Source organism: Opisthocomus hoazin, chromosome 2 (genome assembly GCF_030867145.1).
Source record: "Opisthocomus hoazin isolate bOpiHoa1 chromosome 2, bOpiHoa1.hap1, whole genome shotgun sequence".
NCBI classification, from domain to species: Eukaryota; Metazoa; Chordata; class Aves; order Opisthocomiformes; family Opisthocomidae; genus Opisthocomus; species Opisthocomus hoazin.
Genome location: NC_134415.1, coordinates 56147598 through 56269493, shown reverse-complemented (window position 1 = coordinate 56269493; position 121896 = coordinate 56147598). Strand labels below are relative to the sequence as shown.

General features: G+C 40.5%; 2 protein-coding genes across 3 annotated transcripts; both read left to right on the top strand.

Moving 5' to 3' along the window:
• Window positions 1-3751: 3751 nt before the first annotated feature.
• SHPRH (SNF2 histone linker PHD RING helicase) lies at window positions 3752-61119 on the top strand. The gene is made up of 30 exons (XM_075413735.1): window positions 3752-3894; window positions 5432-6104; window positions 6509-6638; window positions 11849-12067; window positions 12225-12303; window positions 13096-13246; window positions 14999-15104; window positions 15611-15867; window positions 16311-17006; window positions 23957-24208; window positions 25019-25097; window positions 27069-27232; window positions 27322-27578; window positions 30424-30545; window positions 33230-33318; window positions 35095-35187; window positions 37635-37742; window positions 38717-38859; window positions 42438-42611; window positions 42940-43002; window positions 44151-44376; window positions 46221-46364; window positions 47664-47765; window positions 48569-48640; window positions 50180-50368; window positions 54737-54829; window positions 55376-55462; window positions 55928-56106; window positions 58215-58295; window positions 59545-61119. The coding sequence occupies exons 2-30, from the start codon at window positions 5463-5465 to the stop codon at window positions 59639-59641; spliced, it is 5094 nt and encodes a 1697-aa protein (XP_075269850.1). The 5' UTR covers window positions 3752-3894; window positions 5432-5462; the 3' UTR covers window positions 59642-61119.
• A 34068-nt stretch (window positions 61120-95187) lies between these two features.
• Window positions 95188-112626, top strand: FBXO30 (F-box protein 30). Of its 2 annotated transcripts, XM_075413734.1 has the most exons (4): window positions 95188-95353; window positions 99721-99825; window positions 106762-108856; window positions 109703-112626. In XM_075413734.1, the coding sequence occupies exons 3-4, from the start codon at window positions 106778-106780 to the stop codon at window positions 109904-109906; spliced, it is 2283 nt and encodes a 760-aa protein (XP_075269849.1). In that variant the 5' UTR covers window positions 95188-95353; window positions 99721-99825; window positions 106762-106777; the 3' UTR covers window positions 109907-112626. The 2 variants fall into 2 exon arrangements, with proteins under 2 accessions (XP_075269849.1, XP_075269848.1); XM_075413733.1 differs by lacking the exon at window positions 99721-99825.
• Window positions 112627-121896: the final 9270 nt, after the last annotated feature.

The window sequence follows — 121896 nt, the reverse complement described above, 5'->3', positions numbered from 1 at the left end:
AAATAAAGTTCACTTTCACAAGTGCTTTAGATTAAAAGTCTTAAAAAAGCACCATCACTCCTAAAGAAAGCAAAATCCCAATCCCAGAGAAGAAATCATTAAATAGAAGACATGCACAATATAGAAATACAAAAGTTAACTAAAAGAATAGGAATTCTTAAGACATTCACAGCCCTTTGCCTGTGAACAGAGCTTGCTGAAGTATGGATTGTCATCTGCTATTTCTATATGGATTCTTGAAGTATATGCTGTTCAAGTGGTTTCTAATAATGGGTGCCTGATTTGACTACCATCTGTCATGTGTTTTTCTTTCACTCTTTTCCCACAGGAGAATATGTGATGTAATGTTTTGGTTCAGTCACTTTTGTCTGTTCTTTTTTATGCTGCTGCATATTTGTATTGGAGAAGTCTGAGTCAAAGAACTGCTCTTTGGGCTTTTAGTGGGAAAAGGGTAAAGCTTTGATGGTCACCAGTTCCTGGGGAAGCTAGGGTAAGGCCTAGGTAAGATAGCTACTGCTAGAACATTACATCTTTAATGTGTTTTTCAGTTTGAAGGAGATTGGGAACATTTCTCTAAATGATCCACCAGCTACTGGATTCAGAAGTGGATGGAGCCTGTGCCAAAAGTTTAGTGCTCCTTCAGAAATTCAGAATATTCACTCTCACAAAGATGTTTTTGGGGGCTCACAATTCTGAGCCGGAAAACTGCAAGTTATTATCAGGGTAGATCCATCACGTTTAAGCAGGATTTATAGGTTTATGACAAAGCAGGATACCACAATGCTCCTTGCTAGCTTTATTGCTAGTTGTAGACCCCAGGGCACTAATTAAGCTTTTTCCTGTTACTAACCTTAGGATCAGATTTGACAGCAATTATGGATCCCATATGGAATCTATTCCTATATGGATATAGGAAGCCTTTTGGGCTACACCTGTATGGCCTCTATCAGGCATACCAGTAGATACAGGCTAGTCCCCGGGCAAGTGGCACAGCATATATTTTATCTAAGGCCCTTTGTAAGAAGCTGTGCCCAGTCTGCATTTAATCAGGACTGATCTTCAGCATGAGAAGAATCCAGAAACCTTTTGAATTTCTTTGTTTCACTCATGTCTCTAACAACCCCTCCATACCCTTTTTAAGGGCACAGGCCTGACACCTCAAGTGTCTCGTTGCAATAAGTGAGCAGTCATGCAATGCATTGCCACTGATGCTAGTATTCCTGGGGAAGCTCAACACCAGAGACCTGTCTTCGGAACCATCCAAACCCAAACCAAAAAGGCAAGCTATCCACAGTGAACTAGGTAAAGTCTATATTCCTTACACTCCCAAGTATCCTTGGTCAGAGACTGCATGCAAGGGGCATCGTTCCACCTGGCAGACATCGCTTTTCTTTCCCGTTTCCCATTGCCTGTAGAGACCAGACTCCATCAAGTGGAGGAAGACGAGCAGCAGCCACTGGTGGGACTTTCTCACAGCATCAAGTTGTCAACAGCAGGTGCAGGACACTCGCATGAGGAGTCTCACATTTGAGGTCCCATATGGGGGGAATCCACGCTGCCCCAGGCTGACAGCATACCGCTTTTATGACCCTTCCATCTCAGTAACCACGATGGGAGTTGCTGTCCTCTATCTGCCCTGATGCCTACCATCAAGACAGCCAGTGCAGGATGGGAAATTCTGGTGTTCACATCTTGCAAGGTGAAGCTGGGTGTCATCCCTTTAAATGGAGCTGCCTACCCAGGCATACGGCTGCATGCCAGGAGGTGGGAGTGAAATGTGGTAGCTTCATAAATTCCTAGAGAAGCACGTAACTTCAGCTGCTCACTATCTTACTGACTGAGTCAACAGCTAAATTCCCAAAGACACATCCAGAAATAAAAGGCCGCCATTAAAAACAAAACAAAACAAAAAAAAAAAAAAAAGAGGAGGATCTTCTAAAGACCTTTTTGTTAGGAGGAAGACAGAAAGCCTCCCATGGCAACTCCAAGCCACCAGCTTGGCAGCACCCCCAGAGGTGTGGATCACTGGAGGCAGGACACCATTCTCCCAGGCAGAGGTCATAGCACGGGGACGTGTGGTGAGCTGCCCCCAAGGCGACCCAGGCCAGAGCCTTCAGCTTTTTGAATAGGACCTTTCTGCTGCTTCGAGCAAAGCTAACTCTTTCACCACCTCCACAATTTCTCCATGCAGTTGCCAGAAAACTTGCTAGCTCAGCTTGTGGAACCAGCGCCAGTGTCCTCTTGGCACCACCAGTCCTGACTGTCCCTGCCTGGACCCCGGGGATTCCCACAGCCCAAGACCCCACGCCAGCCCCCGGGGCTGCCAGCCCCTGCTCCAGTGATGCTGCAGCAGGGCCACCCTCCAGCTCCCCTCAGCCCTGCCCAACCGTGGGCCCAGGAACCTGCCCATAAAACAGGTTTACTCACTCTTTGTCCCCTCAGTTGCTATTATTCCAGTTACCAATATACACCAGCATATCTTCCCTTTTGTCTCTGTTCTGTAGTAATTCACTGTTGTAACGTTGGACCGAGTGATGATTTAAAGTGAATTTTTGTACATGAATGCCAAATGCTGCCATAGCAAACTAAACATCGTGAATTAAACCAGTCAAACCAACATGGCGTAAAGGGCCAACACTCTGCAGGTTCCCCTTGCTACTGCACACCGTAGTTTTGAGCAGCTCCACCGAACCCACCGGGGCCTTACCCTTCCAAAAGGCTGAAAGTGGTGGAAGAGCAGAGACAGACAAGTAATTAACTGATTTGTGAAGACTAATCCTAACAAATGGTTGAAAAGTTTGTTATAAGAAAAAAAAACAACCTGTAAACTGCTTTTCAATTCGTGCATTTTTGGCTGTTTTAACACCCCAGGTTTGGATCTGTGTATTTCACAAGTTAAATGTTTTTATGGTTTTTAGTGAAGTGGTATTTGTCATTAAAAATGTTGGACTAATCTTGCCATTTTGCTGTGCTAATTGCCCAGGAATCCATGAAATCACTCTTGTCGCGTGACTTAACGGACTGTCTTGTGCCTCTCTTTTCTCTCAACAGTGTTTCACCTCACAGGTTGCATCAAGGTTTCCACCACCACCACTTTGAGGAACCATTCCTCAGCATCACCTTTCCCTGTGTGCGACCGGGCACGCAAAGTAGACACGGGAAGTGCCTCCCCTGCTCCTTCTAAGCCTGAAAGAATTTTTAAAGCAATGGCGTGAGTAGTTGTGCTAAAATGCACTCCAGCCAAAAGGCTCTGGTTATTTTTTTTCCCCTCAGCCATCACACGAACACCTGACATAGTGCCCCAAAATGGCTCACGAACCCCATGAGGGGCTATAAGCTACCCAGTACCCTACGGCCTCGTTCCTCACGGGTATAACCCTGACCATTCCCCTCCCCAGCCTCATCACGTCAGACGGACATCACACCATGTCAGACGGACAGACCGACCCACCAGCCCTCAGCCGGACAGGCAGCCCCACCCGCCTTCCCTCACAGCCGGCCGCGCCTGCACACGCCGCCAACAGCCTCGTTCTTGAGTCCTCCCTCAGCTACGCCCCACTGAGGGCGACCAGCGTTTTTCCCGCCCCCTTGCCCCGGGGGCCACCTCTGCGCTTGCGCCGCTCGTCGCCTTCCCGTTGCTTTTTCCGCTGGCGTGGGGGGCGGGGAGAACTGTCACCTTCCTCGGATCCTATTGGTCGCCGGCCGGGCCAGGGCGGGTGCGCGCGCATCCCCGTGCCCGCCCCCGTGCCCGGTAGGCGCTGCCTACTTCGCCAGCGGCGGAGGGGCCGTGGGTTCCTCACAGCCACCAGCACTCCGTCCGCCCGCCGCCCCTGCGCGGGGGGGGCCTGCCCCGAGCGGGGAAGCAGCCGCGGGCGCAGCGCCGTTACTCCCTCGGTACGTTGGCGGCCGTTGGCGCTGCTCCCCTCCATCCCGGCGCGGCTCCAGGGGCCGCAGTGAGGCCCCCCCCTCCCTTCCCCAGGCCCGGGAGGGCAGTGGCCGGCCGGTCGGTCGGCCTGCCCGCCCCCCCTCCGCGCCTGGCGGTAGCGTGGCGGGGCGGCCTGGCCGCGGCCGGCGGCGGGGCGGCGGGGCTGGCGGCCCGGGGGTCTGTGCGGGTGTCTCGGGGGAGCGGCGAGTGCCCCGGGCCGGCGGCTCGATGCGCGCCTGGCCCCGCGGGTCTCCTGCTAACGGTGGGGGGGGGGAGTGTCACAGCGGCGGGCTGCGTGGTGCGGCGGCTGCGGCCTGGGGCAGCGCCGGGCGGGCTGCTGCTGGTGGCGGGGCCGTCGCTGCGCGTCGTGGGCGCGTTTTAGGGTGCTCCTGCGTTCCTGCCTCTCACCTTCCTACGTTTCTTTAAAAGTTGTGTTTAGAAGCTAATTCCACGTGGGTGTCTAAATATTTTCCTGTCTTTGCTGACAAAGGCAGTGCTGTAATATGAGGTCCTCGATCTACTGCTGTGTTCAGGCCACTTATAAAAACAGTGGTTTTTATATTAAAAAAAGAAAGGCTTAGTACTTGTTTGAGTATTTAAGTATGAGCATGTAACTTTGAGTATGTAGCTGTTAGTTTCCCAGATGGGTCTAATATTCCATAATCTGCTTCTTCACATGTGTTGTTTAGCACGTGTACTTTATTTTCTAGTGTTTTATCCATAAAATGTATTCACTGCCCAGCTTCAGTCAAGGAGTTGGACGTGTATCTTGGTGTAACTTTGCCGGTAGTCAAAATCAGTAAGACTATGCATTTAGTCTGCTGATTGGTCCCACTGCAATGCATAATAGAATAAGTAAGGGCTCTTCTGCAAGCAATTTATATATCCAGGTCTAGGAACGTACGGTTTCCTGGGAAAGTAAACAATACTAGTAGGAAGGTTGTTAGCGACTTCTAAGGAAAGAATTCAGTAGCTTGGGCTTTAAACCATATTTTATGTAATCGCGGCTTCAGGCTAGCCCCGTGTCAAGTTTGCTTGAAGTTTTATCTCAATGTAGACTTTGAAAGAAGGAAGGATTTTGTGTGCGTATTTGGCCCGCACCCGTCTGCGAATCTCATGTGCCTCCTGTACTTTTGTTAGTGGAGTTTCTTTTCCCATCTCCCTCCACACCCACCTTTGAGGGATTCCACTGCTGCTGGTTTTAGATCTGTCCCACAAGATTATGAGTTACAGCTGTGAAATGTAGCATCCTTGTTGATCTCTGTAGCTGTCTGGCAAATTGATAAGATATAGCACAAGGCAGATTCTTCCTGTCCAGCTTTGTGTGATGGCACCAGGACAGGAGAGGCTCTGTAAAACAGAGTCTGTTTTGAACAGTTGGATTTCTTAGTGCATATGTCTGCATCCAAACCTTTTGTGAGTTTAGCAGCTACTGCATAGTGAAATTTCAGTGTGGGCATTTGATTTTGTGATACTTATTGCTGACTAATTTACTTCATCTTACAGAGACTGAAAATACTGTTGACAAAACGACAAAATGAGTAGTCGTCGAAAACGTGCACCTCCATCAAAAATAGATGAGGAGAAGAAGAAAAAGCTCTGCTGGAATATGCATGAAGACCGGAGAAATGAGATGATAACATTAGGTGATGAAATGACTAATGAGGACCACGTTCCAGGTCCAAGCACTTCTTCTGCGTCCTTCATTGTTATAAATGATGATAGCACTGATGAAGATCTCATTCAAAAAGAAGGCAGTGGCTCAAAATCTGTTAAGTTTTTGACAGTTAACGATGAAGACGACTCATATTCCATCTTGACTCCTGTATTAGTACAGCTAAATATTATAGTCTTGCCATACCGTGCAGACAGGTCCTGGAAGGCTTTGTTGGGAGAATTTGCTCTTCATCTTCCTTCTGAGCAAATTCTAACTGACAAATTCCATGAAAGGAGCTTTACTTTGATGAGAGGAGACTCTGATGATCAGCTGCAGGTCTGTGTTCATGAAAGAAGTGAAGAAGAGTACAGTAATGAAACAAAAGAATACCTGGGTGCTTATGAACAACGTATTTTGGTGGAAACAGCTTTAGGTGGTGAAATATTGGAAGGCTTGAGGTGGTTGCAAAAGAAAAAGATAATTGGACTTTATCAAAGACCTGGAGAGGCTCAAGCTTTAAAGGTATGTGTTGCTACATTTGTTTTGCATTTTATAAGTTGTTCTTTTTTGTTTGAAATACAAAATAAAAATCTCTGAACAATGGAGTCTGGCAGCTATCATGTATTTTTGTAATGTGATGAAAATGCGTAGTTTATACATGCTTATGTAAAAGTTTTCAGTGTGTTTTTTCCTAAAAAACATTCTTTTTACTGTTGTACTGTTAGTAATGCCTTACCCGAAGGAATCGCAGGAGCTTTTAGGTGCAGTGTGCTGTATCCTCTATATGGTGATTTTAGTAGATGTATTATATCCCTCTGTATCTGCTAATTTTCAAAGCACTGTTGTTATCTTCATACTCTTCTGTTTATAATGTTCTTGACATTCTAACAGTTAATGAAATGATTAATGGTATAATCATTTCCCAGGTTGGAATTTACCTTCTGGAAGCTGGGCTAAGTAAACCAGAGTTCCTCAGTGATGGAGGTGGAAGACCCAAAAAAGCTAATCAGCTGATTCAAAAACTCATGGAAAAGTTCTATAGTTTTTTAATTCCAGGTAATGCGATTCAGTTGGATGTTGGTGAATAATTTTTGTTATTAAAGTGTCTTTTTTTAATAGTTTTAAGTGTAAGGGAAAATAGTAAGTTATTCCTGCCATCTAAAGCAACTTGATTTTCAAGGTAATATTATTGGGTACTTATGTCCATATTATCTGACCATTAATCATGTGCTAATTAGTTTATGTTCAAATTACAGGTGATAATATTCCCCCTCTACAGATAAGGCACTGAGGCACATAGAAGTTTCAGTCCTTACCCTTTTGGGAATAAATCCAGTTTTTGCTGATTCATGTGGGTTGTTTGAACAGATCTGCAGTAGTTTGTCCGAGTTGCATGGGAACTATTTAAAAGAACCAAGAATTAAATTTGGAAAGCTTTTGCTCCTAGTTTGGTGCCTAATACACAAGTGTGGCAACAGAATTTCTAGTTTGGTGTATATTGTAAAGCAGTTGTAATGTAAACTACTAGTAAATGCACCTTGATGATAACTTTAAGAATACACCACTACAAATTTACAAACATGGGCAATGTCTTCATTTTGGAATTGAATATATGTTTGCCAGATTATACTTAGTTGTGATACAGGCTCTGAAGGTGATCAATGAACACTTTGTGATGTAATGATTTAGGAAACTTAAAAAAACCAATCTCAGTCTTCTTCCTGCATGTAGGTTGGATTGAGAATGTTAGTTGAAGACTGACTCGGGAACAGTGACCGTAATATACTGAGTTTCAGTGTTTTTGCGGAAACAACAGAAGCCTAGCAACCCCTGTATAATTGTACTTAATTTCAAAAGGCAAATTGTATAAAAAATTAGGCAACTTGGTAAAGAGAAGCCAAAAGGAAGAGCTAACAGAATAAAAACTGTACATCCATGCCTGCTGCAAAGAGCAAACGTGCAACGCTCAGAATCTAAGACTTGAGATCTACCAAGGGAAGGGCCAATATAACTAAGAATGTGGGGAACAGAAGATACTGTGTGTAACAAGTCATCTTTCAAAAAAATGAAGTAATCTGACTGAAGCACGTTTGTCAGTTTTGGTTTAGAAACACACTAAAGCAGATCCAAAAAGAAGTCTGAAGAATAAATATTTTACGACATAGAAATGAATAGTAATATTTTTAAATGCGTTAGGAAAAATACATTGTCATAAATGCACTAGAAGCAGAATATCTGTCAGATAATTCATAGACATGAGATGACTAAGGCACATGAAAGAGTGCTCTGGTAATGCTATAGCAGGAAGCACAGCTTTCTTCTCTGTGTATCTTCTAGATGTGGAAGAGTTGGGGAAAGAGATGGTTTACAGACAAATTGAACAGTGACCTATTTTGAGATCCAAAAGATTTTTCTGCTGGAACTTGGGGCATTTGCCCTCAGTACGCTAAAGGATAGATTTTTATGGACTACATGGTTCAGTGTAGCTTACAGTTGAAGAGGCAGTGTAGCTTCTGAAGGGGGAAGACATGCTCCTCAAAGTTACTGGAGCAAGAGTGTGGACCTGAGTGATTGGATTGTTATGCCGTAACTTACTGTTTCAGAAGCCATGCAACCAGCTCAGGTTCATAAAGGAGCTATGTTGCCAACTGGTAAATTTTCTGACCGTTTTTCAGCATGTACGTTTTGAAGTGATGTGAAACAATAATAGTCTTAATTCTACACCGATGAATGCCAGGTAGTGGTTAAGTAAAATAGACGGTGTGGAGGATAGAAGTAAATGGTTGTTAATGTGTATGAAGATCACTAGTCAAGTCCTACAATGCCTAGTCATTCCAAGGCATTCGGAATACCTTAAGCTGCACATGTGCAGCTTAAGGTATTCCTAATGCTTTGGGGGATATAGTGATTGGTGAGATGGTGTCACAAACTTTAAATGTATTATTCAGCATAATAGGGGTGAAGAACACCTGAAAGCTTGCAAGCAGACTAGGCAACGGGGATTCAGTATAAACAGACAAATATAAAGCAGTGCAGAAGAAAAAAGTCCTTACTTCACATTAGAAAAAATTTGATGATGGCCTCTGCTAACTGCTGCAACTAGGCTTGTAGTTCAGTAGGTAGGTGTATAGCTCAGTAAATGCATCAACTTAGTGTTCAGTGTCAGTCAAACCAAATCAAAGGTAAAGAGTTGTCCTGAAAGTATTTAGAAAACAAGACAGGATCATTAAACCACTGTAGAAGTCCATAGCGTGCATTATGCGGTGCTCCAAATTCAGAAATGAAGTATGTCACAGAAACAGGAAAGATTTGGGAGCGAATACCCTAGGCAGTTACATGCTGTGAAACCAGTTATATTTTCTATCAGCTTTTAAGCACATACTTTTTGATGTAGCATAGAACAATACAGCCTTAATTCTATGCCAATGAATACATTCCTCTTAAGAAATGTAAATTGATTTCCGTTTCTAACAACTTAGTCTTTGTTGGAATTTCACCTGTTTTTAATCAGAATTAATTGAAATTTCTTTAGAGCTGTGTGTAAGCATGTATTTTAACACTTGTCAATATCATCTGAAATGAACTCTGCAACAGTGTTCCAAGATGAGGCTGCTTCTTCCCTCTGAGCAGATTCTTGCATTGATGGAGTTGCGCACAAGGATTTACACAAATAGGGACATGACCTCTCTGTTCCTACATTTAATTTTTATAGATTTGTTTTCCTCAGTGTATTCATCATGTTAATGTCCTTCTAGATGGTTCTGAGACTTTGTGGCAGGAATTCCATCTCAAGTTATGGCAGGCAAAGGATAGGTGCGTTAACAAATCTGCGTAAGAGTGACAAAGTATTTAATATGTAGAAGCTTCACGAGTTTTGAACACTAGTTTGTGGAGTTAATCACTTTTTTGAGAAATTTCTGTACAGAAATTTCTTTTGTTTGCTTTAATAAATAGCTGGTTTTATAATAGGTTGTATCCTGTATCTGCTGTATAATATTACAGATTGCTTCTTGTTGCCTCACTGAACACACAGGCATAGATCACTTGTAGGTCCAGCTAGCTGCTTTCTTAATATGAAAAAAAACCATCGTCTTTATAGTTAAAATAAAAAAAAAAAGCTAAAATGTCTGTTTACTTGCTCTTTGTTCTAGTGAATTGTAAATGTTTTGGAGTGTCGTGGAACATGTATGACATACAGTAGCGTGGCAATAGCTTATGCCATATACCATTTTCCTTCAACTTTCTTAAGAAGAATAAATTCGTTGTACAAAGAAGAGTGGCAGTTTTTAATATCAAATGTGAAGCAACAAGTTTTTGATTAATCTAGAATAAAGGGGGGAAAGATTACATTTTCATCGATGTAGATATTCTTATACAGCAGCCTGGAAACTGCCCTACAGAGAAAACAGGGAGGTCCCACTGCAGTTGCATTAGCAGAACTTCAGTCACTGAAAGAGTGAAGTAGAATACTTGATTATGGAATATATCATAGATACTGAATTTTTAGATGGTACAATACCATCTGTTTCTCAAAGGTAAAAAATACCAACATGAAAGCCGTATTATTGAATTACATTTTGAAATGGTTAAAAGGATAATTAAATATTCACTGTTTAGTAAGTAACCGAGAGAGATTGTTGCCATTTAGAGCAGAGTGACAGATGCTCTCTGCCTCCTGCCATGGGAAAGGGAAAAAGGAGAGGGACTTACAAATTGAATATTAGAACAGCTTTACTAAGAGTATAAATAATAAGAGAAATAAAAGAAAATGTATGAACCTGATGCTGAGTTTCCCGGAGCTGGGTGCCAGCGTGCTGGCATCCCGCCAGCAGCTGCCAGGCAGCACTGGGAAGTCCCGGAGTGGCCTCAGCAGTAGGCAGGAACTGGACTCAGGAATGCACGGGTCCAATTGTTCATTGACTTCAAAAGATTAGGAGAGGGCACTGGTGGCTGCCGTACACAAGCACATAATTTCCTGCTGTTTGTTTTGGAAACCATTCTTCACCTTCACCACTCATTTGAATGAAAGAAAAGCTTTTGCTTTCTGTGAAAGAGAGTCCTAATAGCAGCCCCCCAACTTTATTTTAATCTTAAGCTCTCTGGTGTTTGTGCCAGGTACAGGTGCATCTCTTTGTTAGCGTGAGGCTTCGTAATTATAATTTGGTTTAAATGTGCCTGCCATTAGCTGTTTTCTCTTTTTGTTGGTATATTATACTGTTAAATATACCTTAAGGTCACTTTGTGCTGAAAGTGCTGGCCTTGACTTGCTTCAAAAAAATTTTTTTTTTTTTTTTTGAGGAAAATTCTGCAAGGTGACTTTATCTCCAGTGCTAGCTAGGGTTAGTATCTTTCTTCGAACTGTAGAGTTGTATAGCTGTTTTATTGGTACCAATGTTTTTGATTTGAGACCTAAAACAGTGTTAAAACTTGTCCTCCCAGTGTTTTCTTCCCTCATCTTATGTCAGTTTCCTAAAATGCTGACCATGTGAATTTTTCATCAATTTTTGTTCTACGGTGTTGAGTTCTATGTATGCCCATATATCCAAATTATGTGAAAAATATGTAAGAACAAGGCCGCCTTTCCTAGAGGGTAGAAAAGAAGGGTAGGCCTTCTGTTCCAGAGGGTACGCACTTCTCTTGAGGTGGGATTTTAATTTCTAAAGTCTGCTTTGTCTGAATTCTTGCAATGATGGAAGTGGTGAGAATTTTGTATTGTCCTACTTCTACAGTTTTCTTATCCAGATGGATAATTTAAAATTAACAGAAAAGCTCGCTGAAGAGAATCTCCTGTTTTCCTGGGTTTTGATTTTTTTTTTTTGATACGTTACTTTATCAAGAAAGGCTTTATTTCATGAAAAATGTACAAATCCTTGACAACCCACTGTGTTTTTCCAGTTTCTGTAAGATCATCGACCCATGTTAACAATTAAATCTGAAATGTGAGTTATTTATGGTTCTATATCAGTTAGAAATGTTTAGGGGAAGGTCTTTATGAAACAAATAAGGTCTGGTCATTGTATCCCTAAATTCTAAAGAAATGTGTACCTCTGTGATCACCACAGCATGTTAATGTTAACTTTCAGGAAAGTGGTGCTCATTGTTTCCTACTGCTGCTAGCTGAGTCAGGTGCAGTCATGACAGATGTTTAAACAATGTTTTGCTTTGCTTACTTTCTTGTGTTAACTAAATATGTTGCAGCAAAATTTACTGAAATGTTGATCAGAGTTGATTGATAACGTGTGTCTTGAATTATTTGGGGTATGCAGATGAGCTGGAGGAAGATGAGGAAGAATCTGATGCGGAACTAGAGCGACAAAATATTGAAGAGCTTTATGATTTTGTGAGGCGCACCCATCAGCAGGACATCCAGGCGCTGAGAGGGGACGTGCAGCATCCTGCATTAATTCCGATTCTGCGGCCGTACCAAAGCGAGGCTGTGAACTGGATGCTTCACCGAGAGAACCTCACAAGCACTCCGAGCAGTGGCAAGTATATGGGTCTGGAAAACCTGAGTAGTTGGGGAAACCTGGTAGAGGTGGGCGTCTTTTTGCTTCTAAATGTCACAATAAGGCTGAACAATTCTAAGCAGTCTGCTGCTTATAGAGAAACCTCATAATAGTAACATGAACTCTTTCTCCATAGAAAATGCACTGCACTTCTTGTGGCGGGAGGTCATCACTTTGGATGGAGTAAAAATCTACTATAATCCATTTACTGGCTGGTATGTTTTTTATAGTTACCTCTTTCTGAGAACACCTCAAGGTTGTACTTTGTGAAAAACTTATTGGCAGCTTTTACCTGGAGGAATTAAGATAATCCATAACTGTCATTTTTCAGTTGGCAACTAAAGGGTTAGAACGGTGATAACTTTAATTTGAAAAAAAAAAAAAGGCAAACTGGAGTGTGTAATAGCAGGTAAATCTGTAAATCCCAAGTTGAAGACATAATTCTTAAAGCTTTTTTTTTTTTTATTTCTGTGCCAATTTGTGGTTTCAAGTTTAACACTTTTTTAAATTATCAGAGGTTTCGACCTTCTGGTCCAATGTTTTTAAAGTCTAAAGGAAGGAGGGAGTATAATGCTTTTTATTAATGCTGGGTATTGCCTTACTAACTCTGTTTCACTTTTCTCATTAATTTGGTTTGAATGGAACCTTTTGATTGCTAGTTTGCTCTTTATTTTTTTTCCTATATAATTTTCATATCTTTAATGCATGAATATAAATATATTTCAATTTTTGGAGACTAATGTTATGATAAGCTAAGGTTATCAAGGCAAGGCCTGTTAGGAGGGATAAAAATCCAAAAACTTCTGACATACGTATTCACCTTGGTCAGGTTTGTACACCCAAAAAGCTTGCTAGCTTTTGTCAATCTCGGCTTATCTAATAGAAGATAATGGCTCACCTTACAATCTTTGCCTTGGTGAAGCTATGCTATGTGTGTGAACATGTGCTTCTCTGTCACACCTTTCTATAGTTACTGACTTTCATTTGGGAATGTACTTGAATTTTAGTATTATCCGTGAATGTCCGATTGCTGGACCCCAGTGGCCTGGAGGTATTTTGGCAGATGAGATGGGACTTGGAAAAACAGTGGAAGTGTTGGCTCTTATTCTCACTCATACCCGACCAGACATTAAACAAGATGATCTAACATTGCCTGAGGTAAGAAAACCAGGACAAGATTTAGTGTGAAGAAAGTACTTTTTAGAATTAGTGGAAATGCACTTCTCTTGAGTTCTTTACTTTCTGTTTTATAGAAGTCCAGATTTAAAGCTGGATTAAAGTACAGTGAAAATTTTTGCTTTGTAGGATGTGATACTTGGTGGCATAAATAGTGGAATGGTTTGCATGAGAAACAGTTGATAGTTGCCATTGCTAAGAATGTTAGCAGGCAGCTGCACTGTTAATAGGCTGTTGGTAGTTTACACACACTCCAGGAGTGTATAAATGTGTAAGTTAGTCTGCTATGTTGGAAATCATTCTCCCCTTCACTTCATTGTATTGAGGAGTATCAAACATCTATTAGACGTACGTTCTGTGCTAAAATATGGACAATGTAAACTCGGTGAATAAAGATTTCTGCTCCCCCTTTATTTCATATAATAAATGGACTTATTTAGCAATAGTTTTTCATCTTTTCACTTTCATCGTCATGCATCCTGTGAAAACTTAGCACATGCACTAAAGCTAAAAATTCTCTCTGAAGGGAGAGAACGTTTATCCTTAACTAAACTCTTACCACTTCTTGGGGTGCCATCCTTTTGAACTCATGGCAGTCAGTTTCTTTGTACATCTGTTCATAATGATCTGCTACCCGCTTGTAATTTTATCAGTGAAAAAGACCCAATTCTCAAAGAGAGAGTAAGATTCTCCTTAAGTGTGTCAGAGGGTCAGCAGTGAGGAGTGTGAAGAGGGGAGTATGAGCACTAAAGCATCTGGACATCAGCTGGCAGCAGTAGGTAGAGACCAGGGCTTTTGGAGAGCTGAAGTTATGAAACTGTTTCATGGTATGAGTAGTCAGGACAGACATCTTAGCTAATATTTTGGGATCTTTATGAACAGAATTATGTGACATTGCCTGTAGTTACACGGCCCTATTCCACTCCTCCAGAAGGCCCCTTGTCATCTCTCTTCTTCTTGTCTTCAAATGTAAAATGTCTTGCTATGATGTCCTGAAAAAACAAAACAAAACAGAATTGCTTTATTCTAACAGAGACTTTCTGGATAACTCCTGGCTTGTGTAAGCCAATGTCAGAGTTACTCCCAAGTATTTCAACTCACTGTAGGGTTCGGTGTCTGCAGTTTCATCGCAGTTACCGTTTTAAGAACTCTGCAAAGCAACCAATTTGACAGGGCAGAGTGAAGTGTCAATGAATACAGCTATAGAACAATTAATTGTAGAAATAATGGCATTGCATTTGTTCCACCTTTGGGATTTTTTTATATGCCAGTCCTTGAGTATACCTCTCCTTGAATTAAATCACTATTCCTGAATCACTAATAATAGAGTATATTTTGGGGGGGCAGTCCCTAAGAAAAGAAGCTTACTTATTATACAGCTACCTAGGGCTTTTCACTCTATATTGCTTACCTCCTTTTGTGTTTCTAGCTATAAAATATATATATTTTCCTCCCCACATCAGTAACCTAGATGACATACAGCTATAGATTCCTGTAACTTAGTTCTGAAGTAGTGGAGGACCCAAGCAGCTTGTAGGGCTGTTCTTTCTGTTCTCAGTGTAGGGTGCTGACAGACTAAACTGAGTGGGGTATCACTCTGTACTCTAAAAATGAGCTATCGGAGCACACACCTGTAGCAGCCCATGCATATTTTCAAATGTGAAAAGGTTAATGAGGTTCAGAACTACTGTGAAGAGAAATGAGCTAATAACTATTTAATGTTGTCTGCATTAGGGTAAGCTTGTGAACTTCTTTGTTCCACCTCAACCTTTAGAGGGAAATAAAAAGAAAAAAACAAAGGAAATGGAGCTTAAATTGAAGGAAAAAGTACAATATCCCAGTAAGTATTTCTGATGACTTTTTAAATACATTTTGCTTTTGACATAAGTCTTATATTGGCCACTATGAGTTCAAGGCTACTCTTCACTTCTGCAGAATTAAATGATTCTTTTCCTGAGCACTGTGATGTAGGATTGCATGCTACAAACAAGTGATCCAGAGTTAAAAGTAAAGTTACCAACTTAGATCTCTGTGCTACAGAGCTCCATATAACTAAAGGTCATTGTAGGGGATCTTATGCGTTTAACTGAAATACACTATCTTTTTGTAAGTTTCAGTAAGAAAATTGAGTGACTTATTTCTATTGCTGTTCAATATTGTCTTAGAATCACTGAAAAATAGCGATTTGTAGGGCAACCTCAAGCAAAGCATTGTCAAAACTGTTGCCTGTCTTTGTTTTGCATTTTTTTAGATGAACACGGTGTTTAGACTTCCCTTAATATGCATTCTCTAAGGTAATTTTTTTATGTGAGCTGCAAGTTTTTTTTGCTTTGATTCCACATACAGGCTTACGAGTCATGATATTAGCAGCTGTAAAGGAAATGAATGTGAAGAAAGGAGCATCCATTATTGCAATATTTAAGTACATCAGTGCTATATATAGGTATGACATACAGAGAAATAGACGGCTTCTCAAAAGAACTCTAGAAAAACTGATTGCAGAACAAGTAGTAGAGCAAGTCAAAGGACATGGTCTGGCTGGGTCTTTCAAGCTGGGAAAGAATTACAAGGAACAGAAGAAGCGAGAAAGAACCAAAGAGCAGGTAAAACTATAGTTACTTCAGTTGCTGTAGTTACTTCAAAGAACGTTGCAAAGGCAGATCTGATTTCTACCAATTGCGTGCTACTCTCAGCTGTGTTGTCTGTGTGCACTAGTTCAGTGACGCTGGCTTATTGATAAAAATGAAGAAAACTGCAGCATTTGCTTTGACATTCATGAACAAAGAAGCAGAAATCATAAGTAGATCATATTTGGGGCTAAAATATTAACTACATCTGTCATAAATCTTTTAAAATACTGCTGCGGGGGCTGGTAGGTGTATTGTTCTTGCTGTGAAGTTGTCTTTTAAACACTGGTAAACATGAACCAAATTCTCAAACTGGAAATTGATACAAAATGTTAATATCTATGTCTTAATGTGTTTATACGTTCAAAAAAAGAAGGTGAGGGGAGAGTCTGACATTCTTGGTTAATTTTACTTTGTAGATAGCAAGGACTTCAGAAATCATTCAGAAGAAGCAGTTGATTGATGCTAAAACTCTAACCAAAGAATCGAGAAATAGCGATGTCACTTCTGAAAATGTCCTTAAAAGCCCTTTACGGGTGGATATCACCATGGAAGAACATGATTATTGTACAGCAAACAAAAATAACAGGAAATCTGAAGCAGGTGATGAGAATCTTGTAAAAGAGAATAATGTTAAGCTGGAAGCTGTGGTCCCAAAGTCTCCTGATTTGCATGGCAGCCTCCTCGTCTCCAGTGACATGAGCAGTCATCCTGATTTTGATGTTTCTAAAACTACAGCTGATGTCCAGCAGGAAATCCCAAAGGACCAGTCCTCAAATTTCCAAGAACATGCCGGCAGTAGTGTACAGCATACCAGTGCTATATTTCCATTTAATACCTCTGAATATCGTTTTGAATGCATCTGTGGTGAGCTTGGATTGGCTGACTATAAAGCTCGTGTGCAGTGCCTAAAATGTTACTTATGGCAGCATGCAGAATGTGTAAACTACAAAGAGGAAAACCTGAAGATCAAGCCCTTCTACTGTCCCCATTGCCTTGTGGCAATGAAACCAGTTTCCACAGGAGCAACTCTGATAATTTCTCCAAGTTCCATTTGTCATCAGTGGGTAGATGAGATCAACAGGCATGTGAGATCATCTTCTCTTCGAGTTCTGGTAAGATTATATAGCTTCATATTCTGGAGAGTTACTTTATCAAGGCTCAAGGCTTCCTGTCTGACACTGTATTGCATAAAGTTCAGAGGTTTCTTTGTCCGCTGTGTTAGAATTCTACATTTCTTGCTATTACACCTATGCTTTGGCATTGCACGGTGCGTTGGTGTACCAGAAAGACTCGCTGCTTTTAGTTCTTAATTTTTTTCCTTGTTGTTCACTAGGAGATGATACAGTGCACCACCATCTTTATCAAATGGAAGCGAATTTTGAGCAATTGCAACAATAGGTGATTTCTGACAGGGAAGGCTATTTGTGGCTGGTTTGGTTTTTTTTCCCTGAAAGATTACCAAGGACCTTAGAAAGGCCTAACTCTAGGTGTTTTGGCAGTGCGGTCTAACTGTACATTTGCACCTCTGACAGTTGCTGCTCATTTTGCTCTAGATAAAAACAGAAGTTTCAGTATGTAAAGAGTGCACTTGTGAATTTTTGGTTGTCAGGCTTTACAAAAGATGTCTTGGGCCTGTGTGTGTACTGAAAATAACACCATTACAACTTGGGCATTGTCTCTATAACATCTGCCATATTGGTTAGGGTGTTGCTTACCTGGAGACCATGTGTCACCGTTTAAAATAGGGTGGCAATAAAAGAAAATCGGTTCTGTCTTAACCAAAACCAGGACACCATGTATTGTCCTTTTACTTGATTTCTAACAGTTCTGTTACTAAAATAAACCTAATTATACATATAGTAGCTATGGCTATGCAGGATTTCTTTCTAATACAGTTATCACAGTATCCAAGGATAGTCGTTCTCTTCTATTAATGATGTAGTCAAGTTTTGCCCTTCATATTTTTAGTAGGCAGGAACCTTTGTAATGATAAAGTACTTTGAGAACTGTAGATCTCTTCTATTTTGAATAAAAAACCAGTAGTGGTAGACTGATAAAGAGAGGAAGCTTTGTATTCAAGGCTATGTCTGGTACCTTCAGCTGTCCTGCATAGATGCCCAATGTGTGAATGAATTCTAGGCCTCCAGTACGCCATTTGTGTGAGCAGTCTAATTAGCTTTAGCGCAGCAACTAACAAATGTGTAAAACTTGCAGTTTTCGTAGGACCCAGTCCAAGTTTTATACCAGCTTTGATGAAAACTGTCAGAAATAGATTTACATGGTAAAATAGCTTAAATACTGAATGTCAGTACTTTAAGCTGTGTGACACCTTTCATTCTAAGACACTGTTTTCCTTTTCTTTTAACTACCAACTGTAAGTCATCCAGACTTGCTTTCAGTGTTGCTTCAAAATGAGAATTTGTTGTTTCTGTAAAGTTAAAACTAAAATAGTGCAGATGTTTCAAAGAACCAGTTTACCATGTTAACAGGTTTTGCATTCCATGTGAAGGGTGTTTTTTATTCGTCCAGCTGCTTACAATCCATGGGAAATTCTAATGGGTTTGTGTAATAGAATAAGAAATTATAATTTATCAGTGAGTCTTGCTTTATGGCACGTTGTCTTTTCCTGCTGCTGTGAAAATAATCAAAGCTTGGCTAAGTTATAAACCTCCAAAAAATCTGTTCATAAATACTCAGAATCACAGAATGGTAGGGGTTGGAAGGGACCTCTGTGGGTCATCTAGTCCAACCCTCCTGCCGAAGCAGGGTCACCTACAGTAGGTTGTAGAGGACCTTGTCCAGGCGGGTCTTGAATATCTCCACAGAAGGAGACTCCACCACCTCCCTGGGCAGCCTGTTCCAGTGCTCCATCACCCTCAGAGTGAAGAAATTCTTCCTCGTGTTCAGATGGAACTTCCTGTGCTTCAGTTTGTGCCCATTGCCCCTTGTCCTGTCACTGGGCACCACTGAAAAGAGCTTGGTCCCATCCTCCTGACACCCACCCTTGAGATATTTATAAGCATTTGTAAGGTCCCGTTGCAGCCTTCTCTTCTTCAGGCTGAACAAGCCCAGCTCCCTCAGCCTCTCCTCATAGGAGAGATGCTCCAGTCCCCTCACCATCCTTGTAGCCCTCCGCTGGACTCTCTCCAGTAGCTCTTCATCTTTCTTGAAGTGGGGAGTCCAGAACTGGACAGAGTACTCCAGATGCAGCCTCCCTAGGGCTGAGTAGAGGGGAAGGAGAATCTCCCTCGACCTGCTGGCCACACTCTTCCTAATGCACCCCAGGATCCCATTAGCTTTCTTGGAAACCAGGGCACACTGCTGGACGACATGTTGACCATGAGCCACCAGGACACCCAGGTCCCTCTCCACAGAGCTGCTCTCCAACAGGTCCACCCCAAGCCTGTACTGATGCATGGGATTGGTCCTCCCCAGGTGCAGGACCCCGCACTTGCCCTTGCTGAACCTCATCAGGTTCCTCTCTGCCCAACTTTCCAGCCTGTCCAGGTCACGCTGAATGGCAGCACAGCCTGCTGGTGTATCCACCACACCTCCCAGTTTGGTGTCATCAGCAAACTTGCTGAGGATACACTCTTAACTCTTCATCCAGGTCGTTGATGAAGAAGTTGAACAAGGCTGGGCCCAGTACTGACCCTTGGGGGACACCACTAGTTACCGGCCTCCAACTAGACTCAGCGCTGCTGATGACAACCCTCTGAGTTCTGCCATTCAGCCAGTTCTCAATCCATCTCACCGACCACTCATCCAGCCCATACTTCCTGACCTTCCCTAGGAGGATATTATGGGAGACTGTGTCGAAAGCCTTGCTGAAGTCTAGGTAGACAACATCTGCGGTTCTCCCTTCATCTACCCAGCCAGTCATGTCATCATAGAAAGCTATCAGATTGGTCAGGCATGATTTCCGCTTGGTGAATCCATGCTGACTACTCCTGATAACCTTCTTTTCCTCCACTTGCTTGTTGATGACCTCCAGGATAAGCTGCTCCATCACCTTTCCTGGGATGGAGGTGAGGCTGACCGGCCTGTAGTTCCCTGGGTCCTCCTTCTTGCCCTTTTTGAAGATTGGAGTGACATTGGCCTTTCTCCAGTCCTCGGGCACCTCTCCTGTCCTCCAGGACCTCTCAAAGATGATGGAGAGTGGCTCAGCAATGACATCTGCCATCATTCAAGAGATCATTAGACTTCAACAGCTATTTTTCTTTCTTCTTAACAATGGCTTCAGTGAGCATGCTTTTCTCCCCCCCCTTTATTTATTTATTTTAATTTTTTTCCCCCCTCCTCTTCCCTCTGTTTTGTTCATGTTCATTGACCTGGTTGCACGTGCTCTGTTGTCACGCTCTGGGGCTGAACAGAAATTTTCTGCAGTGTGTCTCTCAGTTGACAGAAACATTGTTGCCATATGCAAAAATGTAGAGGAAAATTATTACTGGAAGAAAACGTACAGTTAACAGTGAAATCAACAGTGAAATCATATGCTGATCATCAAGGGGTAAAGAGGGGGGAGAATCACAGTTTTATAGTCACCTTAATTTTGGTCTTTTTAACTATTAGTTGTGTGGATTAAGAGAACATTAAAGTTTGTGACACAATGAGGGACTGAAAGATGGTGTGATTTTCTTAAATATTAGAAGTGTTTGTAGGTAGTTACAGATAAACAGTAACCAAGGTCGTATATTCTTATATAATAAATCATGAACTTCAGAATGAGAGAGGAATAAAAAGATGCTAGGTATTTGAAGATGAGACTGGAATATAGATTCTTTCTGAAAAAGATAGGGATATTCCTGTATATGTCAGAAGAAAGCCTTACCTATTTTAATATTGTGATTAATATACAAGTGAGTGGTAAGAAGTAGCTGATGTTAAAATTCTTAAAGTAAGCAATGGATGCCTGTAATTTTGAGGTAGGTTCCTGAAGTAGATTGGGAGCAAGAGAAAGTTTGTATGAGAAGGAAGAAAAGGCGATTGATACATAGCTCTGGTAATCTTCTTAGCAGCTAAAAATCCTGGAGATGAGAAGACACTCCTATTCAAAAAATGTATTTTGGTTATGTACTGTCCTACATTATTTGAAGTTTTAATATGTTTTGGTATTGTAAGTGTATTGGGACTCATAGTATGTGCTGTATTTATTTTCTTTAGATTTGGAATGCTGCCATGGGAACGCATATAATAGAACCATAGAATGCTTTGGGTTGGAAGAGACCTTTCGAGGTCATCTAGTCCAGTCCCCCGCAGCGAGCAGGGACATCTTCAACTAGACCAGGTTGCTCAGAGCACCGTCCACCCTGGCTTTGAATGTTTCCAGGGATGGGGCCTCCACTTCCTCTCTGGGCAATCTGTTCCAGTGTTTTCACCACCCTTATTGTAAAAAAAGTTTTCCTTATATCTAGTCTAAATCTACCCTCTATTAGTTTAAAACCATTGCTCCTTGTCCTATTGCAACAAGCTCTGCTGAAAAGATTTTCCCCATCTTTCCTATAGGCCCCCTTCAGGTGCTGAAAGGCTGCAATAAGATCTCCCCACAGAATTCTCTTGTCCAGGCTGAACAGCCCCAGCTCTCTCAGCCTGTCCTCATAGGAGAGGTGCTCCAGCCCTCGGATCATCTTTGTGGCCCTCCTCTGGACCCACTCCAACAGCTCCATGTCCACCTTGTGCAGGGGGCTCCAGAGCTGGACGCAGGACTCCAGATGGGGTCTCACTAGAGCGGAGTAGAGGGTCAGAATCACCTCCCTTGACCTGTTGGCCACGCTGCTTTTGATGCAGCCCAGGATACAGCTGGCCTTATGGGTTGCGAGCGCACACTGGTGGCTCATGTCAAGCTTTTCATCCACTAGTACCCCCAAGTCCTTCTCGGCAGGGCTGCTCTCAATCCCCTCATTCCCCAGCCTGTAGTGATAGCGGGGGTTGCCCTGACCCAGATGAAGGACCTTGCACTTGGCCTTGTTGAACCTCATGAGGTTCCCACAGGCCCATTTCTCGACCTTGTCCAGGTCCCTCTGGATGACATCCCGCCCTGATGTGTCAACTGCACCACTCAGCTTGGTGTCGTCTGCAAACTTGCTGAGGGTACACTCGATCTCACTGTGTAAGTCATTGATGAAAATGCTAAACAGCACTGGTCCCAGTAGAGACCCCTGAGGGACACCACGTGTCACCAGCATCAACTTGGAAGTCGAGCCGTTGACTGCTACCCTCTGGCTGTGACCTTCCAACCAATTCCTTAGCCACCGAGCAGTCCACCCATCAAATCCATACTGCTCCAGTTTAGAGAGAAGGAAGTTATGAGGGACTGTGTAGAAGGCTTTACAGAAGTCCAGATAGACCACATCCATAGCTCTTCCCTTGTCACTGATCAAGTCACACCATCATAGAAAGCCACTAGGTTGATCAGGCAGGAAAACTGGCAGGAGTGGTAGGTACACCAGAAGGCTGTGCTGCTACTCAGCGAGACCTGGACAGGCTGGAAAGTTGGGCAGAGAGGAACCTGATGAGGTTCAGCAAGGGCAAGTGCGGGGTCCTGCACCTGGGGAGGACCAATCCCATGCATCAGTACAGGCTTGGGGTGGACCTACTGGAGAGCAGCTCTGTGGAGAGGGACCTGGGTGTCCTGGTGGCTCATGGTCAACCTGTCGTCCAGCAGTGTGCCCTGGTTTCCAAGAAAGCTAATGGGATCCTGGGGTGCATTAGGAAGAGTGTGGCCAGCAGGTCGAGGGAGATTCTCCTTCCCCTCTACTCAGCTCTAGGGAGGCTGCATCTGGAGTACTCTGTCCAGTTCTGGGCTCCCCACTTCAAGAAGGATGAAGAGCTACTGGAGAGAGTCCAGTGGAGGGCTACAAGGATGGTGAGGGGACTGGAGCATCTCTCCTGTGAGGAGAGGCTGAGGGAGCTGGGCTTGTTCAGCCTGAAGAAGAGAAGGCTGCGAGGGGACCTAATAAATGCTTATAAATATCTGAAGGGTGGGTGTCAGGAGGATGGGACCAAGCTCTTTTCAGTGGTGCCCAGTGACAGGACAAGGGGCAATGGGCACAAACTGAGGCACAGGAAGTTCCGTCTGAACACGAGGAAGAACTTCTTCCCTCTGAGGGTGACGGAGCACTGGAACAGGCTGCCCAGGGAGGTTGTGGAGTCTCCTTCTCTGGAGATATTCAAGAACCGCCTGGGCAAGGTCCTGTGCAGCCTGCTGTAGGTGACCCTGCTTCGGCAGGAGGGTTGGACTAGATGACCCACAGAGGTCCCTTCCAACCCCTACCATTCTGTGATTCTGTGACTTGCCCTTGGTGAAGCCATGCTGGCTGTCTCGAATCACCTCCCTGTCCTCTGTGAAGTGTTTGGTTTAGCTTGTTAATTTTTTTATTTAAATTGCTGTATGTTTCTGAAAGGATTGTGCTTAAAATGATGAGGGAGGTTAGAAAAATACTTCTCATACAAGAATAAATGTCAATATGAAAGGTTTATAATAATATTCTGTTGGTGCACAGGGATTGTTTCTTACTAGGGTATTCATTTTATCTCATGAGTCTCTGCAGAAATTCTTTTTACCCAGAATATAATTTCTGTTTTTTTAATATTTCGCTACATGCTCTGTCTTTGCCTAATCATTCATGGAGTTTTTTGGGCAATGGCGAGAAAGGTAGTGTGTCTATGGTAAAGGAGAGGAGAGGACCAGACATGTAACGCTGACTTAAATAGTTGTTCCATAGAAAGTTATAGAATACTTAATCTTACAAACAACTGTTGCAACAAATAGTTGTTGTAGAAAACACTGAAGTCGTCTTCAAAGGAGAAGAAAAATGTTTCGTGAAGATTTAAATAATCATACATAAAAATTTTGCATCGATGTGTGTATTGCATTTATTATCTGTGTTACTTATATGGATTTCCCGCTGTGCTACTATATGAATACAGGTTTTTTGAATGGTTTCATATTATATAAGCAACAGTGCTAAAAGTGTGCACATGTTAAGCTGTACTGGTATTTTAGCACTTTTATTAGTGTCTCTTACCTTCATTCTTTTTTACTGAATACAAATCTATGTAGGTGTATCAAGGTGTGAAGAAGCATGGCTTTTTGCAGCCGCACATGTTGGCAGAGCAGGAGGTGGTTATCACCACATACGATGTCCTCCGCACTGAGCTGAACTATGTAGATATACCCCACAGTAACAGTGAAGATGGGCGCCGTTTCAGGAATCAGAAGCGGTACATGGCCATCCCAAGCCCCTTAGTAGCAGTGGAGTGGTGGAGGATCTGCCTTGATGAAGCACAAATGGTTGAATGTACAACTGCAAAGGTACGACCTTCCGGGTCATGCATTTATTTAGCTTGAAGAGGTTTTGACCAGCTTACTATAAATAATACAGTAGACTTCCCTCTCCCCCTCTTAATATTTAGTATGCTCAGGTAGTTTCTCCTTGTAGCTTGTTCTTCAGAAGCGAGTTCTCTGCTGGAGATATTTACTATTAAATGGTTCTCCTGTTGGAATGTTGACAGACTGTGAAGTATATTCAGCTCAACAAACACTTAACATAATCTATACTGACAGTTTAAAGAACTAGGTCATGATGTTGTATATGGTGTTTGATAGTTTCAAACAAGACACTAGCCTGTTCAGTGAAATGGTTCAGAGGCATGGATATGTCCTTTGGGTCTAGAAGCTAAAATAGTCAGCAGTCTGTCTGCAAACTCTAGGGCTGCAGTCTGCAGAGGGAGATTATTTTAATTAGTATTCGTCCAGTGTTCTTGCCCAAGACAGAAAGACAAAAATGGTGCTTATATAATGGCTTATGGGCTTTAATTTCCCAGTTTAATTTTTTTTTTTGCATACAGTTTCTTTTTGCTGTTTGCCTTCTGTGAACTCTTCATTGCACTTGATTACTTGGAAGTGGGTATGGCTTGTATCAGCTTTCAGTTATCTGCAAAAAAGCTGAATAACTTTATACACATTTTTATAATATATTGTACTAATGCTGCTTGTAGGTGTGCTGATCTTACATACTGAAAAGATGTTCAGACTTCTTAAAAATAAAGTCCACGTGTTTTTAGACTGTGTTCTGCTCTCTGTTTTTCCTTTCCTGCCATTGGTTCTGTCTTCTTTTGTTAGGCTGCTGAAATGGCACTCCGTTTAAGTGGAATCAATCGCTGGTGTGTTAGTGGCACTCCTGTGCAGCGAGGATTAGAAGGTGAGATTTTATGTAGCAGTATCATCTGTGGGTTTTCCTTGTGCTGATAATTAGGTAGTGGTTTGAAGCAGTTGAAATGTCTGCTAGTTTTGCTCTGAATTCATTGGTACTTTTGACTTGGTAAGCCACAAACCATAAGCACGTATTAAAGGCATTAATAAATGTATCCATATGAAAATTGCAAAGCTCAAATCTTTTTATGTCCTGGAGTGAGAGGAGTACTTTGAGGAGCAGAGAAGCTGTATGTCGAACAGCTGACTCACGCCTGTTCTTCAGATTTCACTTGGCAGAGTAGGTAAACATTAACCCTTCTCTGTTGCAGCTAATGATAGTCTGCTCTGGTTACAGCATCCTTCTGACTGACAAGTACAGCAAACAAAGCTGTATTATTTGCGTTTTGCATAGCCCTGTATGAACTACTGTGGGCATCAACTGCCATGAATATAAGTTCTAAAAATCATACTAAAGCTTTATGAAACTGTCTTCAGTGCTTATGTAAGGACTTCACAAATGGAGATGTGTGGAGTAGGGAGCTGTATGTTAGCTGGTGTCATTTATCTTGTCTTTTTTGTGAGGTACTCAGTTTCTGTAGACAGGCTTCAAACAGAGATAGAAAAAGAGAAAGGGAACTGACTAACTTCTTTGTCTCCCTATGTTCTTTGATGGATTTTGGAGTAAGTGGTACACATTCAGGAAATGAGATTGAAAGTGAATAAATCTGTGTAGGCATTTGTGTGCATTTGTGAACTATTGCTCAGATACCAAACTATTATAAAAATCAATATTATGGATTAATTCATTATGGAATTATAGATTAATTGCATAAATACACATAATAGCTGTGAGAATACATAGTTAATAAAACAAACACTATAGGAGGAAGTGATTGATTTGACTGTCATGGTTACCTTATTGAAGTCCTTATGGGTGATGGTGTTGATTTAATACATATCTGAAATGTCATACTGTCCATAATACGTTGGCCAGGTGCTCAGGCTATACTGAGGGAGCCCTCATCACATAGGGGATGAAAACTGCTGAGTAATTTGAATCTGTGCCGCTGCTGCTGTAATAAAGTGGATAGGACCCTGGGTAAACAATTGCTTCCTGCATAGAAATGATTCCCAGGATTTTTTTTTCCCCTGGTCTGTGGTGTATTTGGTGAATTTCTTACAGCTCTCAGCTGAATACCATAATTACCATAAAGCTAACAGAATAAAGAATGTAGCCACCAGATCTTTGAGAACTGTCTGTAAGATACCGTCATATATTTCTATTTCTTCATTGTCCACATGAAGCATTTAAGTGTGTGCCTCTGCATTTTTCCAGTAAGACTTAGATACAAGATTGAAGTCAATATGTCTTTAAATTTCATCCCCAAAAATGATGGGTTTCTGAATTGTGCAGAATTAGCATGCTGTATTCTCCTAATTAGTGAGAAAACAAAAACAGTGTGTTTATTAATTTCTTAATGCCTAAGTAGAAAAGTGAAAGCCTTTAAATTGCAGCCCCTTTTAGGATGGTGGGCAACAGACAGTTGGTGCACAGCAGGCTGTGAAGTAATGATAACTGAGCAATACTGTTTTAGAAAAACCTGGCAAACCCTGTTAACCATATGCAAACATGTAATTTCTGCCTCTCACCTCTGCTCTGAATAGATTTAAATTGATTGCTTTCTTCTGCTAAACTTGAAATTAGGAAAGTGTCTCACAAATAGTTATATTCCAGCAAGTTCTATGAAAATCAACAACTAGCTAAAAAAGAGAACCCTCATCTTTGTCCACCTGGTCCCCTGCATCAAATTGGCTATTTTGGCAAGGGCACGACTGGAAAACAAGTAGGAAAGAGAACGGCCAGAATGTAGTTGCATTATGCCTGGTAACCTTTGTATGAAAGTTAAATTTTCTTGGAGACATATTGTGAAGTATTAAAACACAAACATTGTACTAAAACACTTTCTTTTCTTGGCAGATCTGTATGGATTAGTCCTTTTTCTTGGAGTTGATCCTTACTGGGTCAAGCACTGGTGGGACCAACTTTTGTATCGACCTTATTGTAGGAAAAATCCCCGGCCTCTCTACAGTCTAATTGCCAAGATAATGTGGAGATCAGCAAAGAAGGATGTGATTGACCAAGTAAATAAGACTTTTGGGTTTTCACATTCCTGAACAACATTTATCAACAGCTTTATTTGCAAATTACTTATTTTCTTTTTTAATTGCAGATTCAAATCCCCCCTCAGACAGAAAATGTACATTGGCTTCACTTTTCTCCTGTGGAGAGACACTTCTATCATCGCCAGCACGAAGTGTGCTGCCAGGATGCATTGGCAAAACTCAGGAAGATTTCAGACTGGACTCTTAAGCTTAGTAGCCTAGATAGAAGGACTGTGACTTCTATTCTATACCCTTTGCTGCGGCTGAGGCAGGCCTGCTGTCATCCACAAGCTGTTCGGGGAGAGTTCTTGCCATTACAGAAAAGGTGAATTTCTGTCACTTCTTAAATGGCTTGCTTTATCCAAAGCAAAACTCTTACTGTCCCGAAAGGTGCAGGATCTTGTACAGTTCTCAAACAAGCCTAATTTTAAGCTTCTGTAGTTAAATATGCAACTATGGCACAGCAAGATATCTGACTTCAGAAACTGAATAGGATGCAGTAGGGTAGTTGGTGTAATTCTTGTGTTAAAGAACATAGTACTGAGAGGCAGTTGTTTGTGCAGTAACGTTTTGACCTTACGATGCTGATGGATACTAGGGTGTTGCAGGTGACAGACTGAATGTGGAAAAAAAACCAGATTCTTTTTCAGTTTTAAAGAAGCCAATAAGTCCACTGATTTTCTGTGTCTCTTACAAAACTCATATTCATAAATGAGAATCATCGACAAAATGAATAGAATGGAATAATTCTTTAATTAAAAAAAATGTTAATTTGAGGTTGCAGAATTTGTAAATGTAGATCCAAACTTCAAAGCTGTTCAAATGCTTTTTTCTTTTTTCTTTCTTTTTTTTTCTTTTTTGCGCACTTCCAAGATCATCTTCCTCACAAGTTCCCTGCAAATACCAGTTTGGTCTCAGCCTGTGTTAGACCAAAAGCATGTTGCTAGCATTCTTTGCAAAATGTAGCTGCTACTTTTTCAATCAGTTGGCTGGGGCGGGAGGGGGTGGAAAAAATTTCCATTCCAGACCCTCAGAGCACTGTCTATGTTGTTTCTTTTTTTAAGCTACAGGTAGTGAAGAACTTAAACTTTTAATACTGCCAGTGTTATTTCGACTGTTTCCTGCTCTTGTTCATCCATTCTATTTAGTCTCTTTCTATCCTTTTATGAAGTTTTGTGTCCTGCTCCTTCCGCTTTCTCGTACAGGGCACCTACAATGTCTCGGCTGCTGTGACTGACTGTGCACCTGCTTCAGCAGGGACCAAGAGTAGGCCCTGTGCTGTAGCCCTTCCACACAGTCTGCTAGTGTGGAAGCACGGACTCAGGCGTTGGAGAAATCAATATTCCCACCAGCCCATACAAGATTATTTGCATTAAAATGAGCCAGTGAAGTACAAATGAAATGTGTAAACTGAGCTGAGTATGCTGGGGACAGCTTAGTACTGTGTTGATTTTGGTGGAATGCTTGCAGAGTGACAGCTGCATAGTAACTGGGGTAGAAAAACTAGCAGTGAAAATTAAATGGTTCTTAAAATCAAAGAGAAGTTGTTTCCAAGCACTATTTACATACCTTTTTCTGTGAAGCAAGCTTGACTGCAGCAGAACACAGAGAAGATTTGGCTCCTGGCTTTGCTTATATGTATGCGAATAATGAAGAAATTCAGTGCTAGGAGCTTTGATGAAGAAGAGAGATTTACTGTAACAAGAAAGTTGATGCTGAAGCATATGGACAGGAGAAACTGGCCTAAAACAAGAAAACTGAGTTTGGAGGATATTCTGTGCTAGGTGACTCTTTTTTCCCGTCTGTGTAGTAAAGGCAGTAAGTGAGAACATCCACTCAACAAAAACATAGCCCTCAAAATGGAGTTTTCTAGGCTTCCCTAGTTAAACTGAGTAAAAAAAAAAAAAAAAAAAAAAACAACCAACAAAACACAAAACCCACACCTTTTTTGTCTTAATTGGTAGTCTCAGGCAATGTATCACATTATATACTTGATATGTGCATCCTTTTGCTTTTGTAACTTTTGAATCTGCTGATGGTTTTGAAAATGAAAGGGAAGTAGCAGGGATAGAAGTATCAGAGTATTATGTGCAGCAGGTGTTATGTGTATTTGCCAATACCTCTGCAGTATTCAGCTAATTATAAATAGTGATTATTTTGATTTAAAGCCTGCTCTAGTGTTAACACTAGTGTAAACTCAAGCAACAGTGTTGTGAGGAGGGCAAAATAAAGCCTGGTCGAGGATACCCTTCCGGCATACCTTGGGCCCAAACTGCACAGCAGTTATGTCACCTCTTACTCTGCTCCACATCACTAAATGCCAAATAGTAAATGCTTCTCCTGAAGGTGAATGACGCTGAGAAGCAGGGTTTCGGGGAGGGGGGTAGTGTCTGGTCTCACAGCAGCAACTGGTCATAGAAGCAGCCTCAGGTCAGCTGTCATAGACTGTTCTTGCAATTGACTCTCCTGTCTCTTTGCATCAGTCTTCTCCCTGCCTGGATTCTTTGTCCCTTGGCCTTACTCCAAGCTATCCTTCATGCTTCTTTCTTCTTTCTTATCTTGTCTTGCTTCTCCTTCTTACCTTTTCATTTCATGTATTTTTATATTAAGCTAACTCTCTTCCGACTAAATTCCTCTCAAGAATTACAAATACTACAAACAAATGTAGAAAAAGAAGTTTAAAATGATACTTGCTAGTCTTTGCTCTTCTCATTCCACACGTTTTCCTCTTTACCTTGACACCTCACCTGTTTTGCATGTTTAGATTGGTAGGAAAAGGGAGAAATGTAGTTTCTCAGCTTTTTTCATTTGAATGAATTCTAGCAAAATGAGGTTCATTTTTACTTGTTGCCAGTTCACCACTGTAACAGACAGAGTAAAATATTTTGCCCTGTGAAGGATTATTTTACCTAGTTCTAATTTTCCTCACGTTTCTTATTTCTTTCTGGTTTTAAATGTCAGCCTTCTGACATACTCAAGTTAGGGTAAAGCTCTAGCTGGAAGAAAAGCTGGCAACTAAGAGTCTTTTAATAAGTAAATAAATCCCTAATAAACATTTGCACAGTATGTTGGATGCATGTAACAGTCTTTCATGCTGCACAGCATTACAGTTTTAGTTCTCTAGTACTGTGATTTTGTTTCGAATTTGAGCCATTTGGTCTCCATTTCAGCACCATGACTATGGAGGAACTGCTAACATCTCTGCAGAAGAAATGTCGAACAGAGTGTGAGGAAGCTCACCGGCAGTTGGTGTGTGCTCTTAATGGCTTAGCTGGTATCCATATCATTAAAGGTAAGACTGGATGGCTGTAGCATATCTTTACTCCTTTTTGTAGGCTAATGATGGTTTAGATGACACCATGTAAAAACAGTGGCATTTTTTAATTCAGGGAGAAAGCCACAGTGAAATCCTGGGAAACTTGAGAGGCTTGTAACAGCGTTTGTAACAAAAACCAGCATTCTTTCTACGTGAGGGAGGAAAGAATAGGTGTAGTTTGGTGCATCTTTGAGATGTCTCAGAGTATTTCTGGCTCTTTTGTTTTGTATTCTTTTGTGATTCTACTGTTTGTGGGTACTGGGAAGATAAAAGAAGTCATACTTGTGTAATTGTACTTAACCTGCTTTTGTTTTATCAGTAGTGCTTTCTGGGCTTCCTGTGTGCGTCCTGCCATGCAAACTGCTATGCTGACTGTGGAATCTGTTTGCTGCTGCCTGCTATACAGCTCTGTCAATGTAGATTTTGTCTGAATTAGGAGGAAAAAAAGCTTTGAATAGGAAACAAAAATAAAAAAGTAGTAATAAAATCACTTAGTCATGAATGTGAAAGAAATGCCTCTGCCAAGTAACAAGTCTTGTAAAGTTAACAAGCTACTTGAGTTTTTCCAGTTCATGTTAAAGCCTTTCTTCAAAGAAAACAAGCAAACTGCCTGTTCTGTTACTTGCTTTACAGAAGGACTACCTTCAGATTCTTTAGCCTGTACTTAATAGGTTTGAAATACTTTATGATTGAAGGATGGAGATCAAATTTTTCAGATAGAATTAAGTGCTTAGAAGATTTCTGTACGGATTAAATACTTCTGAAATACACTAGTAGCAAAAATTAAGTTTGGCCCTTTTTGAAAGGCAGATGGATGAAAATTGCATCAGGTGAGAAACAAAAGCAGAACTGAGGCAGAGTTCTGATTTGTAACTGCTTCCTGCGCCGCAGCATTACTGTTGCACTCAGTCTTATTTATCAGTAAGGAGGAAGCACACCTTATATATAAATCAAGCCATGAATTTATGGTTAGTATAATTGAAATCTTAGAGGTCTAATTGTTATTAGTCCGCATCTCATTGTTACAGGTGAAAAAAGAATAATAATCACACTTAACTTGTTTCTACGGCTTGTCCTGCTTTTATGCCTACCTTTCTGCTGCCATTCTGGGTCCTGAGGTTAATGGTTTCATACCAGTGGTGGCATGCTATGGCAAGCTGTCACCATCTGGAGTTCTCTGTCAGGAGTAAGACACTTGTGTCGATGGTTTCTTCTTTCTCACTCAAGGATCCAGTTAGGGTCATTTTTATGTTTGCTAGCACACTTGTACACCTTTGTCTTTCTTCATTGGTCTGCAACTCCACATTAATACCAAATTTAGTGTATGTGATGCCTTTTATGAATGTTACATACTATTTCTTTGTTCTCTGTGTTGCCCCTAAAACGAGTTTTGTCCAGCTCTAGGTCTGCATTACTTTGACTGTGGGTGAGTTGTTTATAGCCATGGCTTCCTTATTCACTGCCAAGCCTGTGCACCGTCTCTTAGCATCCCATGGCTGTACTCCTCCACACTGCATCCTGTATCTTTACTTTTCAAGGCCTCTGCTATTGTTACTAGGCCTGTATTTCTCTTCGTGATTGTGTTAGTTGTAAATACCTCATTCTACATAGAATAACTGCTTGTTACTGCTGTCTATATAAAGCTGTGATTGTACTACACAAAGATGAACAAAAGTGGAAAAAAAAATTAGCCATAGATGCCTGATGACTGAGAGAAATTTCTGTCACAGCTAAGCCAAGTAAAAGGTCCAGGCAGGTCAAGAAAAAGTCAAAGGAGACCTCACAAGCCTTAACCTTGAGGCCTTGCAAATTCAGCACATAGCTTTTGGCCTGTTACTAGTAATGGCAAGGTGCAGGACTACACCCTTAAAACTGGCAACTGTTTCAATGTAAGAAGCAAAAATCTTGTTGAAATAGAGTCCTTACACTTGCAGATGTGTAGGAAGATGACTTTTGTTTTACTCTGTCTGTCTTTGTGTGTCATGTCATTGTACCAAGTTTTAAGTCTTCTAAGACTAGTACTGGCTAAGTAAATTTCTGTCAGTTGAGAAAAGAAAATAAAATTTGAGTTTGGTGGTTTTTTTGGCTGCTTTTCCATATGCAACTTCAATTTTGTATTTCTTTTTTAATTTATATAAACTGTTTTCTGAGAAGTGATTGTGATATTAGCAGCTTACATCGCTAGTTATGTTCCCTGCATGTATTTAATAATTTCTGCATTTCTGAAGTACAACACAACTTTCATTGTTTTCACTGGGAGAGTGAATAATGTATTTGCAGTGCAAATTTAGTAAGGCAACACTGCAGTGAGTTGTGGAAGATGGTTTGTTTTGTTTTTTTAGTGCAACGTGAGATTTTTTGGACTTACGCAACTGTGTATACATATTCTAAGATCAAGAAGTCTTCAGATCTTGCAATCACAAAAGATACTTAATTTGGAAACTGCTTTAGTGTTTGTAAAATATAATACTCTGTCTTTTATCAGTTGTTTTTTTTGGGGGGAGGCGGGGGATGAATAGGGAAGATTTGCTTGAAGACAAGAAGATATTATACAGCCTCTCTGAAAACATCTTGGTATGTAACAAGTGATGGCCAGTTATGGCTGTTTGTGTATTTAAAAACCAACACGGTATGTGTATATTTTTGTTACTCTTCTTCAGGAGAATATGCCTCGGCTGCAGAGCTGTACAGGGAAGTGTTACGATCATCTGAAGAGCACAAAGAAAAGCTCAAAACAGATTCCTTGCAAGTGAGTGAGTATTCAAATGTAAAGAGACGTAGTTAAGAACTGGAATACTTTAGATTTAATTGAACAGGTCAGTCTTTTTTCTTCCTCCCAGTAGTGTGCTGAATGACTCTTTCAGCCTACTGTCATTATCACAGTCTTTAGATAGGAATCTCTCCAATGACTACCACGTTTCCTCTTTTTTGATTTTTTTTTTTTTTTTTTTTAACAAAGCTACTGTGTTTTGAGAAACTTTATCTTGTGAGCCTTCATGATATCCCAGAAGCAGTGTATGATCTCCACCTGCTGTTCTGCAATAAATGCAACACGCTGAATTCCTAGACTTGTGTATGTGACTGTGACTGCTCACGTTAATGGTACTGTAGTATATCCTGTGAATACCGGATGCTGGGTGTACATTGAGAATGGTATTAACGTGCCGAATGATAGACAATAATAAAATGTTTGCACTGCAGAAGATGTTCTCTGAAAGGGCATCAAAACATAAGAAAGAATCAAAGTAAATTTTCTCTTCAGGAAATAATACATTTTGAATACTATATTAAAAATGTGAATATATTTTCCTAATAAAAAAGCAGTTCTCTAACTAACATCTCTATATTTCTAATATCTGTTCTAAATTGATCAAAATTCTCTTAAGCATAACAAGATATTTAAAATGTTAATGACGGATAAATAAGAAGTGACCAGTTGTCTATTTCTTCACTTTGGTTACTTCACTATGTAAGTTATTCTTTGATTATCTTGCATGTGGTCATCTGATGACTCTGCTATGCTTCTTTGATTCTTCCTTCTCTTTTCTCTCTTTTGTGACTTCCCAGAGGCATTTTTTGACTTAGCATAGCCATATCAGCATAAAGTTGTTAAGTTACTCATAACAAGGCTGGTAATTAAGTTTTTTTACTGGATTATGAAATCCAGTAAAGCTTTTTTTTTTGCTCAAAATGTACACTGCCTAATATCGCCTTTGTGTAATGAAACTCAACTTCTGTTTAGTACTTCCAAGTTGTGTAGGCTTAGCTCTTTAAGATAAAGGCAAACTGCTGCTGGCCAGTGCTCATTAGTGGCTGAGATAGCAATAGGACAAAGGTGTAGTGGGTCCCAGAGGTGAGAAGGGCACAAGTTCACAATAGTGAAAGTTACTAGTATGAGTTTGTGGGAGATACGCAGGCAGGATAATATTAGGTGTCTGGTTTGAGAAACGTAGGATGAACCCAGGGAAGAGGAATAGAGTTGCCTTATATTAACAATCAAGTTTATTTTCCCTAAACGTAAACAAAAAGGTCATGGCTTATTCGGTCATTTTTTTGTTTTGGAAAAGTGAAAAATATGAAATATGATTGAAGCGCTTGGGGCCTGTTTGTTTCTTTGTGCTTTGTTTCACTTTAGATAGGCTAAGTGAATTCTCTACTTATGATATTCTAAAAGGTATTTACAAAAGGCTGTGCTCTGAGATAAATCACTTGTTTTTCCATGATAGTCAAGGGCTGTTTTAATTAGGAGGGTGAGTATGGGACAAAATCTGATGACTTGGTATCAGACTTTCCTGCTGATTTGCTTTTGAGGTATTAAAGAAGGTCTTTTTAATGTTTAATTTCCTGCCTCAGTAAAATGAGGAAAATAATGTCTATTTTCTTTATAAGATGCTTGCAGATGAACAGAGAAAAAAGTATAAATTTAATTGAATACTAATTTCTTGCTGTAAGCTTTCATTGCTATTCCTGTTACAGATGTTGCAATGAGTTTTTCATGATTGCTGTTGACTTTCTGTATATTTAGAGACTTCATTCTACACACAATTTGATGGAATTGTTGTTGGCAAAACACCCAGGAATTCCCCCAACTTTGCGTGATAGCCAACTTGCGGAAGAGGTAAGCATTGTTCATTTTTATATAAATACATTCTGAAGAGCACCTTTTTATTTTTTATCCTTCAGTATTTTCTCTAACTAAAGAAATAACATTAAATAGCTTTCAAGTTAACTACGTACATTTCCTTTCAGGTTAGTAAAATCAAGAGTTGCTTAGTGTGTGAGATGAGAGCAGAAATGCCCAGTAAAATGCTGCTGTTTCTGAATGCTTGGTGATCTCTGTTATGCTGTGAGTGTGTTTTATGGAAGTTTTAATAATTTTTGTCTCTAAAATGTCATTTCCCCACGCCTACAGTGTTCTTGTGGAAATCAGTTACATAAATGTTACTGATAAAGAATGCATAATCCTCATTTTTTTTGAGTTCTTTATTTCCTCATGTTTTCTTTAGCTTTTCTCATTCTAACTGCAGACAGTCAGAGACTTGTCCAGGTGAAGTTAGTTTTTCTTACATAGGTACCTTCCATTCCAAAACGCTTCCCCATCTCCTAGTAAATATAAGCTACTACTGTCTAATGCATCTTCTCAATCATGCCTTGAAGCTGGCTTTCTACCTCTCTCTTTGACCCTGTGTGTGGTACTGATAATATCTTCTTTGAAACTTTCTTGAGAAGGTCCTGATTTGCGCTGTCCTTCATAGCCTAAAGTTTGCCAGTGGCATCTTGTCCAGGCTCTCCATGTATTATTTATATTGTACTCACATGCCTTACAGCATCTGGTTCATCCCTGTCACACTTGTAATGCCTAAACACCTAGAAAGGTTGGCCATCTTTGGGCATATAAGCAAGTCACTGTGTGTTACTTCCTTTGTGCATAATCCTGTTTAACTATAGCCTTAATCTTAACTGAGAAAATATCTCGTAAGATAGCTGGGATCGCTGTTCCCCACTGGTCAGTGGTAGTGCACATATGTACCACATTTGCAAAAGAAAATCACTTTTTTGGCGTCGTTTTGGTTGGAAAGGACCTTGGGATGTCTCTAGCTGAACCTCTGCCTCAGAGCAGGGTAGCTCAGGGCTTTATGCAACTGGGCTGTTAAAACCTCCAAGGAAAGAGACTTCACAATTTATCTGAGCAACCTGTTCCAATACTTCATCATCTTCGTAGTGGGGAAGAAAAAAATTTGCATAGAACATCACATTCTAATTTATAGGCATTGTCACTTGTTCACTTGCTGTGTACTTCAGTAAAGTGCCTCGCTCCCCCTTCCTGGTGACTTCCTACTGGCTGCTAGAAGGCTGCCATTTTGTACCCTCTAAGCCTCTCGCTCCCCCTTCCTGGTGACTTCCTACTGGCTGCTAGAAGGCTGCCATTTTGTACCCTCTAAGCCTCTCTTCTCCAAGCTGGACAAGCCCAGTTCTTTCAGCCTCTCCACTTATGTGATTGTGATCAGTATCTGTCTTATTATTTGGACATCTTGTGATATTTTACCATTTTTATGCAAATTCTATGCATAAGTAGCATTTTTTTCTGTTTTAATGAGACTTATTCCCTTAACTGTTTAAAGAAGTTTCTACCAGCCTTTATAGAAATACTGCAGATTTTTTTTATTGACATGTAGCTCTAGGAGTTTTTATATCACCTTCTCCTGACATTATTGTAAAGGAGAAGATTGGGAAATTTGTATTTTTCTTATAAATGTGAAGTAGAAATTGTTTTTCATAGCTATATTTTGCCAGTAGCACATCCAAATACATGAGAGTCCTGTCCACTCCTGGTGAACTGAGCTCCATCTGCAACAATAATATAATTATCTTGACAGCAGCAAAAAAAAGGACTTAAACACACCTTGAAATAGATGAAATAAAGTTATCTAGTGAAATCAGAATGTAATGGTGAAAGATATGTATGTGTGTACATGTTACTTGTAAGAAATCCAAGTTATTTGTTCATCAGTTGTTAAAAAATCAAACTGGTACTGATTATATTGTGGAGACACTTGCATACCAAGGGGGGTTTTCACTGTCAGAAGTAATTTTTATTAAAAAATTGTATCTGATGCACCTAAAAATAAGGAAACTTAAAGGTTTCTTGTTATATTATGGATAAGTTTTATATGTAGATAAGTTAAATTGTCCTGTTTAGGATCTTTTTATTGTTTACTTATTCAACACAATATATTCTAATGTACAGAGAAGGAAGAATTATGGGTTAAGTTCCAGTTCCTCTTTGTAATTCAAGGTATTCCTACTGTGTGGTTTCGACTTGTCCAAAAGCAAAATTGCTTAGTTAGCATCTTTGTAGTATTATGTCTTCTCAGATATTTTTTGGGCTTACTAATAAATTCTAGAGAAATAAATTAATGCCAAATATTGCTTACGGATGAAAGTGGGTAGCACAGAGGTACCTAACCATTGTAAAACATTGTGGTAGCTGAGGAGTTTTTGCATTTTCAGTTATTCCTCATAAATATGAGTTGTGCATAATTTTAAGCTCTCATTTCCATACAGGCAGAACAACTTCGACAGCATTATATGAGTAAATCCAATGCAGAAGTGGCAGAAGCCCATCAAGCCTTACAGCCAGTTCTTCAGACCATTCGGGAACTCCAGAGAAAGGCAGGTACCTCTTACATATTTAGTCTCTGAATTTTGAGCCTTTTTTTTTTTGTTTTATTTTCTTCTGTTTATCCAGAACTCTAGCTATTTATTTTCTCTAACAGTTCTCTGAAGGTCTATTTGGACACAGTCCCAAAACATATTCTGTGTTCCCTACATAGAGGCACAGAGTACTTGATGAACAAAGGATTAAAACCAGAAGTACATAGTGAAATGAGTCTAGTAAAGTCTAACACCGTGCTTGATTTTTATATTAGCTGTGCATGACCTGTAATTTAGGTTAATAAGTTATGGGTTTTGGCCTTGAAACATTTCTGTGGTGTGTCAGATGGCATTTCAGTTACTTTCAAAGGAGCTGTTCTTTGACATGCATTTAGTCATTGTGCTTAAGTCGTAATTGTGTTTTAGTCAATATGACAATTCAGGTTTCATGGGGAGGTGCAAACTCTGAATGCAGTGATGAACACCTGAGTTGAATTGCGGCTTGTCATTTGCATAATAGTAAAGAAATAAAAAAGAAATGGGGGCAAATGGCATGTGAAGAAGCAAACTTCTGCATCTTCTTTCACCTTTTAAAATTACAAGGCCGCTTCAGTGTTGCTCTATTAATTTGACAGAGAGCTTGCTTTCCCTGATGAAATGGTCCTTTCATCTCTTATTGAGAGAGAGAAAGAGGAAGTTGAGATTACAGTATATCTATGTGGCTATTCTATATAGGTGGCCTTGGTGATTCTAACTGTACTGACACAATTTGAAGGTGCAGCAGTAGATGGGAATGTAGAAAATTTTTAAATCATATATTCACTTAAACAGGAAAGGGGATGTTTTTAAAGCATGCTCTCCTCTTCCACTTTCCATGGAATTTACCAGCCTGTGTTTGAGTGTGGCCTAAAGGGCAGTATAAGCCTCTGCTGCAATAAGTAAATTGATTGTTTGTTGAACGTTCATGGATGTATCTATTCTTTTGCATACAGATACATTCAGGTTCTCCTTGGTGGTTGGATGTCATCCAGACAGCAATACAATATGCCATAGATGAGGAGCTTGTTCAACGTGTGCAAAATGAAATAACCTGCAACTACAAACAGCAGACTAATAAACTTTCCATGGCAGAGAAGTAAGAGAATAGCTAAAATAGGCTAATGAATGAGGTTAAGTCTGCTCAAGTCCTTTTATGAGTTTGTGGTAAGATTTGCAATTAAATAGTAGGCATTTTTACTTCAGAGCATTAAGTTTCAAAAACCGTCCCCCAAAAAGTGTAACTAAGTAGAAGACTTGAAAAGAAAAGCAGGAGAATTACAGTTTTCTCCTAGACAAGCATTGTTTTCAATGTTCCTTTGTATTATCTACTGTGGTTTTACAGTCTTCTGTACTCCTGCAACTGCTGAGCAAGAAAGATGCAAAGTTTATTGTGTTAAAATTGACTAACCTCTAAAAGAAACTGACTTGCTTAAATGGAAAGTAGACAGACAGTATCAGAAAATCCTTGTATAACAGCATAAAACAGCAACACTGTTTTTCTGAGCAAACAATTTTGATTTAGTTTCGTGTTAGAGATTACAGTACCACTGTTCTGTGCAATTACAGAATAATGGGTTGGAAGGGACATCTGGAGGTCATCTAAACCAATTCGCAGCTTATACATCCACGCCCATGCTCAGAGATTCAGGCAAATCAGGTTGCAGAGGGATTGTCCTGTTGATTTTAGGCTATCTCCAAAAAAGGTGATTTCATAGACCTTATGTGAAGCCTGTTCCAATATTTGACCCACTTGGTGGAGCAAAAAAAAAAACCACCCACCGAATTAAAAATCCTTCTATCTAGTTAATATTTCCTGTGTTGCATCTTGTGTCTGTTGTCTCTTGTCCTACCACCATGCGCCTGTGAGAAAAATTTGGCTCCGTCTTCTCTGTACCTTACAGTTAGACAGATACAGAAATCAATAAGGTCTCCCCTGAGCCATCTCATTTTAAGGCTGAATAAACCCTTTTCTCCCAGCCTCCTCTTGTACATTCTGTGCTCCAGCTCCCTAAGTTCATCACAGAAAAGGGAGATACAGGAAGGAAAGTGCTCTCACAATTTAACTTCAGGCAGTTTTCTCAGATACGTGAGCAATCCTTATGTTCTTAAATACAGTCTTTCTGAATCATGTTTTAGTTAAATATATATTTTTATTCTATATATTAAAATGTATATAAATAGATGTATATAAATGCATATACATATGTATATAAATATCTAATGTGTATATAAAATATGTGTGTGTATAGATTGAAATACTTAAAATACAGACAGATTTTAACTAAATATGTAAAGATGTATCCTCCAGTATGACTGCTCTGTTATCATGATCCCTAAAGGTGACAATTCCTCGCTCTTGCTGGAAGTAAGAGTATCTTTTACTTTTCGGGACTTAATATAATTGTACTGAATAATCTAAATGAAGATACAAAACTTTACCTCTTCTTACTTCAAAACTCAGAATCATGTTACAAGGTTGGACTAGATGGCCTTTAAAGAACCCAACAACTCAAACTATTCTATGCTTCTAGCTATTCTATTCCGTGCTGAGAAGGAAGACGGAAATTCTGTCCAAAATGGGGGTATTGAGACCACCCAGCTGGAAAGTAGCTTTGCAGAAAAGGATCTTGGGGATTGTGGTGGACACCAAATTGATCGTGAGCCAGCAATGTGCCCTTGCGGCAAAGACAGCTAATGGTATCCTGGACTGCATTAGACAAGGTGTTGCCAGCAGGTTGAGGGAAGTGATCCTTTCCATCTACTCGGTGCTGGTGGGGCCGCACCTGGGGTACTCTGTGTCCAGTTCTGGGCTCTGGGTACAAGAGAGAGATGGACATACTGGAGAGAGTCCAACAAAGGGCCAAGAAGATGGTGAAAGGACTGAAGCATCTCTTGTATAAGGAGAGGCTGAGAGAGCTGGGACTGTTCAGCAGTTCAGGGGGGAATCTTCTCAATGTCTATAAATACCTAAAGGGAGGGTGCAAAGATGATGGAGCCAGGCTCTTTTCAGTGTTGCTCAGTGACAGCACAAGAGCCAGTGGGCACACAGAATCACAGAGTGGTAGGGGTTGGAAGGGACCTCTGTGGGTCATCTAGTCCAACCCCCCTGCCGAAGCAGGGTCACCTACAGCAGGCTGCACAGGACAGGAGATTCCCTCTGAACATCAGGAAATGTTTTGGTTTTTTTTTTACTGTGAGGGTGACCGAGCACTGGCACAGGTTGCCCACAGGTTGTGGAGTCTTCATCCTTGGACGTACTCTAAAGCTTTCTGGGCATGGTCCTGAGCAACTAGCTCTAGGTGACCCTGCATCAGGGTCAGGTTGGACAAGACAGCCTCCAGAGGTCCCTTCCAACCTCAACCTGTCTCTGACTCTGTGATATGAACATTTCATGGTGAAGTGTTATTGGAGAATGATAGCATCTCATTCTGTTCAAAATATATTTGAGGAAAGAATTGTTGGCATGTTCATGCTGAGCTCGTATGCCTCTGCATCTCTGTATGCTTGCCCATGTCATACTGGAAGAAGTTTGGGGTTTTTTTCTCAGTTGAAATTAACTGTTTAGGAAGTATCTTTTTAAATAGTTGCTGCTTCCAGGTTGTATGACTTTGGAAAAGGTATCTGCAAGTCAGCTGTTTATTTTATAAAATAGGGATAAAAGATTTCCTTTTCAGTTTATTTTAGCATGCGCAAGAAAAATTTTAAAAAAACCCGCAGTGTTTTGTGAAGTATTACTGGCCAGTGGTACAAGCAATAAGTGCTGATCTCTAGTGGAGTATGAAGAGATGGTTAATCCAAGGTATAGTGTGAGACATCTGGAATATTTGGCAACTGATAGTATTAATAACAGACTTGTAATTGCAGTTCACATGTATTTTCAGATTACCTGGTTAGGCAAATTTGTCTATTTTATTTTAAAATACATATTGCTTAAGTAGGCCATTTTAAATGCCAAACTTTACTATAGTAGTGTTGTTAAACCTGGGCTTTTCTCTCCACACTTTACAAAAGAGATGTTTTGGATCAAACCACAGTCTTGTAATACACTGTCTGGTGTATGAATGCCAGACCTTGTATCAATGGTGCACTCGCAGCAAGAGACGTTTGCTCACAGGAGAACCACAGTATGGGAGCTGCTTAACTGGTGTTGATTTTCCCACTCCAATCAAGAAAGACAGCTAGGTTGCAGGAAAATAGTTCACTGTCATGTCCGTTTAATAATTTCAACTTTGAAAGCTAACTTACAAAACTCACTATGTTTTTGTGATGGGTGCATGCGTCTGCTGTGCATTGCACAGGTGCATTGAGAATTAGTTTGCTAGCCAACAGATGCAAATAAGACTAGAAGTATGTGCGATTGTTTACCTTTAGTAGATAATGTGTTGTGGACCAGAATGTTGCAGGTTGGTGTCGACTACTACAATTTGGTCACATCTCAAGTCTTGGAAAGAGTCTTTCTATTCTACAAATACCAGGCATCATCTTAGGGGATACAGTGGAATGATTTCTAACAGTTAGCATTACATGGAGTAGTAATAAGCATTTGCTTACAATACGAACTTCATATGTTGTCCTATATAGCTATTTAGCTTTTTCTCTTCTACTTCGAAAAACTGAATTTAGTTTGGATTTGCTGACTCAGTGTGCGATTAATTTCCGTTTTCTTCAAATCAGATTCCGTGACTGCAGAGGCCTTCAATACCTGCTCACAACACAGATGGACGAAGTGAAGAAGTTCCAGAAGATTGTAAGAGAAGCGGTGAAAAACTTGGAAGGCCCTCCCTCTAAGCAGGTTATTGAGGCTGCCACTATCTGCCATTTGCGACCTGTTAGACTTCCACTTAACAAGTATGTCTTGAAAATAGAAAATAGACTTTAGAGGTGTATTATTCAATTTTCCTTCATTTGAAATAAGAGATTAAAGTCTTTATTCTGTACTCAGCATTTGTATGCACACAGATATGATGGATCCGTCTGTTAGAATCATGAGCTTACTTTGGTTTTATTCTACTAAAATCTTACTCTATCAGTTGTTATATTGAGTACACATAACGTAGTTAAATTGTTCTTTTTGAAGGACTTTGTGTGGTTTTTTATGTTGGAATAGAGAATTACAGGAATTACTTTGGTTTCTGATGAAATTCTGAGACCTTCTGTTCGATTTTCTGTATTGCAGCTGTGTCTTTTGTAAGGCTGATGAATTGTTCACGGAATACGAGTCGAAGCTCTTTTCTCACACGTAAGTTCACAGCTTTGTAAGCTTCTCACGATAAAGAAAAAGTGAAAGTTGATTGTTTTATATTTTCTACTTTAATTTTTCTGAAATAACTTTATGAACAAATTACAGCAATTTCTTGCTAGTGGCCTTGGTAGCAATTTCATTAGTCAGGTTTAATTTTCTATGTAAATTTCATTTGAAAAAGTTGCATACAAGGAATGAATATGTTTCACTTTTTCTGAGGCTTCTGTAATATGACCCTACATTTGAAATGAAGTGTTGAAGTGTTCAGAAACTGTGTGTATAAAAATAGAAGTATGCTGATTAAACGCATATTCCTGTTTGTCCACATATTTATTTGGAGTCCAGTTGCATATGCTATAATACCATACTTATTCATAGATTTCTCTTTTTTTAATTCTGTATAATTCATAAAGTAACAAAATTTGACTACAGCCACAATGAGAGAGGAGATTTCAGACATAAATGGAGCTGTGAGCTGAAAGAAGGGTTGCACCAGCACATGGTGTAAGAGAAGTATGCATAGTGGACAGTACTGAAAGGCATGGATTACAGCCCTCTGCATGCTTTCTCTTTGACTTTTATCTGTCATATCACTCACAGTGTTAAAAGTGGATTAAAAAATCTTGAGGTCACTGAGAAAACATTTTTTTCCAGAGCTCTGTTACCTAATGATTGCTGTAATCATTAGGAAACGTTAGTGTGTTTCTGAATTAGCGTTGTTCGTCAAGGAGGAAACCAGGAAGCTGTAGTGTTCTTTAATAGTGCAATACACAGCAAATTTTGCATCAGAGTTTAACTGCAACTCTTGTTGATTTAAGAAGTCATAATTGCAAATTTTTTAAATGAATGTGACATTAATCATTAATAACTACTGAAAGATAATTAAGATGTGTAACCTTTTACAAAAACTATTGAAGATTTAGAGCTGACAACAGGGCCTGTAGAGTGATTTCGGTGCTGGTACTGAGTTCTGTACTGTGTTCAAAGCAAGCTTCTGGGACATCAAGTAATAAAACAGCTGTTTACATTTGTTTGGTTTGCTTTATCCTTTGATCAAGTATTAGAAGGCTGAAATATATGATTAGTAGAAATGGATGTGGAAGTACAAAGTCAATTATAAGTATTATGTTGGGTTTGTTTTCAAGCGTTAAAGGCCAAATGGCAATATTTGAGGAGATGATAGAAGATGAAGAAGGGCTCGTTGATGACCGTTTGCCCACCACAAGTAGAGGACTGTGGGCGACCAGTGAAACTGAACGTGCCTTGAAAGCTATTCTCTCCTTTGCCAAAGCTCACCGAATGGATGTTAAGCTAACTGAAGAAGGCAGCATATTTCTGGAACTCTTTGAAGCGTGGAAAAAGGAATATAAGGTACAATAAATGAGATGGTGACTAAACAGTTGTGTAGTCCATTTATTGTAATGTAAACAAACTTAAGCTGAATATAAACAAATCTAAGTTGTATTCCTGAAATCAGGGTTTGCCTACACAAAGCTTTTTCACATTGCTTATTACAGGATTTGATTGAAAATGGCTTGTATATGATTTAAGAGTTTCTAAAAGCTATACTGGCTACTAAGCAAATTAGTAAGCAATGTAATTGCATCTATTAAGACAGTATACAGATATAATTAAATGTGTTCATCTGTTTAGTTAAATCAAAACGTAGCAAGACACAGTAAATGGAACATTGGTCCATTCTGTAATTCAGTTTACCTTCAGTTTTGTGTTAGCTACAGATATCCTTTCACTACTGCTTTATTTCCTGGATCTTGTTTACTACACAATGTAACCTGAAATAATTAGTTTCCTGGTGTTTGGATCAGAGAGAACTACAGGAGTATACTGCGGCTTTCTTCGTGCATCCTTGTGTGTCTGTGTTTCCTTGCAGTGAATAGATACCAGTGATGGAGAAGGGGGAAGAGCTGTTGCACAGAAGGGTGTCATCCTTATAGCTTAGGTGTAATCAAAAGTGGTTTCTCTTGAATGCTTCTTCTCATTTTTAATTATCACAGACTTCAACTTCAGTAGAACACACTTGGTACACTAGTTTCAGGTTTATTGACTTTTTTGTATACTTTTTTTTTTTAGTGTAATATGATATCAGACGAAATTCCTGTTCCTGGAAAGGTTTTCACCCCTGTGACAGGCTTTCTGTTTTGTGATTCTAGGAAATTGTCACTTAACTTGTGTTTTCCTGGGAGGCTTTGAAAAAGCAAACATACTTCTTGCAGAAGTATGCGATCAGTTTTAGTCCATAGAGAAGGTACTCTAGAGAGTGATTTACTTTATATATCTTAGCTTAACTAATGGAATTCAGTCTGTCTTTGTTTTTCAGCAAACTCGGTTACTGATCACCTACTTTCCTTAAATTGGTTGCTCTACTTAGGAGTGTTCAATACACAGTAATTTTATGTTTGTAATCTAGGCATAGCTCAAAATGAATGCTTCAGTAGTCTTTCTTGAGCTAAAAGAAAACCCCCAAACAACCAGCACATCCCCCAGGAGGTATTTGAAAAATCAGAAATCAACAAATTACTGGTAGTTTTTGGCATTAACAAAAGGTCTTAAAATTTCAGTAAGATCACTGAAGATTTTTTTTATAAAATATGTAAACAGTGGAAAGCTTGGGAAGAAGTGTTTTACAGTATTACCAGAAATTTTAAAATAATGTCAGTTTTCATATACAGTAGACTTCCAGTTGTAGCCATTTCTTTTGTAGAAAGCCAGAATTAACTTTTTCTTAGGAGAATTGAATCTCATGTTATCTTAACCTTGTGCTCATCTGTGCTTTTATCAAAACCACTCAAAATGTTGACATTTCTTTAAGACATACGTCATCTTTAAGAAGCAGTCTTAGTACTATAATAGCTAGCTATTTAAAATTCCTTAATCATTTTTCCTTATTTTATTCAGCATTTGCTTAGTCTTGCAAGGCATTTTGTTTCTGAACTTCTAGTTGCATTAGTTATTGTAATAGTAATTGTTGTAGAAGAAATGATTGACAGCTATTTGTGATTTTTCGTAAAGAAAGGCTGGAAATGAAAGCAGCTGAGATGATCTCTATACTGTTTGTTTTCCTTCATAATTTGTTGTTGTGGCGGCTGAATTACTGTAAAGAAGTATTATCCCTTACTTCGCATTACACATTGTATGGCAGAGTCGTATAAAGGGAACTCAGTTCTGCTGCTAATTTGTTTAGGCTTTTCTTACAGTTACTTCATGAATATTGGATGGTACTGAGGGATCACGTGTCTGCTATTGATGAACTGGCAATGGCTACGGAACGGCTGAGAGTGCGTCACCCTGATGAGCCAAAACCAAATCCACCAGTTCTCCACATCATAGAACCGCATGAGGTAAAGTACTCGTCAGGAACGAAATGGTTTTTTTTTCCTGAAAGAACCTACCTCCTACAAAATAAAATCTATATCTAGATCTATGTATAAGGTCTATAATATGCCTCTGTTTCTATTTCAGAAAGCCTTGGTGGAATAAAGAGTTCTTATCTATTTCTATGTTCAGTGTATGGGCCTTTTTGAGCTTGTAACTCTTACTTTGATACATTTTTGTTAGCCTTCTGACGTTGAGTGGCATGTTTCCAAAAGACTGCTGTCCTTCCAGCAGCAGGTGAATGGCTCTGGGACCTTTCTCTAAAATTGCCCAGTTTTCCAAGCTGGTGGAAAATTAATTTGACCTGATTTCTCACCTCTATTGCTACTTTCCACAAGGACCTAAAAAACAGCAGTGAAAACCTAAAAGACAAATATTTTTCAATATCTTAGAATTTCTGAGCCACCTCTGAGACACTTCGTGTTCATGAACATAGAGAAAATGGTGGGTTGATTTAACACTGAATTTTTTTTTTTTTTGCACCAACAGAAATGTTTTCAGTAGAAACATTTTGTGCTTTTTTTCAGTGAGATTGTGTTAGATAAAAGTGCTTCTTTTCTTTCTGTAGGGAAATAGATATTTCATTTGCATATTAAGGCAATTTTTAAAATTCAGCACTTTGCTTACCAAACGTTCAACAAAGTCTAAGATTTATGTATGTATTTGCAACAATAAAAGAGACAGCCGTTACTTTGGCCTTCATCCTTTGGGTGGTTGCCTCTTCTACAGTATTAATAATGACAGCACTACCAACTGTAGTTAATCTAAAAAGGAGTCATTTTAATGTTTCTGTCTTTGTACAGGTTAAATGAAAAGTGAAAGCTTCTATGAAGTATAAAGAAAGTAATTAATAATTTATTACGCATTGTGTTTGGATCCAGTAGCCTAGGATCTATTTGGCTGTAAGAAGATAGATGATAAATAGGATGAAATTTTAAATAAACTTTTAAAAAATTAAGTTATTTTAGATTGGTTTTGTCTCTGGAAAAAACTGATAATGCAAATAAAATAATAAAGAGCAAGTCTGTATACCTTCTAGGTCTCAGCCCATTCACAGTACTGTGTTCATACTGGGTACAGGAAGAGAATAGATAACCAGTTTTGCTTGGGGAGCAGCGTATCTTAAATTTACAGAATGAGCTGTTCTTCTGTCTGTCCCCAGTAAATGATTCAGTTGAATTTTGCCAAAAAATGAACTTAAGCCTTATTGTAAAACTTAACTATTTTTTTCTTTTTTTAATACGTGTTTAATACTGTTTCCATAGGTAGAGCAAAATCGAGTGAAACTTTTGAATGACAAAGCAGTTGCCAAATCGCAGCTTCAAAAGAAATTAGGACAACTTCTGTATCTCACTAATTTGGAGAAAGTAAGTTTTGTGGTTCCTTGGTCTTTACCAAAGTGATGTACTCGATCACGCGATAGAAACCTATCATTATTTTTATTTAATACTTACATTTTAAAGAAAACACATATTCTGTAAAGATTCATTACGTGTTGAAATACAGCATGTTGTTCTTTGTGTTACTGCATAGTCATGTTATTCATTACATTATATATTTTGGCTGTTTGCTTGATTACACAGTTATAAAACCAGGAACTAGTTTTAGATAGTTTTAGTGAAAGTTTTAACCGTGAGCCATGTTTAGTAGACACCTCATAAAATTATGTACCTTTCCCCATACCTTTGCTATTTTACAGAGAGCTTACCTTCTTAAACAGAAGGACAAGCAAGTCTGTAAAAACAGACAAACCCCATGTATATTTGGTTATTTTAGTCATAGTGTTCAAGTAAGTACAATTATGCTTAAGTAAGTATAGTTAAGTATGATTAAGTATATTTAAGTGTTTTTACAACAATATAAAGCTGATGGAAAATATAAGGGGTTTCTTTCTGAAGCTTGTATTTTACAAGGATTTTTGAAAGCTGTAGTAGGTGCAGGTGCTATCTGAAAGACTGCAGTATGAGCAGTGCTCCTTTTACTTACCATAAATTACATATTTTTTTAACTTCTCAAGATAGACTTATTTATTCATGGATGATTTTTTTATTTGCTCACACACATTTTTCAAGGACTGGATTATTCATTTTTTCTAGATGCGGGTTTTAAATACAGAATTTTATTTGTTGAAACAACGTTTAACTTTCTCTTTTTTTTTTCTTTTTTTTAGTCTCAGGATAAAACTACTGGGGGAGTTAACCCAGAACCATGTCCGATCTGTGCACGTCAACTGGGAAAACAAGTAAGATTGTCATCAGGCTTTTGTTTTTAGAACATCTTTACCTAGTTCTGAGTCAGTTGTGTGTCAGATTTTCAACATCTGATTTTTTTTAAAAGAAATTGATAAGCTGCTATAGTATACTATTGTGTTTTACTGTAACTGCTCTCATTCATAGTATTTTTTTCTTCTAGACTTTAAAGAAATGGATATTAGCTCCTTAAACAGTAGTAAAAACCAGTAAAGACTGGCAATATGGATTTCTTTCCCCACCGCTTACCTCTTGAACTGCAACAGTTGAAATTTAAGTGAGATTTAATCAAAACTGATTTATATCATAAAGTACAAGGCCATAGTTTATACTTTACTTACCATGCATTAGGTCTAGACATGAAAGGACTGCTGTACAGCCAAACTAAATTGGCTCTTTTTTTAGGGTAGCTGTTTTAAGGTGGTTTAGCTTCTGCTGGCTCTATAGATGTGTAAGCATGAACCGGTGTTCTGCCGTGTTTCCAAAATCCTCTCAATGCTCTTCTTCCAAGGGTGACACAGATTTATTACGGAGAACAGTTTTTTGCCCTATTAGCTGCCATTATGCTTAATGTCTAAGCTGGAGGAGCTCACTGAAAGGAAAAATAGTCTTTTCTTCAACTTTGGCTGAGACTGCCACTTGAGATGGTAGTAGCCACCATGTTGCAAGGAACTTTTAAAATGCTTTGCATCCTATTTGCATCTTTGGAAGAACCTTACAAAGCCTTAAAGATTCTTTGCTTGATAATCAGTTCTTTAGTCAATTCCCTCTGCTACTTGGACCCATGAAAACTGTTTTATTTTTCCTTCATCTTGGAATGGCCTGTAGAACAGACTAGTACAGAATAAGACCCTATTTCTAGGTGCAAAAACATTGGTTTACAGATTACTTCGTTAAGGAAGGGCACAGCTGACATGTAGATGTTCTAGGTCATCAAAGGAAGGACAGCTTCTGCAATGCAATCTGTTGTTTCTGATGCATTCTGTCAAAAAAGAGATTAAGACTCTGTTCAAAATCTTCTTTCTTCTTAAATCCAAAGATGTTGTCTAGGACTTAACAATACGTAAAAATTAAATCACTTTCTTTAGGACTTTTTAAATAATGACTGATCTGGTATGAACACATAGATGAAGACTTACGGAAGGCTAATACAAATATTTGTGTAATTTTTTAAAAAATGTTGTACATACTTAATCTGTGTATTTCATCTATGCATTAAGAATCATCATTCATAGAAATGAAAGACTGTAATATCTTCAAGTTTAAAACTGGGAAAATGCAAAAAATGAACGAAAAATGCAGAGAACTGTGGATTATGAATCTTTCTGTGCTGGAAAACTTTGAAATCCAGGCTTTTTAGACTTTTTAGCGCTCCAGCTGCTAAAATTCTTCAGTTGTAATCTGATGAGTTTCATGAAAATATAGTAGTGTTTCTATGAAAATCTAGTTTATTGTGTAGTAGTACACTGTTTTTATTCTGCATTGAGCCAAAACTGATACTGTGTTATATTTTTTTTTAATTCCCTGCATAGTGGGCAGTGCTGACATGTGGACATTGTTTTTGTAATGAGTGTGTAGCTATCATCATAGAACAGTACAGCGTTGGCACCCGCCGGAGCTCAATTAAATGTGCCATTTGCAGGCAGACAACATCTCATAAAGAAATATCATATGTCTTCACTGCAGAAACTGCGAACCAGGAGGATGATATTCCTGTAAAGGTAAGTTGTTTATAGTGTAATCAATGTTTTTGCATCCATCCCCAAGGAAGGTTACGCATTTCCCTGTCAAGAAAAAGGTTTTTTGGTTTTTTGTTTGGTTTAGGTTTCCTTTTTAACTTACCCTTTTCATAACATTTAAGAGTTTTGGAAACAAAACGTGAAAGGAGTCAGTGTGAAAGAGCATATCTGTTTAACAGCTACTCTTTGTATGTGCCTGAGGAAAGGCCTTGTAGATGGATTACAAAATTACACATCTGTTAAAATAATGTTGTCCTGGGTTTTGGGGGGGAACGTGGGTGTTTTAAGCGTTTGACACTGGGTAGAAATAAATGCTGTTTGTATGCAGGTGATTTGGTTTTTCGGTTGTGGTGGTTTTGGCTTTTTGTAGCTAAGGAGAGTTGAGGCTTTTTGAAGGAGTAGTTTAGCTGTGTTTGCTTGAAATTAGTACTTTGAGAAAGCTACCTGTACCATAAGGCTGTTAGGATAATGTAAATAGTTTAAATTGCTAAGTCTTCATTGGTAGAGAACTTTTGAAAGAGTGACTTTTGATCTTAAAATGGCAACTTGCAGCTCTGTTGAAGACTGCTAGCTTTATTTTCCACTATGACTTTCTGCGTTTATTCCTTTTAGCCTGGCTTTCTAAGCAGACATGGTCTTTTCATTGTACTGTCTTAGATTTCTCCCTTAATTTAACAAAGTATTAGATAATTTCAAACAGCTCGACAGAGAGTCTGAGTTTCAAAGGCGATTCGTTTTCTGCAAGTCTTATTAAAATATCCATCCACATAAAGTATGTCTCCTACTTAGCAAAATACCATGGCTTGACTTTCCCTTACTGCAAAACACATCTTAAAGTTCAAGTTGATGGAGGCAACTTCATTTGTAACTATTGTGCCTTCCTAATGACAGAAGTTTGTGAACTTCTAGACACAGATGTGTAGGAAATCAGTCCTGATTGTACTGTTTTATCTACCCCTCTTGGTAACAGTGGGGTTTCATTGGATTGAAGGCACGGATGGAGGAAGAGACAACATCTCCATGTTTCTTTAGCAGTACTGACACATAGGTACATTTTCGTTTTGCACAAATCTGTTATAGAATAGTGTTAAACCAAAAACCTGTGGTTATTGCAGAGGATTCTGGACTAAAATGCAAAGGTAAAAGACTAATACTGATAATATTTTGATGATACTGCTATCTTTAATTAAAATAGGATTATAATATAGCTGGACATACCAATCATAGTTTTAATCTGGTTAGTATAGTTGAAAGTAATAACGAAATATACCGACAAAGAGTTCCATGGTATCTGTGCAAGTCTCCTTGAACCTTGCAGGTATGCCAGAGTTGCTGGCCTGTACTGAAGTCAGTGCTACCATGTTCCCACTAGTTATGTCAGCCTCCCTGGGCAACTGGTATTTCATTTTATGAGTAGATGCTTCCAAACTCAAATTATTAGACGTGAAGTAGTTGACAGCATGTGGCACCAGGGGGAGTAAATAGGCTATATTTCTGAAGTGCTAGCTATTAGGACCTCACTTCATATGTGATTTTTTTAACAGATTATTTCCTCAGGGTTTAGAGATATCACCCCATTTCTAAGTTTCTAATGAGCAAATTTCAAATGTGTATCATAAATCACATTAAAAAATAAATAGAACTACTAAATTTCATAATTCAAATACAGAAGGAACATGTCATCTGTTGTCCTATGTAGAGGGTCGTAGTGTTTTCTTGAAGTATCTCTGCATCAAAAACTTCAGGCAAATCAAAAATATGAACTCTGTGTGAATTTCATGTCACCTTGAGCAAGGCCCATTCTTACTTCATGAAAAGTCAACAATTTATACTGTAGTTTCTTTGTGTGTGCTATCGAAACAAGAGCATTGTTAAAAATTTCTACCTCATACTCCTTTAAGGGCAGTTAACAAAGGATAGCTAACTTACTATGGTTTCTACAGAACACTGAGGTGAAGATCAATATCTTGCAGTATATATATGAAAACTGTGTGATTTATTCCGCTTTTGTATTTTTATCTGAACTTTCTCAGTCCCTCTGGTCTCTTTCAGTATTAAGTACCTCTCTCCCTTTTTTTCTTTTTTTTTTCTTTTTTTTTTCTTCTGTTCTGTCGTATACATCTTGCTTTTTATTCTACCAGCACTAGCCGTCTTAAGTTAATGCCTTAGTCAGATGCAAAAGGACTACTGTAAATGGGAGCATTTTGTACTGAAAGAGAGATTGCTGGCATTCCTGCATGTTTTGGTTCTGTAAAAGCTTCCAGTGTCTGGTCAGCATTGCAATGGGTATTGCCAGCCTGTCATCTGAGAGAGAAATTGTTTGTGAGAAGGTAGTTTTGGTTCTAATGTGTGCTGTTCCATAAAAAATTAGAACTAGTTAATAAAATGCTCATCTGGACATTCAACAAAATTACAAACTCAAGGTGCATGGCTAATAAATGGGGTAACATTTTTTTTTAGGACAGACTGAAAACCAGAAACTCGTAATAACAAGGGTACTTCTATCAGTTTCATCTCTCTATAGATATTGAGAACAAAATGGAAATTTTTTGTGTGCTGTACACCAAAGCTTTAGTCAATTGCTAGTTCAATGACAAGTTTAATATAGTTTATCTAATATAATGTAAAGAAGCGATGGAGAACTTTGCATGCTTAGTCACCTTGTTTAAAAAACAGAGCAAAAAGACTGTAACCACTTTGATCATTGTGCTGTTCCTTTCTTTGCCGTAGTTCCTCTCAGTGATCTCATACAAAGTCACATTTGTGACACCTCAGTCACAGGAGGTCTAAAGGGTGGAAAGAGCAACAACACTGGCTAAAGCTACTATCTGTTATTGCAGGGAAAAATAGGACCTATGGTAAGGTCAAAAAAAAGTCTGAGGAAAAGACAGCAGATTAGCAAGAATTGTCATCATTGAATCACAGATGAATGGTATCAGAAAAGCACATAAATGACTCTGGAATATAAAGGAAATATCAAAAGTTAGTCTCAGATCTCCTAACTGAAGGTGGCTATGATTGGCAGGCAGCTGCTGTAGGGCTGCAAATGTGTCATTCATCCTTGCAGATCATAACACCTACTGCCATAAGCATTTTTAATTGTCTCTCTGACTTTTGGAAGCAGTGTTAATGTCTACCAGGTGCAAGAGGGATGTCATCTAAAAGCTGGTTTACTTCCATGTCTCTGACACAGAGCTGGAATCACCATGGAAGACCCTGGGAAATAAAATGGTACTGGTTATCACAGCCTTTGGTAAAACAAGCTGCAGAAAGTCTTTCACATGTATTTCTGGAGCATTCATTTAGCTGCATAACATATGAATGATCGAGCAGCCCAGCATCGATTCCCAACTTGTGCTTAGACTGCTGACATCCTTCCCCGCCAATTCTGCAAGCAACACAACTTTAGTAAATTTGATCTGTCATTGTCGCAAGCCAGCATGGTTAATTCAATGTTCAGAGGACAGGTGCAGACAGAAATAAAGCAATATTTGTCCAGCTGAATCTAGTGCAGCTTGAAATTACTATGTATGTAAGAACTAGTAAGGAAATTAAACAAGGGCTTCTTAAAAAAACACATTAGGTAAAACTGCTGTAAGACAAAGTACATACTGAAGGAAACGGAGATACTAAAGAACTGTTTCTCAGAATCCTCTTCCCAACTTAACGGGAAAGGGAGTAGTACAGAAATCAAGGTGGACGAGCAGTAGAATGTAGTATTGGATTCATTAAGCACTGAAATACTTCTGAATGCTGAATATGAAGATGTTTTCATTGCAGTGCACAATCCTTCAAGAATTAATTTAATTATATTTACCAATTTCTTATTATTTTAAATGTAATTAACAAGCTTCATAGTACAGAAGGTAAGTTTGGTGTTGCCAGAGTGAGAAACAAAAGCAACAGAAATAGTGTTCAGGTAGGTTTTTTCATTGCCAGTTTTCAAGAGGTGTGAAGGGAGGGAAATTTAAATGTGCATTTGGAAGATTCTTTAAAGATTGTGCCGCTAAGTTAAACCTGAGGGGGCCTGACTGGCACGTTTGGTGCAGCTGCACTGCTCGGGCTACCCACTCTGCCTCACGCAGAACCAGATGGGTGTATCTCTGTGGCACTTCATTCTGCCGTGTCATGCACATGCTGTAATACACCACTGATCCTATGGCAGTGCATGAAAGGGAGGTATAGAAGCAGTTCAGTGCTACTTAACCTGCCTTTCGTCCAGGTTGTTAATTTTTAAATTTATGTAATATGTGTACGAGTCCTAATATAATATTATTTAATAAAACAATGAATGTGGAAGGAGTTGTTCAATATCCTACTTTACTAATGCTGTTCTTTGACTTTTTGAAGGGAAGTCACTCCACCAAAGTGGAAGCTGTGGTCCGAACGCTGAAGAGAATTCAATTTAAGGACCCAGGGGCTAAATCCTTAGTGTTCTCAACGGTATTAATTAATCACCATTTTCTGTCGTGTGTGTGTGTGTGTTTAAAGCAGTCACACAATTTTCAGGAATTAGTTTAGCTACCGAAATGTTGAATCACTTTGTACAGCCACTTGATTGTTTTGAGAATTTGTGGGGCGGTTCGTGTAACTGGGACATGAACAATGATCACAGTCAACAGATATAAAAGCTTGTTTCTTTAAAGGGTGAACACTTAGATTTATATGGGAGCATTAGAAATGCTAGATATTTTAAAATGTAATGTCCTGATATTGTTGATACATTGTAAAACTGGTTTTGTGACGGCTACCGATTTCTTTGATTCAAGCTGATTTTTTTAATTACATTTCTTATTCAGTTTTATTAAATGTTCAGTTCCTTGCACACAATTTTTTAAATTTTTTTTTTTAAATTGCAAATGCTAGTATTTTGGAAGGCCTTTTTATCTCCTCTTTCGTAGGGAAGTTAATTAGTATATTTCAATTGTCACAGCAGTTTATAATGTTGACTTTTATTGTGTTGTGTGGTCTTGTTTTTTTTTTTTACAGTGGCAAGATGTGTTGGACATAATTTCGAAAGCTTTGTATGACAACAATATGATTTTTTCTCAGATCAACGGAATTAGTAAATTTCAGGTACACAAAGCATATTTTTCTTAAATTTGTTTTCACTGGGGAAAATTCCAATTTATAGAAGTTAATTTAATCCTTTTACTTCATTGCTTCATTTGAGAAAGCGAAAGAGCAGCTGTTGGTAGAAGCTTTGATCTCTAACTCATTCATTCTAAAAATCATCATCACAAACAGCCACAATTTAAAGCCTTTGGAGATAAACAGTACATTCACCTTTGAGAAAGAAGAATTGGCATGGATGTTAAGGATGAGACACACTGATGAATATTGCAAGAAGTTCTTGCATTCCTGATATCTGTGGAGTATCTGTTGGGATCATCTGGGATGACAGGTCTTGGATCGGTCAGGCTGCAACACTGTCACTCTGAGGCCTGTAGTAGCTGCTATAATTTCTTCAAAATATAGAGATATCCTCCACACTGTTTACTGAGGAACTTCTGTCATGCTGCTGTGATGTTTGCCTTTTAGGAAAATCTGTCTGCATTTAAATACGATCCCAACATCAATATTTTGCTGCTGCCTCTTCACACTGGTTCCAATGGGCTAAACATCATCGAAGCAACTCACGTTCTGCTTGTGGAACCCATTCTGAATCCTGCACATGAGCTGCAGGCTATTGGCAGAGTACATCGTATTGGCCAAACAAAGTAAGAGTTGAAATTGCATTGAGCGGCTCAGATATGGTCCAGAATAAACTGCATATTGCAGTCAGAATAAATCTAGTTCACTGAACTTCTCAATTTTGGATGTGAGGGTATTCATAGGAATCCTGTTTTTAAAGATGATCATTTAAGGGACAGAAATATTAAAATCTAAAAAAAGTTTGTTGAAAATACACAATGTGTATTTTGGTGAGTTCTTTTATGCTGTGGGGGTAAGAAGCAGAAGCAAATTACATCTAGGCATTTAGGAAGAGTGCAAGCCCTTGAGTCCAAAATCCTGAAAACCCTTGCTCAGGCGCTGCCCTGTTTTGTGTGCTGTTGATGCCTTAGTTTTTAACTTACGAAGTTCTGCTTAAAAACATGTCCAGAAATGTCTTAGCTTTGCAGGTCTGAGCAGCTCACCATTTATGTTGTACGTGGTGAAGTTCAGGCATGGCCCTTCCTAGTTCCCTTGAGAGGCTCCTTCTAGCTGGTCGTTCCCAGCTCCAGATTAGGAGCTGCAGAAGTTGCTGGGGGTTGGGAAGGAGGTTGGTTTTTCGTTTGGGTTTGGGTTGGGTTTTTGTCCAAAAAGAAAGTTATAGCACACACTTTTCCAAACTGATTAGCTTTTAAATCACAGTTCTGCCCTCACCCCTGTCTAGATCTTTTTGAAGACATGAATGAGTTTGTATATCTTTTGTTTGTTTTGGTGTTGTAGATTTTACATGGGTAGCACTGAACACTTAACAAAGGTTTTGGAAAGTTTGTCCTGAGTGGAGAAAATGTGTATGGTTTTCCTTAGGTTTCATGGCACTCGAATAAATAGTAAAACACCCGTGTACATGAAGAAGAAAAATAGATGGAATCAATTCTGGAATAATAATATTCTGGAATATTAGTCGGGTTTGTGTTCTGGAAATGGAGGCAAAGCAAAGAGGGCATGAATGAGCATGTACGTGAAAGAATGCTTACGAACAGGTGGATATTTGGGTGTGCTGGTTAAGATTTTGAATTAACTGTGAGGGCATAGGAAAGACTGATTGCAACATCCTGCATTATAATTTTACATGATGCTGGCACAAAAGGTCTGGCAAAAACCTTGCAATAAAACCAGCAAGAATGTGTGCTGTTCTTCTTAAGAAGAAGACTTCAGCAAGGCTTATTTGAAAAAGGGCTGTGTTTAAGTACAGCGAGCATAAGTGAATATTCTGTTTAGTTTCACTGGTGCAATTATTCCCAGTTCAGTTGAGTTCCCTTTTTTTGGATAGACTTTTGCCTATGAATTGCAAAGTATTCCCCCAGAATTCCCCTGTGTAATGTTACCTGCCAAAGTTTCAACTTAAGATCTGAAAACCAGCCAAGCGCTTTCAAGGATTCATATCTTTAAAAATGTTTATACTGGGGAGACTGGAGTATTTAATTTTTGTCTTTGGAGCTGACTCTCTTCTATTTCACTTTCTTGTGCCTGACATTTCTTTTTTTATCACAGCTTTCTATTTGAAATTTTATTTCGTAAATGGAGTTCTCATTTTGCTTTATGTTTATTGACATTTTGGGTTTTATGTTTTACCAATGTTTACAATTTCATGTTTACACTAGAAGTACTGGCTTTTTAAGAAAAATTACAGTATTTTGCCATCTTCAAGAACAATATTGTTAAAACTCTGGAAATGACCTTTAATTATCCATCACACTGAGCTCTGTCTCTTGGACTGACTTGTGACAGTGCAGTATAAACATAGTATATAACCTGTGGGCCAAAGCCATTTCTTTAAACAACAGGGTAGGCTTTTGAAGACTGCTTATAGTAGGGACACAGAAAGCAGAACTTTTGCCCAGCATCTGCTTTAGGATTTTAGCTAATACAGCTTTTATTCATTTGGTGTGTGATCCAGCCAAGTGGAAGTGTTTGCTCAGGGAGGCACTAAGCATCCTTAAATGTCAGTGGAAGTTCTTAATCACCTTGTAAGATTGCTTGCTTAAAATACAGCAGCATTTTTTCAGCACTCTTACAATAATTGGTACGAGACAGAAATGTGGTCTTGAACTTTTGACAGTAACAGCATAACTTCTGTTCACTTCTGGTCGTCTTTTCTTGTTTTAAACACATTCAGATCCACCATTGTTCATAGATTCCTGATAAAAGCGACAATAGAAGAGAGAATGCAGACTATGCTGAAAACTGTAGATAGAAGGTATGTGTTGAATTTTTTTAAAACATCACTATTGCACTGAAAACGAAAAGGTGGTTCACAACCATACTTTTAATACAGCTATGTATGCTTATCTTACATATAAACATTTTGTCCTCCTTCAAATTATTTTTGACAAAGCAGTTTTAAAACTTGAAAATTTGATCTTTTAGCTTGGTTCCAGTAACTTGGTTCAAGTGAACTTGAAGCTTAAGGTATTTTAATTATCAGGACAATATTTTGTTACATTTTGTATATTTTATTTCATAAAAACCCAATTAATAAATTATGTATTATGATTTATCTTTTCAGTTTACCTATTTCTATTAGTATAAAAGCATTTCAATTAATGGAGTAATACTAAGCCTGCCACTGGAGTAACAGCATATGTTGTAAGCTCTAATATAGGACATTAATTGTTTCTGTCCTTATTTTTAAATTCTGCAAACCTAGTATGTCAGTTCTGTGTAACACTGTTGGTTTGTCAGTCAGTGTGAGAGTTGTCCAGATGCTAGCTCGTAAGTCAGCCTGGTGTGCAGACACAGAAAGCAGTTTTCACCGTGTTTGTTTTCAAAATCTATAAGCAGTGATGTACTGGGAATGGAACAAAAATGGTATTTACATTTTTTATGGAGAAAGCATAAGAGTTTTGTACCTCTTTAACTATATTGTATACACATAATAAATCTAGGAAGAGGCCTTATCTTAAGACAATTAGTTATGTTTCCAGGTTTTTTGCTGTAACAAATCACAAGACTAAAAATTTACATGCATATCTTTGGCTGTAGTTGTGAAAGATTTCAACTTCAGCTTTGAAAGAATGATTTAATCAGTTTCCATATCTGTAAAGTAGCACCACTTTTGCATATATACAGTGGTTGAATGATCCAGTGAGGGCTAATGTTTTGAAAGTAGTATCAAACCTTATGCTTGGAATCTGAAGCCAACCCCTTAAATGCAAAGAGGGCAAAGCGGATTATCCCATGTTCTGTGGCCTCTGCAGTGTTTGGTCTTGACCACAATGTTTGGTGTTGACCACTGTTAGGGACAGCAGATGGACTTTGTATCTTACTCAAAACGTGCAAGAGAAGTAGCTGAGGAGTGTATATATTTTCCTTGATACAAGTGTGTTTTTCTGCTTCAAAACTCAACAGTTACTAGACTCTGAACAGCGTGCTCTGCCTTCAGTGAGTACAGTTTATTGCGTATGTTGATTCCTGTTCTGATGTCTGCCTGCAATCTTTTCCCACAGCCACACAAGCTCTTCCATGAAACAGTCAGAAGCCTCAGTTCTGACAGTGGCAGATTTGGCTGACCTTTTTACAGAGGAAACTGAAGAACTTGAATAAAAACATTGGTTTGGCCTAGTGAAATCAGAAAGTACCTGACCTAATAAGCACCGATATATAATCCACTTGATCTGTCATTCCTGTAAGCATCATCTAACATTTGTCCATAAGAGAGCTATTGGAAATTGAAAAGTCTTAATTGTTACTGTTTCATTCTGTGGTGAAGTTCGTAGCAGCACACATTTCTGATAGCACTGGAGAAAACTTGCACTTTGCACATTATACAAAAACACGAATTATGTTCCCAAGGAGCGTTTGAGCCGGATGCTGAAACTGACATTTGGGACCCTTGGTTGAGAGGATTTTTACCATCAGGTTTGGTTGGCTAGTAGCTCCGTTTGAGAGCAACACTGTGTGGGTGGTTGGGTGGGAAAGGGAAGCAGAAAAACACAAATCTAATTTTTTTAACTGTACAAAGAACTGTTAGAAAGAATGACTGTAAATTAATATTCTTCTAGAAAGGGCTTGTTAGCATTTAATGCAGAGTTACTGAATGTCTTAATGGTAACACTTTAAATGACTAATCTTTACTAATAGTTTGGATATTTGTATTAGGCTTTTAGATATTCACAAAAACTTGTGACAGTTAAAAATTTCATTGTTAATGCTTACTGCAAAATTATAATTAAATTATGCTTTTTGTACGCGTGTTTGTCTGGAAATCAGTTAAATACTTGAACTTACTGTACATGTTCTCACTCATTCTTGAAGCCGTGACTAATTTAGTGCTTCATTCAAAAAAGAAAAAAAATACATTTGCTGCAGAATTTGTAAGAAAATTAGTTGGTTAAGCTGTTGATCACTTTAAAATCATTTGGTGCTTGTGTACATTTTCTCACCCTTATTTTTTTGTCTAGTTCTCCCCCTTAAAGATGCAGCAATCTAAATACTCAAAATAGATGAGATTAAGGTAGGAGTCTAATTATTAGGTACCTAGTCTAAGTTGGATAATCAGTGGAGAGAGATGAAACTTTTGTGAAACTTCATCCTTAGATATGCGAGATCGCTCTACCGCATCTCTACTGACAGTAGAGAGTTTAGAAGACAAATCTAGGCTAACTTTTAGACTGCTGAAAGTAGGCAAGATAAATTTTCAACTTTTGGCATAGGTTATGGATGCACATTTGCTCAACACCGTTTCTGAAGGTACTGCAGAAGCAAGCTCAATTACACAGTTGATATTAAACACAGTTTTGTGTTAGAGGCTGGGCAAATGTGTATGCATAAGCAACAGGCTCCTTCCCTCAAATTACAATATGTAGTGTTTCAATAGACAATGTTTTTTGTATAGTTTAGAAACCTTACTTGAAATTAAAATGAGTCCTTTAAGAAACCTGATCTTAGAATTTTTAATCATGTCTACTAAATAGATTTGCCATATAGTTATTGAGCTGCTTCTTTCTGTTCTGTTTTCAGTCATACTACATTTGAGTTGCATTGTATGGGTATTAAGCGTGTCCGCATGGCAGACCAGTTTGCTGCTGCTGACAACAAATGTCAATAGAATTTACATGACTAATATTGTATTAAGAAGTGGTTTTTTGGTATTTATAGTCTGTTGTCCTGGACTGATTAGATGCTTTGTTCTAAGGACTGTTTGAGTAAACTTACAGACAGTGTGTCTTTATTTCCCATATTTGTAATAAGTGTTAGTCTTATTTATACATTTTGGTTTAGAGATTACCGATTTTTTGCATATTACAGTTTGCAGCAAGGGAAATAGAATAGGTAATAGACTTTTTTAAAATGAGGTTGATCAAAAAGTTTGCACAGAGACTGTGACATCTTCATTCTTGAACGTACTGGGAACTGAAATGACCCTGAGCAACGTGATCCAGCTTCAAAGCTGGCCCTACTGTGAGTGGTGTGTTGGACCAGATGACCTCCATGGATCCCTTCCAGCCTAAGTTATTCTACAGTGTACTGGAGATTATACTGTACAGACACTCCAGGAACTCTGAGGACAGCAACATTCTAGTTTCCTAATCATCCTCAGAGAATTTTAATATTGTGCAAAGTAATGTGACTGAATAAGGAGCTGCTGTTCACTCTGAGACACTGTATTTCTATGTTGAAAACTGTGGAAGCACATACTGTTTACATCCATAGCTCCCATTTTAAATAACTAGGTGTGGGAATAACAGTTGTCAGTGACTGTGAAGACAGAGAAGCAAACTGAAAAATGTCTTCATACACCGGAAGACTGTGCTGCCATTCAGCGAGACCTGGACAGGCTGGAGAGTTGGGCAGAGAGGAACCCGATGAGGTTCAACAAGGGCAAGTGCAGAGTCCTGCACCTGGGGAGGAACAACCCCATGCACCAGTACAGGCTTGGGGCGGACCTGCTGGAGAGCAGCTGTGCGGAGAGGGACCTGGGTGTCCTAGTGGACGACAGGTTAACCATGAGCCAGCAGTGTGCCCTGGCTGCCAAGAAGGTCAATGGGATCCTGGGGTGCATTAGGAGGAATGTGGCCAGCAGGTCGAGGGAGGTTTTCCTTCCCCTCTACACTGCCCTAGTAAGGCCTCATCTGGAGTACTCTGTCCAGTTCTGGGCTCCCCACTTCAAGAAAGATGAGGAGCTACTGGAGAGAGTCCAGCGGAGGGCTATGAGGATGGTGAGGGGACTGGAGCATCTCTGCTATGAGGAAAGGCTGAGGGAGCTGGGCTTGTTTAGCCTGGAGAAGGCTGAGAGGGAACCTTATAAATGCTTATAAATATCTTAAGGGTGGGTGTCAAGAGGATGGGGCCAGACTCTTTTCAGTGGTGCCCAGCGACAGGACAAGGGCCAACAGGCCCAAACTGAAGCATAGGAAGTTCCGTCTGAACATGAGGAAGAACTTCTTCACTCTGAAGGTGACGGAGCACTGGAACAGGCTGCCCAGAGGGGTTGTGGAGTCTCCTTCTCTGGAGATATTCAAGACCCGCCTGGATAAGGTACTGTGCAGGCTGCTGTAGGTGACCCTGCTTCGGCAGGAGGGTTGGACTAGATGATCCAGAGGTCCCTTCCAACCCCTACCATTCTGTGATTCTGCTATGAGAGGTTTCCCAAGCTCTGCAAGGTTTTGCCGTATTTATATAAAAGACAGTGGTTTCATTGTTTATTTACAAAAATGCAGCTTTTGGATTCCTAACCAAAAGCATAGCTTCTCATCAAGCAGTGCGTGAGTCTTTAGTCCTCACTTACTACTTTTTTTATGCTCACATAACAGCATGGAACACCAGAGATCTGGTTCTAGGCACTCTCCTGACTGCCCTGGAGCACCAGGACCCTAGAGCTCTAGAGGTATAATAAAATGTATACACTAGTTGTGTGTGTTAAAACACCTCTTGAAATTGGAAAGTTGAACCATTGGAGTTTTGTGGGGTTTTTCTTTTTTGTCTGCTAAAGGTGCAGCTTGTATGTCTGCAGTCCTTTTCTCTTGTCAAAACACAGAAAGCCTGTTTTCACAGTGCTGGGATGATTTTGCTCTCTATCAGAACACTCCTTTGAAAGATGGTGTCTTAGCTGAGAACAAACTTTGTCCTATCGTAATAGTTCCAATATACTTATAGAAATGGCATTTTCCACAGAAGACAGAAATCTACACATACTGACTGCAGTGTTCACATATTTCTGTGAACATACTCACAGTCATGGACCAGATTCTCATGTATTCTCCTGCTAAAACATGTAAACATGATCCAAGCTGACGGTATTGTTTATCTGGTGAAGTCAGTCCCTTTAAAAATGAGGCTCCAACTGACTCCAGAGAACCCAGCGCTCACCTTTCATCTCTCTCAGTTCCATGATGAATAATGTTGAGAGTTTTTTGACTGTACTTGGTGAGGATTTCAGGACAGGTTTTTCCTCCCTGTATATAAAAGTTCAGTGCCTTGTAAAACAGCTGTCATCATATTTAGCTATCTGTAAAAGCTTTCTGCAAACAGCAGACTTCCATGAACTACACAATATGATCGTGTTGGAAACTAAGGAGTGGATTCCCTTACGGTGTTAAATTGAGCTCTGTGAATTTCACTGTGGGGCTTTAAAGGAAAGTTAAGGTGCTCTTTGCTCTCTAAATCAGTCTATGCCAGGAAAAGGTTTTCATCTTAACCTGTCAGGTAACTTTTTAGCATACTAATGAAAGTCTGGGATACAGTATAGTTTTCACGCTGGTCAGATACTACAAAAGAATATTTACCTCAGTCTTCTCATGCATTTTCAAGTTGCATATTGAGGAATGGGCATTAGGAGTTGATGATGCTTTTTATGAGACAGGTCTTCCAAAAGCACTTTCCTGCCAGTATCTGTAGATGTATTCAAGTTGTCTGCCAGCAGAGCGCCTTCTACTTCAAAAGTAACTGTGCTTCAATACAAGTGAGTGGGATCTTACAAAAGAAAAAATGCGTAGTTGTTTCTGGTTCAAACCGTAATTAGACATACTTCCTCCGGTAAGATACTGTACAGATTTGTGGCTGAGGACCAGTTAACAATTCTCTGCCACTGTCTTTTCTGTCACAAACAGTGCTGTCCTCTTTCCATCCCTTTCTGCAATCTTTATGACTATATGATATTTTCCAGGAGTCTCAGAATTATTCTTTTAATTAGCAACTCTGCTTCAGTTAAATTGGAGGGAGGAAAGTCTGTATTGGTCAATCTTGCATTGACTAATGTAAGAAAAATTAACTTTGAAATTTATTGCTCCCCCAAGGTAAGGAATTAGATGAGTTTCTAAAGGAAAATCTGGATTTTCTTCTAGTTATAAATGGAGCCTGTTTCTGAAGCTTAATGTAAAGACTTACTGCTTAAAATCTGTACGATAAGCTTTTCTATAGACTGAAAGGCTAGTTGCAAAGCTACTGTGCCTGTGCTTTTCTTTCTTTTTTGGCTGCCTGAAACACGTAAGGTCTTTACAAGATTATATACTATAAACGCAGGTTAAAGGAATTTCATAATGGAGAAAAAAGGAGGTCCAACAGGTTCCTGTCTCTCCCTCTCTGTGTGTCTCTCTTTCTCTCTGTCTGTCATCCTGTCCCACCCCCCCATCCTCCACCCAGCACGCTCAGTTTGCTACAAAGAATGTTTGTGTTTGGTCAGTGGAAGTAATAAGTCCTAATCCATAAAATGGCTACAGTAAAACTAGCTTATTGTGTCAGAGGAAAATTTTTGGGAGGTAAAGGGAATATCAGCCTAGTATAAATTCTTGTTTCTACCTGTAAAGTCTTCATTTACCCCTGTTCTTCATCATTCTAGAAGCAGATGTTGAATTTCAGAATGTTAACTTTTATATTTCTGGTTTTATATTGTATAGCTGACACATAAAAAGATCTGGTGATCTAATCACTGAGCAATCAGTAAGGCTTACAGGTTTTTAGTCGTAACGTCTATAGGTTTTGGATTCATAAAGTGCACCTGAACCACTATCGCAAGTCCTGGTGCATCCACTCATCGTTAGAGGAGGAGCAAAGAATAGGTAACTATTGAATCACTGTAGTATTGAATTCAAGTCCTAACTAGTCATTCTACATATTCTACAGTCATATATTGTGTAAAGAGGACAGTTAGTTGAACTTGTAGCTTTCAAATGTAGTTAAGAAATGAAGTCATCTGGGGGGAGACATAAATGATGTAGGGTTTCTAAATACTAGACTAATTCTACTTAGAAAACTGGGATGTGAGATATCTGAACCTCTGGCTCAGTTTCCTTCTATATACAAGATGTCAGCCTTCCAGGTCCCTTTGTTTTGTGTATTTATAGATTTCACACAAGCAAGTGCTCAGCCCCATTCATTGAACTGGACACATACCAAACTTTATCAGTTTAGGAACAGATGTCATTATTTCCATGGTGTAACATCTCTTGGTTTGATAGCAACCTTCACATCAGGTAGGAGCTACCTTTCTAGATTCTACCAAGGGTAAGGTTTGACTGCGCTGGGGAGTCTAGGGAGGTCCCTGCTGCCTGGAAGCTACTCAGTGTTACTCCAGTCTACAAGAAGGGCGCAGGGGAAGACCCAGGGAACTACAGACTGGTTAGTCTAACCTCAGTTCCTGGAAAAATTATGGAGAAGATTATACCAGGTACTACTGAAAGACATTTACAGAACAATGCAATCATCAGGCACGGTCAACATGGATTCACAAAAGGAAAGTCCTTTTTATCTAATTTGGTATCACCTGCCTAGTGGATAAAGGGAAGGCAGTGGATGTAGTTTTCCTGGATTTTAGTAAGGCTTTTGATACTGTCCCTCGCAGCATCCTTCCGGACAAGCTGTCAAACTGAGAAATGAGCTGGTTCACTAGTGAGCTGGGTGAAGAACTGGCTGAAGAGCAGAGCTCAAAGGGTTGTAGTGAATGGGGCTACATCTGGCTGGTGACCAGTCACCAGCAGTGTTCCTCAGGGTTCAGTTCTAGGGCCAGTTCTGTTCAATATCAACTATCTGGATGGAGGAGCTGAATGCACCATTAGCAAGTCAGCTGACGATACCAAACTGGGAGGTGCTGTGGACTCTTGAGGAATAGGAGGCCTTGCAGAGGGGTCTAGATAGATTGGAGTACTGGGCAATGATTAATCAGATGAAATGTAACAAGTTCAAATGCCAGATTCTGCCCCTGGGATGGAGTAGCGCTGGGCACAAGTATAAACCGGGAAAGGAGTGGCTGGAGAGCAGCCCTGCAGAAAGGGACCTGGGGGTGCTGGCTGGCAGCAGGCTCAGTGTGAGCCAGCAGCGTGGCCTGGCAGCCAGGAGGGCAAACCATGTCCTGGGATGCATCCAACAGAGCCAAACCAGCCGGTCAGCAGAGAGGGGATTGTCCCGCTGTATTCAGCCTTGGTGCAGCCTCACCTCGAGCGCTGTGTGCAGTTCTGGTCCCCACAATTTAAGGAGGATGTGAAGGTCCTTGAATGCATCCAGAGGAGGGCAACAAAGCTGGTGAAAGAGCTGGAGGGAATGTCCTGTGAGGAGCAGCTGAGGACTCGGCTTGTCTGGTTTGGAGAAGAGGAGGATGAGGGGCAACCTCATTGCACTCCACAGCTTCCTGAGAAGGAGATGTGGAGAGGGAGCTGCTGATCTCTTCTCCCTGGTATCCAGCAACAGGACACATGGGAATGGTTCAAAGCTGCTCCAGGGGAGGTTTAGACTGGAGATTAGGAAGCATTTCTTTACCGAGAGGGTGGTCAGGCACTGCAACAGGCTTTCTAGAGAGGTGGTTGATGCCCCAAGCCTGTCAGTGTTTAAGAGGCATTTGGGCAATGCCCTTAACAGGCTTTAACTTCTGGTCAGGCGTGAGTTGGTCAGGCAGTTGGACTAGTAGGTCCCTTCCAACTGAAGTTACTCTATGCTATTCTGTAAGAGAATGGCACTTATAACGCCAAGGTGTTTTCAACCATTTTTAATGGCTTGTTCTGCGCTAACAGAACATATGTATATATTCATATACATATTCAGCACCTCATCTTGGACTACCCAATCATTACTGTTAAAATTGAGTATTGATATAAAGGCCACTGCTTCACTAGATGCTTCATGTGCATTTATAAAAAATCAGCTCTGGGGTACGTTAGAGAGTACATTTTATAGAGAACAGACAAAGCCCTTTTATTTGACATATTCCTTTCCCATTCTTCAACTGTGACATTGTTTGTTATCCTTCGTCCCCGCATGCAGTTCACTTGGTTTTTGTTCTGCACTGTGGGCTTTGAAGCAACACTAGAACAAATGGTGAGGGAGCAGAGGGCACATTTGACTGAAGTGATGGGCACCTACTTTTTCATCACCAAACTGGAGGTTTACTTAAGCATGGTGAAAGTAAACTTAAGTCTTTCGGAGGGGGGGGTGTGTATTTTTGTGTAATTTCCAAACATTACTATATTAGACTGAAACAATCATTCCTGGGAGTGCCTCTTCTATTGCCCCTTTGGCAACCCAGGCTCTGCAAATGGGAGATCTTGGTTGCAAAAGGCTTCTGATCTCCCGTTTGTTAACATACCAGCCATTTCCTCCTCACAAAATGATAGTTATACTAATTCTTCCTTCTCCCATTTAAATTAATGCACATTTGTATTATAAGAATGTATTACAGAATCACACCGAATGTTCGGGGTTGGAAGGGACCTCTGTGGGTCATCTAGTCCAACCCTCCAGCCGAAGCAGGGTCACCTACAGCAGGCTGCAGAGGACCTTGTCCAGGCGGGTCTTGAATATCTCCAGAGAAGGAGACTCCACAACCTCCCTGGGCAGCCTGTTCCAGTGCTCTGTCACCCTCAGAGGGAAGAAGTTCTTCCTCATGTTCAGATGGAACTTCCTGTGCCTCAGTTTGTGCCCATTGCCCCTTGTCCTGTCGCTGGGCGGTGCAAGCAGCAGACTTGGTTTCCATTCCAACTTCTCCCAACATACTGGAAAGTAAACCAAAGTAGTACAGGTGTAAAGCTAACAGCTCCTCCCTGCAATGTTTTCTTTGATACGGGGCACTTCTGAAATAGATACACTTTTGAATATGCAACGCATACACCTAAATATGACATAAGATCTTCCATAGTGTACTACCTTTCTGTTAAATGCATGCCACCTTCATAGAGCTCACCTTCAAGCACTACAGAGAGTGTGTTGTGTCTGGCCCATGCAGGAGGGGGACCAGCAGCCAGGGTAGGACATACACATGTGTTTTCCAGTCTTCTACAAAGTCTTGGTGAAGCAATGTAGGACACTGTGGAAACGACTATACTGTGCTAACTGCTGCCACCATTGTTAGGCCTTGAAAGTAGATCTGATGAAAAGACATTGCATCACATGGCTCCTCTTACAGAGGGAGAAAGCCCAGACAGTTTCACTACCAGCTGGAAAAGAGATGGAGGGAATGTCTCCGAGTGTTGGTGATCCGTTCGTATCTGCTGCTGCTGTCCCACCTGCTGTAGCGGAAGCAGAACCTGCACTGGATGGAGTGGGAGAGGATGGGGATGAGTCTGGGAGGAAAATTTGAGGAATATTTGCAAAACCTTCCTGTAAGTGCCCTTCTGCTGATTTTGCTGTGGGATGAATGAGTCACTGATAGGAGCAATGAATCAACAAAGGGTGAAAGATCGTAAGTGTAACCTGTTCATTGGAGCTTAATGTTCATCTGAATGCAGTGGCACGTTTTTGTGTGTTCATGATTTGAGATTATAGTTATTGTCTTACTGAGACCTTTGGATTTGAATATACAGGACTTTGCAGTGTTGAGCAAATGGCAGTACTGAAAAGTTTTACCCCTGTGATACACATTTTAACATGCACCTAAGAAAAGCCCATAACCAAATTTATGCTGTGGATTTGTGAAGGATAACAGTTCAAACTCATATGATATAAATTTATAGACCTTCCTGCAACAAACTGACAAGTTTTGCTTTATCAAGGACAGGTAACCAACCACTTCTGTTGTAAATGCACAGGTGTCTCTGAAGGGGCAGGACAGTGGACTTTCTTTGCCACCGAGGAAATTTTGCACCTAGCGAACCTCCACGCCAGCAGAAAGGCAGTAAGCCTAGACCTGGCCTGTTGTGTGGGCACACAGAGTGCTGAGAAGCCTTGCCGAGGGTTTGAGCCTGCCGTGTCAAGATATTTCTGGGGGATCTCCCTTCTTGCATACTGTAATCATCAGGCACCTTGTAAGCACAGATTTTCTGTGTGGTTTCTACAGTTCTTAACAAGCACTTCCTTCAGCAGCAGGCCGCCACTCTTCAAAAGGACTCTCCTGTTTTCCCTGTGGGACGTGTATTTCGTTCGTAACAAAGGTGGGTGCCTCTGCATCATTTACAGCTCTCGTTAAAAGCCTCTGAAGTAGAATTGAAGGACACAAAACACCAGAGGGGTGGGCAAAGTGAGAGAAGTGAGGGGGGGTTCTGCTGCTGCCTAACAAAGGGCACACAGTGCTGCTGCTGTAGCACAAGAGAAAAAAGGGGCGGGGGTGTCCAGTGCTGTCCTGGGGGAGCCAATTCTAAAATAGGTAGAAAAGGTGTTATGGGAAGTCTTGGTCTCCACTGACTCTGCGTTTTAGGAATCCTGTTGTTGGGCACAGGACGCCGTTTAGTCATTTTTTTGAGGCACTTGTTTGCACAGAGAGGTTTTAAAGCCCAAACCTGTGACCCTGGACTTCAAGTCTTGAGGGATTCTTTCACTTTCTGTTGAACTGAGCCCCCCGCCCCCCTTTTACTGCCACCAGAGAAAGCAATTGGAAGGGCAAAGATACAGAGAGGTCTCCAGAGATACCCTGACCTTGAACTGCAGAGGGAGGTCAGATACTGACTGAGCTCTGCAACGTGGTATTTGCTGGCTTACTTCTGTATCTGTGCCAATTTCTTTGACTTCAGCAGATGATGCTGACATGGGAGAGGGTGAGCTGCGTCTTCTTCTTGAAGGAAACACCATCACTGATTATTGAAAATGGGTATTTCTGTGGAGCAGCTATAGCAACACAGAAACACTGTAAGCCAGGTTCTTAACATCTGCTGGTGTAATTACCAGCCTTCAAACTTCATCCTAAATCAGAATCTATCATAGCTGTGTAATAACAATAGGCAATACTTCCTCAGTGTCATAGAATCACAGAATCACAGAATCACAGAATGGTAGGGGTTGGAAGGGACCTCTGTGGGTCATCTAGTCCAACCCTCCTGCCGAAGCAGGGTCACCTACAGCAGACTGCACAGGATCTTGTCCAGGCGGGTCTTGAATATCTCCAGAGAAGGAGACTCCACAACCTCCCTGGGCAGCCTGTTCCAGTGCTCCGTCACCCTCAGAGGGAAGAAGTTCTTTCTCATGTTCAGACGGAACTTCCTGTGCCTCAGTTTGTGCCCGTTGCCCCTTGTCCTGTCACTGGGTACAACTGAAAAGAGCTTGGCCCCATCCTCCTGACACCCACCCTTCAGATATTTATAGGCATTTATTAGATCCCCTCACAGCCTTCTCTACTTCAGGCTGAACAAGCCCGGCTCCCTCAGCCTCTCCTCGTAGGGGAGATGTTCCAGTCCCCTCATCATCCTCGTAGCCCTATTGTAGCCGTAGATTGTATCGTAGCCGTAGACTTTTATTGAAAGTCTATCTTGTGTCCAATCACCTGTACCAACACTTGTGCTAAGGAAGTGAGGGGTTGGGGGGGGTGTCTTTTTTTTTAATAGTTTTCCACGTTGCTGGAGAGAAATCTCTTTAAATACTGTAATGTAATGTACCTGGTGAGAAACGGAAGGTAGGATTTCAATGGCATCACCCTGAAAACGTGCATTTCATACTGAGGTTTGGCTGCGGAGGAGCCAGAGGACCCCCCTGGCTTTGGGAGCCCGGCTGGCTGGGCTTTGAGCCGGCAGGGGTGCGTTGCCCGCAAGGCCGAGGTGGAGCCTGGGCAGAGGGTCCCGCCCGGCTGCTCGATCGAGGGACGCTCCCCTGCCGACACCGCAGCCCGCTGTGGGGACCCCCTGGCCCGAGGACATGCTTGTGGGGGCTGGGGGCTGCAACCCTCACCCAAGGCAGTGGAGGACAGTGGTGTGTGAAGCACAACCACAATGAGGGAAGTGGGAGCACATGGGCAATGCTTTGGGGGGAAACTTTTTCCTCCTAACACACACAAAAAAAATAGAGATTATCGCTAGCTCTAGTTTCCCTTTGCTTAGCTGATCCCTGGTATCCTGAAGACAGTCTGTTAATAGAACAAAAGTTGTTAGGTGCTCGTATGGCGAGGGAAAAGAGAAAATCCAGGCTGCTGACAAGAGCTGAAAGCTAAACAGAAGTCACAGCTGGAGGGAAAGGTCAGCAGTCACAGTGTACCGCTGGCCTTTTCCAATGAGACGTTTAAACAAGGGGGTTCCTGTGGGTAAGTTTCAGTGTTTGGGGACACGTTTAGGTGTCAGTCAGTCCACTGTGAATCTGGAGCTTCATGGAGTTTTTCTGTGCTCCTGCCAGTGCAACTGAGAGTAAACTTTGGCTCTGGTTACATCCACCTAGAGCAAGCTGTGTCTTGCCTTGTCCACGGAAGAATTCCTGTTGACTTCATGTTGGGACATCTGGATTTGGTAGAGTAATACTTAACATTGGGATGTTGCTGTAAACACTAGGATGTTTACAGAAATGAGAGACGAGTCAGACCCCTGCTAACTATTTCACAGGAGCATAGGGTTTCTTCCAAGAAAAATAGCTGAGCACTCAGGGCCAGCATCTGCTCCCAGTATTCTGTTCTGCAGGAAAACCTACATTCAGGAAGATCAAAATTAGCTGCCCAGGATTCCTGTATAAAACTTTCAGCCTGAAAATCTTCTCTGTCTTGCAATTGCTAATTGCACTAATTCCCTTAAGTATCAGTGAAACCGTAACGTTCCCAGCTGTCTCCCATCCCTGGGGAGCTCCAGCCTCAGTCTGCCTAAGCCAGGGCACGCATTATTTGATAATTAAACGCTTGGCCCCTGTTCCAAGTGAACAGCAAGTGAGCTACTGTGAAAACTGAGGATGAAGATGATGAATATTTAGAAATGGGGAGCTGTCTTTTAGATACCTTTCCCTTGCACCCGAGCCTAAATTTTGGAGAGTTTCTGAGACGGATACACTGTATGGTTGCACTTCTGTTCCTCAGTTAGACCCCTACTTAAATACAAATTTTCTGTTCAAAGCGGAAACCGATTTAGCCTATTTTTCTACCTCCTGCAGCTCATGATCCACTCCAGCATGTAAATTTAAAATGAATAGCCACCGTGACAATCTGGAAGCCAATTAGTACATAAAAACCTTCATGAACTGCTTCAGTTACAGTAAGAACTGGTCGTAAACCAGCAGGAACTTACCGTCTGCAATGTGGCAAAAGCGTTTGCAGCTCTCCGTGCCAGAGGTTAGCTGGCAGCGAGAGGGAACTGCTGCCGCTGAGGTGGAATTAACTGGCTGCAGCTTACGTGGATTGGTCAAGTTGATGCTAAACCGGTGACTCAGTGGTAAACAGAGAGCTGGGGCTCTCCCTGTGCAAACCCTGCAAGCACAAGAAATAATCTTCCCTTCATTTTGCAAAATACCAGAGGTTTTATAAACGATTGCAAAGGTCATACAGAAAACACAAGCTTTTCCTCTCCCTGGCTGGTATAATTAAACTGCTCCCTGACATGATTGCCTTCTTGGGATCTTAGCACCAGCCTTGAGCCTGAGATGTTGCTGGAGCTCTGCCCCTCGTTTACCAGAGAGCGAAGGACAGCAGTACTTGCTAACGCTGTTTTCAGCAAGCCTGCCAGCATGGTTTCACTGGATCAGGAACTGAGCCCCAGCAGGCGAGTCGCATTCAAGTAAAAATCTGCTGTGACTGGAGATCATCTCTTCCACATCACCAACCAGAACTGCCATAACAGCAGTGAGAATCTGAATATCCTCTCCCTATTACTAATGTAATACTCAGTATTTCCTTGTTACTTTTCTTAGAGATTTCATATATACACTAAAGGAGGGGAAAGACATAGCAGGATCTTCCTCTATCAGATCATTGTTCAGCTTGGGGGCTGCTCTTCCCACATTGCCAACAGGAGGAGAGTACTGTGGTCTTCTCTGGAAACGCCATGTCTGTACACCCCTGTGCCGGCGCTTCAGGAGGTCTTTTTCAGATCAAGCCCTCTGGCACTCGGCTGTGAGCTGCCATGCTGCCAGCTTGCCCGTAGAACAGGGTGAGCTGTGCATGGGAACAAGGTATTTCAGGGCTGTTGTGTACTGGTGTGGAGCGGTGCCAAGCCATCATATGGTGTCAGAGTAGACACCTCCAGAGCCTTCTGGTTCCAGCAGCCTTACTGGGCAGTTCTTCTCCCAAGTAACTAGCAATAGGATGAGAGGTAATGGCCTCAAGTTGTGTCAGGGGAGGTTTAGATTGGGTATTAGGAAAAATTTCATTACTGAAAGAATGGTCAGGCACTGGAACAGGCTGTCCAGGAAGGTGGTGGAGTCACCGTCCCTGGAAGTGTTCAAAAAACGTGTAGATGTGGCACTTCAAGACATGGTTTAGCAGTCACGGTGGTGATGGGTTGATGGTTGGACTTGATGATCTTAGAGGTCTTTTCCAACCTTAACAATTCTACGATTCTATGATCAGAATTTGCGTTTCATACTGAGGGGTAGGTATGCCTCTTCAGTAGCACAGTCTGTGATAAGCATTGCGCTCTTCCCTATCCCATCCAAAGATGTCAGTACTGACAAGCTTTCTGGGTCTCTTGGTATCCGTGCATGTACCCAGGTTGGAATTTGCACTGAAAATGGCTAAGTGACGCGCACAACCTTCAGCACCCAGAGGGCCATTGCAAGGAAGAACCTGAAAAACATGCCACTCCTTCCCTAATACAAACTCCATGTTAGAATTTGTTCCTTGCACTGTTGGCTAAGTTCTGAGCAGAAGGGTCCTGCATCTGACGGGAGAAACAAAGGATGTTCCTTTCCAACGCCGTCTCCTTTCCGGGGATACTGTGTCCCTGTGCTAGGCAGAGAAGTGAGGGAAGACGTGCTCCAACTCTTGCACACAAAACATAAACATTCTGGATCTCCACGAGCCAATTTCCAGCTCCCCAGAATCTATATTTAGCAGCGCTAAGAAACTGAAAATAAACACCTTGGGTTACATTTAACAGATGATTCTTTTTTTCTTTATCCTTTAACCATTTCTCAGGTTGCGGCACTTTTTCCTTCATTTGAATTCCAGAGCCACACGACAGCTGAGCCGTTCCTTTGCTGGCTGCTGGTCTCAGCCTTGACTTCACCATGCTGCGGCTGTGAAGCCCTGCGAGAAGCTCAAAGGTAGGAACCTTTGGCATTACTAATACTGGAGCACAGGGCAGGCTTGATTTCTTGCTTGTTTTTCACTCAGACTGTTATCCTTCTCAAGATGGGACTGGCATCAGAGAGGTTTGCGTTGCTACTGTTTAATGTGAGATCATTTCCTAACAAACTTGCTGGTGGGTGGCTTGGGTAAGGAAAAAGAAGACATCAGGCCCTAAAAGTTGCTTAAATTATTTCTCAAGGAAAGTTTTTCAAGCTTTCGCTGTATTTCACAACTTAAAAATTGGCCTATGTTAAAGAAAAAAGATAAAGTAATAGAATTTTTTTACTGATGGAAATCATTTGCTACCATGTACAAAAGGTTTATTGTGTCTCTGTCGCTACCAGTGGAAAAGGCACTGGGCTGGTTCCTAATTTTAGTGATCATTAAGCACTCTGGTGTGATAACGTGTGAGGCAGTAATTACTGTTTTTCTGGCACATTGTGTCAGCGAGCTCTGAGTTCGGGAACTGCTAAAATAGGTTAGAGGATGAGAAGATTTCGTGACGACGGTCCGAGTCACCCCCTCAAGCAACTGGGGATGAAAGCTTCCAAACTGAGCTTTGTCCCCCGAGCTGTCCATCCCCACTGCGTTACTTTCCTTGAATGGCAAGGACTGCCAGGAGGTTGGCAAAACAGACCCAGGGAAACATCCCTGCGAACTGCTGACTGCTTTCCTCGGGGCTTGCTCTGTACCACAGCCAGCCTCACACGTAATTAGGAGCTCATCAGGCATAACCAGTAAGCTGAGGGCAGAGTTGTTACTCTAGTCCTGTCTCTCTGGGATTTCTAGGCAAAATATGCTTTAAATACAATATCCAGTTTCTGTAAAAGTTTTTCTCGAGTCATTTTCCATTGCGAGTGATAATCTAAATGTCTTGTGTATCCCATGGGCCAAGTTCTTCATGGAGCATCACGGGATTGATGGAAAAGCTGCAGTGAGTGGCAGGAGGTATATCATAGGGAAGAAAACACGCAGCATAGAGTGAAAGCATGTAGGGTCTGAAGGAAAATGTTCCCAAGGCACTTCAGCCACTTACTTGAGCACAATTCTTTGTCAAACTGACTTGAAATAAAACATTTTAATCCTTAAATGTAAAAATATTTATTTTTTTACATTTTTGAATCAGCATTTTCAAAAACCTTCCATTTGATAGAGAAGATACTATTTCCTGTGCAGGATGAAGATAAAGATCAAAGTATTAGCAAATTACAAAAAATGGACATTCTGACTTTTTTTCCTTAGCTGTACTTATTTCCACCTGAATTTCAATCCAGCAATCTTTTGTTGATCTTTAGGTAGAAGGGGTTTTGTTAAATTTGAATTTGGATTTATTGTGATGAAGAATCAAACCAGACTACGCTGCATAAACTCATATGCTGAATTTTAATGTTTATACAGAAATCAATGAAACCCTTGTCTGTACCAAGGACCTGACTGAGATGGAGATTCCAAGAACCTTTTTTCTGAAAAAGAATCCTCCAATTCTAGTAAGTACTCACCCACATTAAACAAATAGGGTATTTTTATGCCCTCAGCTAGGGGTTTTTTTCCTTGTAATCGGTATCATTTTGCTTTATCTCAGTGACAATTACACATTCCTGTAGTCGGGCTCACTGTAATAATATAAAACTTACTGACTGTGGACAGACAGATACTGCTAGACTATGGATGTCATGGGGGAACTGCTCCTGCAGCACAATGGGCTCTCTAGATGTTAATCTGAATTCCGATGTCTCACTAGAAATGGACATGTTCATGTCAAAGGAAAGAGCAGAAATGATAAACCATTTTCTCTTCAATTCTTTCTAATTTTTCCCTCCTTTCAGTAGTAAAGAAAATAGAAATTGGTGCTGGAAGCGCAAAGAGACAACTCCAGGCTATCAAGATGGTGAAAGACCAGAACACATTAGAACAAAAATGACAAAACAGCATCCATCCCATCACTTGCCTGAGTTCAGTTGCAAACCTGTTCAGCTTAATGTCATCTGACCATCTCAAGGCCTTTACATAAATTTTGATGGATAGCATATTAAAAAGAAATCACAAGACTTTAATACAAGAGAGCCTGCAATGAAACCTTGCTCCTGTTGTAGTTCACAGAATCACAGAATCACAGAATCACAGAATGGTAGGGGTTGGAAGGGACCTCTGTGGGTCATCTAGTCCAACCCCCCTGCCCAAGCAGGGTCACCTACAGCAGGCTGCAGAGGACCTTGTCCAGGCGGGTCTTGAATATCTCCAGAGAAGGAGACTCCACAACCTCCCTGGGCAGCCTGTTCCAGTGCTCTGTCACCCTCAGAGGGAAGAAGTTCTTCCTCATGTTCTATTAACATTTCCAAAAGAGTAAAATTTGCTTTGCCATTCCTGCACTTGGATATTTCATCTGCCTCTTTTCTCTTACTTTCACATAAACAGATACAATATTTACATCCTCTGTCACAAGTGATACAAAATTACATAAGCCTCAGTTTGTCATGTGAAAATCCTTTTTTGTCCTGTCTACTTGTGTTGGATGTGACGGTGGGTAGAAGGCTTCTATTTTCGCACTTTACTGTGCATTTTGGTGAGTCCTATTTGTTGGCTGTCTACAGACAACAGCACACGGTGACTTGCATTTCAGGGTGCAAGAAGAGATAATGTCGAAAAGAACACAAATATGGTAAAATCTGACTGTTCTTTGCATGCATTTTGCTGGAGCTGGGTAGTAAACACCTACATGGTGTTTACTGTCTCTACATGGTGTTTATTATCATGCTTTGACCTCTTACCTAGTGCTGGGCAATTTATTATTCTCTCAGCCTATTAACCAAACATAGCTGAAAAATGAAATTTTGTGCGGTAAGAAGAGGGGCAGAAATACCCAACTTTAGGTTGCATTTTACAGTGTGCTCCAGTCAAAGCCAAAGAGAACAGAATTAAGAAAATAATGAAATATTTTGCTTTGACATTTTAATGGCTTGTTTCGTGTTGGAAAAGTAAAAAAAATATTCCAGTGCCTCCAGAAAGAAATACGTTAGTTGGCTTTAAAATCACATTTCTCATTTTGCAATTAATCTAAGAGAAAAAGTGAACATTTTAATTGATTCAAAATGTTCTTGTTTGTTGGTCTGCTTGTTTTATCAGAGATAAAAATCCATTTAATTTCTATCCAGACATTTTTTTTGTTGTTTTCTTTCTTATGTTTGGCAATTGATTCAAAAAAGTCCTTATTTGTCCAGACATGCTGACAACGTCTCAGTTATCGGAAATGTCATCTGTTATGTAAGAAACCTGTGTTTTGCAGCATAAACCAGACAATAAAAGAGGAGCAAGGTTTATACTGGAGCTCCCCAAATCAAGCTCAGAGGATTTTATTATGGCTGCCTCCCAGATCAGATGATCCAGGCAGATTAGATTAGAGATGAGAGATTTGCCACTCACAATTCAACAGCAAAATTCTGCAAGAAAAAATCCCCAGTGCTTCTGCCTGCCTGACTCCAGAGCTGTGTGCAGAGCCTAAGTGGGAGCTCTGCTCAGCTACCAGAGAAATTCTGGGTAAATGGGGATACAAAGCTCGTGTGACTCGGCGTTCTCCATCAGTGCAGCTCCTAGCCAGCAGCTATGCATCCCCTGGGTCTGCAAGCCAGACTTCTCCACACTGTGGCTGAGAGTTTGATTCTAAGAAAGACCCAAGCTCCCACTTCGAGAATTTGGACCTATGTTCCTTCTGCTGTAGCGCACAGCTAAAATTAATAGCTCCTTGTTTATTTTATTCTTTAGAAATGAAGTGTTTCAAAGCCTGGAATATGAGTATATAAGGTAATGACCATCTAGCTATAAAATGAGCTGATGCTAACACATAACAAGCAGCTAAACATCATAATTTCATTCCAGATCTCTGATTTACACCTGAACAGCTCCAAATGCCATGATACTGAAAAGGGAAATGTTTACGTGTTCAGCATTGAAACCAGTTTGATGGACTGTGGAAGTAGAGTGGTAGTATGTGCAACGGCCTGCTGTTGAAAAGGAACCTTTTTTCCCCTAAATGCCATGTTTACTTCTTCTGGTGCTGCAGCTGGCGTGGCTTAAACTGCAGAATAGCACATGTGTTTGACAATGAAGCACACGGTTCTGGACTTTCTCTGTCTTTTATTGCTGCTGCTGCCCTGTACTAGTTTCTTATTATTCACTCAAACATCCGTGAGGACTGCTGATGTTTCCAGAAAATTTTATGACCGTGAAGAGTTTGCATAATCTTAATGCACCATTTGAATAACTGATATAATTAGTAAGATATTAGAAGCATTAGGCAATGAAAGCAAGTATGCCTATTCTGCAAAACTGTAAATTTTCATGAAAAGACCGACAGACACTAATCAAAAAGCTGATGTTGCTCAAAGTCCATGGGGATAGATCTTTGTATAGAGAAGAACAGAAACTTGCTATATGTGCTCTTTCAGAATATTCATCAAGGAAAGAATCTCACAGCTATAAAAAGACCAAATTCAGAAGATTTACCATAGGTGTAACTTAAGAGAAAAGGTCAAACAAGGCACAGTAGATTTCTCCACTTACATTCCTTGGATTAATAGCCATAATTATAATTTGCAGTGTGAATTAATGAAATATGCAAAAAATCAGGATAAACAGGTGTGCACGTTGGGGAAAAGAAGAGAGAAACCCCTTCCCAGAAGCCAGGGCGTTCTGCATGCAGAAGGAAGGGGCATGTGAGACTGCCTGAGTTTGAGTTTTTAAAGACCTAGCACCAAAAAGGTGATGGGTACTTTTGGCTCCATTACCTTATGCAGTGTGAGTTTAATCCTGTCTGGCACCAACTGTCAGTCTGAAATTACTTTAATGAATGTTCATTTTCTCCTCTTAGGCTGCTCCGCTCTGAGTGCTGACAAAGCCTGGCTCCTTACGGACTTGCACGTCACCTCCTGCCTCCCTTCCACTGCCGCAGCACCAGCCTCTGTCAACACCTCCACCACAAAGCTTTGCTGCCTTTCAGGTTGTCTGCAGCCTCCACCTTCTGCTGAGCGTTCAGAGAACCCGCCCCAAAGCCCCTGGGCTGGAAGGGACTCTGGAGACCATCTGGTCCTGGCTTGGGTTGAAAGCTGGTTCTTACCCAGGACCTCATCAGGCCGAACCTGGAGCATCCCCTCCCCTAGACACTTGCGCAGCCACAGCCCTCGCTCTCCCTCACTTCCCTTTTGGGCTTCTCCACACATTCACCACCCACCCCACTGTGGTGGTCCATGGCCAGGCAGGAGGCAGCAGACCTCCCGCAGTACAAGGGAGAGATGTGGCCCTTCTCCCTCTCAGCACTGACAAGGTTCTCCTTCTCCATCTGGGTGTTATTTTACAAGAGAGCAGGAGCAAGCCTGGAGAACGTGCCAAAGGCCCCCCTCAAACCACCCCATTCCAAAAGCAGTCTCCATTTTCAGAGCCATGGCTGGGCCCTGTGTTACTGCTGGGAACTCTCCCGAGCAGAGCCGGCCGTCTGCACTCTGTGTGGTGCCCAGCTTGGGGGAGGAGAGGTCTCTCTTCACATCTCAGCGCTAACACAATAAACATAATTGTGATTAATGATGATTGCTTTTAATGGCACTGTGTGGTGCATAATGATAGAAATGTTCCCATTACGATGGTTTTGTGCAAATGGCAACTGCTGACAAGTCTCCTTATGTTCATTAACTTCCAGACTTCGGACAGTACAAACACAATACAGAGTAACTTCAACACAGTTGCTAGAACTTTTACCAATATTACGTTTGCTTGCCAATACCCTATTAGTCACATGGCACAACAGCCTGACGAGGAGAATAAGATCAGTGTTGATATCAGGTAATTTTTTTTTTCTCCTAACTGGAGCTAGTACACTGTTCTGCTTAACGATCCACTAAGAGAATAAGCAAAATTAAGTCTAGGAATGTCCCTTGCCTAAAGAATGCCTTTTCACACGACCCCTGTAACAAAGAACGAGCCTAGCAGAATCTGCTTTGGTTTGCTGCAGACTGCAAGATCTCATGATTGCTTTGTGTACGTACAGCAGTGGGGTTTTAGCTTCAGTTGTGGCCTCAATTCAGGCCACGCAGCCCTACAGATTTTCATGTACTGGGATCCTGTAGATCAAACCCTCGCGGTCAGAAAGCTGTTGAGCTAATGCCTTGGTTTGCAGCAGAGATTGTGAGGAACACCTACAAGCAACTGGACAGACGAGTCCCCCTGGGGAAGGACAGACGAGCCCCACAGCCAAAAGCCTCCCTCACACCCCCAGCGCGGCTCCTGCTGGACGGCACACGTGTGCTGCCCACTCCTGCCGGCCGCTTCTCCTTTTTGTGGTAACCTGGTGCCCCGCGGTATTGCAGAGTCAATTTCTGGGCCATGGGCTGGACAAACGGCCACACAACGGGGTCAGACCCACCGACCCCGCGAGGCTGTGAGGACACGCGGTGTGGAGCACAGGCTTTGGGAACACTGAACCCCAGCACAGAGCAGCAACACGGGGACAGTAGGACACGCTGCCCGCACCGCCAGTGATCCAACAGCGCGGGCGGGTCTCAGCCGGCTTCCACAGTCCCGTGAAAAGCTCAGCACAGCTTTTAACACCACAGATCCCGATTCTGCAAAGCACTGAACTCTTGCTGCAGTTAACGTGCATGTGTCCTACTGACTTGAGCAGGATTTGAGTTTTAATTTCTGGCTTTGCTGAACTGGGCTCTGGAGAAAACTCAGTTTCGTGTTATCATCTGGCAAACGATGGCATCAGAAGCACGGTGTGCCTGGCACCGCCATAGTTCAGAAAATACGCTGGTTCATGCGATTTTAAAAGCAGTAATCTTCTTTCTTAAAATAAGAAGCTCTTCAAAGGCATGAGAAAGAAATTAATTAAAAATTAAAATATGGGGAGCTGTAAGGTATGCAAAGAGTGATTTTTCAGTTTGAACACACTTCTTCTGATCTGTTCGTGGACTGTCTCGCTGTAACTACGTGATTGATCTGAATAGTTCACAGAACGATTACACTGAATACAGAAGATAGGAATTTCTCTGTCTCAGTGCTGCCATACAAAGATCTGAAGTCCGAGGATATCTGGACTACTATACCCTTTTTAACGATGGAGGACGACGTTTTTGCTAAAATCTGTCCGGTGTGTTACGTGATCAATTCTTTTTTTTTTCAAATATTGCTGAGGTGAAGGCTGGAACATAGGCACCGATGCCAAACAGATACCACCACCATTTTGTGTCACAACGAATGTAAGAGAGCTCTCATCAATACTTAGTCTACATCAACATTTAATTAAGGGAAGAGAATTAAATGAGGTAACAAAGGAAGAATTTCAGTTGTTAGGCACAGTATTTTTTTTTAATATAAAATTCTCATTCAGAGTGAATTAAAGAAAAAAACTTTGGAAGGACAATGGCAACCATGTTTCCTGTGGGGCCAGAGAAGGCAGAGGAGATTATGACAGACATGGCTCTACCACGGGGTCCTGCGCTCTTTCTGTTCCAGTGATGACCACCACTCTGACTACCCCAAGCTGTCAGCTCCTGGTCCTTCTCTCAACTCCTGTTCGTGCTTCCCTGTTCATGCATCACTCTGGTTCCTACAGTTCTCTCTTTTCATAGGAAAGATCCATTACTACACTAGATCATGCTTTAGATGACCGTAACGACTGACAGAGTGATATGGCTTGCACCAGACGTGGACCCTCTGACTTTCCTAGCCTGATGACCATATCACCAACATAAAGACCCTTCTCATGCTGTCCAGTACTCCTTCAGAGAAGAAAGGTTTGTATTCCTCTATCACATATTAAACATTATTCTGAAACTAGGGTTGACTGAAATTTTTTTAACAGCATTTTTTTTTGTTAGAAAAATCATGCCATGAAGTTGATTATTTTTCCACAGGAATATATTGACTTTTAGAAAAAAGTAATGGAATGAATGATTGCTTTTGTATAATTCAGTGTGCTTTATTTTGACTTAATAGGTTATGAATAAGGTTGAAAATATTCCAAACAAAGGTCATTACTTTATGAGATTAAATACTTCAAAAAGAGCTGTTTGATACTTTCCAATAATATTTTCTTGAATTCTTACTTCATGGGAGACTTTGAAAATCTAACTTTTCCTTTCAGTTCATGAAAATGAAAAGTCAAAGTAGAAACTTTCCATAGAGGAGACATTCTATATATTGACCAACTCTATTATTAAAGATCATTAGCTGAACTACATGTACAGTCTGATCATCCAGCCACACTGATTTTCATATATGTTCTCATGTAATCTTATTCCAGAATTTATGAATGCATTAAAATAGTCACTAGCTAATGCAGGTAGGAAAGAAAACTTTAAGCATGTTAAGGAAATGTAGATTTGCGCTCTGATACCTCCATAAACCTGCACAACACACAAACTTCTACAAGGAGTTTGCAGTTCATCTCCATGAATCAGTAAAATGACGACTGATAATAATTTAAATATATTACCTTTTCATTGATGATAATTTGAGCAGAAACGCCAAGCTAATGTGTTTATCTGCTGGTAATGAATGGAATGACAAACTGGGGATGAGCAATAGCTGGTGCTGCAGACGGCGGGGACAGGGGCATGGGCTGCCATCCGACAAACTATCAGCTGCTCTTGATCCAGGTTAAGATCTTGCTGTATTGCTATCACCCAGCTGCTCATCACGTCTTCCTCTCCAAATCCTCATCTCTGCCAGTTTACCAGCTCAGCTGAGAGCTCTGGGATACAAAGGGAAACAAGTATTTTATATAGGAGTGGGTCTTAATTTGGAGCACTGTGCAGAAGAGGTTACTGACTGATGAGCCAAACAATAGGCAAGTCAGCAGAAGCTGCCCCCCACAACAGGGTTCTTTACAACATACACCCTTTCCCTTAGGGCTTGCAGCTGGAGGCATGTAATCCTTCATGGCATTTTTGGTGGGAGCACTCAAACACTTTCTGGACTGAATCCAGAAACCTGCATGCCAGTAATTTTAGGGTGGCCTGTCTTGCGATTTTGTTACATCTTTCAACACAATGATCGTCACAGTTTTCACTTTAAGGGTCAATTTTAAATTTTACAGTGTGCAGAAAAGCTAACGTGTATAGGCTCGAAACAAAGAAAAGAAATAGAAATAAGAGAAATGGAACATTTCAGCTAATGAAAAACTTGTTCTTTGAGGCAAATTTACTTACAACAAACAGAGTCACTCTTCCCTGCCCCTCTTCAAGTATACTACCTGTTTTCATATATTTCATTAAAACATGAAACCTCAAATGCAAACCATTTTGATTCAAGATGGCACTATGTTCCCTGGAATTACAGTTTGCTTAGGTTATTAGAGGAGAATTGTATCATAACGCAAGCAAACATACAATTCTCCTCTAAAGACAAGATTTTCTGGCTGAGCTTCATTTTTCTGGAATATGGAAGGTATCATTAAATCTGTGATGTGGCCAGAGAATCCAGAATACAGGGTATTGGATCTACATCTCTCATTAAGAATCAGAAGTCTCAGGATTCCACCTTCTGACTGTATGCCAAATAACAAAATGTAAAAATTATTTTGCCAGTATTTTTCCATGAAATAATTTATTTTCTTTCACAGCCATCAAATTGCCCCCACAGCAAAAAAATCTTTTTTTTCATCGATACTGAGATTCTTCTTTAAAATATAGTGACTGCATGCAATGTCAAACATGCTTTAATGTAAGGCCAAATATTTGCATCGTCACATATAAAGATTGATTGCAGCTGAAGTGAACTCAGCATTTCATTTGAACATTGTTTTTTTTAACATGCATGAAAGCACTTCTAAGGTCTTTGTTCACTCCTAGCGCTAAATGACATCAATCTCAGCAGTGCAGCATCAGGAAGGACGAGAGAGAGAGACGACCTGCTCCGGCCCCTGCTGCAGCAGAGGCAAAGGAGCCCCCTCGGCCGCCCAGCCCAGATGTGAGGGCCAGGTGCCCGGGAGGGATCTCTGAGCACCGGGCAAACAACAGGCAAGGGCAGGGGAGGCAAGAAATGTTGTAATAACCCACCTGAGGCAAGTTCATTGTATGACATCCAATGGCCAGCACGGCTACAAGGACGTACATCTGCCTCTGCTGGAGGTCTGAGCTGGTGTGTATTTTATTGCCTCCCTGTTCTTAAAACAAGATTTTGTGACCCTGCCTCAGGAATTCTTTACTTTTGTTTTTCCACCTTATTCTAACACTCACAGAAAACATTGGAGACAAAAGAATGAGTTCTTCCTTGCAGTCCTTCGCTTTTTCTATCCTCTGGTAAGTCTGGAAAAATTAAAAAGGTTTAAAAAATGATGTGAAAATTGAAAATTATTATTTAAAAATGAAGTGGAAATTGGGATCTTTTACAGTGAAATGGTGTTAGTATTTCTTTCTAAACAATCTTCTGAATAAGAAACCACTTTAGTATTAAAATTTAGCAAACTCTCACTCACCTCTGCTTTTCTCAGTTTGATTTTGCTTCCCTTAGTTCTAATTTTGATTATTTTGTAGGAAGCACAAATGTCAAGTCTAGCTACTGGATCCTGCTGTTTAGTCAAATTTCTTCAATGTCTGATAAAATCAGTTCCACAAAGTAAAAGATTTATGACCTTTGGATCTAACTGCATCATACCTTTTATTTTATATAGCTGGCCCAAGTTGCCAAGGATGAAACCCCGTCCATATCGATGAGTGCGGAAGGAGCGGAAGCAATGTTTAGGATCCAGATGTTCAGATTTGTTGGTATCTCTTACAATTACATTTTTCTGCACTGCAAAGTTCCAATTTGTCACGATACTGGAGCTGTTTGCAAGCCCATAAGTTTTGTGTGTGTGTGTGTGCACACGTGTGATGTGAGAATAAAGATGAAGTTATGTTACTGCTGGGCCAACATAAAAAGCTGGGAGCGAGTTCCTTACATGGGAGTTTCTGAATCTCAGCTGCCATCATTTAGCTGGTGTGTAGCCCCAAGCAAAGCGTTCAACCATGGGGCTTTAGCATCCCCATTTACAAGAATAATAACTCTTATGGCAAGCCTGTGCAGTGACTCAGCAGAAATGAAACCGAGGAGCAATCAGCAAAGGTTTTTATTTTAGCCTTACATTTACAGCTAGATAGCAAACTACTTAACCATGATTAAAGAGGCAAAAGTCCCATCAAAATCAATCTGTGTTTTGCCTACGTTATTTGGAATGATAGTTTATATTATTTCTAAAGCAGCCTGTCCTGTGTTGTGCATAGAAAAAAAAAAATCTGTACTGATGGTAGTTTACAGCTTAAATTACACACTTGTAGTCCCAAAGGAAAACAAACAACAAGGAATTTGTCTGTCTCTTCTCAGACAATGTAATGTGGTACCAGAAAGCACGCGGTACTACTTGTTCCTAGAGGAGCTGTAACTAGGTGACATTTACAAGCATTCAGCTAATGAATTATGGGCTCTTGAAATAGAAGAGGAGTTTTCTAATGGGAGCACTATAATATTCCATACAGAAGAACAGATCCTTTTATACTGTGGACTCCTATAGGGTAATGATAACAGCAAGAAGATTTATTATTCAAAGCCCAGAGGGGAAACATTTTGTAGATAAGAAGAGAAAATATTATACCATATTCGCAGTGCTTATGAGATACTATGACACAAAATACAGTATCTACTTGATAGGTTTCAGGTGGTAGAGGTTTAGACATTACTGGCAGCTGGCTCATGACAACACAGTTTTATAAGCCAGTTTGTTTCTTTAAAGATGTATCTGAAACACCACCATGCTGACATTAAACAAGGGAAGAAATCAAAGCAGAAGGCAGTATGACATTTTGGAAATGGACTCAAAACCAGATGCTAGGTCTGAAAGCCACAAGATGCACTCAACATGCAAAGTCTGACAAAAACAATACTAGGGTTTGTTTCTGCTTCCAGATATACATGTCATTTATCGCTTCAGACTTTGTTACTTAAGTTGTCCACACAACAGCATGGACTTCCTTTAAAAAGAGAAAACTCAAAAACTTTAGCAACGTGTGATCCTATTAAATCACCATTTTGTTTATCTTGTGATTCAAAACCTCAGCAATCCAATCTCATCATATTAATAAAATACTTTTGAAGGGCATAAATAAGTCATTTACCATTGCACCTGATTTTATTTTTCCTAGTAGGACCTAACCTAGCCTCACCTACTGCTGGGGAAAAAAAGGAGATTATGGCACCATAAGGAGCAGGGCATATTCCATTCTGACCATTGCTAATATGAGAAACAAAGACACCTCGGAATATGTCTGCACAGTTGGTCTTGATTTGATCACACGGGGGTTATCCAGTAGTGGTTGTCTTAAAGGGACCCGAATTTCCTTTTGTGTGTATTAGTATAAATTGTAGTTGTGTGGCATATACTCATCCATATGAATAAAACTGATGGAGGAGGGTAAGAACGCCTTAAAAATGCATGGCTGACCTTAGATCTTCTTCAAAATGTGCAGCCTAGTAACGACAGCATCTACTCACTGTAGCTGACTCCATTTTCTCTCTGCGGAGTAACGTAGATTTTTGCCACACAGATTTTTTAGGTTTTGGAACAAAGTGACACTGAGTTCTTAGTCTAACGCATGGGCGGAGGCCTTCCTCAGTCTTACCCAGTTGTTAGCGCCTACAATGTTTAAGGTCCATAAACTGGAGAGGATTCAGTTCCCTGCTTCCAGGCAAGAAATTGGCCTGCCATAAGAAAACCTTATGGCCAGAAGTGAAGTCCTGCCTATTGACTCTTGCAGACCTCCTTCTTTGGTATTGCACAATATCTTTAACTGGGACATTCCCAAACCTCCAGCACATGTGTTTATGAAGGAGAAGACATAGCTACAGCCCTGGTAACTTCCCTGCACAGCTGTGACTGGAGGGTATTACGGGCTGAGAGCCCAATCAGTGAAGCAAGGTTTTATTTTCGTCTCTGCAGCTGACCTGGATGTTCAGTTCTGGGTATGTTGCAAGGGTGTGAAAGGGGTAGAATTTCTGAATCCTGATCTGTTTTATTATGGATGGTGAAAGTTCTTCCTTAATCCTCAGTCTTGCTTTTGAAATTCACTCTTTTTGGAGAACTGGACCAGGACAATGCTATGCGTATCAAGATCTTTCCCCACATGACCGAGCACTTTGGGAATTCCCTTCCCCATTCCAACCAAGATGCTGAGAGATTCACTAGCATTGCTCAGTGGAGTTCCCCAGCATCATTCGCAAGAACTTGATCTCTATATATAGGGTTTGGAGAGAGGGAAGGCTTTGTCCTTGGAAAAAGGGAGTGTGCAGGATGCCAGATTTGACCTGTAACTGCAGGCAGAAGCATTTAATATGAAGGAGTGGCCTGTCTTCTCTTTGCAGAGAGTCTTGGTTGAGCCAGCCTGCTTGGAAAGAAAGAGCGGAGACAAGGAAATTACTATAAAAGACCAATGTTACAAATAGCTTAAAAATACAATTACTGTACATAATTTTGTCCTTATAATTCTAAATCTGAGCATTCATTGTAACACTGCTCTCCTGGTTACGGCCTCTTCTTAATAGAATTGTTCTCTTGAGGATCACATTGACAGCCCTGTGTCTTTCACAGCCATGCCAAAACTGCCTCTGAGTTATCTGCTTACGATACATCTGTCAATTCTGTCATGACGAGCCAACAGCGTATTAGCCTTTCTTTCAAATAGCCACAGTAGTTGCCCTTGCATTCTGATGGTCCTGCCAGTCACCAAAACTTAATCCATAACTCAGAATTTCTGATGTGTGTGGAAATTTGCTCCATATGACAGTAAGGTCTGACAAGAATAATTATATTTCTACATAATATAGAAATATTATAAATATATTATACAAACATATATAATATTCTATATAATATAGATAGAAATATAAGCCTAAATAAGCAAACATGGACATTTTCTCTTGTCACATCTGCAAGCAGTAGGGACCAAGAAACAGAAATCTTTCAAGCTCACAAAGCAACAGGGTATGTTCGAAGCCTGAGCTCAATTCTTTAAGTATCTTCTAGTACGTCTTTTATCATCCTAGTGATTCACACTCATATGTACAAGTAACCTTTCCCATTCTGGATGGGACCAGCATTGCTGGTAACAGCTCTGAAACATACGTACAGTTGGGGAAGTCAATAAAAACCCCATGGTGTAAGAGTAAACTGTTTAAGTTTAAACCCTGTTAACTTACTGTCATTGTTCTTGTTGTTGAGTGCATCCCTTGTACGACTAACAGCATATGTGATCAGGAACTAATTCTCAGACAGACTGCTAGTACCTCTTTGTGAATGATACTCTTGAAAAAAAAAAAAATAACAAACAACCTTTTGCAAGAACTGCATTGATTTGCAGTGGTAGAAAATGAACTCAAGCAAGCTGCCCCAGGCTGTCTATAGCTCTGGGTCTCTGCAGGTTCAGGCCACTATTGACCTCAAATGACTATGAACAAGCCTGTCTACATAAAAAGTTGGTATTCCACTAGAAGTCTGCTGAGTAGCAGATACGCCTGCTTTGGCTGCAGAGCAAACTGTATCTTGTGTCTCTAGAGTACATGCTGTATATATAGGTTTGTATATATAGGCGTCAGAGCCCTTCCTCAAAAGAAGATAGCTCCTATGCAGGGCCTCACAGAGCTGGTAGAGCTGTTCCTTCCTCTACATGGTGAGCTTTTGTTTCTAAGCAAGCAGTTTTGTGCATGAATTAACTGACTTTTTATACAGAAGCCTATACAGGCCTGATAATTTGCCATTTCTTTTATCAATCAGAATTATACTAGCTATGGCAGAAAGACCAGAAATAAGAGAGACTCAACTCCATTCCCCACACACATGGTTTCTTCTGGTCCTATTAAGCGAAAGGTAACAGGCAACAGGGAAGCAATTGCAAGTAAGTGATTCATAAAGTGGTTCATTAGAAAAGAAGAAGTTTTATGTAACCTGGTGAAAATCACTGGTATGTTTTTAAAGTAAAAAATGTGACACTGCTTTGAAGTTGGATTCTTATCACTGTTTGAGGAGATTAAAACTGAAATCTACCATAATCCAAAAAATTTAAATGTACTTATGCACGCATGTCATGAAGCAGCTTGATTTCCTTGCCGGTGTACTCTTTTGGATTAGCATGCATGTGCACACCCCAATCAGATGTTCCTGTATGACTAATGAATACATTGCTTCCTGATCAGCCCTAATGACTGGGAGCTACCATGCCTTCCCATCTGTAAGCTGTGATAAAAATTAAAGCTACAGATTTTGAGGCACATATGATTGATATTTTACTGGGGGACCAAGCAGCTCTAATTGCATTCCAGTTAGTCCCGACTCTCCTTCTCCCCTATCACAATGCTGCCGAAGCCAGAAATAAGCTAAGGGGTTGCACAGCAGGCAGTAGGATGTATATGATATTTTGACCCTTGTTTCCCCCTGCAGCCCTCCATGGCACTCCCAAGTTTCATCATCTGATGTAGCTCTATCACTTGACCTTCAGCTCCTTTCCCCCTCAGATAAAACACTGAAGTGGCATTTATCACACTACCAATTTGGTTTCATGAGGAAAAAATAAAAGGAAAAGTACCAGAGGTGACTGAATCTTGCTATGTCTTCTGAATCAATCACCTGAGTCAATGCTAGCTAACATTTTACTTTTTAAATACAATAGCTCTCAAATAGCAACTTTATTTCTAAAACAAATGATGTAGCTTGGAATAACTGAAAAGAGAAAGGACACACAGTATGGCAAGGCGGTCTACTAAGAATATCCCCAAACATATGGAATAAATAAAAATATTAATAGATAAAAATTGCTGAAGTGTAGCTATACAAAGAACTTGTTAGTGCCAAAGAGAATGAAAACCAATAAATGTGTTATATCATTGTTATTTTTATTTGTTTAATATGAAATTCCATCTCCTCTAAAAAACAATTTTGTGCTCTTAAGCCCCAGAGGTACAATGGTGCTCCTGAGCACTGCAGCTTCCAAGCCAAACTTGCCTTGAGCTCAGAGAGGTCCCATTGCTGCTGCCACGCAAAACTCCGCCATTCACACAGCTCCTTGCAAACGTGGAGTCAGAGGGCCCAGCTGTTCCCTCTTTCCACTACTCCAAATCAGGCACAGTTCCATCAGGTTCCCTATGACTATGCTGTTACAAACTTAGGCAACTTAAGGAAGAATTCAGTCCTAAAGCGCTGTCTAGGCTATCTGCCACCCATAATGGAAGACACAACAGCGCATGGTGGAGGGTCTTCCCTGCAGACTGGAGGCTGATTCATCCTCTCAGCTGGACCATGGAGGATGAAGCCTCGGTGAAACAACAGGAGAGACCCACAAGGCTGAAAACAGCCTGCTCCCCGCCAAGCAAACCCCCAAGCTGAAGAGGCAGTATCACATCCCAGACAATCGTATCCTGCACATGCGTATGGCACAAAAGTGTTCTGGGTATCTTTTATTCAGAAGACCAACACAGTCCCTTACTTAGCAGCTTTAACAATCCCGCTCTACTCCTCCTGCCTGAATGACAACTGGAAATAAAAGCAAAAAGTGAAGAGAATGTCCTAAGTCACAAAGAATTCGTTTTTGCACCAATTCACACTTTGTCCTAGATTATTAACTGCTTCCTCAGAGTTTCAGGTGCAGTACCCTTTTCCAAGTTAAACTGGAACACATTGTTTCTGTGCTGTCATTTCGCTTCAGAAATGTTCTTTTATATTTGCTTTTGAAGTGGGGAAACCTCATCTATACCAAGATAATTTACTATCAGTTAGATCTGTAAACAAACACTACCTATTGTTTTCTCCTCAGATAAAACCAAGCTTCTGCCAGTTGAAAGCTTAGTCCTTGGGAGAGGACTGGTGGCAGTTTTAATAATAACTGGAATCTTTTGAGAACTTTCATTTCAGTTAATAAGAGCAAACCCTTCTATGCCAGTGCAGCTGACTACGACATATTTTCGTAACTTGGAAACAGTCTCATGATCTGCAGTTTTCTCTGTAATTTCTTACAGTCTTTGGTCTAAATTATCACAGGAGATCAGAGGGTGCCACCTCTAATTAACCATTAAGTTTATTGTTTTCATTTTGAGACAGCTGAAGATGTCAGACAACTAATGTTTCAATATTTTGTTTGCTTCCAAAACAGTATAGTTTACAAAGAACAGCTGAAATATAAACACTGGAATTTATTACAGGTGTATTGTGGTGTGGGCTTTTTACCTATGAAAAAGTATCCCAAACATAACCATCACCTGGCAGTTCTCACTGTTGTCTTAAAAAAGGCTGATTTTGTGTGAAGTCAATGCTGAATGACTGCTGGAAGTCCTGGGACAGTGATTCAAACCATTAACAGCATTACATTTCAAGGATTATAACAACATATTGAAGTATTCATTAATACATCCACTCATGAGATTTATAGACAAGCCTCCATGCAACAGCACTTTAGTTTTTTCCACCCTGTGAGACAGCATCAATCCTTTCTATCTTGCTACTTCATAAGTCTATAACCAGCCAAGGGAGTCCAGTTTGGCAGGATTAAAACTTTACTGTCTTGAAGGTATTTCTATCTCAGTTCCTGGGTCAGAGCACCAAAAATTCCCACAAAACCACAGCTTTCATGGTTATGACTAGGCAGGTGGGCAATTATGCTGACATGGAGACATCTGACCTGATGTTAGGGTAGATTTTTCTTACCAAAAAAAACCTCTTCTCACATTAAAGTTGGAATTTGACAAAACAACACCAAACCCCCAAATTCACATGAGCTTCTATGGTGGCTTCTTTTATAATTCATGTGCCAGATGTTTGAAAAGCTCAGATGTTACTACTATCAAAAAGCTATACGAAAGAGAATCTGATTGCTATGCTACTTCAAGTCTCCAGGCGATTTACAGGCTTTCTTTAATGATAAAAGAGGCACCTGGTTAGAGAGGCTTTGCTTAGGAAGGTATAAACATAAAGGCATTAAAGTAAGTATCAGATCTCTTGATGGGTCTAGGTTGAAAACACAAACCCTGGAGGTGCGAAAAACTTCTTTTGAGGTCTCTGTTGTTTGGAAACATCCTGCTCTCAAAGCCGTGCAGTGCAAATTGCATATGCGGCTTTGTGGGCAGATCTCAGCTGTTTATTTTTACACACTGCTAAATACGAACACTCACGCATTAGTAAATCTACTTGCAAATGCATTTCGGAAACATTTGTAATTTTTTTCTCCTTTATATCTCAATGTAGAAAGAATTTTCAGACACAAATATCTGTTAGTTAAAAACAACTATGGTTGTTAGGATTTGAAACTAGAATGTGCCTAAATAATCCACATTTATTAGAAAGTGACAGCTAACAAACTGCACCTTCTACAACCTTAGGAACAAATGTGATTTCACATACAGTTACCGTGATATTGTCCACACACCTCAGCAACTGCCTTGGCATTTGATATAGGCTTTGCTTCAGATGAGGGAAAGACCCGAATTACACTGCCTGAAGAATCAATTTACACTTCACTCTTCTGTTGACTTCAGTGACAGTGTCACACACAGAACAATACTGGACCAGTCATGGATACTCATTTTCCATTTATGAGTAACCAGAATGAAGTTTCATTCATTTTGGATTTAAGCCAGTAGAAAATAGCCTCTCCAGTTGTTCACCCACTGAATCCTCAGAGACCTTCTGGCTTGTAGGTCAATGGTACTAAGCCAAACTGTATGATTACAACTTGCCTGATTACCTTAAATAGCAGCTAGATGAGAATGATGATGATTGTCAGGTGGAGTAGAAGGGGATAGCTCTGGGACTGTGAGCAAGTATACACACTAAAGCACTGGATAAGTAGCAGATCCTTCTCTGAGTGACCAAATTACCAGAGGAGTCTCAGCTGAGGTATGAGAAAAGAAGTCCAAGCCACAGAAATTCATTCTCCTCACTCAAAAGAGGCAATTAAAATAAAAAGCCCCATTTCTGTCCTAGCAGCCCAGTCCCAGCACACAGCTGGTCAGACACAAAAGCACTGCAACACCCTATGAATTAATACCTTTGCAGCAGGTTAATCTCAGTCAGTCACAGAGTGTACTCTGCTGTGGTGAGAATAAGCAGCACAGCAAACTTCACCTGTCCCACAGAAGACACCTCCAGTAAGAGGCCGTTGCAAAAACCAGTGACTGTCTACATGGATTCTGCCCAGCAATTTGTATAATTGCCTGCTGAGCAGATAAAATGATTTTGCTTGGCTTCTGTGAGTCATGGAGCCAATCCCTACCATCTTCTGGAGCTCACTGGGCTACACAATTATATCCCGATCCTATAATCAAACCTATGAAGGAAAAAAAGAGCCTGTCCTCAGGATCAAGGAAGATCAAGGCTGTAGTAGAAGGGTGGGGCAAACCTGAGAGTGCTTATTATAGGAAGAGCTGGCAACAATGCCTCCTATTAAGGTCATCTCATGCCTTGTCTTACATACCTAGTATGAAAATGATGGCTTATATCTTTCTTTCATGTTCTCTTATTTTTAGAGTAAAAAAAGGTAGGAATCTTCTAAAACACTAAATGTCCAAACTTGCAACAATCACCTCTTTTATTTACTCCCCACTGAACTCGGGTTAAGTCCTAAGAGATTTAGACAATCTACTTGGCTTGCTCACAAACACCTACAGCCTCTCTCAAACAGAAATCTACATAGATGGCAGCAAAATAAGCTCTTTAGAAACTGGGTGCAGACAATCAAGGTTTTCAGGTGGAAGTTTAAAGAAAGAATACTATTTCTTGTGACTTAACAAACTAACCTTCCCAATCTGTATCTTACGTGGCCACAAAACATGTTTACATCAGCATGTTCCTTCTGAAAAAAGCGTATGGTCTGAATAAAATTGCTTTTCTCTCAGGATCACAAGACACACTGTGTCTGCCTCCCCAACATGACAGGTGTAATAAGGACCCTTACAGCTGTAACACTCTGAGTAATCCCTATCCAGCTGTAGCCCCCTGAACAGTTGGTTCCAGAGTCTGCAGAGCAGAACCTGCAAAGGCACGCTCAACATGTGGCACCCCTGGGAGCAAGTTCAAGTTCCTAGCAAAAAAAACAAGACATTTTGCTCAGCGCTGTAGAAGCCTGCAGGGTGGCCATGCACGAAGAGAGGTGTTAAGACAGGCACTGCCAGTAACACCAAAAGGCGCATTCCAAACTGGCTGGCAGGAAACACGTTGCTGGGGTGACGGCTTTAGCGAGGCCTAGTGCCGCGGCGCCCTAGGAAAGCCGAGGGGGTGGTTTGGACACAAGGCAGCAGCTGTGCTCGCTGTGACCCCTGCCCTGCCCTTGCCCTGCGGCCCAGTCGGGCTCAGGGAAGCTTCACACGCGGTAACCCCGCCGCCGCTGGCTCCCAGGCCGGCGGGCAGAGCGCAGGGCCCACCGAGGGCCTCGCAGGCCAGGCCAGGCCGCAGCCCCTCGCGCACCACGCCAACGGCAGGCCCAAGCGCCGCCAGACCCCGCAAACTCCCGCCGTACAACCCCCGCCCCAACCGCTACCGCCACCGCGCATGCACGCGGGCGAGACTGGCCGGCACGCCACATCCGGGCACTCCACCCCGTGACCCCGCCCTCCCCGCCGAGGCAGACGCGCAGCCGCCAGGGAAGAAAGGCCGTGCCACGCGCGCTCCCAGCCCCTTGCCCCGCCCCTCGCCGGCGCCGGGGGCGGCCCGCGCCCCGCCCCGCGCTCTCGCTTGCCCTGGCGCGCGCGGCCGTTGGGGGCGCGGCAGGCGGCGGGGCCGCGCGGGAGCCCGGCGGGCGGTGAGGCGCGGCCAGGCCGGAGCGGACCGGAGCGGACCGGGAGAGGCGAAGCGGGCGGCGAGAGCCCGGCGGGGGAAAGGCCGAGGCACAACGCAGTCTTCCGCGCTCTCCTGCCTGCCGAGTGACGGGGACCGGGTGAGCCGCCGCTGTCCGCGACCGGTGGGGCGAGTCGGGGCCTGCGCCCCCGGCGGGGCTGCGTCCCGCACCTGGCCGGCGGCGGCTGCCCGGCAGCCGGGTGGTAAACAAATGGCGACCCGGCCGGGGGCGAGCACCCGGAGTCGCGGCCGGTGCCCGGCGCCGGCTCGGTCGCGGCTCCCCGCCGTCCCTGACAGGTCCCGGCCGGGAGGCGGGGGCGGCGCCGCCCGTAGCCCCGGAGGAGGCCGGGTCGCGGGGGTTCGGTGTGCGGGCGTCGCCGGTGTCCGCTCCTCCCCGCCCGCCCCCCCCCCCCGGCTCCCGCAGGGCCCGCAGCGCCGGGTGTGTCAGCGGTAACGTGCCGCGTAGAGCGGCCGCCCCGTCCGTGTGTCGTGTCCCCCCCCCCCCCCCCAACCGGGAGCCGCCGCCTCTTGCCCCGCAGTGCTGTCGGCGCTCTCCGGGGTGTCGCGATAGCCCCCTCCCCGGTGTATGAGGGTGAGGAAGGCTGCGTGTCGGTACCGCTGTGGCCCCACCGGTCGGCGGTCAGAAGCGCCTGGGGAGGTGGCAGCGGCCGTGCGGCCTGGCCTCTCTGCCAGCGGTGCTAGCACTGCTGCTGTCGGCAGCAGGTCCCCTGCGTGCCCCAGGGAGACGGCTTGCTTTTGTTCCGTGAAGTTCTACTCAGATTTGGCCGAGGAGCCTTTCATAATCCTTGTTTCCCCTTTGCTGATTACGTTGTCGATGTGCCAAAAGAAGTGTGTGTTAGCGTACTAATCCAAAACCGGGCCTGTGCTGCTGTAGCGGCAGCATCACCTTGCTTGTGCTCGTACTTCAGGTGAGAGATCTCCCTCTGCTTTCTCTAGAACCAGTGTGTACCTCTTGACGGTCAAGTCCTTTCCCTGGGCAGCTGCTGCCTTCTGCTGCGTGCTAACCTAATACACCTTAGCTTGTGCTGCGATCTGGAGGATTAAGGTTCATGCAGCCCTGCTGATGAGGATGTTGGTTACGCTTATTTATGATCTTCCCCCCTCCACCAATCTCCCAAAAGTACAAAAATATTATTAAAAGAACTTTGGTGGGCGAACAAGTTAAGTACCTGGAAGACTGAAAAATACACTGGCAGCTTTAATCCGTCTTCCCCTCTGTATGCATGCAAATACCTGTGTGTAATTTCTCCAGTAGTGGTCAGGGTTAATCAAAGGGTGAATTGGGGTTGTACTGCAAGCCGGGACTTTTTGTGAAGTCTCCATCTCATTGTTTTTCAAAGTTAGAAGGTGTTAGAGAACAGGAGAGTCCCAGCAGAATGGCAAAGGCTATGCAAAAAGCAGTGTTTTTAGTTTGCTGCTTGAGTGTTCTTTTTTTTTGCACTAAATTCTTCTTTTACTCAATTAACTTCTTAAATTTGGATTGTATTTCCCTTGCCTCCGACTTTGATGTTAGAAGTCTAATGGGCAAAAGAAGTGCTGAGTTTACTGATATCTGGTTGGAAACTTTCTGGGCAAGATTTCTGCATGGTTTTGGACAACCAAGTTTTTGACCTAGGTCCTAAAGAGTGTCTTGTACTACCTTTTGAAGAAGAAACCACGTGGCTATTAGTCTTCTAGTGAGCCCCTGTAGTTGCTGTAGATTTCAGCTTTGTAACAAACCTATGCTTTGTATTCAGTCCAACTGAACTAAAAGTAACAAATAAAATTGCCTTCATATTGATAGACCTGATTTCTTTGGTGAGCTCTGTCTCAAATGTGGTAAATGCTGTTTGTCTCTGGCAATGAGATGCAGTGGTATAGAGATGGGAGCAGGGAATCATTTATCTGGTGATCATTGTACACTGGTGACAATTCTCATTCAGTTTCCTTATCTGCACAGTAAGAATAAAGATAACTTGAGTATTTGTTGGTGAGATGGTTAGATTTTATAAGGAGTAAGTATTCCTGAACAGACCACAAATAAGCAAGTAGTTACATTGTTGAGGGTTATGGGGAAATCCTGTGTAAGCTCTCCAGAGTGCCTGGCCACTATCTAGTCTCAATATTGAATGAAGGAAAAAGACTGAAAAAATTTTGTAATATGAACTGGTCTAAAACAGGCCAGAGTCGCAGGGGAGCTCCAGATTCTGATATACTTTGCAAGCTACTGTTTTTAATAGTTTTTGAGGTGACACTTCGTGTCTTGTTTTAATTTTATTGTAATCTGTTAATGCTGCTTGAATCTAAAATACCCTGCAAACCCTTACAGTCTGTGGAACATCTAATTGAATAGACTCTGCTTTTGTTTACCAAATGCCAAACATTGATCTAAGCTCTTAATGAGAAATCACACTGAAAACCTGATGGGTTTAAACTTACAGCTTAAGAATGAGAGGCATGGTGAGGTAAAATTCTAATTGCCATAGTTACAGCTTTTTATGTAAATCTTAAGGTAGTGGCTCAGGTTGATGGCTGAGCAATGATACCTGGTTCAGACTTGGTTACATAGGTGCTGGAAGGTGGGTGGTATTTAGTTTGTTTGTTGAAGTTGAAGCTTTGTATTTATTTGTCTGTTTAGAAGCATCTGTAGTAGAAACTGTAGTTTTCCAACAGTCCTGTGCGACAGAGTAATTTGGGTGACAGATTCACTGCAAATAGGATCTTTTTAGGAGCATGCTTTATTGGCGTAGTTGCAGTGCTCTTACAAAAACCTTGTTTTAGCTGAGTCACTATTGTCATTGGCGATGGAGTGTGTTTGGATGGGAATGTTCAGCTGCAGTCTTTGGGGAAAAAGTAATAGCATCAAGCCTGTTGACATTTGGAAAAGGCAGTCTAAATGATATTAGAGATCAGAAATTGATGACTCATTGTATGTCCGAAAAACCCTGCACAAAAGTGTAGTGCAGATCTTTTGAGTTTTCCAGTTCTTCATTCAAGTTAAAAACATACTGAAAGAGCTGGTGTAGCATGCTCATTATGAGACATATTCCCAGCTCATATCATTATGAGATATATTCCCAGCTTAGTGTCATCAACTATTTGAGACAGGTGAATTTTTGTTTAGAAAGTAGTGTTTTAAAAATGGGTATTTTTTTCCTGTTTTCATTGGTTGTAAAACCAAGCAGCTTGGAAGGGGGAAAAGCCTAACAGGTGCTGCAAAAAAGTCTTTCATTTGGTAAGAAAGTGAAATACCTGAAAATGAAGAGGTTAAATTTGTTAGTATTGTCTCTATTCTTGTTCTCCTGTTCTTTTTGTTCTACTTTTAATTTTTCAAAATATTTTAGGACAAACTCTGCATTTTCTACTTTAGTATTATCTGGTGCAGTGTGTGTGTGGGAGTCTGTTAAATTTTTTGTGTGTACTATGTACTTTTGCTATACAGTGGTCAGGCCGTCTTCTACTAACCAGGGTGTATATTAGTAGAAAAAAAAATAACCTTATATGTACAGAGTACATTACAACCGCATTTCAGTCTGGGATCTTGGAGAGCAGTTGTGTTCATGTTCCATTTACTTTAAAGTTGTTTTCTTATTTTGCTATGGGAACTGGTTAAACTTGTGTAGTAAGACCTGAAACAGTATATTGACAAGTTTTTTGGCCTGATCTTTGTAAACAGAGGTCACGAATTCTGCGGGAACATATATGAATTGAAGTATTATGTAAGAAGGAGGATTTATTTTTGGCTTCTTTTGGGTGGCTAAAACTACCTACTGTAATATAGAATATAGAATTTTTTCCAGTAGTTCTGTTTGTGGTTTCTAAGAAATGGCTTATATTGTCTTCTGGTTTTGTGAAGGATTTGTGAAACAACATCTGGAGATAAAGACATCATTGTTCCTTTGGGTATATCACCTCGGTTCCATCTCTGTTAATTTTTGGTGATAATCCACGGATATGAACACACAGCAGAAGCAGCTTGATATAGTAAAGAGCTTTTTAATATTAAGAGAATGCTTAATAAGTTGTCATGTCTGAAGACTGAAGCTGGACAAATTTTAGCTAGACTAAAATACAGTTTGTGAAATAATCAAACTTAGTTCTCCAGCTGTTGCAGCCTTTAACTGAAGCTTGTTTTTTTTTTCCCTTGAGTGGTTTCTGGTGGGCCAAATCAAACAATTACATGAAGTAGGTGAGAGGAATAAATTTTAATAATCTCTTCTAGCCTTAAATATAAATAGGTAGCTATCTAGTGTGGCTGACAGCTAGCAACAAGCTAAAATGACAGAACTTAAATTATGCTTGCAAAGTCTGTTAAAAACTTGTTTGTTTTTCCGTAAAGCCTGCAAAATATTTCAGCGTTTGTAGCTCCAGATAGTGTAAGCACATGACCTTTCCAGAGGATTGTACATACTGAAAGCAATCTGTACACCTGAAATGAAACCTTACTTCTGATCTCATTTCTTGCAGAGTCTGCAGCAGTTGAGGAGTCGCACTGAGTTCAAGTTCAGAAGTGCTTTACACATGAAATCTACTGCCTCTCTAGCTGATTCTGCCCTGTCACCATCTCAACAGGTAGAGTGCTTTTGTGCCTGAGCCATGCAGCAAGCATATCTGTTCCTGGTGTGATTGTCCTGTGTCAGTGTGTGGCCGAAGGCACATTGAGGCCTTTGGGTTTCTTCTTTGGGGAATGTGTCAAGAAGACAAGAATGCATGGCAGATCTGTCACAAAAGTACTCTAAGGAAAAGCCTTGTAGTTTTGATTTTTAACACTCATAGAGTTGGGTAGTGATAGAAGAAAGTGTTCTGTCATTCCATTAGAGCTTCTGTTCTGAAAGGGAACAAAGCCAGACACGCGGGGCATCAGTGGAGGGTCCACTTCAGTCGAAGCAGTGTTTCACTCTGGGTCATTTTCTTGTTGAATTCTATTTTTTTTGGCTCCAAAAATATGTTTTGGAGGAAATATCTCACTGAATGCTCTGAATGGGAGGAAGATGGTTTACTGCTACAGAGAAAGGAACTCCTAAAGTGTTACTCAAAAGAATGCAAAATACAGGTCAGCTCCTGTAATAGGATGTTTGGGGCATGGGTAGACATGGAAAAGCTTTTCTTTATAAGGTTGACATAAAGAAGTTGCAATTCCTTATAATTCTAATGCTCACTATTTTTGCTGTAGTTACAAGTTTCTTTTTTTTTTAGTTTGGTTTGGTTTTGAGGAAGGTGGATAACTTTAATTTATGCTTCAGAAAGCAGTTAGTACATACTCCTTCCATGCTAGATCACTGATAAAACTAGTATCTTTCCAGAAGTATGTATCTCTCTTGAGGTTTTCTTCTGTCAGTAAGAAGCCATATTTTGAGCCTGACCTTTTTCTGCCTCTTTTGTGTAATACATGTAAATTGCAGATGATAATGGTAGAAGTAGCATACTACTTGTATGGTAGTTTGGACTTTGGTAATTGAAGCTCCTTCTCATGTGTTCAGTGATTAACAAAAAAGTTATGTAGACTCATTCTAGTATGTCCAATATGTGCAGTCACTGTTGGGCAGAGAAGATGCTCTCTTCTTTGTTATGGATGAATTTACGTTTGAGAATGCAGTGAAAACTCGTCTATCTAAATGTTTTGAATGCAGTTTTAACTTGTGTGATCTGCCTAGTTGTAGCAGAAGCTGGGGTTGTCCTGCTGAAGTTGGGCGGGGGGGGGTGGTAATTTGTATCCTGTAGGGTTGAGATTTTGTGTGGCATCTGAAAGGATTCCACTTCCTAAAAGTATGTGTGATGTAAACTACCTTGAAGAAATGTAAGGCTTCATAAAGTTCCTGTCGGGAATCTCTCTCTGAAATCAGAAAAACTGTATAAAAAAGAACAGTTGCCTGGTATGTAAGATATTAAAATATGGCCACAGGTACTACTCTCTGACCTCTGCGACTGAAGTACATACCTTTAAATTTGTCACATCTGAGTCATTTTATTCACGTTAATAGCTAGCAGTTTGTTATGTTATTTGTTGTTCTTCTGAGTGTACCATTTTAAAGAGTAGTTGGAAGTTAGTGTAGCGTTTGATTAATTTTGCTGTATGTCCCTATTTCCTGCCTTCCCAATGTTATGGAGAGACATTTAAGCAGAATTTGAGGTACCCAGCTACCTAGTATGAGGACAATGACTCCACTGGCTTTGGAGAAGCCTCAGGATGGGGCTGTTTAACCTTAGACTTTGTGGAGTCTTGAAGAGTAGAGTTAGAGCTGCCTTTTGTTGCTCATCCCAAGCAGGGGTGGCAACTAACGGTGGCATTTGCCGTCCTTCAGTTGAAATGGTGTCGAAGACATCTTGCTGAACCTCCAGTTCATTTTTTTTAGGGGTTATTTGAAAACTGATAAAAAAGACCTCAAACCAACCAACCCAAACACCACCAACCACAAACCCGAAAGAGGAGCAGAACATGCATAACATAGAAAGTTAATGCGGCCATGCTATTGTAGTAATAGACTGAGGTGTTGGGGTTTAGATACAAAAATTTTTATACTTTTTGTGCAGGATCGGGATGACAAGACAAGGAAAGCTTATCTTCTGGAAGACTACAAGGCTTGTTTAAAGCATTTGATAGTTAGACCTGTTAGTGAGGGTGAATTATAGTTATTCTCCCATGCGTGGTAAGATATAGAAAAGTAAAATACCTTGTTCAATAATTATCTGTAGTACTACCAATTCTATTCTGGCATTCTAAAGTTCTTTTGGTTTTTTTCCTTTTTTTTTTTTTTTTTTTAAATACTGCTCCCTACCTCTTGTCCTATTTTTCCTTGCCCTTTTTTTTTAACCACCTATCACTTAACTCTCTCACTTGTCCATTTCCTCTCTGAAAGTTTCTACATCTTACCAGACTTCTTAGCCACTCTTTTAGCCAGAGACCTGGGTAAAAGATGGCAGATTCAGCAATATGGCAGCCTCCTCTACAATCTCCAAAACAAAAGGGAATTTTTGAATGGCTTGCATACAAGTGGCTGCTTGTGGGTGGATTTGGATGCTCCTGGGAGTTTAACCTGTAGTACGGCTTGTGTCTCTCTATTGTTCTGCTTCCTTGAACCAGTAATCTAAGAACCTGTTGGCCTATTTAACCAAATTTGATAGAGGGAAGAGTCTCAAAGACAGTTGAGCTTTATAGGTTTGGTGAATAAAAGGTAACTGAGTAGTGGAGGCTTCCAACACCAGTAATAGTTGCTATGATTTCCTATCTTATTGGCACTGAAGAATTCACATAGTGGAGAGTAAGCAAGTGACTTAGCGTTGGTGATACTAAGTACAGCTCCTTGTACTTTGTGGTGTAGAAGACAGTGAGACCTCTCACTTGCTGCTGAAGTATTGTGTGGTAACTCTTTGAAACCCTTATTATGCTATTTTAATGTTTGTGTTACAACAGCAACTGAAAATCATGTGGCTGTAGCAGCTGGAATTTTAATCCTTTTAATTATGACAGATTTTCAAAGCATGTTCTGGCTGATTTGGTCAGCTGACTGTATAGTATGTACAATAACATCAAGTGATTGCACAGATTCTGAGAGCAGTGGTCACCTCACTGGAACAGGATGTATTTTTAGGTTTCTCTGCTAGTAACAGTCAAGTGTGTGTACTTAAGCATCTCATGTGAACTGAAACTAGTTGCTGACACTACACTATCAGAAAAGGACAGCTGTTCATTCTTGCTGTAGTCATTGATCTGTCACTCTGTCTTCCCACCAAATTGTGGCAAGGAACACAATGGGATATAAATGCTGCAAATATTACTGCTTCAGGTTGGCAATGACACTCTTTTCTAGCCCTTTTAATTTTCTGTATCAGAGTAAATGAGAACAATTTGTTACCTCCAACAAGAATTTTCTTTATCTCCCCTTTACCCAACATTTTTTCCCTTTAAAAGGCAATGTTTGGGAAGAGGGTGGTTCCTGTTCTCAATGTAATACTAGTGATGTATTTGTTATGGTTCTTCAAAGGAAAATGATTCATATGTGGATGATCTTAATGAATCAAAGAGATGCTAAGTTCTGTGGTTTACAAGGTTAGCTTACAAAATGGAGCGAGTCGTGACCATTTGTTGGGTAATGAATGTGCTAATTCTTGAGGTCTTAGCCATTTATTTCACTAGTTTGATAGGGTCATTTGTTTTTTTGCCTTTGGACCTACTTTGCAATTTCATAATTGAATTATATCAAAAGCTTTAACTAGTTTAAACGGTCCACGAACTCATGACCGCCCAAAACAGTTGTTGAGTGTAAAGCCCAGGTATTTCAGTTAAAAATGCAGAAAAAGGACATTCAGTATATATGAAAGGACTTTGTAGTAAGCTATAAATAAAATACGATATTCTGATTGAAGTTCTGCAGCAGATGCTGTGAAGTTAAGGCTTGTAAGCAGGACACAGAATTTTAGCTTATGTCCTGCTGATGGTCTGCTGATGCCCAAGGAGATTTTAAATTATATATTTAGTTAAGGAGCCAAAGGATTTGAATTTTAAGAGAAATGACAATTAATATAAAACTTTTTAGTGACTAATAAAATTCTAATTTATGGAAACTGAGATAATAGGTTACTTGAGCTATTTGATTGCATGCGTAACTGCTTCTTTATAAAAAGAATTGCAAGCATCTGTTACAGAGCTAAATTAGCATCTGCCTATTGGCAAAACATGGTATTTTAGTGTCTGCTCTGGTTTTCGTATACTGTCTGTTAGTGATATTTGATGTTTTCACCAGGTTTCGTCTCCTTCTTACATGCTTCAAAATTTCATTTGCTTGTATGAAATCACTAAGTTTTGATGAATATTAGCTTATGTGTGAAAGGAATCCAGGAGCCTGAGAAGAGCCAGTATCATCAAGCAACTCGAGTTTCACAGTCTGACTTGTAAAGACCGAGATAGTGTGCTAGGGAGGTGGATGTTTTACTGTCTTAATAGAATGTTCTTCTGTGTAAGCTCACATAGGCTATTTAAAGACAGTATTTAATGATGGTTGACTAATTTAGGATATGTCTATACAAATGGTGCAGGCAAACACGAGCTCAGTTTGACTGTGTTCTGAGCTGTCTGCCTGTGGGCCAGCTTTGGCCTGGAAGCAATGGAACAGCACTAGCTTAGCAGTGTGTGCTAGCTAACACACCTGCCCTCTGCTCTGCGAGTGGCTCACTTCTGGCCATCTTAAAGTGGGCAGGGTGCATAGCTTTTTGCAAAGTAGGTAAACTGGTTTTTTATTATTATTTTTTAAGCATAATTGTGGGTAACTGATTAAATTAAGCCTGACTGCTTGTTTTATGGGAGCAGGAATGTGTTTAGATACATGAAGCAAGGACTGAGCTCTGTGTTGGCCCTTGCATTAAAAACTAGCAATTGTCTTTTTCAGGACTGTTTCCGTTTTATGTTAAGCACTTTAAAATACACATATATCCTGAGAGCTTGCTGTTGATCTCTGCTTACCTGTTGACTTGAGAAAAACTGATGCAAAACTGACGTTTTCTTTAGTCTAGCAACAGGTAGGCTGCTGTATTTGGCAGGAATTACTTAGAGAAGGCTTTGCTAGAAGAACTAAAACGTCTCGGAGAAGTCAAATCTTTTTCTCTTTTCAGTTCTTTACTGAGCGTGTTTTAGCTCTTTGCAGTAGATGCTGTCTGACTTAATACGCAAGTTGAAAGCAGGTTGTGTGCCAGAAGGGTTTCCTAAAATATTTAACGAGTCAGTCACTGAGTTCCATGACTGATGCGCTTGATAATTTATTTGAAACTTACTTGTTACTCAGTATATAAATACTAAGGTATGGTGGAGAAAATTTATCTGTGTTTTGCCTGCTAAGTGTAGCACATATGCTTCTTTGTTAGAAGTGTTCAGGAGAGTGGGTGGCTAAAATATTTGAGTTATCCAGATTACGAGGGATGGGGGGATGAGGACTGATTGCTGCTTAAAGTTGGCATGAATTTCAAAGCGCTGAAAGAATATGAGTGAAGTGTTACATAGATTTCTATTTAAATGCTTTAAATAATTTAAAATGGAGTGTCTAAAAGGCTGTTTTGTTTCCTCTTACCTTCAGTTGGAACAAAAGGTTCAGTTTTATTTTTACAGTTTAGAATATTTTTAATTTAAGAAGTTTTAATGCATTCAAACTGAAGTGTTTAGTCTGAAGAAAATGCATGAGAGCACTGGTTAGCTAGTAGAATAAAATAAGGAACGATTTCTATTAATCTTAATTTCTGTAAGCATTTTATTTTTCAAGAAAATTGCTGGAGGATGGGGAGTGAATGGAACTGAGCAATGTATTTTTGACACAGTATTTTGAGATCTGACAGTGCAAGTCATTCTCTGATATCTCTGAACTGTAATCCCTAGTGGTATCACTTCTGAGGAGGAGTTTGTTAGAGCATAGAGGAGAGCTTGGTCACTTGTGTGGGCCTGCACTCCAGCCAGTGAGCAATTCCAACGCGTCTCAACGTATGGTACAAAGGCGCAAAGGTTACTCTCTTTTTTTTTTTTTTCTTTTTCTTTTTTTATCCATACCACAACAAAAAATTGAATTTTTTGTTTGTGTCAGAGTGTTATAAGAGATTATGCAATGAATTTTATTTGACTTTTTGTTGCTGTTTGGCCTTGTTATGTAAAGTTGTTGTGTTGCCATTACACTTTGAACTGCTGGTATTGTAACCAGGATGGCCATAGGATGCATTAAAAAAATTACCCTTTGTGGGTTGAACTGGAGGTAGAGATAGGACCATGTTGGGTAGGAAAGTTTTATGTATAAGTTGTCAGTGAAATAAAAGGACTTATTTAATGTGTAATATAATTGCTACCCTTGTGCAACAACTACTATAAGGTAGGAGCCATAGGCTACAGGTGAAGAAAAAAAGAATAGTGAAGAGTTGTTGCAAAGGACTGCTGTCTGTCAGAGGCATGGAGGGGCAGAGAATGGGACACGACAGGATTGAGTTACACGCTGAGGGCTGCAGACTGCCTGAAACAACTGTGTGAAGAGGGTGTCAGAGACTTGAGTGGTATCAAGCAGCCCAGGGAATAGGCTGCCTCTGTTTAATTTAGAGAACTGGAGATGAGGATGAATCTGGCTTCCTTTATTTCATCTCCCTACTCTGTAGAGTTATATAGTTTATGATTTTAGGTAGTAGGTCATAGTCTATGATCATGCTTTGTTTTTCATTGAATCATCTATTTGCAATAGGCAGGGGAAAGGAACTATTCCAGAGGGAAGGATTATATAATATTTTATACCTAAGTTATATATATTATGCCTGGTGAATAAATACATAGACTGTGTCTTGAACTCTGATACAAACATGTATCTTTTATTTTCTTTGTGATAAAATGTCACATACTTGTTCTCTTAAAATGGCTACTGATCATTTCACATTGTGGTAACATGTATCTCTCTGTACACAAAGAGGATGCAAAACTGCAAATAACTGTTAGTAAATATTGACAACATTGATTTAATATTCTATGCTTTTGTCTCCTTTCTCTTCACTCAGAATTGGATTTACAGTCATGGAGGAGCATCAGCAACATTTACACTGTGTGAACTGTGTCAGCCGTCGTTGTATGACCAGACCAGAACCTGGCATTTCCTGTGATTTAATTGGATGCCCGCTGGTTTGCGGAGCAGTTTTTCACTCATGTAAAGCTGAGGAACATCGCATGTTATGTCCACTTGAAAGAGTGCCTTGTTTGAATAGTGGCTTTGGATGTCCCTTCATAGTAGCCCGAAATAAAATTGCTGATCATCTAGAAGTTTGTCCTGCAAGTGTGGTATGTTGTACCATGGAGTGGAATAGATGGCCAGTCAGTTACGCAGACCGAAAATCTTACGAAAATTTGAGTAGAGATGTTGATGAAGTGGAGCAGCTAGATATGGCTTTGGCCCTTCAAGACCAGCGCATGTTATTAGAATCGCTTAAAGTAGCAACAATGATGTCAAAAGGAGGTGATCAAATACCAGAATCCAGAGAACAAACCCCTGTCAAATCAAGTGCCCCAGATACAGTGCATTCAAATGGTTTGATGCCAGTAGATGAAGAGTCCTATGGTGCACTTTATCAAGCTACTGTAGAAACAACGAGGAGTTTAGCTGCTGCTTTGGACATCCTGAACACTGCTACAAGGGACATTAATATGTTAAGTTCAAGGCTCTGCATTTCACCACGTGAAATGAAAGAAGATACTGAAATTAAAGAACAAGCTTCTAATGGCATTAGTCAGGATAAAAAGTCTGACCATGAATATCCAGATGAAGAGAACATAGGAGCAGTTGGGGGAATTAACTTTGGTAGCCCAAGTCAGGATTCACAAACGGAGAAAAATGGTTCTTGTGATATTTGTTATGACGCAGTGCAAAAACATGACTTGAATCTAAACCTCAGTAACTCCTCACTTTTGTGTAATGGCTTCCATGTAGAAAGTGAACGTTCGAAGGTGTTGGACCAGAGTGAAGATCTTGGTGTATCTAATTCAAAACCATCCGGTGTAGCAAATGGTGAATGTACTGCATCTCATGACCATGAAGCATTGCAGTCTTGCAGCTCCTTCCCTGTAACAGCACAACTTAAAGAAGTAATATCAGCTGATCACTTAGTTAATGGCAATGTTAATCATGCACTACTTCACCATAATGCTAACGAAGAAGAAATGTTAGAGAGACAAGCGGAGCAAGAAAGATTGAGAAACGTAGATGCATTTTCACTTTTACGGCATCGATCATACAAATTCCTTGTTAACCACTATTGGTCTACACCAAAAGAAGACAAAGCTGTTGATACATCAGATTTGGAGATAACGGAAGATCCTATGGGTCTCCAGGGGATTGATCTAATCACTGCAGCTCTGTTGTTTTGCCTAGGAGACTCTCCCGGAGGTAGGGGGATATCAGAAAGTCGCACTGTCGATGTGTATCACGTTGACTTTGGGACCCAAACATTTTCTCTCCCATCTGCTATATTGGCCACAAATACAATGGTGGGGGAAATAGCTTCAGCTTCTGCATGTGATCATGCCAACCCACAGCTCTCAAATCCAAGTCCATTCCAGACCCTTGGACTGGATTTGGTATTGGAATATGTGGCTAGATACCAGACAAAACAGCGTTCAATGTTTACATTTGTTTGTGGACAGTTGTTTAGGAGGAATGAATTCTCGTCGCATTTTAAGAATGTGCATGGTGACATTCATGCTGGCCTTAATGGCTGGATGGAGCAGAGGTGTCCTTTGGCATATTATGGGTGTACATATTCTCAGCGAAGGTTTTGTCCTTCAACACAAGGGGCAAAAATTATTCATGACCGCCACTTACGGTCATTTGGGGTTCAACCTTGTATATCCACAGTATTAGTAGAACCAGCAAAAAGCTGCTTGATTGGACTACACAATGACCATCTGAGTAGTCTACCTTTTGAGGTTCTGCAGCACATTGCCAGTTTTCTAGATGGCTTTAGTTTATGTCAGCTTTCAAGAGTGTCACGTTTAATGAGAGATGTGTGTGGAAGCTTGCTCCAAGCACGTGGAATGGTAATACTGCTTTGGGAGAAGAAAAAGTACCCGGATGGAGGTGGTTCTTGGCAGATAAAAGAAAAGGTAAGTTGTTTTTTACTTTGAAGGTGAAAGGGAAAGTATTAAATTGGTCATGTCTCTGTTTTTTCCCTTAATATTTTCCCTGATCATTATTGTTATTACTGTTTTTTGATATAATATCCCTTCAAGAAACAGATTGTCACGTAGAACAGCAATTAGTGAAAATTGCTAGCAGGTTGGTTGTCTCCTCCACACTTGAAGTAGAAGTCGAAGTAATGTCTATATAGTTTTTACCTGATGTAAATAAATTATCCTCTGATTTTCCCAAGATTTTAAAATATTGAATAATTACTTCATCATTTTCTTTAATATCAATGGTCCATGAAATTGGGAAGGTTGCATACAAAGTTTGCTTTTCTTGCCTTTATACTGTTTACAGCAATTTTAATTTTTGCTCATCTGTTGAGATCCTATCCATTGCCGTGATATTGAGTGCCTTAAGTACGTTAAGAATTCTTAAAACCTTTGGGTGACCTTTGTATGGTACCGTTTTCACCATTCCCCGTCTAAACTGCAGAGTATCTGCAGCAATCATTTGGAATTGCAGGAGCTGATAATTTCAGAAATAAATCATTGTGGACTGGTTATGCAATACTTCGTCTACTTTGTAGGTGCAAAAAGTATTGCCTACCTCTCTTCCCAGTGTTCAGAGTTGACCTGGAGTCTGAATCAGCCTGGGACTGACTATACAAAATTTAGCACTGTATGTTTTTGTTACATTGATTGTTAGTATGATTTATAGTAGACACAAAACATTGCCTGAAAGATTTCTAGCACAAACATTTAATTTCCTGCTCTGAGTTCAGGTATCTTAAAACATTTTGAGCCTAAGTGCAACTTATTTTCTAGGTTTGGCGCTTCAGTACGGCCTTCTGTACTGTGAATGAGTGGAAGTTTGCTGACATCGTAAGCATGGCTGACCACTTGAAGAAATGTAGCTATAATGCTGTAGAGAGAAGAGAGGAGGCTGTTCCGCTGCCATGTATGTGTGTAACACGAGAACTCACTAAAGAAGGACGTTCACTGCGCTCTGTTTTGAAACCAGTACTTTAAATATTGCAACCACTCCAATTGCACATACACTCAAGCACCTAATATAACCTCGGTAATATTACGTGACACTTTATTAATGTACTAAAGATACTTTCTAGCTAAATCTATTCTGTCACTGTGTATATAAGGTTTGAAGTGACATTTATTTTTTATAATACTGTTTAGCTGGAAAGTAATGAAAGTTGCCTTAACGTTTGAAAAATTCAGAACTTGCTGGACAGGGTAGTTTTATCTAACTTATATAATTTAAGAACAAAATGCTAAGGTGTGTTTTCTGATTCACTGGTGCCCATGTTGCTGTTGACTGCTAACATTTCAAAAATGGCCTCCAAATGGTATGCACATTTAGATAGAAAACACTGAATTGTAGTGAGACAAAATCCCGACTAAATGTACTTGCTGTATTTGGTCTTTTTTTTTTTTTAACAAATTATAGTCCAAATATTTGAAAAATAAGAGTTCCAAACTTTATAGTAGATATCTCAAACACAGGTTTTTAAGTGCATCTTTTCTCATGAAATCAGTGTTCTAGTGCTCTTCCTAGTTAACAGGTGATCTAGGATCAGCTTTTTTTTAAAAAAATTTTTTTAGGAGTGATCTAAGTGAACTCAGATTTACAGCATCTTAATTTTTAGTACAACTTTCTTTTCACATGTCAACAATGATTATTTTTTGTCTGAACTCTTAATGGTTATTTCACTTTTGGGAGCAAAACTTTTAGAGCTAAAAACATGGTATACTAGTTTTTACTCTTGCACCTACAATGACATCGATATAAAATGTTTAAAATGTTTTTCCTTGTCCTGCAGTTGGCCGAGGGTTAAATTGCTTGAGCAGTCAGAAATTGAAAGTATGTGATGAACAGTTACGAATTTATAATGCAGCTAATGAAAGGGCTTTACTTGTTTTCTGGTATTGTGAGATGTATTGTCTCCTTTTCTGTTAATTTGTCTATAAAAATGCTGCTGTTTTGAGGAGCATTTTAAATTACTGGTATGTATAGCAAATGTATCATCTTCATAAGATGAGACATGATTTGTTAGTTGCATAAGGCATATCAGAAATGTGTGTTCAATCACACCTGTTAAATGAACAGCTCCAAGTTGCTTCCAGTCTTCCATAATAAAAGATCTTACAATGCATTTGTGAACAGAGAATACATGCTATAAAGAATGGCCTGGTATAACAAAACTGTAATAACTTGAATTGACTTTCCAACTTGTTTGTATTAATGTTGGTGTCTCTAGCCTGTTGCACTTAGCAACTGTGCCACAAAGCTAAAACAAAAACAGACCAGAGCTTGGAACAAAGAAATACAGTACATATTTCCATTATAGGAAAAAATAAGAGATTAGTAAGGAGATGTTTACAAAAATGGCTGAATTTATTACTCGTAATTTCTGTACTGGACACTTGTTTATGGCTAGTCTGGCTGCAGTTCACAACTTTGGTGTCTGTGCATTTCCCATTCTGGGTCCAGCCCAGCTAAACGTTCACTGCCTTTTTCTATCCAGAGTGCTACAGGTGCCCAGAAAAAAATTAAATCTAGTTCTTCAGTGCCATGAGTTGAAATTACAAGAGCTCAAACAGAAGTTCTGCCTGGATCTTCAAAGTACATGTTCTTTTTCCACACTTTTTCTTTTGGAGAGAGGAAAAGAGTAAACCCTCTACAGAAGTTAGCAATATTTGGAGTAACTCTTTGCTGTTACCACAGTTACGTGGAAAGGTGAATCTAGATTCACATATGAATCTGACTATACTGACTGGGTTTTAGGTAGGGATTTCAACACCTCCTCCCCCATCCCCGCCCTGTCCTCTGAATGTATTGAAATGCTTATTACCCACAAATTCTTCAGTACAAGGCAGGAGACAGACTTTCATCAGTTCTCGCCTTTTAGCTCTAATGGCTCCTTGCTGCTGCTGTCCAGTGTTTAAAAGTAGTTGTGTGACTTGAAGGATCCTGAATGTTGAGGAGTTTATGGTTGCATTTATGGCTAAATCTACTTTAAAACAGCTGTTTTGTTACTGGTATTTTTTAGTCAGCAGTGTGGTGGTTTTGGTACTCGGCATTCTTTGTAACTACCCGGAACCCTGAGAAGTATGGTAGGCAGGCACGTGTCTCGGTCACTTAGGAAAAGAGGGTATTCAGAGGAGCTGGTGTTGGTAGAATTTCGCTTGTAGCACAGTGCAGATCTGCTTCTAAAGTGTCATCAGTTGTTGATCTATTAAAATGAACTTTTTTAAGTACTCAGTGTTCTTCTTAAGAAATAACACTATTTCTCAATACATGCACTTTTGTTTTCAAATGTAGATACAGGCTTTTCTGTTAAATTAGTTTATTTTTTATGAGAATCCAGAGCTATTAAAATATCAATGTTGTAAACAAAATCTCTGCCTTGTAAACTGCTCCAAGTGCAGGAATACAATATAGTTAGGATAAAACTTTTTTTTTATACACTGCTATGCAGTTTGTAAAACATCTATGGTGTATAGTCAGTCTATCAAAATGTGGCTTGTTCACATTTGCCCTTGAATTTTAAAACTGTCGTATCCCTTTCCTGGTACATCTTCCTTACAGCATACATAGACAGCTGTTCGTCTTTCTTTTACTTGATACCACATTGCTACTTTGTTTAAAATGTTATGTTTTCAATCATTATGCAATTTTTTTTTGCAATGTCTGTTGAAATCCTAATAAAACTTTTGGAGTTTCTCTTTTAGTATGTTTGTACTTTTTTTGTAAAGCTTCTCACCAGTCTTCCATTGTTCAAACATGGCGCTCAATGTCTGCGTATAGGATTCCAGTAAGTACTCAAAAGATCCAGTTACATAAATGAATCTGTTTACAAACATTTAAACAGTGCATAATTTGGAACTGATTAATATGTGTTCACATTACTTCATTATGAAGATTTCAGTCATTCCTTTTTAGACTCTACACCCATTTCTATTGCTTTGGCCTATTATGCAGCACAGATTTCCTTCCACAATTAGATTTAACTACATACATTGAAGACTCATTGTACCTTGTAGGTTTGTTGTAATATTTTTTTCTGAATAATAAATTGGAAAGATTATCAGATCAACATGATACACATGCTACTGGTTTGTGAAGAACATTTTCAATGTATTGTCTCATGAGTAAAGTTTTCTGTAGAAAGTTGCTTAAAATGGTACAGAAGCAAAAATTTAGGGTGGTTTTTAGATAGTATTTGTAGTTTAGACTGTGGAATGGCAAAACATAAACAATACCTCATTGGAATAGAAGACTCTGCCCAGATATTGACCTTTTGCACTGCCATATGCTAATATGAGTATGCTAACAGTCTTTACAAATAAAAATGTACCTATATTACATAAATCTGATAATAAATTAATCTAAACTGTCAAGTAACGTGGTGTGACTCATGGTTTCATTTCAGCCATTACAAACTTGTGGCTATTTTACTTTTCAAACAGGCCACATTAGCCTTTTGTTTTTCTCTCTCCGTAAGTGGATTAGATATTCTGCTGTGTAATGAAATACTTTTGGTCTCACTTTAACTTTCTCGATGCTTAAAGTATTCTAGAGGATTTGCCTGTATGTTTTAGCTTGTTTTTCTTAGAATGCTACTGCTAAAACTATCTTTGGTAGGCTCTTATCTTCTGAATGTACTTTCCTAAAATGAGATTGAAGTTCAGTGGAGAATTTGATGCTTGCTGTTATATCAGAAAGCTGATTTAAATTCTTCAAGTCAGAATGTGTATTCAAGGCATCTTTGATCATCTTCAGATGAGCAAAATTTTGTGCTTGTTTATAGCACTGAGGAAAAAATAGCATTCAGATATTGTTTCTAAAAAGTTATGGCATGTAAAGCAGAGACAGTTTGAAGAATGGAATTCTCATTGTGTGGCTGTTTGGTACGTGGTGAATATTGTACCAGCAATCCAAACTGGAGAGGAAAAATGAATGGAGAAGGCATCCAGTCCCAGCACAGAGACTCTTCTGAGGGACTGTCTGTGAGAATGCTGCGAGTTTCGGACTTGTGCATACTGCAGCTGTGTTTTACTGATGATTTATCAGTCTTTCCATGATAGCAGGAGTTACCTTGCAGCTCTGAGCTCTAGTGTGCTTTAATTGTGAAGTGTCTCCGAGTACTGGCTGTATTCCTGAATCAAGTATTAGGTTGAATGCAATCAATGGAATGGAAGATATGTATTCAGTGTAGGTTCTACATGCTGGTGGTGTCGGAGGCAATACTGGGTAAGAATGATGGAAAAATAAGGTCCTTCGGATACGGAGAATTCATCTGCTTGGTTTCCATCAGTATTTGCCAGAAAAAGGGAACAAAAATGTGTTACGGAATGCAAGGAGCAAAATAAGATGACTAATAGCATTCACTATAGCTTGCTAATAGACTGGTAGCTAAGAAAACATTATCAATCATCATTAGATGCACTATGAAATGTGACAGCAAAAGTCCATACCACAGCCGTTTTGACAAACCAAATTCTGCAACATATGCAGTAGTATGTATGCAGACTGGTTATAGCCTCAAGTAGTAGAAAAACGTACACAAAATAAGCATGTATGATTTTAGCTGAAAAATATAGGAAAAATCATAGAATTTCATGAGGTATTAATTCACAGAAGGCTAGATTTGTAAAATCAGTCAGAAAAATGTGATTCTGCCTTGAGGATACTTCAGTGTTCTGGTGCTTAGTTTCATCCTAAACTGTGCTGACATTTGTTTATTTATCTTAAATCATGAAATGGATGAACTGCAGAAAAGTAGCAGGAAACGTTGCAATTACAAAATTGTGTTTGACAGTGTCATAACACAGTATCAAACTGAGAATATTAAAAAATGGAATAGAAAAAGTAGATTGTAATGTATTCTTTTCATCTAAGATTTGCTTTTCCCCCCCCAAGCTATGTTTTCAAGCATATAACAAAAGAGCTATCTTCAAGCTTATTGTGATTTAAATGTAGAGAATTCTGCTAGCAAGATGAAAGATGGGTTGCATTAGTATTTTCACATGAACATCCCAACAAAGGGGTAGGCTGCAGAACAAAACTAATCTGATTATGTGACTGGTTAGCAAATGAACAGTCAACGACCTGGCATGAATATGTGCTGGACTTTGTTCAGAAGTGTTAATGTTTGATTGTTACATATTGTGTAATCTTCTAATATTGTGTACTCTCTAGTATTGTAATTATATGGTTGTGTTCCACACGTAATTCTGGAGGCCTTTGCAGCAGACAGGAAATAACATGCTTCTTAATGAGGTTTGAGCCTTGGTTAAGGTAAAATATGACTGTTAGGAACTGTGGCAGCTATTTATGAGCATCAGCTGTCTGTGGAGTTCGTGTCATTGTGTGTTTCAAGAGTTAGGGGGTGAGTGGATGCCTTGTAGCCTAAGCAAGGTGGCTTTACTTCTAAGCAAGAAGAGCTTTATATGGCATCTCACTGTGCACATAGTTTTTGATATGCAGACGAGTAGGGTGTTCTTGATTTAACAGTGCAGTACTACTTAACTTCTCAGCAGATGGGATTGCACACAACACAATTGCTTCTGTATTTTGTGGTGAAATGGGTTCAGTCTAAGTGACCTGTGACTTTGGACTTCAGTTAACTGGAGTTGAAACTTGTATTTTTCAGCTGATGCCATTTTGGATAAATGCAGAAGCACTTATGGTAAAGGTTAAAAAACAAAACCAACAAACAAAAAACCCCTCCACCAAATAAATCCATGCCAACAACCAGAAAAATTCTCGCTGATGGATTTCTGTCTAGTTTCTGTATATAAACCATGTTCATTAATGTTTATAGGAGAGCCTGGCAAGTAAATAGAAAACTCAATTTCTGTATTTTTGTTTAAATGAAATCTACTACATGTAGATAAGAAAGTGCATCACTTTAATGAAAAACAAAATGTATTTACAAAAGCTGTGTGATGGGCAGTGTCACCTTATTAGTGTCCTTCTGATCTTTGAGTGAAGCTTAAATGATACAGGATTTGCTAATATTATCATTCAGATGTTTGTTACTGTTTTTGACTAGTTCAAGTATGTAAATAGCTGAAAAAAATCTCTGGGCTTTTACAGGTGTTTAATGGGCTGAGACAGTTTCAAGTACAAGATTCTATCACTGATCTTTGTCGTGATTTTAGGAGGTCTTTGCTAAGATTCTGGTGGTTATTGTATACCTCAAATGCAACGAGATGACCTTTTCAACCCTGCTTTGAATATGTGGGAGAAGGGCAATTCTTGCATATAGCTGTGATCCTCCATACCATCTTGAAACTCTTCTGTTTTCTAGGAGTCATGCTGGACCTGCGAGAGTCTCACCTCATGTCAACGCTTATCTGTTTAATGTTCTGCACTTCATGTCTTTTTTTATTTCAAGTGCTGTCCAGGTTTCATAGGAAAAACTGCTTTTATACTTAGAAGGGAAGTTGGCAAAAAAACCTGCAGAACACTTCATTGTCTCTAAGCTTGAGTGTCCACATTGCAAGTAATTTGGAACATGTGCTCCATGAGCATCAAAAACTAACATTAACCAATATCAAGATCATTATCTTTTCCATCCAAGGTAGGATCATTAAATTTGTTTCTCATTATCTCCCTGAAGAAAGTCTGCTTTGTCACAGTGGTAGGGGGAATAGGCAGATTGTAACCAAAAAAATGGTTCTTGTTCTGGCTGAGGCCACAAAAACTTGCCTTGTTTTTAGAACTTTGTGGAGTGCTGCTCCTTCATTTAATCTGTGAGAAGTTCTGTGGGTACTCCTCCTTAAACTCATATCCTTTGGAAAGTGAGTCATGGCAGGTGAACTTGTGTTCAAAGAGCTAAGCATGTCTGCTGTCCTCCAGAATAATTAAGTGGAGGCAAAAGACTAGCAATTTGGTCTACTTTGCTTCAGTTGAAAAGTTTCTCGTCAATGCTTGGGTATGACCCAGTCCCCTTCAGAGGCTTTTTTCCCTGTGATCCTTGGTTATTGATTGTGGTTTGAGAATGGGAAGCTCTCCAAAGCTGAGTAAAAGTCTATTTAGTAGCCTTTTACACACCAGTAAGGGGCCATTCTGTGTCTGTGCAGTCATGTCACAGGAAAATTTACTCAAGGAATTGGAGTGCTGCTGCTTCTGCTTGCACTCTGTTCCTTCTTACCAGGTTAATCTGATCTTGTCTCTTCACAAGGACATTTTTTGAGCATGTGACCATGTTAGCTTCTGCTGAAGCTGACAGCCTTTTTGGTGGCTATGATTTCTGCTGAATGATTTTAGGAAATTTGGCCTTTATGGTAGATTCTGTCTATGCAAGGTACCTTCCCTCCCCACAAGTAAATGCTCCCCTGTGTGCATGCTTCAGATTCTTGCCTGGGATACTGAAATCAGGAGACAACTCTGCCTGATTCACCCTGAGGTATATGTAGCCACGATTGAGGCCTCCTTGAGGGTGTAAAGCATGCTTTCTCTTCAGCAGGACTCTGCTTGGTTTATGTGGCAAGGATTTGGTAGTGGGGGGTGGGAGTGGGAGTAGGAGGGGGTAGCCTCTGTGAAATGAGACTAGGGGCTGTCCCATGCCGAACACAGTTGGTTCTAGATGGCTCTGCAATGGACCCACTGCTGGCCAAAGCTAAGCCCATCTGTGGAGCTGGTGGCGCCTCTGTGAAAACGTATTTAAGAAAAGGTAAAAAACACTGTGCAGCAGCTGTGAGAGAAGTGACAGAAATGCGAGAGAAACAACTCTGCAAACACCAAAGGTCAGTGAAGAAGGAGGGGGAGGAGGTGCTCCAGGCACCGGATCGGAGATTCCCCTGCAGCCTACGGAGAGGAGCATGGTGACTCAGGCTGTCCCCCACTGCAGCCCATGGAGGACCCCATGTCAGAGCAGGTGGATGTGCCTTGAGGGAAGCTGCAGCCCATGGAGAGTTGCCCATGCAGAGCAGCCTCTTGGCAGGAGCTGGAGCCCATGGAGAGGAGCCCTTACAGGAGAAGGTTTTCTAACAGAATCTGTGACCCTGTGGGGGAACCATGCTGGAGCAGTCTACTGAAGGACTGCACCCCGTGGAAAGGACCTATGTTAGAGCACTTCTTGAAGAACTTATATGGGAAGGACCCACATTGGAGCAGCTTGTGAAGGCCTGTATCCCATGGGAGGGATCCCACTCTGGAACAGAGGAAAAGTGCGAGAGGGGAAAGAGTGACAGGGACAAGCTGTTCCTGACCACAACCTGCATTCCCTATCCCCCTGTGCTGTTTGGGGGGCCAAGGACTGATGCTGACCCTGGGGAAAAGGAGAGGGGGGAGGGAGAGTGTCTCTAGTTTTGTCTTTGTTTCTTACCATTCTACTCTATTTTAAATTGGCAATAAATTAAAATAAATTTCCCCAACTGAAGTCTTTTTTGCCTGTGATGGTAACTGGTGAGCGATCTGCCTGTCCTTATCTTCTTCCCATCCTGTTGAGGAGCGGGAGTGAGAGAGTGGCTGAGTGGGTGTCTGGCAGCTAGCCAAAATCAAACCCACCACAGGAACAAAACCTATTGGAAAGCACTTTTTTTGTCTTGGTGGCAATTTGTTCTTCAGGTGTGGTTATCTCCACTCACAAGGGGAAATGATATGTGTGTAGAAAAGGGACTATAGTGACTGGAAAGCTACTTGAGATACATTGCCTGTATGAGTGTTTCCATTCTGCCATGTCCAGTAGGGCTTGGAAGCTGGAAGGAGGGTGCAAGGGCTTGGGAGGCTGAGATGCAAGGCTTACTGTGTTGCTTGGTACCATATATGAGATGATGAGGTCCTATAACTCAGCAAGATAGATGAGCACCACCCTTGCTCCATGTGTGAGAGGGAAGGGTCTGACCATGTCCGTGAAGGTCATAGCTCAGACTAAGAAGTATCTGGCTTTGAATGATTGGATTCATATGTACTCATAGTACGAATTTGTAACAATAGCAACACTCAGAGATTCCCCTTCTTAATAACCAACTTTCTTGTTTCCTCTTACTCAAGTGGTTGAACAGTTTTGGTTCAGGGTTTTGATCCAGAGTAGGTGTTGAAGCCTTAATCAGATTTGTCATCAGGGTTGTTATGTTAATGATGGAGTGAAGTGGGTTGTGTGGCTTAATGTCACTCAGCAGTATCATTCAATTGGAAAGCTGTAATTCTGCTTTGCAGAAAAAAATTTGAGGTTTTTGTCTATATTTTCCTTCTGCTTTAGAATGAAACACAAGCTTTTAGGTATGGTTTATGTCAAGAAAGCAAGTAAGATACAGATGTTCTGAATAACAGCTGAATGGTTAGAGCATTTTGTCTGTGGAAGATCCAGTTTGTCTTGTCTCCAAATCAAGCAGAGAAGGAACAGTCAATAATAAGGTGCTGCTTCTCGCACCATAATCACTGTGAAAGCTGCTTCTGAGTTCTCTCTTGCTTTCACTTTTCTCTCCTCATAGAATGAATTATGTTAAATTATTCCACTGTAGGAAATCGTTAGCGTGTATATAGGTGTGTTAAACCAGGTTGGACAGAATGTGTCAGTAAGAAATCTTCAAAATAAGTGGAGAATATGGGATAATTTATGCTTTGACAATTAGTCAAGATAAAGTGTAACTCGTGTTTAATTTTGCTCTGACCACAGGTATGCTCTCAGCAAAAGTGGTTTTGAGAAGTACTGCTGTACAGAGAGTCCAGGCACAGCCTGCCTTTGGAATATTCTGTTTGAATGTTAAGACACTCTTAATTGACAGAAGTTGGATAAACAGCTTAGTGTTAATTATGGTAGTTACCAATAACAACACACAAGGTGGCTGAGTATCCCCTGGCACTTGTGGTGACCTAACAATGCTCGGGACAAAGTTAACAAGTGGCCAACTGAAGCATGCTGTGCTGCTTTGGATCTTGAGCAAGTACCTGATGGTTATGTGAAGATCATATGAGACTCTTTTTCTTCTAAGTTGGATGGAACTTGTCAGGTTAGAGTGACCACTTGCATCCACGGTGATGAAATTTTAGAGTTGTGCTCAAGCTGAGTCTCACCTGAGGAGAGACTGAAGAAAGTGCGGGGGAACATTGCCAGCTGCACATCAGTATCTGGGGACTTGCCCATCATAAGGGAGTCACCTGCTCCCAGGCACATGTGACCACTTAGCTTATAATTGCAAGCTACTGCAGTTTAATGAGTTACCCATTAATAAGCTGAGACATCATGGCAGTGTTAGCAGATGTGTTATCCTTTCCAGCTGGAGCAGATTGAGAGAATTTATCTGGTCATTTACCACAACTCAGCTGATGGCACATTACTCCACAAATAATTTGATTGAGGAATTGACACAGGATATGCTATGAGCCAAAAAATCTAGTCTGTACTGTCAGTGATCCCATCGTTGCCAAACGTGCTCTCCCAGATCATTTACTGTCACTTCTGTTTCCCTCTGTGGCATTAAATGCTAGCCTATTGCTTTTTACATCAGTGTAAGTGGGATTAACAATAGAAGTAATGATTTTTTTCAAAACACTGGCACCAATATTAGAGACCTTTAAAATGGCTGTTAGGCTTCAAGGGTATGTTCTGACAAACTCATCCATAATACAGTGGGGGTGAGGAAAAAAAAATAAATCACTTTTTACTTATAGGTCCCTGTGGATCGTATAGATGTAATCACATTGAAATGAAGTGAGATGCTAAAGCTGTGACTATGGTAATTCTGTGAAATTCATGCAGAGTTCATTTTATGCTTAGTTGGATCAACATATCAAACGTGTCGGTCTCTATTTCCTTGAATTTATGCGGGTAGTAATGTTTGAACAAAGATGTGCTACAGCAAAACAAGTATTAATAAATGCAGAATAATAAATGTGATACAAAACTACTCATTCTCTAGTGGTATGGACAGAATCCTTAACAGAACTTGTTTACTCAGGATACTGCCAGCAACTTGTTTATCTGACTTAGAAGCGCTTGAGTGAAAGTGATGCCAGCTGGATTTGTTATGTAAATACAACTTCTAACAGATTTTTGAGAATTTTTGGTCTCAGTAGAACAGTCTTAAGTTTGTTAGCTACAGGGATATACGTGTTGTACATACTCATGTTCTGGCATATGATAACACTAAATTTGCAGAAAAGAGGTGTTTGTGGTGAAATGAGTGGATTCAGTTGACTTCCATGCAATTTTCAGACTGTTCTAATCCACGTCATACTGGTTGCTGCTTAAAATATGTTTCAATTCTAGAACAAAGTACTAGTTCTCCAAGTCTGAAATAAGCCCTTCTAGGTGATAATGTGCAATTCATCCATCACTGTAGTCAGCTGCCAAGTAACAGTTCTGTATCTTCCCCTTTTATAGTTCTCTGGTTGATGACATGTCCCTAAAGAAAAAGTTGTGTTTGCAAGCATTTCTGAAAGGCAGAGAAGAATTGCAATGTTCAAAAAAATGTATATAATATCCAAATCAGTAGCTGAAGTTTAATTAGCCCCTTTAAATTTTGAGCCGATTGTATGTGAACTTTAATGAAATCTGTAGAGCTTTGCAAAAAGCATGGCTGAGAGCAGCAGCAGCAAAATGATCAGCCTCTCTTGAAGTCTGCGTAGTCCAGACAGTGAACACTACCTTTGCACTGTTCCCTCTTTTCTTAATTTCTGTTATTTTCCTTGCACTGTTCTAAAAATAATATCCCACTGGCTGTCCCCAGCGAGACTCCTAATTTGCAGTCACACTAGCCTAAATTACATATGTAAAGGACCATTATTCAATAGCTTTATAAACAGCAATTAGTTTTATTTTCATAAATTCGTAAGCTGAAACTTGCACCAATGGTCAATACCCAAATATATGGCTTAAAAGCATAGAAAATGTAAGGTACATTTCCGTAGGGACTTAATACTTTATGTGCTGATAAAATCGTTAGAGGGTACTGGTTTCTCTGTTACCCCTAATAATTAAAGTCTTAGCTTTAGTCTCCCAAATTGGGATGCTTTTGCTAGAGTGACTTTGAATCCTGCTACTAGT

Coding starts and splice junctions, on each gene's coding strand:
- SHPRH (XM_075413735.1), top strand. CDS start 5,463: ATGAGTAGTCGTCGAAAACGTGCACCTCCATCAAAAATAGATGAGGAG. Junction 25,098..27,068: donor TGTGCAGCGAGGATTAGAAG/GTGAGATTTTAT, acceptor TTTTCTTGGCAG/ATCTGTATGGATTAGTCCTT. Junction 27,579..30,423: donor TTCTTGCCATTACAGAAAAG/GTGAATTTCTGT, acceptor TCTCCATTTCAG/CACCATGACTATGGAGGAAC.
- FBXO30 (XM_075413733.1), top strand. CDS start 106,778: ATGGAGGAGCATCAGCAACATTTACACTGTGTGAACTGTGTCAGCCGT. Junction 108,857..109,702: donor CTTGGCAGATAAAAGAAAAG/GTAAGTTGTTTT, acceptor CTTATTTTCTAG/GTTTGGCGCTTCAGTACGGC.